The sequence below is a fragment of the Xiphias gladius genome, chromosome 11 (genome assembly GCF_016859285.1).
Source record: "Xiphias gladius isolate SHS-SW01 ecotype Sanya breed wild chromosome 11, ASM1685928v1, whole genome shotgun sequence".
NCBI classification, from domain to species: Eukaryota; Metazoa; Chordata; class Actinopteri; order Istiophoriformes; family Xiphiidae; genus Xiphias; species Xiphias gladius.
Genome location: NC_053410.1, coordinates 2,228,216 through 2,369,767, shown reverse-complemented (window position 1 = coordinate 2,369,767; position 141,552 = coordinate 2,228,216). Strand labels below are relative to the sequence as shown.

The following is a 141,552-nucleotide window of genomic DNA, read 5'->3' as shown; positions in this document are numbered from 1 at the left end:
TTGCGACTGAAATAGATGGTAAAAGGGAGAAACCGTTTCGGATGAAGACCGCCAAAGTTGCCGCACACCGCTTCTTCCATCAGGCTGTGTCAATGTTTTCTCCAGGGCAGAATGAAGTCCGGTACCTTGCTCTACAACAGGAAGGGCAGCGTGTGTTTTACTGAGCCTGCCGCTGTAACACAACTCAGGGCACCTTGAGCAGGAGAGTCATGGCGACCTTGTGAATTACAGATGCTGTTACAGCTGGCAGGCTCTCTGAATCCTTACATCACGATCAGCTTCCGTAGCGTCTATGAAGGATGCTCACACACTCTACACGTTAAAGTCTGTTTACGGTTGCTGGGGAGTACTACTGCATGTGTGTGTTTGATAAAACTAATTAGTAGACACAGCGTTTCTCAGAGATGGGGGGTTTTTTTTCATATAAAAAACAAAACTAAAAAAACCCAGAGCTTTTCCTAAACAGCCTCCAGGGTGGATGCATTTGAAAGTGCCTACCTTAGATTTTAGTGTGGATGAGGAAAACCGAAATTCTGGAAAGTTATGACCAGTTAAACTGGTCCAGGGGCGGTTGGACTGACTTGTGTCTTCAGCTCTGTTCAAACCCAGTGTGGATGATAATTGGGAGCAGGATGGGACTGAGGTTTAACCAGCCGAGGCTCAGCAGTGTAACAGACTGTCCCTCTGCTGACCAGATGTTGGCTGTCTCATTCAGTTTTAATGTTAGGTCATTGAAAGAGGTCAAGTAGGAAGTGATTTCAACATTTGTCTGTTGCTTGTGTGTTTCAGTGCGGACAGAGATCTTGACAAACTGACCCGACATGTGTCAGGTTGTGTTCCAGCTGCAGTCTGGCTCGGTTGCAACTCCGTTACGGCCCCGGCGTCCACTGGAAACGTTTGTTGCTCAGCAGCGATGTTTCTAACATCTTTCCAGCCTTTTTCCTTGTTCTGCAGGCGTATTAAAATACGCACTTGCAGATCAGTCAGGCGTGGTATCAGATGCAATGTGGCTCTACCTGAATTTGACAGGATTTCTCGCGTCTCACATTTGTCAGTAGTTTTGTTGATGTTGTCTAATGATGTCGTGATCATCCAAAAAGATTTTATTCACAGCACGGCAGCACACACATGCATCATCAAATACTCATTTTAAGTCAACTGCCGATAAAGAGAAATTTACATACATTCACACGTGAATTTCACTTTGCAGAGAAGCCAGCTGCTCTGGCAGACGTTGTTTTACAATCAACGACTGTTTAGTGAAGCAGAAGCAGAACGCAGAGTCGAGCTGGACTCATTGTAAAGGGAATTGTGGCAGAGCAGGTAAAGGTGAAGCCTGGGAGATGAACGAGAGACGGGCGGGCGATGAGTGGCAGGTCGGTGAATCCGTAGATGAGGGAAGGCCGGGCTGGGGATGAGCAGCAGCAGGCAGGCAGGCAGGCAGGCAGGCAGGCAGGCAGGCAGGCAGGCAGGAGGGGTGTTTACCGCCCAGGTAGACTGAACAATCTGCCAACGGCGGACTGGAGAACTGGGGGTTAACTAGTGCAGAGCCGACGAGCTGATGAGGAGCAGGTGCGCTGGCTGATGCAATCAGGAGGAGGGGTAGAGTGGAACAGGTGAGGTGCGGAGAGGATCGCCACGCCCAGGGATACATAAACATCCTCAGACACACAGGGAGAGAGAGAGAGAGGGAGCGCACCGAAAACACGAGGGAAGGGGAAAACGGGAGAGTCACAAGGGAAAAGGGGAAAAAAACATGACGCGTTCATCTCCATCTGTGGCGAAATCAGGGGATCGTGTGGATCGTGTCTAACCTGGAAACTGACAGTTTTTTTCCACACTGAAAAACTTGTCAGACCTTCAAAGACACATTCACATGCGGGCTTAAAATGATCCAGTTTCATTTGTCTCAAACGCAAGAACTCCACATGTCCCGGGGATCCCGTCCCAGAAGCGGCAGCGCTGACCACAGGTTATGAGCAGACACGAAGAGCAGCAGCCCCTTTTTGTTCAGTTATTTCTGCGCCCCGATCAAGTCTGTGTTTGCCTGGCCGACTGCTCCACAGCTCGATCAGGAACAGCAATATCACGTTGTTGCCAACAGTGGGACTAAATTTAAAAAAAAGGTGCAGTTCACCTTTCGCCAAAAATAAAGTCCCCTGTGCCTATTACAGCTGGGCCCCCCTCCTCTCAAACACACACCCCCATATTCCCTCTCTCATATCTGTCATCAGTCTAAATGAGAGTGTGAAGATGACACTGTCTTTATATGAGTGTGTGTGTGTGTGTGTGTGCGTGCGCCGAGTTCCTGTGCAGAGCAGTCAACGGTGTGCCGGCAGTCTACGACTGGTTTGGCGTTAAACCCCAAGGGATACATCATAGGATTCTGTAATTATAAATAGGCCCTGTGCAGAATTCCTTCTCTGGAAATATATCTAGTTTACTCTATTATTAGCCGCGTAAATCCTCCTCTCACCCGGTATCCTCATTTGAGCGGGGGGGGTCGCTGCATCTGTGAGATCGATTGCAGCTCCTCCGCACTGTTTACGAGTGTGTCATCGTATGAAGATAATCCTTCACTCAGAGAGACAAAGCGTCCGGTCGTAATTCACAATGCTGTTTGCTTTCTGTCAAGCGCTTGCAGGCTCCACGGCCCCCCGGCCGGTCTCTATCCATCCGTCTGAAAGAGCTGTAACTCGGACGGGGATGAAATTCACAGGTAATTTGTCACACTCCTGCCATGTTTTTCGGAATAGACGCGGAGGTGAATGACAGCAGAGATGGGATGAGATAAAATTTGACGTGAAATTTATGTTGGTAGAGAGAGAGTGCTCTGTCATGTTCGTATGGGGGCGTGTTGGATACGGGGCTGTAGCATATGTGTTAGACAGCATTTTATTCTAAGTGGCCCGGCAGCCTAAGGAATTATGTTCAACTCGGACGATCCCTCCCCTCGCGATTTACGTCCGAGGCCATCGTTCTGTCAGCGCAGGAGTCGTGCGCCATTTATCGAGCAAGCTGGAAATGCCAAGGTCTGGACTGACAACAGAGAACCAAAGTGAACCCAGAACCAAAACTAAGAAAACCTCATTCGAAAGAGATAATGCAAAGCACTATCGATCTAACCTTAGAACGGGCCGGGAGGAAAAGGGCATGAAAATGTGCGTCATTATCTTATTTATTGATCAGCAAAAACTTCATACGCACTCGTAAGTCACTCTGACTGTCTTCATGTGCTACTCATTATCCCACCTGGACAAACTGATAAAATACTGCATAAACTCTAGAGCTTTGAAAACTCTTAGAGTCTTGTCTAAGAAGTGACGTCAGTTCATATCCTCTAAACTCTGAACCTTACCGGTTTTCCCTTCCCGCTGAATCAGTTATGGAGCCAGCCTTTCTTCACAGCCAATCGGTCCCACTCCCAACCACGACAGTAACGCCGTCAACTACAACCGACACTGTCTGGATTCACCATCGCGGAGATTAAGGTAGTTAAAAGATGTCTTTCTTAAAAAGTCGTGTCAGAAACTCATTCTGGCTGAAATATTTAGGCCTGGATATCGCATAGAGCACAAGGAAGGCAATAATGAAGCTGTGGAGAGGTAGCGTTCACCAGGGCTCAATTACACACGTCTCTGAGGACTACCTCAACTCCAGTATTATACGTGTTATGCTAATAGTACGACCCACTGAAGGACGCTGAGAGAGCTGCGGCAGCTTTTCAGCTACAACACTAATGCTCCAGTACCTGTTGGCTCAGGTGTTCCCCTTCTGGAAATAAGTCAAGGAAATAAAGTTTGTTGCTAAGCAGCGCCGGCCAAAACTTGGCTTATTGGATAATAACCCATTTGTTGCCAGGCAACATTATTGTATTGCCTGTGTTGGAAACTGCTTGGAAATACTAGGGTTTTCAGTGTGGGGAATAAAACAGCCTAACGGTTTCAATTTATGATTCATGCTTATTAACATGTGCATCAGTGGGTTTATCGTGACACAGAAGAGCCACAGTGTCAGAGAGAAGTCCACATTTATGTTCACTGTTTTCACATTTATAGCACAGTGAAAACCCCCAAGGAGCAAAGCGAAGAGAGGCAAAGTAAAGGGAGTCATAAACCATTATGGGTGAACCCTGATTTCCCCATTTAAACGAAAATCATGAGGTGATGTTTCGATTGGTTGCTAATATTTGTTATTACAGAGAGGAAGGTAAAGGGAGCCTTGGCAGTGTCACAGGAATTCTCCGTCAGCCCCCCGAGGCAGGATGCAAACAAACTTGGGCTGGTAAATGTAGCTTACAAGCCAAGGACAGGCAGTGTTTTGTCAGCCGTGGCATTAAAAAAATACGAACGACCCATTTAGCATCCGAAGCAAAGTTTCATTTTAGCTGTTCAGTGTGCTGCAGCTGACAAGCTTAATAGCTTCCCAGCCTGTAAACTGACTCTGCACTTTAGGATTTTGGTTTGGTTGCTTGTTGAGCAAGATTCCAAGGTCCGTGGCTTTTTCCACGTTGTGTTGCGGAGGTGTAAAAGTAGGCAGGGTCTAAACCTCTCAAGCTCTCTTTTTTCATTCTTCCCTCAGCTACATCGATAGCCTTTAGAACGCCACCGAATGAACCGAAATCGAGCTTTCAACAGAAGAGCGCACGAAAAAGACAGAATTAGGCCCAGATAATGACAAATGCAGTGGAGTAAACATCACTCGGTTTCATCACTCCATGCTTCTCTCCTTCATATCCTCATGTGTTTTTGCCTCCATAAGTCACTGGAATCATCTTTGCTATTTGTGGGACATCAAAAGCTTTTGCAGCCATTTGTGTAAATCATTTCAAAACTTCACACAAATGATAACACACTAATACTAAAGACTTCCGTTTCATGCTCCCAGAGAAAGGCCTTTTTATTTTGGGGACTAAATTGATAAAAACAAAACACCTCCGCATTGTATCCTCTCTCATACATACTGCAAGTACGCGATGGTGTGTCTGTGAGTGTGAGTGGGATTGTTTTGATGCTACACTCTATGACAGTGTGAGAATGGGGTCAGCCGGGATGTTGTGGCACGTGTGCGGTGGGTTACAGGCTGCGGGTGAGCCCTAATAGAGCTTAACATAGGGCTTCAGAGTGAAGCGTCTCGGTGTGTATTAATAGACGCAGAGAGCTTGGTGGCAGTAATTAGGGTCTTTAAGATAGTGGAGATGTGTTGAGCTTAACCGCAGGTGCAACACTCACACATACACACACACGCGCACACAATGACACGGGTGTAAATGTACAAGGCACAAGCACACACATGCATGCATCAGCATGTACGGACGTGTATAAAGTATCTCGACAGAAAGATTCACTGGTCAAGGTCACAGGGTAGCTCAGTGTGTGTGTGTGTGTGTGTGTGTGTGGTTTCACGCGTGTACATGTGATCATCCTCATAAAAGTGGGGGCAAAGGTCAAGTGCAGCGAACCAGCAACAGCTGTAACCGGACACACGCACACTTGCACACACACACACACACACACACACACGTAAAACCCTTTACAGTTATTTCTGTGTCACACCTCTGATGATAAACAATCCGTGATCCTCCTCTAATCTCCTTCACGCCACAAACAAAGTTCAACTCTGCGACGACACAGAGCAGTTTTAACGGAGGGGGGTGCAGCTGCAGAGGGAAACACAGCACAGCTCATCTACTGCAGGTCACAGAGGCGGAAAAATCTGGTGTTAGCCGGCGAGTGTCTCGTTTTCTCCCAGGCATTCTTCAGAGAGGGGGATATTACGGCAAACAATCACTGACATTTAAAGACTGTATTAAGATAGACATGAAAGAAAGTGAACCTCTCCTTTAAAAACCTTAATCATTTTTAGTTGCCAGGAGTGGATAAACTTAAGTCGCTGCTCCACATGCTGCGAACAGACACTGAGGCTAAACCGGACATAGAGGCAACAATCCTTTGGCGCGCAGCTGCGGGTGTAGCACACCCGCGTCTGGGTATGAGTGTTTTCCTAGATGTGCGTCCACGAGAATGCCAACTGCTGGCCATGAACAGGTGGAGCGCTGAGGGAAGGCTCGCCAACACCAAACAGCATCTGCGGAGGGATCAGAGCTGATCCTCAGGTTCAAGGTTGAAGGCAGGAGGGAGGGGGGGCGAGAGCTAATAGTGACCAGAATAATAACGCAAAGCACTGCCGGAGAAGAACGCTTGTCATGCGAGACGCCTCCGCAGTGGGGTTAGTGCCCTCATGGGTGAAAGGATAATTCTGGTTTACTCAAAATTCGGGTTTATTTTCATTGTTTTGTCCATCATTCCTCAGCAAGAATCCCATAACCAAGTCATTCGAGGCCTTGTGTTGTCTTGTGAGAAATCACCCTATATTTTAACAGGTGGCCTGTGTGGCCGCAAGCAGCGATTACAGGGTTTCATGAAGGTACCCTGTGGAGTTTTTGACTTCTAGTAATGAGCAGTGAGCACGAGGACTCAAGTTCATGCTACACATTCCTGCCATTTTTGTTTCGCACGTTCCACCGGTCCACGGGTGGTGGTAACACGCCAAGAAAACGCAGCGAAAGGCAGTAAAGAAGAAAACTGAACGCTAGCAAACGGGGGTAAACAACGCAGGTTTCAAATGTTTCACATATCGGGTTTGCAAAGGTTTCATATGGAAGGAAATGCATTCAACGTGTTTGTTATGCCTCAAGGATACAAATAATGAGTATTGGTGAATGGAAACATAAATTTTGTTTGTTTATGAGAAAACTCCACAGGATACTTTGTTTTCCCGAGATTCTCTTGAGTTAGTTGCTTTGAAGACATTATCATTAGACATCTTGACTGAGAGTGAGTGGATCAGCGCATCCCCCTCCTCCTGGTGAGATGCAATGTGTTTTTCCTCTCGTTCTACATTTGTGTTAAATCCAATGAAATGTTTATCTGTGACGAGAAAATGTAGCTGTTGCGGGATCGTAGCATTAAAAGCACAGTAGTGTATTCAAGTGAACAAGGGTGTGTTTTATCACTCATGAATTCACCTTTCGTTCGTAAGGGCAAGACTGAGTTGTTTCTTCTTACAAGAGCGATGCGGCGAAATCTTCAAGGATAAAGTTTGAGGAGTATCAAACAACCTGGCAGCATATATCGTCTTGTTCAAAACCACTTCTTCAGTGACTCACCCCGCAGGCTGTGCCGCCCTGCTGCCCAGGAGCAGATCTGTGATCAGAGCGGCAGTGTTGAGGGAGCTCCACGCACTGGTGCCCATCACACCCCGAAAAGAATCCCAGTTTGGTATTTTTTGACTCAGTTCCTGTTCAGCTGCCGCGTGCTTCATTTAGAGGGTTGGGCACCCGACCCGAACATTTGGCGATAGCGAATACAAAGTAAAGTTAAATTTAAAACGGCGTGGCACAAAAACGTCAATGGGGCAAAAGGAGCGACTCAAAAGTTACTTGGTCAGATGGTCAGATTTTGGATCAAAACTTACTACAAAAATACTTACAAAAATATAAATATGTTAAATTGTTCGTAAACGGACTCTTAGGATATGGATCATGAGTTAAATTGTTTTCAATAAGAAGTCATTTTAACATGAACCATCAACAAAGTGCAGTAGGTGTTTCTGTGAGCGGAAGTAGGTAAGTTGATTGTATTATTAGGAATATAATTAGCAGATGGACACTGGTGGATGTGCATCTCATGTCTGATATCAGTGCTGACAGACTTTCACAGTTTGTGCTGCAAAGTGAGCATTATCAATGCCAAAAAAAAAAAAGTTTTAACCTCAGAATGAGTCTCTGAATGTTTCATTAAGTGCGTGACAACTCCAAAGTGCACGGCGCACTGGTAAGCCTAGAAAAATCTAAAATAACTGCTATCGCAAGATGTTAATGACCATTCGCTCAAATCATCAGTCTGATCGGAATTTCTGACATCGTATGTCAGCTGCCCTACAGCCAGTAGTAGTGAGTAATAATAATGCTAACATGGCATGCAAACATGTTCACAATGACAACGCTAACATGCTAATGTTAAGCAGGTATAATGTTTGCCATGTTCATCTATCTTAGTTTAGCATGTTAGGATGCTAAAATTGGCTCATCAGCACAAAACTCAAAGTAGAGCTGAGGCTGATGGGAATGTCTGCAGGTATTTGGTCATAAATTCAAGTATTCAACAAGTAAAAGTGTAGGCCAGATCAGGGAATTGCCTGAGTGACTCCAGTTCATACTGTGGAAGACATGTATATGTGTCGCAAATTTCATGGTAATCCATCCAGAGTTTTTGAGAAATTTCACTAAAAAGCACCGACGTCGTGGTGGCACTAGGAGAAAAGCCAGGAGATCATCAAAGTTACTAGGATTCATCATCTGGGAACCGTGAATGTCTTTGCAATATTTCATGGCACCACAAAGCTGAGAAATTACAGTCTGGACAAAGGCGGTGGACCAACTGACGGACCGACGTTACCGTCTCCAGAGCCATGCTGCTGGTACGGCGAAACACTTAAGAGAGTTTCCCCCTTTGAGAGCATGTGTTGGTGCTTGTCATCTCCAAACCTTGATGCCAAATTGCTCAGCTGTACTGAAGCTAAATGAAAAGCCTGGCAAGATCCAAGCCATTAAATTCTCATCCTGTAAATTTGATGGTATCAGCCATAACAACAAAGCTCAGCCTTTGATATGGCCCAGCTGTGTCTTTGGGTTACACCAAGTTAATAAAACATTAACTGGCAAATATTTGTCCGAAAAATTGGTGCAATCATAAATTAAAAAACCGGACAAGGTGCGTGAGAAAGTCCATGTCTTTTCCATACTGTTTAATCTGTTAAGGGTTGCAGGGGGGCTAAAGTGTGTCCCAGCATGCATTGAGATGGACGTGGGCTACGTCCTGGCCAGGTCATCAGTCCATCACACGGTATGGTCAACAGCAATAGCTGTTGGAAAAAGCTCAGTTGGAAGGGCATTAGACTGAAGATATAAAGATCACAGAATTTCAAAAAGAAGAGAAAAAAAATAATAAATAAAAAATGGCAAAAGGACTGAGGTACAAGAGAGGAAAGATGGCAGAGAAAATGAGAGAAAAAAGTTTAGGGCTAAAGGAAGAAAATGAGAGGAACAGAACACATCAGAATGGAGGAAAAGAAAGGAAGGAGAGGGGAATTCATGAAGCAGTGGTCAGTAATTGGGGGGTGCAGAAGTCGATCCGCATTCCTGTAGAGTGAGGATACAAAGCAATGGCTGCCAGCAGGGTATGTAAGGCACAGAAACATCCTGAGATCCTGTTCAAGAAGAGAGAGAAGAGAAGGACAGATGCTTCTCTCGATATCAGAATATCCTTAGCAGCATGTTTCCATCATTTCCATTATTTGCATTATTTGACTGTTATGTCAAAGTATGTCAATTCTTTCTTCAGTCAGTCAGTGTTCAGTCATCTTTAACCTTAGCTCACTCCTCACTTTTAGCCAAGCTAGCGACATAGCTCAAGGGATGGAGTATGAAACTATCTGATGGATTACCATGTCAAGGTCCCCAGAGGATGAATCCCACAGATTTTCCCTGTTGTGCCACCATGAAGTGGACCGTTCAGGCTTTCAGTTAAATATCTCAATGACTTTCATACGGAGTGCCGTGAAATGTGGTACTCAAATCCATGTCACACGGGCAGCCGTAGGGGCGCTATTTCCGGTGACGCCCCCGTGGGTGGTACCAGAAGGTGAGGGACAAACGCCCTCTATGGTCGTTCAGGTTGGAGGACTTGTTGCGTTCCCATCAGGCTCAGCCGTACTTTGTACTGACCGCTGCTTAGCAGGCCAACATTGTGCCTGTTTCGCTTCAGCATGTTAGAGATGTCATGGTGAGCACATTGGCGTTTAGCTCAAAGCACCGCCGCGCACGAGTACAGCCCAACAGCGCGAGACTCTTTGTCTTGCTAGGAAGTACTTACTGCCGCTGCAGTGCTAAAATTATATATACAAACAGTCAGAATAATCCCAAGAATTTTGAATAAATAATACATACACCCGCTATACCTATGGTTATATTTAGCCACATCCTAAGTATGCAGCCGAGTGTCTCTCACACACGCACATTTTAAAATATGTTTCCCTTGTCTTTCTTCGTCTTTCTCTGCAGCCGTCTTCGTTTTGTTCTGTTCGTCTTTGATATCCATCTATTATATCTGTGTCCTGTCACCGTGTGTCTTTTTTTATCTCTCTCTGTTCGACCCCCTTTCTCCTCTTATTTTTCTCTCTTCATCTCAATTCTGCCCTCGGTTCTTTCACCACGTCTCTCCTCCAGTCTCATTCTTTCTGTCTTTGTCTTAAATATACAGTGTAATCTTTCTCCTCCATCACTTTCACTTCTGTCTTCTCTCTCGGGTCCCTTTTCAGCTCTCTCATTCTCTTGCTGCTTTGCCTCATCAGTTCATTTACTCTGTATCTGTTCATATGTTCATCTACACTGTATATGTTTTGCTCTTTGTAATTGTCTTTTCCCTCATCTTCCCTCTTCTCCTGAACTGTCAGCTCCCTCCTCTCTTGCTCTTGCTCTCCCAGTTGTGACCTCTTGTCTCTCAATCCCTCTTTCTATTTCTCCCCGTCCTCTACTCTAGATTTTCCCTTAATTCGGACTGACGTGAACCTTGCTACACTAATCCTTATAGCTGGCACTAATTGGTCTAATGAGAGTGCCAAAATTCAGGTCAAAAATTTGAACCACATTTTCAGTAACTAAACCGTGACTGATGGGTATTAAAATAAATAGAATACATTTTTATTATTTTAGTGTTATTCTTACTACTTTTGTTATCATCATCCCTGGTTTGTTTTAATTTTATTTCTTTTCCGCATACATCTAAACCTCTTTGGGCACTCTTCACACATACCAGAATGACTATATTTTCATACCTAAACACAAACATCATTTCAAACACAGTTCTGATATGAACATCCCCTTGATATTTCTCCTCTTCTACGTCCTGTTGTTTGTCGAATTACGCAGGAAAGCTTTTATGACAGTTTGTTCTGTCTTACATTGTTATTTGCCCTTGAAGAAAGACCCTCAAAACAATATATTGCTATGGTGTAGCCTGATGGAACCCCCTACAGGTAACAGTGTTAGTTTCAAATGTTAAAAACCCCCAACTGTCTCATCTCAGTCTCGTTTTCACGATCTGTCTAGTTACAGATCGGCCCACCGGGAGCCAGCTTCATTCGTAGCAGACAGCATGTTTACTGTCACCTCATTATGGTAACTAGAGGGCTAAAAAATGTCGTCAGTGAGTCACTTTCCTTGATGAATACAGGCATTATATCATTTTGTCAAGTCATCTGGCTGGCAGAAATAATTCATGGAGTCTGGGCAAATTTTAATTACAGCTGATGCAAGAATTACCTGCACCTCTGGAGACAGCGGCAACGTGTGCATTCAACTAACCTTGTTGTCCCCCATGAGAGCGTGACATTTTCTACTGATTTTTGGAATTTACAATCTCAAGTATTGTCCCAGAATGTGACTGGGAATGCTGTTGCTATGGTGATACATTCCACTTCCCAAAACAAGAGGTCATATCCCACTGGGTGAGGTCACTAAAGACCCTGTTTTCCCTCCAGTGGCCCCATATGTGGGTCAGTGCTGGACCAACAAGTCCACTGGTAGCAAAGCAAAAATGTATACGGGCATCGCTATAATTCTTCTGATTTAAACCCACACAAGAAGGGGGGAGTATACATTCTAAAAAAATAAAAATAAAAACCCTGTGTGGCAGCCGTGGTGAAAAGAAAAGTGGAAAGTTTGTGCTCTCGCCTCCAGGCAATCAAGAAGTGGGATCAGGTAATCGTAGTCATGGTAAACAGCCCTGACATACAGCTAAAAGGCCCACACACTGACCAAAAACTAGAAGAGAGCTCAGCAAATGCAAAACAATAACAAGGGCTTGTTTATGGTCTCTCAGAACTGGTTCTTAAGACGTGCTGGTGTCAGGAAGGTGTGAGTTTCGGATGCCATCTGACCCTCTGTCATGCAGTTCAGACAGACTATAAATCCCGCTGTTTACGGCCATGCTAATGGCTCTGTCAGGCTACACTACTACATGATGTCAACATGCTAACGTGCTGACGTTTAGCAGGCAGTGTATACCGTGGTTACCTTAAAATGACAATGTTCACAGCAAAAAAAACAAAAACGAAACAGCATAAAACAAAATTTTGGACAAATTGAAATTTGAATTTGAAAATAAAGGGGATCACCAAAGTCAGTAGGATTCATCCTTTGGGGATCGTGAATGTCTGTGCAAAATTTCATGGCAATCCATCAGATGGTTGTTGAGATGTTTCAGTCTGGGCCAAAGTGCGACGATGTATCCTGATAACTTTGGTGATGCTCTGACTTTCGGTAGCGCTACCACGGGGTTCAGCTTTTGGTCCACGGCGTGATGTCTCAACAGCTGTTGGACGGATTGCCGTGAAATCCGGTCAACGAATTCCCGTTCCTCTCGTGACTACAACACTGTGGCGAGCCCCTGACTGTTCATCTAGTGAACCTTGGTTTTTAACCAAAGACCTGCCAAATAACGTTCCCACTGGCCTCAGCTGTACCTTGTGGTCGACCGCTGATTAAAAAAACGTTAACTGGGAAAACTAAGGCGGTTAACATGATAAACATTATAGCTGCATAGCGTTAGCACTTTAGCATTGCCATTGTGAGCATGACATTAGCATTTAGCTCAAAGCACTGCTGGGCCCGAGTAGATCCCCAACAGAGCTGCTAACATGACTGTAGAGCCTTAGAGTCTCGCCGTTGAAAGGAAATGTATACGTTAAAAAAAATATGAATTTATTCCTCTGGGCAAAGATGACTCAAACAACAGTGATTGGAGCTGGCAGGGTGCAAGAAAAGTGTGTGATCGCTCTGTTTAATCATTTAGTATCACTGTCTTTCTACTTAAACTTACTGGTTAGAATAAATTAAACCTGACACTGAATCTCTTCCTTGGCCTGTCTCTCAGCTTCTTGCCACGTAAACATCCTCCTTTCTTTTTTCTTTTTCACCGATGATCTTTCTCTGCCTGACATCTTAGCCTTAGCGGCAGCTAAGAGAGGGGGAGGATGAAAAGAAGGAGAGACTTCTGTCCTTTTAATGTCTTTTTCACTCCTGCCTCTCTCTCAGCAGAGGGATCCATAATTCAGAACGTTTCCTCAAAAAATAATTCAAAGAGACTTTTGCATTAACGTTGTATGTGGCATTGTAACACCTCGCAGCATGAGATCATGGAGAGTTTTTCGTAGTATGTGAGAACAGCAGGCAAATCTTAAACGGTTTTAAAGGATACCAACCAGACACAACCTCACGAACCCTCCGGACCAGCATCAGCTGTCACAATGGCAGCAATTAGATATGGAGCACAGGCGAGACCATCAGCTGGATCGGCATTTGACAAGTAAAACAGTATTTTGGGTCACAACAACCAACCCGATCTAAAAATCTTCTAAATATGGAGAAATTACAATAAACAATGACATAAGTTGATCAAAACCAATGGAAATAAATTAAAACACAAAAACCAAACTGAAAACTGTAGAGGCAACAATCTCCTCTACGGTGAGGAAGCAAATACAACAATGAGTCTACTGCGATTCTAAGAATTTATCACAGAATATTAAATGAATTAAAGGGAGCAACCGGCAATGATCATCAAACAGAGACAGAGACGAGCTCTTCAGCACTATTTGGCCAAACAGGGTGGAGTCTCTCTCCACCGCAGAGGTTTCAGAGACCGGACGCTGTCAAAGAGGAGAATCCCGTCTTTAAATACAGCGTTGGTCACGGAGGCACTGCATGAGTTTAGACAAACGGTTCAAGATCCATTCCCCGTCCTCGAGAATCTTTGAGAAGATCAACAAGTTCCGGCCCGCGTCCGTCGGCCTGAACCAGTTCGCGCGGTTCATTCCAACAAGCTTGGCTCAAAAGACAGAACAGCTGACGGGACACGGGTCAACCGTTTGCCCGGGAAGGGGAAGCACGCATTAAAGGAAAAATAGAACATGATCCAATGAGAAATAAACATTTTCCCATCACAAAAAATATTTAAAAAAAAATCATTCAGCAACCTGGAAAACAAAATCTGTAATATATGACGAAACAACCACCACAACTAGATGAGATGACGAAACGAACATGCACGAAATCTGTCTCAGTCCTGGTCAATCAGGATGGTGACAGATTTACTTGGTTGGGTGACAGGTATCTTAGTTAACAACGGTGGGAAAATATGATTTGACATGAGTCTGTATGCCATTAGAAAACCTTCTCATTAATATAATTTAGTATCTTAATATCGTTTTTACCTCACGGCCGTGTGGTAGGGTAGCTTTCTCAGAGCCACGCGTGACTGAATAATGAGCTGCCAAGGAGGCACAAAACAAAATCAAGAAAAGGAACCAGCGCACTGAACCAGTGTTCCCATAAAAGATTTACTGGGTAGCCTACGGCTGGTGCATACGGTGTTTTTGGCCATTACTTCTTCATCGGACATGTGGCACACATGACTCACCAAATGTGCTAAATGCTAATCACAGTACTGTCCAGAAGGTAAGGTGCCGCCTGGCACTAATGAGCAATAATGACTTTCTCATAAATTCAGACTTAGAATCTCATGAGGCTACGTTCTCAAAATAGGAATAATTTGTGACTTTTTTTTATTATATAAAAATGAGTAGAAATCCGTTGTTGATTCGTCATAAAGTTGGTGTTAGTGTCAGAAATTATACAGAGATATACTCTTCGGGTCAAAAGTTTTAGAACATCCTCATTTTTTACAGTTTTTATTGAAATTTACGCAGTTCAAGTCCAGTGAACAATATCAAATGGTACAAAGGGGAGCGGTAAACTGCCCAAGAAAAAATAAAAAGGTTTACGTCACCAAAAACTAAAAAATCGTGTACATTTCACAGAAAAAGCCGTGATAGCTGATGCAAACAGTTCCTGCAGGTTCCCCAACTTTTGTTGGTTATTTCCAAACGCTCTGTCTGTGCAAAGGCAGCGTCGGGACACGCTGTGTTACTACAGCCTCTGACGCATCGTTAGGACAACGCCGTGCCGCAGGAAGTGGGACTGGACCCTGCTGCCAACATCAGAAGGGTGAGAGATAAGTAACAGAGGGAGACGGACTGGTTGGTCAGGGGTTCAACCCACAGCAAGATAACGACCCAAAACATTAGGAAGAAAAAAAAACAACAACAACACAAAAAATGGACGGTGTTACTTCACATGATGGAAGACCAGCACGGTCCCCAGACCTAAACCCCACGGATCTGGTCTGGGGTGAACTGGGCAGAAATTGAAAGCAGAGTAACCCGCTACGTGCAACACATTTGTGGGAACGTCTGCAGCAGCGTTGAGCCTATAACGTATTTACTTGCTGTCTGGCTGTGTTTTATATTAAAGTTTCGCTCGGGGGGTGAAGCCGAACCAAACTCTGCACCAACATCGGTCAAGTTTTATTTATACAGCCCGTTATCACAAGTCCAGAAATGTGCCCCAGTGGGCTTTAAAAACTGTGCAGCATCACGACACCCCTCTGTCCTTAGACCCTGGAACCGGACCAGGAAAAGCTTCCAACGGGAAAATATGGAGGAAACCCCGGTGCAGGACGGACAGACCTGCGGTAGATGTCATGTGTGGACGTCTGCTGTGTCATCACTACACACGGCAGACACGGCGCTGTTTGTGTGTGTGTACGTGTGTGTGTTGTAGGCCAATAGTCACTCCGTTACACAACTGCTTTCAGTTTCCGAGCCCTGCCTGCCTGCCTAGTGGCTCCCCGCCCACCGCTGCTCTCAGCTGCCTGCCTGCCTGCCCGCCTGCCCGCCTGCCTAGCTGCTGGGCGGACTGGTGCAGATCCGAGCCGACTAGTTCCGTGTTCTCTCCTCATCTAGCAGGCTACGCGGAGCAGACCGAACGGCGGGACCTGGAGGTGTCATGGTGGACGTCGCTGCCCAGCCGCGGCATCCGTAACCCCCGGGGACAGCGGGGAAGTGAGGACGGAGGTGAGGAATGTGTTATTATTTCTGATTATTTCTGCGCGGATGGCGGATTCATCAGCCGACGTCGGCTGCGTTACGTTACGGCCAAACTTTGACGCTGCTGGCTGGACCTCCTCTCTCTCTCCCTACCACCTCCCCCTCCCCCTCTCTCGCTCGCTCGCTCTCTCTCCTGAAACGCAAAGTGCGTCGCCGCGCACACTCACGTGCGGGATTTTACGGTATGTTCACGCCAACGGCAAATAACCCCGCGTGCGTTGCGCTTTCCGTCCGTGTCGTTAAAAGGCCGTGACGTGAAGCTCCGCAACTTTTACTATCGACGCGTGCTGCGTGCTTCTGCGTGTGCGCGTGGAGACCGGCGACACGCGTATTTTCTCGCGCGCACGTGCGCACGAGCGCTCGAACACGTATTATATATCGGCGCGTGTCACCGTGATATGCGTGTCGTCCATTGATGTTGTTTTGACACAGGTGACGTAGACCGTGACGCGCCTTAACGATGAGATAAGCAGATCCGCCGTGTGAATAAATAACGCGCCCGCGTGCGTGCGTGCGTGTGCGCGCGACCGCCCGCCCGCGCGTTGGAGCGTCTCAGTGACGAACGGTGAGGGGGATTTCGGAGCTGCGCACTTGGGATTTTTCTAGCAAAACGCGACCGGCGCTGAATGAGGCAGGAGGCGGGAGCGGAGCGCACGGTTCCCCTCCGTCCGTAGTTTGTCTCTGCGGCGGAGTGGAGCTGACCGAATTCGGCTCTGCGTGCGGTCCGCAACACCTGACGCGCGCGCACGGCGTGGCGACATGCGGTGTACGTGACGTAAGTTCACACGAGAGCAGCAAACTTGAAACGGCGGGTCCTCGCGCAGGGCCGTCCCCGCTGGGAGCAGAGCAGGTGGACACGAGGACAGGTACACTGTGAAATACCACAAAAAAAACTAGCCCCGCTGCACTGCGCCAGGGCTGGGAGCTGATCCACGACCGGCAGAAGTTTAGAAATGAGCTGAAAAGAGAAAACACTCCACATCTCAAAAATGTGGCAAAGTAAGTCAGTGTCACGACTTAGCGTCTAGTAGCGTCACAGACTCGGCTCGGTGACCCGGGATGAGGAGCGGGGCTCACGGGAGCAGAGGCCTGGCGCGCGTCTCGTAAAGACACACAATCGCATCTCGTGACACAGTCAGAACGTTAGCAACGCGCACAGACCCGGTGGCAGTCACGCACTTGTGTGCAAAACGGACATAGCTCCCCGGACTTCACATGGCAGCTTTCAGAGAGTCAACATTTCTCCTTTTGACCGAGGAAACTGCGTTCGTGTGAAGCCACGCCACGGACCTCTGGTGTCCCCACAGCAACTCGCAGTGTGTCTGTTCCGCACGGTAAATTTTCATGGGACGCGTCGCGTCGTTCACTCCTGGCGCGGCATGTCGCTGCGAACTAGGCCCCTGTGTGAGGATGTTCCAGGCCGACCCGCCAAAAGGCCGGCGAGGGACCCGTTTTGACCCCGACCGCGAATGCGCGTCGGGTGAATTTACGGCAAAGGTCTCGGTGAGAAGTGTCCACCTGGCGTGAAATGTTGGGACGAGGCAAATAAATACAACCCCCCTCGGCCAGAGAAACGGTTCGCTCAGTGACCGTTATTGTGCTAATCAGTATGATGATGATTAGTATTTGATGGTGGCCCGATGTCCAGTAATGGAGGGACCACTGCGTGTTTACCCAGGGGATGAATCAGACCCGAGAGCAGTGCCTGATCTCACACCCACAAACATTTACCTGCTCGCGCTCTTCATTTACTGTAACGGCGGAGCTGACTCCGGCCCATTAAAATAAATGGATTAAAAAACCAAAAAAAACAACAAGCACAGTCAACACGAAACTTCTGAGTGGGTTTGCCACCACTGCTGTGAAGCTTCATATTCAGCTCCATGGACGTCGGGAAGGAAAGGGGGCAAGTCGGGAGAGTTTCAGCTATTCATAGCAGTGGTAATCCAGAGACGGACGCATGTAGGTCAGAACTGCTTCAGTCCTGTTGGAGGAGCGTTCACGTCGCTGCTCGTTAATCACCATCGTAGTAATTACTGAATGTGAAAGAGGCTTCAGAGCGAAACGGGAAAAAAAACAAAACAAAGATGCAGAACGGGGACAAGATAATGCAGATACACAAGCAATACGGCCGTAAATTACTGCATCTGCGGGTTTACGACCCGAATCTCTCTTTTGTGTCTGACTGATATACGACTTCTCGTGGTCGCGCAAACAAAGACCGTCGTCTCTCCGAGGAGGGTTGAAGGAGGCGCAACAAGACCAATTTAGGAGGAGATCGGGGTGGTGAAGCGTCCAGCTTTGACACCGGAGACCACAGACTGCATCAGACCTCCCGCCAGCAATCGATACTGTTTGTGGTTTTCTTTTCAAATCGTGATCTTTCCCCAGCCTTCAAGCGGTTTTACTTTTCTAAAAAGGTGATCAAACTTTTGCCGAATTACGCGACAGATCAGAAAACTGTCAAGTTTTCCGATCGTTTTCGATAGGGGCTCCAGATTAAACAAAGAAAGAAAAAAAAAATGCATTATGGTTGTTTTTGATGGTGTGTGTGTGTGTGTGTGTGTGTGTGCGTGCGTGCTCTGTCATCTGTCTTGGTTTGGAGGACTTGCTTCGCAAAAAAATCAGGTGGGCGAGATCAAACCATGAAGATAAAAGCAATTAAGATGTAGAACCGCCGCAGCCATAAAGCAAGTGAAACACGTGGCAGCTGCGTTGAGGAGTGTTTGCTCCTCAAACCTCCAAATAAGGAAAGAAAAACACTCGGTTCATCTTGAATTGCAGCCGTTTTCTGGAAAATCTATCAATTATCGCACTGAAAGTAGAATAAGCCAGAGTCATAGCACGTGGTTATATTTGTAATGAGTTTCTGGGTTTTAACAGTTGAGGAAAATAGTTGCTGTTGCTGGTAAAACAAAAAAAACAAATGTTGCCATAGAGATTTTGGCTCATTTCCTGGAAGGTTGAAGGCTCTGAGGAAATTTCTCTCCCACTCTTCGAGAAGAGCTTCCACATTGCTCTTGAGCAAAGATCTTACCGGCGGAGTGGATCGGTGGACCACACTGCTCACTGCTGCACTGGATGTGGATTAATTGATCAACGTTTGCTCGATAAATAAAAAGGTAAAGCTGCCAGAGGTGACCGTACGAGTCACAGTTTCAAACGGCAGCGAGGGGTTATTAAATCCATCATTTGAGAGAGAAAATCTGATCCTCGGGGCTCGGGAAGTCAGTAAGGTGACATTAATGCGTGTCGGGGTTTCATCCAGTCTTTATCGCTGACCTTTAAACTAACTGTCCAGCCCGTCCACGGCCCGAGATCCTCACTCGGAGCCTTTCGGCTCGGGTGTTTCGCTGCCTCGATTGTTGATGAATCATTTTTTCTCTCAGAAAGTGAGAGCAACGAGTTGTTCCACCAACACAGTATTGATAGAGGTATTCGGTGAAAAAAAGAATTCTTTGATGGTGAAATCTCACGATATATATATATTTTTTATCTGTACCCTGCACAGAGCACAGTCCAGTTCAGCCCTGAATTCTGTGTTTTATTCTCTGCAGGTGATTTCACTGAGTTAAAAAGCCATCAGTCAGTGACCGTGTCACCGTGTGCCACCAGAAGAATGAAGACATCACCAGCAGCAGCCGTATAATGATGCATGAACACTCTGGGATGGGGGCCGGCTGAGCAGAAGTCGTCGGCTGACCTTTGACCCTTCATGGATTAAACATGGCACTTTGGCTGAGACGGGGAGGGAAGCGAGACATCTCACACTCCGGTAACTCTTGGAATTTAACGAAGGTGTTTGATTGAAGCGGGACTGCGAAGACTGGACAAGCCCGGGGTCTTTTTTTTATTTTTATTTCAATGGGACTGACATGGTTCAGTGAACATGGAATAAGGTCTGAGCGGGAGATGTTCGTGAATAAAATACAAAAATATAATACAAAATAGAATTTGAGTCAAGGATGGAGCAGGATTTTACACAGTAGGATCAATTATCTCTTTCAGTAATTGTGGATAGTGAAGACTTGAACGCACAGGCCTGGACTAACATTAGCCAGTGTTGCTGACCTTTGCAACTCTTAACACCCAGTTCAACTTTAAGCTAAAATCGTGACTGAAGTCTAGCAGGCGCTACCGGCCTGCAGCCGCAGACCCTTCCGTTCCTCGTTGTTGTGAATGGACGTCTGACCCTTGTAACGCTAGAAGGTGGCGTTTCACTGCAGCTGCGACCTGTAACTCTGACCCCGCGTCAGTACCCCGCCGCAGCGTCGCTAAAAATAAACTCCAAACATGGCTGCCACGGGAAGGAAGCACTTGGTCAGAGACTTCAACCATTTCATCACCTGCTACCTGTGTCGAGGTTACCTGATCAAACCGACCACGGTCACCGAGTGCCTGCACACCTGTGAGTGAAACAACAGACACGCACACGCAAACGCACGGGCGGATTTCTTTGTCACCTGAGGTTAACATTGCGCCACACTCGTTCCATCATGATGGTTTGTTGTCATCTGATTCGCTAGGAGACTCCAGAACGTCCCACAGTGCACTTTATGGACACACCACTGTCCATTCTTAGCTAGTAAGGTAGAGGGCTAATTAGGGCTGCGAGTAATGATTATTGTCGCTGTTGATTTACCTATTTTTTAGATTAATAGTTTAGTCTCTGATCATATATAACATCAATACATTGTGAAAAGAGTTCACTGAGCTGAAGGTTAGGTCTTCAGATGTCCTGTCTTGTTTGACCAAATGTCCAAAAGAACCCCAACCTCCAAAACATTCAGTTTACAATCGTAGATGACAAAGAAAAGCAGCAAATCGTCTCTTTTGAGAGGCTGAAATCTGCAAATATTCTTTCATTTTTTCATAGTTTTAGCTCGTAAAAAATGACTGAGACAATCAATCAATTATCGAAATAGCTGCCAATTACGTTTTGTTTTGTTTGACTAATTGATAAATTGATGTATTGCTTCGGGTCTAAAGCTAATGTTGCATTCATGTCACATTGTTCAGAACGTTACTGTGAGCGGCTGAGTGGGAAAAACATTCACATGTTAACAAACTGCTTCAAATGGAGCTAATTGAAAAAAGAGAGTTAATCTAGGCCTTTTATACAGTGTCACTTTAAGGCTAAAAGTGGAGGTAGACATCTCTGAAGTACAAACTCTCCCACGTTGGTTGAACGGGAGCTGCTGTTTGTTTTTCCCCTACCGCTGACATTCCATGCATGTACCTTAGTTTGCCAACTAATTTACGAGCAATGAAGTGAGCAGTCTGGAGAATAAGCTAACCAGCTAACCCTCGCGCAAGGGAGGTAATTAGCTTGGGACCCGCTGTAGCCAGTTAACCTAACACCATGTGAGTTAATGAGCCTGTGAGAGAACAAGCTGATCTGCAGGCGAGTTCTCAACTGCCTTGACAAACAGTTGCTGCTGGAGATACTAACTTAACCTCAATAGAAACTGTCGATGTTGTTTCTTCTGCAGTCTGTAAGAGCTGTATTGTGCAGCACTTTGAGGAGAGTAATGACTGTCCTAAATGTGGCATTCAGGTCCATGAGACCAACCCGCTGGAGATGCTCAGGTAGGATGTACTTCTTCTTCTTCTTCTTCTTCTTCTTCTTCTTCTCGCTTCGTCTTCGCTCTCATTTGACTGAGCCTCTTCAGCCCTCCCTGGTCGTTGGCAGTTTTCTCGCTCGCCTTCCTCGTCTTTCTTGTTTCAGGCTCTGTCTCTTTCTCTTCCACATCAAAGAAAGTCTGTCGCTAAGTTTTAAAAAATGAAAAACATCTTTCAAATTCACTTCCGTTAACCTCCACTGTATTAGTTTCGAACTTAATCCACCTGTTATTGCTCTCGTTGTTCTGTTATTTGATCATCTCATCCCTCTCTTCTTGACATATTTCTGCCTCCTTATCTGCTTTTCTCATCGTCTTTACCACATCCTATTCTTCCTTCTTTTTATATTTGTCATTTGCTTTTTCTTTTGCCCCATTTTGTTTCAACCCTCACTACCTTCAACTACACATCCTTTGCCCTGTTTTCCTCCTTTTTGTTTTTTATCTACTCTCTTATTCTACTCTTTGTCATATCATGTACATCTTTTACTCCTTTTACTCCTTCCCTGAACCCTCTCTCCTCTATCTCTGCTACGGCAACCCCCCCCACACACACATATACACACACACACACACACATACTCCCATGGCCTACTTTCATTCTTTTTCTTCCCCCTGTGCAACTTCCTCTAAACCTCTTTATCACCTTTCTCTCTCTTTTCACCTCCTTCTCACGCTCTCCTCTCTCCTCACTCTCAGGTTGGACAACACCCTGGAAGAGATCATTTTCAAGCTGGTGCCCGGACTCAGAGAAAGTGAGTTTGCCAGATGGTTTCATCAATCTGCCTCCTCAGTTTGCAATCCGTGATAAATTATGTGACTATACACGGGAGGTGGGAAAATAATTTAATTAATAACAGCACTCCAATCACAACATTTATAACAAGACATGCAAAGAATTTATTACAGCCACAATATTAAAACCAGATTCTGGTTTTAATGTTGTGGCTGTTTGGTATGTGAGTACACACACACACACACACACATATATATATGCCAAATACTGTACACATATGATAAACTGATAAAAGTGGCTTATTGAGGAGAAGTGAGCTATGGTTTTTGCTGTTAGCTGTTATATAATGTTTATAAAAACATTGACGAACACTGTACTGCTAGGGTGTTGCTCGGTGGTTAGCAGTCACCAAGAACATGGTAGCAACCATTTGGCAACACCCCGAACATCAACAGAAACACCTTATGTCCATTTGGCAGCAACATCACCAAGAATGCCTCAGCAATCACTTAGCAAGACCTTGATAACCATCCAGAACAAACAGTCACCAAATAATAATGCCTCAACAAAAACCTTAAAATGAACCCAGCTACAACCTGTTAGCAACGACCTAGCAACCTAGCGACTTTGACTGAGTCAACACACACACATGCAAATTATCCAGACACAAAAGGCAGGACCTGCACAGGGCCCCAATACAATAAACGTACATACTGTGACACACATTCGGGCCCAGGAGTTTTACTGTCAGTTTTACTGCCACTTCCATGAAGAGTTACATTCATATTTTCTATCACCACTGAGTATCTAAGCTAGCAATGACTCAGATCTGATGGCCTTCGCATCATAGACCCGGGTTCAAACCCGCACGGCCGAAAAGGATCCGCCCTAATCCCCAACCAGCTCCTGGGGTGCTGCTCTGCGGTTTAACACGTCTTCTTGATGGAAGGGAGTCCCAACTGACACCAGTGAAGCATTCATTTGTCAGTGTCACATTACTTCTAGAGAAGTGGACGCTTAAGAGTTTAAAACAAGATGAAGATGTACAACCTTCTCTCTGCCGTGGGGCCAACGAGGAGCCGAGCCAACACGTCTAACTAAAGCTGTGATGGTACTATAATTTTATGACTCCATAACTTCACCTCCGCTGACAAAGCGCTCTGGCAGCCGAGAGATGGAACAAACATCATATATTTTTGTGGCGTGTGTACCGCTCAGCCAAGTGGTGTAAAAATCAGCCTCATATGAATTCTGTTTCTGGTTTTAGGGGAGTAGACTGTTTTTTGTTTTTCTTTAGCAGACGCGTGTCACAACTGTGTTTCTTTGCATTAAAAATCAAGCCAGCCTTTGGCTTTCTTTACCCCCTTGGGAATGATTGAAACCTTTTTCTTTTGATTGTTCGTGTATGAAGCATAAAGCAGGTCAGAAGTTTCAATTCCAGAACAGCAGCAGTGCAGGTCTCGTCTAAGGGGTTGTTGGTATAGAACCAACATTGAGACAACAAAAATATGCTTTTGTAGATTCCCCTATAGTTCTAAACTCGGTTGTTGGGGACAAGACTTCGGCCATATGCTCCTGGGTACCTAGACAGTATTTTATATTTGTAGCCATCGTAAAGTTAGTGCTGGTGGCTCATATTAGACAGCACCATCCCGAGCCTGTAAATCAGTTATGTCAAGGCAGACTACTGCCCGGACTGAATTTTAACTTTAGCCTATTTAACGAGATTAGGTCTCTTTCTTTACGACTCCATGTAAAGCAACTCGTATTTATCAATTTAGCATAAACTTTCCCAAATTCTTCCGTTGCACCCCCAAAGAGCTTACAATGATAAGCCACAACATTAAAACATTAAAACCAATTTTAACTACAATATCTAAGGCACTATCAAAATCACCCTCCCTTCTTAATACAAATCGATTCAGTCTGAGTGCTTTTCTGTGTCTCTGTGCTGTTTCTTATCGCTGTCGTCCTTTTCTCTGTGGTTCACGTGAACTAGAAGAGGAACAGCAAGAACTGGAATTCTGGAGAAAGAACCAGCCCAAAGAAAACGGCCAAGGTAAGCTGTTTGTCAGTCAGACTCGGAATATGGCTGAGCAATACGATCTGCAGTTTGAAATATGTAGCACCTTTCTTATGAACCGCCTGCTGTGTAATGTGTAGCATTCTGTGTAAATTGAGCACCGTTTTGGGGGAGCAGGGAGGTCCCCTGGTAACACAGCTCTTGTGGAAACAGAGGAGTTCACGATGTCTTTTTTTGCTTCTGATTCACGGTTTCTGTCCTTTTCCTGTCATTTTAAGAGGAGGCAGAAGTGATATCTAGATATTAAGGGGGGTTTTTGATAAAGTATTTATTCTTCGGCATGTGATTAATCATCTGATTTTGAGCTTGTTCATGTGAATGTGGGGCAGAGCCAATTTCAGGGAATTTCCATCATACACCCCAAATGAATGTCTTCTGGTACAAACAGGGTTTGTACTGTTGTTCATAGGGGGCAATAATTGATCATTGATCATCTTTTAATCTGAATTATTCTGACATTTTAATATCTTAATGTGCAGTTTGATAAGTTGATAAAGATTTTCATGGACATTTTTTAATTTAGGCTGGAGTTTTGTTCGATACCTTACTCTTATGCAGACTGGAAAAGCAAAGCAGTGGCACCATTCAGTAGCATTGAGTGTGAGAGTGTCTGTGTCAAACCACAGCAGATAACCTGAGGTGTCAAAGGCTCGGGCTGCCTGATGTTGGTGGCGACGGTGGTGGCGACGGCGGCGGTGATGATGGCGACGGTGGCGGCGACGACGACTACCACAGGAGCGATCCTCAGATAGCAATCTGTCTGGACTGCCTACGTAACACGGGACAGTCAGGGGAGAGCACTGTCACGGTGCGTGTGTTTTGATTAGTAAAAATACTCATTTCTTTTCAGTATAACTTTGTCATGGAGCGGTTTGAAGTACTTCCTTGATAACTAAACCTTGAACAACAGGGCCTTACAGGGTTCGGTTTTTGAGGGAAAAATTACATTGGGCCACCGCTGGGTTGGCAAAGAGTCCATATCAGATCCCCTGTAAAGCTTTGATTGTTTTGAGGACTTTTCCTGGTTAAAATCTGCATTCTTCTTTTAGCCGCCTCTCTCCTTAACACAGGGTGTAACAGAATTTGTCTCTCGTCCAATTAGGATTTGATGAAGAGGTTCATCCGCTGCTCCAGCAGAGTCACCGTGGGAACAATAAAGAAGTTTCTCAGTCTTAAACTGAAGCTGCCCAGCTCCTACGAGGTAAGGAACACATTCACTCCTCCAGCTCAGAAACTGCAGGATATAAAGCGTAGCATAGCAACACAGCTTTGAATTAAACTGACAAGATTTTTTTTTTTCCTACTTGCCTATTCTCAGGTATAGTGATTAGTCAGAATAGTTAAGCTTAGCTCAAATGCTAGATCTCGATTGGAAATAGTACATGTAAACCTCCTATGAAGAAGTATACCTGGTCCATCAAAACTAAAAAGATTAACTGGTTTAAGGCCTAAATAGAAACCATAACTTTATTACAGAACAGCAACTTGTTTTTTAGTGATCTCACACAGAGTACAAGTACTTATTGTCATAAAAGGCTAACTGGCTAGATGACTGCAAAATGTTTGACGCAAGATGAGGCTCATTTATGTGAACGGCTACGGTACTGTCAAATGTTTTATGACTAGCTAGTCCATTGGCTTGAATAGCCACAGACTGTTTTAACGTGGTCAAAACGTTATTACTATACAAAGCAATGAGACTGAATAGACAGCAAGTCCCACCAGCACATTTGTGAACCTCCAATAACACTCCCCCATTTCAGATAACTTGCAGGTTTCAGCTTTGAGAAGAGGAGCAAATAAAACACTTGAAACACCCAACAAAGACTACTCCTCCAAACTTCGTATAATGTATGAGACGCAAACAGAGACCTCTGTGCAGAAGCTATAGCTTGAGGTCTCATAAAGGAAGTCGAGGTCCCACTCTGACCAGGTTAACTTTAACCTAACTGAAACCAGTCAGCGCGAAGCCAGATGCTCATTAACACTCAATTCCTTGTTATCATGATCATCAGTAGCTTTATCGGAGGGCAGAAACTTCTGGCTTACCAATTTGCTGCAGACCTAAAACTGGTGTAACACACTCATACCTTCAGTGCAGCCTCCCACTCATTACCACAGTGAACTTCCCCTCTCCCTTCACGTTATGCATTAGGACTTTCTCGTCATTCATTGACTGGTTTTTGCATCACGTTGTCATTTTGACCCCATAAAAAAATAACCAGCTTCCTCTCTTCTTTCATTCTTTCTGTCGTGTGGAAATATTTACATTTAACTTATTTCTGATCTTGTGTGTTTTTGATTCCCTGTCCAGCTGGATGTGCTGTGCAACGGAGAGATCATGGGCAGAGATCACACTCTGGAGTTCATCTACATGACTCGGTGGAGGCTACATGGAGAGAATGTGAGGCTGTCACCTTTACTTCCTGTTTATGTGTGCATGTTTGCATGCTTGCATGCTAATTTCCAGATGCATTGGTACAGGAAATTATTTTTTGTTTTATGTGTGTGTGTGTGTGTGTGTGTGTTCTGCATTCCTTCATACTGTGGGAACCCACCTCCCCAGTGAGAGACTAAAAGCTCATCCCCTCAAGGTTAAGTCTTTCTTTTACGCTCAAGGCTTTGGTTTAGGTTAAGGTTTAAAATTAGGCTCAAGCAAAGATAAGGGGTTGCTCTTAGACAGGCAGGAGTTTTAGTATGATTAGGTTTAGTGTACGAATGAGAGTAAATAAACAGAATGTTCTCAGAATTAGTAAGTGTGTGTGTGTTTGTGTGTGAATGCATACATGTAAACTGGTACTGGTTGAATGACTTCTCTATTCAGCGTTAGTTAGAAAATGTCTGATCCAAGAATATTTCAGGATTCAGATTTTGTAGAAGGAGGAATTCTGACTTCAAACTGGTTGGAAGGAGACTTTTCACAGTGTTTCCTTGTGTCGTTGTTACTTTGTTTGTATAAACTGCTGGGATTTTAGAGCCAAGTCAGCTTGAACCAACGTTTTATTTTCTTTTACTATATTGCAGCTCTCGTGCCAAAGCTTCACGTATAGCTCTTCTAAACATGAACGTCTTGAATGACTTATTTAAATCCTTGGTGTTGTTCTTTTAGCTACACTACGACCAGCTACGTGGACTCCAGTTCCTGGGGTTTGCATTCTGTTTAGTTTCCACACCACTGCGAACACTGTACACTCATAAGGTCACAATGCAAACTGAAGTAAATCTGTGCAGCTTTTTTTTTTTTTCAGAATTACAGCATTTTGGTTTGACTCCCACATTCTCTGAAGTGTTGCAGATCATTTTTTAACTATTTGGGGGAATTTCAAAAAATCTGTATGAGGTTCCTATTGGGTGTGTTGCTAAATAATTTGCATCATAACCAATATGAATAATAACCAAAACCACTGAATTTTTTCAATAATTCTGTATTTATTGAGAGAGTGGAGCAGATTTGAGAAAAACGGAGCAGATTAAAACAGAATGAATGACATTTCCTATGAAAGTGAAATGTTGACTAGAAAAGAGCAGGTGCACAGCAGTGAGAGTCAACAGAGGAAATGCATAACTGATGTCAAGACTAGTTACTAGTTAGTTAAGAGTAGACAAGTTTCCTGAGTCCTGGAGATGGAGAGACACAAATTTGATGTACGGTGGTGAGCTTTGGGGAAATGGAAATCCAGCAATACACACAGACACACACGAAAAAAGACAAAAGAAAACCTTAACTCTGACTTACAACGTCCCAACACCAACACCCAGCCTAAACCCCCTAAACCTAACTCTAACCCTGACCCTGAAACAAAGACACAACCCTCGGTCAGCCCTTTAGAGAGACGAGGACCTGACAAAATGTCCTCACTTTTCGAAAATGTCTTCGCTTTTAGGGTGTAAAAGCTTAATTGCTCCTCACAAAGATAAAAGTACAAGAGCACACACGCAGAGCAGGAGGAGTTGTCCTGGTTTAGTCTGAAACGTGCCGGCACAGCCTCAGGCTTCAGGGTCATCGGTCCCGTGGTTCAGTGGGCCAGTGTGTGTGTTTGCGTGTGTGTGTGTGTGTGTGTTCACGATCTGGTTCGAGCGCGTACATTCCTGCACTCGGCGACTGAATGTTTATCTCTTTGTCTGCACGTGCGCGCGAGTGTTTTCGCGTGAACGACGAGCCAATGAAAGGTCCCGTCCGCTTGCGGATGGCGACTGAGAAGTGCAGACAGCTGGCACCGCGGGAGGCATCGGATACCGGGTCAGGAGGAGGAGAGGAGGATGATGGGAGGAGGAGGAGCAGGGGGAAAGAAAGTCGGTATGAAATGGGAGACTTATAAAGTCTGTGGCTTCTCAGCTCCATCTGTGCTCACGTGTCTACTTCAGGGGATAAGACTGTATATCCTAAATGAGGCTCATGAGCAGAAAAACAAAGAGCATATTCCTGCCAGTTCTCCTTATTTATCCCGTTTGAATTGACGTCCTTCCTATGTAGTAATGAGATACAGGTTGTCTGTGTAGCATGCACAGATTTATTTATCCCATATGGAGAGTCATTCAATTCAGTTCGATTCAATTCAACAGCGCCAAATCACGACAGAGGTGATCTCAGGGCACTTTTCATGTAGAGCAGATCTAGACCGGGCTCTTTTTGTCGTGGACTCAAATTATGTAAACATTGTGTTACAGGACTTAGGTCAATAAAACAAATCATTCACGGTGCACAGCTCTGGCAAGTAATCCCTCCAAGCAGTACGCCAGCGATTAATATGAAATAGACTTTTATTGATGATATGCAGCAGAAAAAGGCTGACGGGCAAAAACCAAACCACACACCAGAGCAAAGTTAGAAGATCTGTTCAGTCCCGCTGTTGTCAGTCCTGCTAAGCACTAGGAACTGAAAAACGAGTTGATTTTTTTCTCTTCGGTGAGCTTCGTTGGCCACACAAGGGGAAAGTCCGTTTTCTTTTACAGCCTGGGTCTTGGACCTGGGTAAATACCACGATGGTGACATGCAGGCGTCTCACATGTGACAGCTGCAACAACAGCAGCACTATATTTCAGTGTTTAGTTAGGACTTGCTTCACATTAAAACAATGGTTACATTGTAACCTAAACTTGTAACAAATCACTTATCGGATCCAGTTTTAACCCAGACGTCTAGATGCGCTTTGACCTGCAAAGGAGCAAAATAGATGATCGCAAGGATTATAATGACGTTTTACTCTAACGAGTGAGTTTAGATAAGGGACCACGGCGACACGCCGCAAGGAGGAGAAACACCTGATGGTTTTTTTATAAAATGGCACATACTGTTGCCTTGTACGCCATGTCTCCAAAGCACAAGGCCAAGTCACAGTGACTCCAGGTGGATGCTCAGAATTCGAGTGCATGCAAACTAAAACTGAATATGTTAAAAGGGTTTGTTCAAGGTAAAACACGGTGTTGAATGTTTTATGACCCAGTGCCATGATGAACTAAATCCTCCCGTCTTTCCTCCACCTCCACCTCCACCTCGCCCGCCACTCGGATGAACCACAACAACAACAACCGGAAAACAGTCTGTCAGAAAAGATGTGTGTCCCGACCGGTGGGCCAGAAGGACAAACGACCCAGAAATTGTTTTTGAATCCTGTTGGAACCCAGAGGACAAAGCAAAGAGAGGAGTGACAGGGAGGGTGAGAGAGACAGATATGAAGCATGGGAGTCAGGAATGGAGACGGAAGAGGGAGAGAAAGAAGATGCGAGTCATTAATCAGTCTCATCCCTCTGACAAGTCCAGCGCTCGAACGTCGAGACACACAGAGGCCGGTCGGGACGCTGCACTCACATGGGAGCATAGCAAAATTAATCTGTTACCTCTGGGGATATCACTTATTCAGAGCACAGAACTGCTTTCTGTTTGCTACTATGGTGATTCCAACACAAACAGACAAACACGAAAAACCCCATAAGACTCAAATTGAATGGGAAAATACCATCCGTCGCATCATTTGTCCCAGCAACCCTGTCTCCTTCAAAATCAAATGAGGCAAATATTAATTCGCTCTGACAGATGCGTTCTGGAATAAATGCAATTGCTACTGTGTTGGCATTTTTCGCTTTTTAAATTCCAGGAATTCCAGGAATCCTAATTCTGGCCGAACGGTAGAGTGATATCGAAGGTGGTCCCACGTTCGGATTGGGCCGAGGTTACTAAAATGCTTGGTTAAGGTTGGGTTAGGGAAAGATGGTGGTTTAGTTCGAATGCTGTCAGGGTCTTGTTTTGAGCCGCCCAGACAAATCAGTCACCATCAAAGCGTCGATCCTGCTTTAGTGACCGGAAGCAGACAAAATGTGCAGAAAGTCATCGTCCTGCATTAGTCAAGGGAACATTATGTTCCTTAAAAATGAATTAGCTAATGCACGGTTTAGTTTGACATAAATGTAGTTTTCAGGATCAGAACTCACTAGTTTGAAGAAGTTATTATTCAGAAGATTAATTAGAAGTTGTCATTTATTCCGTGAACAACGCGTTTCATATCCGCCCTCTACGGGTTAACTCACCAGGACTCATCACGCACGGCATATACGCTCAGTGGCCACTTCATCGGGTACATCTCTGCAATCCGTTGCGATTTAATGCCACAGCTCTGCCGTAAAATTCCACCTTTATAAAGCTGATGATGTCGAATGTGTGAAAATGTGTAAATTCAGTCGTATGTTTACCACTGAGGTCATAGCTAAAGAGGCGTCTCTGTTTTTTTGTCCGTCCTGTTTACGTACACGAGGGGGCAGAATGTTACAAACACCCCGGAATATAATGCCGTCCAGTGTAACACCCCCACTGGCTACGGCCTCAATGCTGAAACATACACAACTGAATTAACACCTTTCTGACGGAGTCAAAAAATGAAGTGGATTTTACGGGAGAACAGTCGGGTCAGACTGCATTCGATTGTACGGGTTTACCTAAGAAGGCGGCCACCGAGCAGAAGTGTGATGCGATAACATGACCAACATGTTAGGCAGAATTTATCAGTAAAAAATGAACCATAGAAACACAATGCACCGAATCACAGACTAGTAGAGCCTATGTTTATTCACAATATACAGTATAGGAGTGGGCATCTTGTAAATAATAAAATGATTCTCAATCCGTGCACTGTAACATACTGTACTAATCTATTTGATTTGTTTAACACACTTGGATTCAGCATAAAAAACATAGTGTGGACTGCATAATAAATGTCCCACATGCTTATATGTGGCCCCAGAATCAATATGTTGGCATATGAGCAGAGTCTTAACCGTGGCGACAGATAAGGAGAGGCAGGTGGTGACGGAGAAGACGGAGACGTCTGACCTGAGCCCGACTGCTGTCCAGATAAGGTGTCTAAACAGCATAATCACAGTCTAAATGCCACATGGTCGCTGACAGCCCAGTTGGATAGGCAGAGCCTGGACGCCCAGATCTGATAGCCCCTCCATGTTTATTCTGCTCAGGCAAAGATCAAATCTGCCTCTCAGATTAGCTCACAATGAATAATTACATTGATTTTTTTTTTTTTTTTTAATTAATAAATTCATTTTTTTTTTTTTTTAATCACAAAATGCATTTCTGAGATCAGCCAAAGTCACAAATTGCAGCGGTGACAGAGCCGTTCCATCCCTCCCGTAATTCACCTCGTCAACACAAATCAGTTTAAGGTGTTGGCACAGTTTGTGCAGAAGCAGGGAAGCTTTTGGCCTGAGTGATGGAACAACATTAAAGAGTGAAACCCAAACCTTTTTCCTAAACACCTTCAAACAAGTGCTCCATCCAGAGAAAGCCGAACCTTTATTTTATTTTTTGGGGGGGGGGGTATTTCCATGTATGATTCTAAGGACGGAGGATATCATAATGCTGTACAGATTGTTAAACCCCCTGAGGCAAATTTGGTATTTGGTACTTCCAAAATGACCCATATAAGCTTTTCCTCATCTGATCTCACCGTTACAAAAATATTAATATCCACATTGTCTTATCTTCTGCCACTGTGGACGAGGTTTGGTTAGATTTGGCCTCAAAAAAACAACTTAGTTAGGGTTAATATAAACCGGTGTTGATTCTTGAAAAGGGGAAAAGAACAGCAGTGGCTCCTGGTAAAGTTATACACTTTGTTAACCCATCACTCCGCCCTGACGCTTTCCTGTCGGCTTTCGTGGCTCTGTAACAACATCACGCTACTTCCACCTTTGCTCCAGACCGACATGCAGTAATTCACATCCATGCTAAAAGTCTTTTTTTGATTAAACATAAACACATTTTTTATTTTTGAAAATAATGTGTTTAGGCTTTTTTTTTTTAATTTTTAAAGAAACAAATGACTGATTGTTTTTGTTCTCGGGAGCAAAGTCCTTGTCTTACTGTACAGTACATGGGCTTAAAGGACGCCCAAACCATCCATGTTTGGTCCAGTGCTCCAGTCTGGGTACTTCAGCAGACACTAGTGTATGTATGATGACAATCCATACAGTATATATTATGCCACTCCTCCACTTTATTAGTTACACAGTAAAATGTGCCAAAAGTTGGGCGAACATTCTTGTGGAAGCCCGGTGTTGGTGCTGAATGATGTTTTGACCTATCATTAGGTCCTGCGGGCGGCATCGGGCTATGCCACCATAAATCTACTGAGTTCTGGACGGGCGACACCACTCTGACTTAACTTACCTCATGCTGCCCTTAAATCCTACTCTCTCCCAAATATAGATACTTGGCGGCGCGACCCGGCATTATGGCTCCATTGCATCTGCTTTGGTTTTTTGGTCGCTCTTTGGTCAACATTAACTAAGCAAGTCGCTCCTTTATCCCTGTTTAACTTACAGCAGGTTGCGGTGGAGCATTTGTCTCCAGAACTCTCTGTGCTTCGTTCAAAGTGAAAGCAAAGCTCATCTTTGCATGGCTTTATTCACCGGAGGGCTTTTTGCAGTCCAAGGTTTATTGAGCACAAATAGCCAATATACTGACTGTACAGACATTGTCTTTAGCTAAGTAGTAACATACACACCGACTGGGTGTGTGTGTGTATGGAGTAGAATTCTGCAAAGGCCTTAAAGCTGATACCGGAGCCTGGCCCGTACCCAGAATGGTACTTTGAGCCCTGAACCTGACCAGAGGACTGCGGCTCTATTTGTGCTATTTCTTCTTGTAATACAAAGTTACGGCAAATGCTTGCCTTTGAAAGGTTTTCTCACACATAAAAAAAAAACTAATCTGACAGTAACAGTAATAGGCCAACACAGATGTGGCACAGCCGCACAACAACGACGCCAAACACAACATTCAGTTGTTCAGGGGGAATACCCACATTGCGGTCGGCACGTAACACTGTAGCATCTCAAAATAATGAAATATCCGCCTTACCAGTTAGTAGCTCACCTCACCTTTCCCCAAGGCTGGTAAAAACCCACGATGCATTTCCCAACTGAACTTGATAACCAGTCCAAACAGTTATGATACTTTGTACTCGCACGAGCGCGGTGCTCTTAAAGTGAAGGGGTTGTGGAGGAAAAGAATCGCATCCGCGGTAGATGGTTTTAATGCTGCCCTCCTCTGGTCAACCAACCCGAGCCCTACTTTATGTCAGGTTGGTGAACTCTGCTGTGTGTGTGTGTGTGTGTGTGTGTGTGTGTGTGTGTGTGTGTGTCTGTGTCTCCGTAACATCTGAGACTCGGACTGATCTTAGAACTTAAAGGGAACTCCAGTGCTGTGCTGTCCACATTGCCATGAAATCTGGTTTTGCAAATTCATGGTCCCCAAGGGATGACTCCTGGTGATTCTGGTGGCCCCCTCCCGGGCTTTCCTTCAGTGTCACTATTTGGCCAAAATTTCCACTTGACCAACCACTCGACTGTGGTTCATGGCAAGAGATTTCAAAGACAGATGTCCAGATTTCCATTAAGTCCAAAATGTGAATATTCAGGATCCCCAGAAGACGACTCCTTTACATTTTTTGACTCTCAGTGAGTTTTAGGGCCACGTACAAAACCAGAGGGGACACATTAAAGTAGACTATATTGGCATTTAGCATAATACAACATATTCCTTTAGGCAATGTGCTGTAAAAAACCAGTTAATTGTAATTTTTTGGCTGGAACAAATAGCATTTCACAGCAAATTAAGTTTTCAGTTTTTTTCCCCCTCTTGGAGTTTTGCTTGTGCTGCATGTTAGACGATTCTACACTTCAGTCATTCGACCCCGGAACAGAATCCCTTAAAACTAGCCAAAAGCTGAGAGTATGTGTTATGTGCATTATAATTAAAGTCATTTGGGACAGAAATGCCGAGTGAAAGACTGTCGGAGATGCAGAGACGGAGGCACGGTGACAGGCTGGTTATTGGATTGCTCTGTCTTTTCTGAGACGTGATGCAGCAAAATGCAGAAAGGCGGAGGGGATGACAGCAGCTGTAGTCCTGCTGCACCAGCAGCCCAAAGCTGCCAGAAATAGGAGACACACACTCTTTACTATGCAGCTGCTCTTTTTATGAAAAGGCAAATGTGTTTTACAGTCAAATAAGGCAAGAAGATACGAAGTCAGTGTTTACATTTCTGTTATTTAGCCGGGGCCTGAAATTCCTTTTTCTAATTGAGGGGGGAATCGCCCCCTTAATGCTTCACATGGGGGGGATTTATACGCTTTGCGGGGGGAACTACTTGTGAGCTTAACCACAGGTCTGACCGCGTCCTCTTCTTACCCCAGACTGCAGTTGGTCACTCTCAACTGTAAACATTTCTGTAATTTGTTGTCTCTTTCTCTTTCTCCTGCAGTCTCTCTGTTAGTGGCTTCCTCTCCTCTCTCGTCTCCCCGCCTTATTCTTTGCCCGTCCTCTGTCTCCTGCCCTTCAATCTGTTTCCAGTTGATAACAACTTTGTTATAAAAAAAAAAAAGTCAAACTGCACTTGGGGACGGCCAAGCTCTGACATGAGCATACGTTTGGTGGGGTTGGTTTTACTCAGTCAATTTTGGAATTTTCACAGGACACGCTTGTAATTGATACGATCGTAGATATCTTAATGAGTTTCTCCAACTATGTTCGTGCAACGCGGTCTCTGCAAACTGTCGAAAGGAAAGTGCAGCATAGGAGACACTGGACCACAACCACAGCTTTGGCTTTGTCGGAGTCCTGAGTGTCGGAGGCCGCCGTGTGTGCCCCCCCCCCCCCGGGCGTCGCTCAGGGCTTTCACTGATCTACACAACACCGACGCAGCATTGTGAATTTACAGCCGCCTCCCTTTTTGTGGCTGGGTAAACTTCAGTTGGGGCTCATCCCACTGTTTCTGCAAGTCATGCAGCTTGTTACTTCTGACAGCAGAATAACTGAAAAAGACAAAACAGAAAAAAAAGAAGAAAAAAAAGGGCCTCAAATCCTGCCGAAACCTTTTCACCTGTTGCACAGATGTGGCTTTTTGACTCGCTACATACGTTAAACATTTAACACTGAACAACGTCTCCTTAATCTGGTTGATATTATGTTTCCAACAAAATGTATCTGCTGTTGCAAATTAGTTTCTAGGAGACAGGGTTGCCCCTTGTGACATTCCTAGCTTTCTCCACAGACCTTGCATTTCTTTGTTTCGGCTCAGACATACACGAATTATAGGATTTATTATGTCCTCATGCTAAACCCTCTGTGTTTGGAACAGGGAGGTTACTTTCCCTTTCTAATTAATCGGCAGCAAGCGACGCGTCCGTCTCATCGATGTCCTCGTCAGTGGACACAGAAGCTTGGGCAGCAGTAGCATTAGTATTTGCCACGTGGCTCAAATAATCATGTCGTTTTAAAACCTGCTACTAAATTTCTGTAAATCGACTGACAGCAGCCGGCACAGCTGCATTGATCTCATCCACGACCTGTTTTAAATAACTAAAACAAAAACCTGAGACTATCAGTTTGCTCTGAAAGCACCAACGTGTAGGATTTGAACATTTTTGACGTGAGTGCGCTGAAAGAGACGTGTGGATTGTGGACAGGGTGGTCCCATTTTTCTTCAAAAGATGCAGCAAAATGTATACACTGGTTTTTGTTTCTGTTTCTTGTTGTTGTTGCCTAAAATTAAGTGCTAAACCTGAAGACATTTTGGTCAGCAACTTGGGTCCATAACCGAGCTTTCTTCCAGATTCAGACCTGATGTGGTTTGTCATTAATTTGACACTTCCTCGCACTCCGTCGATGCTCTGTATTTCATAGACATTTCAGGCCACCAGAGCTTTTCCGAACGTGGGATTTATAGCATTTTGGAAATGAACTTTGTAATCAAGCTTCAGCAGAGTGAGCCACAGCCAGGCGTTGACTTTTGTTTTTTTATGGCCCTTCTGCATCAGATTCTTGGCCGCCGTCCCAGCAGAGCAGAGCCAGGTGGATCCTGGACAGTTAAATGGAAATGTTTTTACATTCTACCTTACCTCTGAATCCAGGAAGCCCTGCGGTTTGAGGTCAGATAAAATAGGAGCCGCCCGGTCTGTCTTTCTCTTTCTGTCAGAAGAACCGGGGACAGCTGAGCCTCAACAATAAGGAGTTAAAAATGTGTCTGGCTTGATACAGCTGCAATTCTAACTACTGGAGATATATCCTGCACAGACCCTTTCACAGCCTCCAAAAATGAATATAATACTTGATAAATGAAGCTCTTTTCATGTCTCCTCTATGTTTCTAAATATATTTGACGATCATTTGGCCTCAAAGTCTCTGAGCAGACAAGCGAGAGGGGGGAAAAAGGCAGTATTCATTTATATATAATGTGTATATTTGTTCTATGAGGTTATGGTACGGAACTGGACATTACACGATGAAATATGACTTTTATGTCCCCCTGTCTTTTCAGTCGAACAGTAGTTGAGGGTTTGAGTTTGGTCAAGTGTTCAGTGTGTGAATGTGTGTGTTTTTGTTTTTTTGTTTCAGCACATCTGTTGTTGTATTGGTGTCATAGTAGTGGTTGAAAATACATGTTGTCGGTGTTGCTGTAACAGCTTAAAAACTTTCTAAAAGTCCGTTTAATTAATGATGACCTGCTGACAGGATCTTCTGGTTTCAGTATCTATCAAACGATTCCTCTCAGTGTCTCGGCAGCAGCGACAGAGTGGTTACTTGCTGAAGACTGTTTCTGTTTACAGTGTGAAGAACAAAAGATCGATTCTCTCTCTCTGAAACAGTTTCTCCTTCTTCTGTCGCTCCCTCAGACGTATCCCATGGTTCTTGAGTACCGGCCTCGTATCGACTTCGGCTGAACTAGGGCTGCCAGGAGAGGACCGTACACAGACACGCGCACGCACTCACGCACGCACACACACACACACACACACACACACACACACACACACACACACACACACGCACACGCACAGAAAAAATGAGGAAGACCTACATTTTTCCCGCGGATACACACAAATACACACAAACACAAACAAACACATGCCCACAATGTGCAGAGAGAGAGAGAGAGATTTAAATGTATTTTTGTACAGCCAATGATGAAGTGCATACGTTGTTATGGTAAAGAGGTTTTATGCTACATAGAATAATATATGCTATAATATATGATATTTTTAAATGTATGTCCCTGTGCCTAAAAACCTGTTGAGATCAGAAATGAAGTATGACCATATCTTCACTATGCTTGTCTAACTCTGTAGATTAAATGTCGATTTTCTACTGTTGATTGATGTTCTTATATTTTATTTCATACATTCACCCTCAGCATCTGAAGGTGCGGCTCACTCAACGAACAGTTTGAAACGTGCAGGGTGTCTTTTGGATCCGATCCCCCTCCATCCACCGGTGGGTGTCGGTCAGGTGTCTACCCGCCAGGGGAAGTAATCCCAAGTGAAAGATGCACTAGGTTTTCACTTGTAAATGACTGCACTAACACATAATAAATAAATTAGCAGGTAAATTATTGTATAATTATTATTAAGATTAAGTAAATTGATTCCGATTTATGAATGCACTTAGCCGCCTGAATGTCCAACAGACAGCGAGCATCTGTGGCATCAAAATAATCTTTCCAGCTTTAAAAGGACAAAGTGCTCTCTAAAGCGTGTTCTTCTATCTCCTTCCAGATCGGACTTTTTATTACTTTATTTCTTTATGTCTGCTGTTACGGTGAAACAAGGTTCATCGGGGCAGTTTGCTTTCATTAGAATATTTTCTACCCTGAACTCTTGAGCAAGATGGTGTTTCCGCAGGGGTCATGAAGTACACCCCAGCAAGCTCTCCCCGTAAAAAAGCTTTATGCTGTAGACTAAGTTAAGACAAAGTCAAAATTGTGGGACGAGGGGCGCCGGATTTGTATGCACCCTGAAAGGAGCCTGAGAGTTTCAACTCGGGGTAAAAAGCATCTGGTTGAAGTCTGAACTCAGCGGCGTTGAAGAAAAGAGAAGCTTATTCTAACCTTATGAAATCAAAGTTATTGATCTCATCTGAGTCTGCAAAACTTAAGAGTGTTAATTGAATAAATATTCTGTTTTTAATACAGCTTAATTATTCCCTTTTTTAGTCTTAACAAATAATTTAGGGTTCACTTAAGCTCTTTAAGTTTCATCACTTTAACGAAGCCCATTGATCATGAATCAGAAAGTAAAACCAGGGATTTATTATGCGGTGAATGCTGTGTCCTGCTCCACGGTTGCTAACGGCCCTTCCCGGGACCCTTTTTGCAACAATTCACGCGTTTATTCGCGTGACCCCGATCACTCTCTTGACTCTGCCATGTCCCATGTCTGTAGCTGCCCACGGAGTTTAAAATGCCAGCACCTCCCCGTCGGCCGCGTAATGCCTGCGGAAAAGTCTTCCTGACAAGAACGAGTTCAGTAGTGAATACAAGGGAGAATCTTCCGGACACTAATCTGCTGTCTCCCCGTGGACTGTTAGCGTCCTTGCTTGGATAAAGGACATTTCTCACCAGCAGCCGAAGCTGCCAAAGCAGCAGCTTTGTCTATTGTTTAATGCTATTTGAACAGAGTGCGAAAGTTCACTGTGGACTTTGGAAATAGTACTTTGATAAGAAAATGTCCCAATGATCGCAGGATGACGACCGACTCATCTCCACGACCACTGAGCAAACAGATGAATCCACAGATTAGGGCCGTGAGATGTGGTTGAAAATGCTGGTCCACTAACCAGTGGCCTATGAGTCAGGATTTACTCTGCCTTGTGGTCCCTGCTCAACTTTTCACAGAGAAATGAGACATGAGACAAAGCCATAAACATGGACCCTGTGGCAACCGACTTCCTGCTCCAGCTTTGACCAACGGCTACTTGTACTTGAGCAGGTGAGCCGAGGGATTATCAGCAACATTCCAGGTTCGCCCATTTTCCCTTTAACCTCCCAATCAGGTCTTTCTTCTTCTTCATTATCTGGAGTAACTGGTTGTTTTCAGCCCGTCTGATCGTCTGACTGCTCATGTCTATTGACCCGTCTGACATCTTTTCAGTGACGTTACCACAACATGAACCAAAAGAACTGACGAAGCCCAGGTTGTAATGAAGCACACTTTTTGGTGAAGGTCTGGTGGCTTGAGTCCACTGAAACTACTGGGTAAGGTTATGGAAAGATCGCGGTCATGGCTCATAGAAACCGGGGATTGACAGGATTCGCAGGGACACGCTGCTTTTTTGACCCAAGCGCCCAGTACTTTTTCCACCTGAGAAAACAACGTCAGGCTTTCATTCATTTGGGCCTGAGAGAGGACAGTCATTTTTCACTCAAACACAACAAGTACCTTATCATTGCACATCGTCACATGTAAACAGAGGATCTTTAAACATCTGAATGTCTGACCTATGTTGATGTTCTGATGAGGCAACCCCGTCTCCTAGAAAACGGTTTTACTGGCTCCAGCTCCGTTGTGGTGGCAACGTAATCGCTGGCTGGATTTCTTTTTTTTTAAAGAAGGAAGCGCTAAATTTATTAACGGCAGCAGAGTCGCCGGGAGGTGGTTGCGGTGGATGGAGGACGTGCAGAGCGCGTGACTGTCACACCAGAGACCAGGTTCACATCTGGAGCCCCGTCTGTGGTTAGGTGTAGGCCACAGGAGCATTTTAAGATGTTGGTTTTGGATCAATGTAAAGAAACAGGTTGTGTCTGAAGTCACCGTGAACGTTTTCTGTGTCAAACCAGACCAGGATCTTTCCCGAACCTGAACCAGGTGCTAGAGCGAGTCTAAACAGAACCATGAAACAGTTTAGTAATGTTGTAGTTGCTGAAATCGGATGTTGTGCTGCAGGATCAGATATTTTGGTGGAAAAATAATATTGTGTGTGAAAATCTTCCTGATACGATCATCATCAACGTATCTGTGACTCGCAAAATGCACAAATTAATAACATTTCTTCATTACGTCAAAAGAAAACAGGGTCTGGTCGTGTTAAGACCTACTTTCTGGCAGACAGGGTTGGGTGAGGACAGCCTGGTTCTGGTGAATCAGAGTTCAGGGAGCCTGGAACAGGGGCATTAAGAACCGAAACGGAGCCAGGCTGCTTTGCCTCTTTAGAACGTTGATAATCTCAGCGGAGGAGTGACTGACACTGATCAGCAACAATCGCGAACACCCACTCATTAATCATCATCACCGTGTTTAAAGAGAGGCAGTAAAATTAAAAAAAAATTAAAAAAATTACTGCTTTCACCTTGAAATGAATGATTTCAAGTCTTTCATCACACGCTGCTCATGCCTCTTCCAAAAATACACACACACACTTTGATTGCGTGCATTCCCTAGCTCCTTGCCCTAAACCGAACCTAAACCTGATTCTAAGGACCCGCTAAGATGTCCTCACAATCACTCCGTAAGGTCTGTCAGTCAAACCGGTCCTCAGAAAGACAGAAGTACAGGTACACACACACCTAATGACGACGTGCATCAGACGGCATCCATTCCACACGCCTATACTTGTGTGAATGCACAGATGTACACACACACCCACACTGACAGGAAAAACACACCTTGTCTGACCGTTTTACACACATGCACTCACCATCTCAGGTGCTCACGTCTCTACTGAAACGCTTCCTGACGCACGCGCGGGATCGTCCCTCCAGCTGTCGGGATCATCCCTCCAGCTGTCGGTCTTGCCCCTTGCAGTCGTTGTTTCGGGTCAGCCTCACGCAGGCCACGGGTCCCAGTGGTTCCCCGTGTGACTCACCGTGACGCCGCCGACGCCCATCGACACTGTAACGCACTGCCGGGGTTCAGACGGAGTGATGAACGGGAGGCGCGTCTGGAGTTGGGTGGTGGGTCAGTGGGTCAGGACACGGGCTGCTGTGTGTCGGGCTGAATCATGGCTCAATGTGGCCAGAACGAAGCACCGGACTTCTGGAACCTTTCCATGTGGTGGAATGGTGCGGCCGTGGAAAAAACAGGAGGTTCTGGGTCTGACGGTAGTATTTCACTCAGTCGAAACATAATAACATTTTAATGAAGAGCTGGAAGGAACTGACACAGAATATATATGATACCGACAGTTTGGGATATGATGATTTTTCCAGCCTTGAAACTGCATTAGGGGAAACGACAGGGGAAAAATTGGAGGGAAAACCTCATTCTTTACTTAAATTGTAACCAATATTACACGTGCTTAAGGATGAACACCTGATCTAAGTTTCTCCCAAACACATTTTTATTTTTCAAGTCAACTAGCAATCTTTATTCTAATCTGTTGGTTGATGCTTCATGTTTTATATTCCAGGTTAGCAATGATCAAATAAGAAAACGGCATTTTCGTGTTGTCTTTAAAGCTGGTGTTACTCAAACTGTACCTTCTTCTGTTCTCCCTGCTGTCACTGCTTCAACTGGGTCTCAAATTGAAAACAAAACAGAGCTTGTGGTTAAAATCACAAGTACCGAATGACTCACAGTGTTTTGAGTTCCTCCAAACTGTTCTTTTAATCAATTCAATTTATCGAATAACTCATAAATGAATCCTTAATTTCTGAATTGTGTCTGCTTTGTCTAAATCAAGTCCTACATTTCCCAGGAGGCCATTTGACAACCTCTGCAGCGTGTGTGTGTGTGTGTGTGTGCCTCTCCCCTCTGGGTTTGTTATCTGTGTGGGTGTAAAGTGATAATGAGTTTTATGAAAAGTGCAAGTTACAAAAAAGAGCGCGATATGTTTTCCAGATGAAGAAGCGAGAGCTTCTGCCTCCACACTCACAACCTGCAGGATGGCTGACAATCCACCGCACACTCTGCAAAGAACAGGGAAACTAATAAAAGAAAAACTAATTCCTCACACTGAGTTCAGTCTAGTTTCCAAAGACATCGTCCGTCACATCAGCCTGGTTTCCGACCCCCTCCTAGCGAGTCCTTGGCGTCTGGACTCCCGCCGGTCCGCCGAGCAGACAGGTACAGTGCAGCGACGGCAGCGATGCAGAATGCGAGCGGCGTCTGGCGCGAGACGCGGACGTGTCTCCTGCGGCTCAGGTGGCCTCGCTGGCAGCGGCGGCAGCAGCCGCGGACGAGCCTCGACCTTGGGAGGCCAGCCGTGTCCTTTTATTAGAAATATCTTTTCCCCCTCTGAGGACACCCCCGGATAGGATCCCACTGTAGGTTGTTACTGAGAATGAAAGGTGACCTTGGAAAGAGTAGGTAACTTTGCTTCATCAGCAAGAGAAATGTGTCGATACAGGATACATGCGTTATTTGTGGGACTGATTTGTGGGTTGTTGTTGAATATCTTTTTCTGTGGACATGAATGGTTCCAAGAGGAAAACAAAACCTACCGGCCAGATCTGCGTTTGGTTTCTCTGGACATTCTCTTTCCCCAGAGGATGAACCGTGATGTTTTTAAGGACCACCTGGACTTTTCTCTCTCGACGTTAGGCCTCAGTTCTCACTTTCCCAAATTAGAAACCTACCAGGCAGATTTCTATATATAGATGTACAGTAAATATAAAAAAAATATCCCGGTGATTTTGCCAGAAATGTGACACACTCGGATATCAGTCGAAGCACGCATCGCGGTTGCTGCTTCATTACACTACCTCACCCCGATGCCGCTCCGCCACTTGGTATCAACACTCAACACAGACACCGGCGTGTCACAGGTCGGGCCAAGTCAAACAGCAGATGGCACGGGATGTCCCGCAGCCGGAGGAGGGCCGACACTGATTCTGCTCAGCCAAACAGCAGCCGGCAGGATCCTGCTGAGGAGGGTCTGCATGTGCGACACTGAGGCAACAACAACAACGCGGGTGGAGGGAGGTGTGTGTGCGGCGGCCACCGGTCCGCCTGAACCAAACCCTCTTTTTAGAGGACGCGGGATTTCATTTGAATCCCTCTCGTGACGAAACCCCAGTACGTCACACTGCAGACGCTGAAGACTCCCTAACTTCAGTACGACTGGAACTTTAAGCCACTTGCACAGTGAAAGTAACTGTAACAACAACACACACAGGACGAGGCAGCTGTCCGCGGTCGATCGGCGACTCTGAGGGATCCGCGAACAAACAAATGGCTGACACCTGCACTGACTTTCACCCACGCTTTCCGCAGACTACCCGACTCCGACTCTGAAGTCATTCGAGGCGGTGCCCTGGCGCGCCGGTGCGTATTCTCCTGGCACGCACCGCCCGGCTGGGCGTGGTGATCCCGTTCGGCTTTCACTGCTGCAGTGGCACATGTGACAGGCAGCTGATGTCAACACCGGGTCATAAATCATAAATATCTATCTCCTTTCTGTTCAGGTCATTTCTTTTTAATACGGTTCTGAGTGGATTCTGGTGGAAGGTCCAGTGAAGAGAGGGTGACTGCATCTTACTGGTGACACAATGTATGTGTTATTTATAAGACGAACATGTAAGTTATTTTTATAAGTGACATTACAGGAGATGGTGTGTGTGAGTGTGAGTGTGTGTGCGTGTGTGTGTGTGTGTGTGTGTGTGTGTGTGTGTGTGTGTGTGTGTGTGTGTGTGTGTGTGTGTGTGTCTGTGACTTGTACTTCTGCCTTTTTGAGGACCAATTTGAATTTTTGCAGAGAGAATGATGACGTTGTGAGGAAGTGAGGACATGTTTTCGGTCCTTTAGACTCGTTCATGATTCAGGGCTAATACTGGACTTGTGTCTGGCGTCCACATGCGCGCTCGCGCTTGCGTGCGTGTGCATTTTTAAGAAAGTGCGTACGTGTGGTGATATTTACAGCAGCTGCTCCCACCTGCAGATTTCGTCACCTCTCCTCACATGTTGCTCTCCCCTGCCCTTTGAAGGCAAATAGCAGCAACCGCTGCGCCGCAGGAGTGTGATTTAAGTTATTCATGTATTTTTCAACGTTCGAAGGTCGTGGCCCGGACACAAGTTTTTTTAAAAACACGATTCCAAAACACAGTTTCTCAAAGAGTCATTTAACACTCTGACATAGACACGATGAAGAGGCTTCGACCAGTGGAAGACCAGGAGGCAGGCAACTTAACCACAAGCCAGAACTGAGCCTGAAGCGGTGTGTTTACCGTTTTGGCAAAAACATAAACGGAGGAGCGTGTTTTTGGATACCATCGCTCAGTTGACAGGTCACAAAGCCTATCACAGTTAGCCGTATTCTTGTCCCGCTTCAGCTCCTTCTAGGCTTCATCCAAATTTGGACTTTCTGGCAGTAGCCGACAATGATGGTGGAGACTGGTGAACTCCAGGCTTCGGATGAACAGGTGGAAGAAATAAAAGGAACACTTAACAATCTCATTCCGCCTGTTACAGCAACCCCGTAATAAATCCTGGGTAGCCAAAACGGCTCAATACAAGAGTGACTAAATCTAGCACTCCCGGCTGCCAAAAACATGTCACATTTGTGATGAATGATGCACCGGAGTCAGCTCAGGCATGCTTTGGCTTGTACCGTGGGTCATCTCTGGCCTTAGTGCCGCCAGCTGGAGCCGGCTTCTCTGTCCAAATCGGCCCAGGTCCTAAGAGGGGACTCACATTTGGCTCTCTGGCGCCACAACAGCTAAGGTGAAGCGTAAATAAGAACATTCCCCATGTGTCAAGTACTGTACTTAGCATTATTTGAGGTACTTGCTCTGCCGTTACATTGCTGCGCCACTGTTGGAAATGTGGAAATATTGTTCATCATTTACTCCGCAGCATTTAGGGCAGCTACAGTACCAGAAAATCACAATCGGCCTCGTTGGACACTCGTTGGAGGAGTGCGTTAGTGGTGATCATGGTGACGCGCAGGGCCGACGACTCAGCGCGCAGCGGCAGCCGTTTGCGGGAAAGTCAGGTTCATGTACTGCGCTGGCTACTTGAAGCCGGTGACAAATGAGGATGCCAGAGGAGTGACGGCACGACTGCAGACGGGCTGCGGGTCAGAGGTCATTCAGACGGAACTGGGGTGTGGGGGGCTCGGGAGGTGGGGCGTGCAGCATATTGGCGAGCCGGCCACGTGTGTGACTTTTGATGCCGTCAAGTGCCAGATGGAGTGCGTGGAGCATGCCTGTGAGAACTTTAACTTGATGACAAAGATGGAGCGGCGGCTCTGACTCTGTTTTGCAGACAGGCCCTCACGTCTAATCTTCTAAAGAGGGACTGGTTTTAAGGAGCAGACTGTCATTTTTGGAAGAAATGCTGGTTAGACTGAGAAGATAGTGACTAATCTGTGTGAAATATCAGCCCCCAGAGACAACTAATGGATCAGAGACCACAAGACATGCTTGCACAATGACATTCAGCATGCACCTGTTCATCATCACCACACACACCCTCGCACACCCACACACCCACACACCCACCCACCCACACACACACACACACACAGACTCCGATCCGTCTGTCTGGACGATAAATGGAGGCGTCTGGGTGTGTTGGTGTTGGTGACAGCTCATTCCAGACATCATGGTGGAGACTCTGTTGTAAGACCATCTGACCGTTTCTTCCCCCTCTGCTGAGTCACCTCACAATAATAGATTAGTGTTACTCTGGTTTTTTTAGTCATTTACTCGTTTTGTTTCTAGTGTTCAGGAAATGAACATAAGATTACTTACATTCAGAGTCTCACTTGATCTCCGATCCGATGACCCTGGCTTCTCTCGGTGACAATTCTTTTTGAAATTATTCATTTAACTTAATCCCATAATCAATCATTTGAAAAACAGGTTAAATTGTGATCTGGTTTTCATACTGCCTGCGATGTCAGTCTGTCTTTCGGTCCATCACAGACCTCGTTCTGGAGCAAGACATTTACACTCCTACTGTCCAGATTGCTGTGAAGACTGCTGCGGATATTCGTGGTCCCCAGAGGTGCAGTGCCAACTCTCTGAACCCAATTTCAAGTGCCCCCATTGGGTCATAAATTCCGCTCCACACAAGACATATTAAATTGTAATGGGAAGATTGCCGAACGGATCCGGGCTGCTTTTTTTTAATGAAACCATAACATTTTAATCAAAAGTGTTCGTCATTTAATGCAACACTGGTAATGAAAACTGCAGCATGTAAAGGCCTCTAGCAGGGCTTTGGACTTGCTTAAGTAATGATAATGGATTCGGTCCATTTCAGGCCAATTGTAAGCACCCATGAGGAATTGTACTGGTGGGTGGCTACGGTCAGGGGTCCCCTGTAGGTTTGGACCACTGGGTGGTTTAACACGGCATAAAGCACATCATTTTGCATCACCTTCTGACCTGCTGCTGTCCGACCTGACCGGCTCTAATAGGCACGCGCTGCTTTTTTCCCAGTTTGTTTTTTAACCATATATAACACATAAATCAACCAAACCAGTGAGCCTTCCCTTCCTTGTGGCACCAGCTTCTGCTGAGGAAGGCTTTATTTGCATGGTAGCAAAATGTTTTTTGTTTTTGGTTTTTTTTCTTTCTCCTTTTTTTTTTCTTAACTGTTTGGGGTAGTTCCTACAGCTACGGTGTGTGTTGCATCCAAAACACACATTCAGAATGAAATCGCCTGCAGTTTGGTTCACTCTGGTATCACATCCTGGTAACCCTTTGGATGCGCCATATATGTTTATCCATAGTGTATTACAGTAACAGAAACAGAGACAAAAATAGACATGTCTTTGTGGTTCTAAAATCTTAATGGATGTGTATAAATACATTTTATTATAAATAAAAGTCGATGTAACAGGTTGCAAACTAAAATATATTCACTGGCATGTGGAGGAGCATGTGTGTGTGTGTGTGTGTGTGTGTGTGTGTGTGTGTGTGTGTGTCACTGAGCCACAGGTGTTTCTCTGGAATAGAAAGATGACATAATGCTCTGACAGGCAGCCTGATGACACAGAAGTGTGAGCATGCGTGAAAATAAAGATTTTGTGACTGAAAAAGGAGAAGCAATTGCGCGATAGTGTGAGACGAGGGCGGGTAAGGAAGCGTGTGTCTGTCTATAGGATGCTTTAAGTCTGTGTGTGTGTGTGTGTGTGTGTGTGTGTGTGTGAGTGTGTGTGTCTCAATATGTCTGTGGGTGGGTGTGTACGTGTTTTATGACAGCAGGTGTGTGACAGCATGTAGTACATATGTGAAATATGCAGTTACTTCAACGCCCATGTAACTTTGTCTGAGCAGGCCATTGTGTGTGTGTGTGTGTGTGTGTCTGTGTGTTTGTTTGCGTGTGTGTGTGTGTGTGTGTGTGTGCGCGCGTGTGCGCGTGTGTGGTATCATTCATCTGACCAAGTTTGCCATGAAAAGATATGGAAGACCAAAACCTTTTTGTCTCTGTTGCAGTTTGCGCTGCTTTGAGGTTTAACTCATTAGATTTCATTTCGCTCTGAATCATAGATCTGACTCTGTCTCACCACATCGTCACCGGAGCCGTCATTGGCTGTTGCTATTTGTCTCTGAAAAGAAATGATCTTCAATATCCGTCATGTTCGAAACGATCTTGGCAGCTCAAACACACAACGGGCTTCTAATATTCTATCTAATATTCCTGTAGGGATGTATAATGTGCTTGTAATGTGCTTGTGGTAGTCAGCAGTTAGTTTACAATAAATTGACCTTAGATCAGTCCCAAACTGATCTTTGGTAGAAGCTCTGTTATTCTCCAGAGTCATAAACCCATCAGAAGCTCACGTTTTTATTGAGTAACCAAGGAAAGACAGTTTGGGTAAAGTCACAGTCGCAAATTCAAACATCGTCATTTGGAGATTGCAAGAAAATAAAACGTAAAATAAGTAAATCCATTTCCTCACAGGCCTTGAATAAGTTTTGAATTTGAATTTAAAGTAGAACCCACGAGATGGGTTTAGTGCAGTGTGGGCGGGACAGGCCATCGGGACGGAGACCAAACGTACAGCTGCATGCAGGTAGAGATGGTGGGAAAATCTTCTGCATTCTTCAGTTAACAATCAAGCTGAATTTCTCTGAAAGCAACTTCTTTTTTTCTCTGGAAAACCCGAGAGGCAACGAGATCAGTTGTGAGTCAACGGCTCTGTCCAAGGACATGCATGAAAACACGCGTGTCCTGAGTCAGCGTGGTGAGAAACGGTGTTTTTGGTTGTCTATGAAAAGAAAAATGTGGATAACACCCAATGCCCCATCTGAACCTTAACCCAAAAGTGAAGACAAACGGTGGCTCAGAATGAGTCTGATACAAAAGTTCCTTCTGTGGTCCTGTGAGTTCCATTTAAATTGTTTCCGCCTATGAGAACAAGCTAACAGCACCTGGTTGTGTTACACTTTTAGTTCTAATCGGAAGAATCGTTGGTATTTTTCATGCTTGTTTTTGACGGCTCAAAAATCCATTAACACCAAGTTAATGGATTTGCTTTAAAGCTTGAGCCAAAAAAAAAAAAAAAAAAAACCCCAACAAAAAGCCCTAGAGAATTTGAAAAGGGTTTGTTTCATTCGCATTTTGACTGGTGAGTGTGTAATGTGTAGTGTGTGAGTCAAGTGCAGAGCGAATTTGCTCTCGTGTATATGCTGAATCTCTTACAGCCCTCTCCGCACTTGGAGCCGTTTGCCTTGACATATGGCTGCTGTGTTATCAGGTTTCAGCGGCGCGGATCTGTCGTTCGCATTATCGACCTTCGCTGGCTCACTTTACAAGATCTCAGCCTCTCGGCCGAACATACCTGCGCACATTGCTTCCCTTAGGTCACCGCAGCCGTCCATCATCGTGGCTGGGAACGTTCGCAGCCAAACAAACCTGTGACATCAAGCCTTGTGACCAGAGCGCGACTGCTTTCTATCCTCGGACTGAGTGGAAAAATCCTGGTCGAAGGGGAGAAGGATTTATTGTCTTTTCAGCTGAAAGAATACACCAAGTCTCTCTGTTTGTACCCAAATTACAAAAAGGCCCAGACTGCCTGTCACTCCTCCTGCATGTAGACAGCTGTGGTTTTGATTGCTCAGGTTTTTTAAATATCTGTCCGTGAAAAAACATGAACCCAGCAACACGGATTCAAAGTCCTGGTTCAGGATCAGCCCCAGACCTCACTGCAGAAAAAACTACTTCATACAAAAGACACAGTACCCATGGAAATAACTATCCTAGATTATCCATGCAGTAGTTGTGGTCAATATTAAAATCATCCACATATTCATCTACATATTCTAATAGAAAAGTATTTCTTATTTCAATAAACGTCTCTAATTAATTCGCAACCTCACGTGTTCGCGTTTATCGGGCTGAAAATTCTCCACGTGGGAGAACTGTTCTGTCGTTATCAGACCAGATTTACACCTGCCATCCACGGGCCCCCCCGGGGACCAGTGCTCAGGCAATCTGGGCGCCGCCGCCACACTCGGCATTGCCACTTGTGTCAGCACCACGTGACCCACACAATGTTTGTACGTTTCCGATATGCAATCGTCGGGAAACAGGTGGGTGTCAACACATTTTTACGGAATTCACAAACACGGAAAAAATGACGGATGCATTAAACTCGTAACGTCTAGAAAAGCCATACCATTGAATTCCTTTATCCCATCCGTGTGTGTGGGGAGCCGACGGGAAAGTGTGGCTGGTTTTTTTGCTGATTTACCTACTTTATCTTTGTACTCTATTTCATTCATTTGGCAACGTGGTTGCTTTGTTGTTGTTGACCACTTTATTGATTATTCGAATAGATTTTTATTGATTTACTATCTTTCTTTCTTTTTTTGAGTTAAATGGGACAATACATTTAAAAAAAAAAAATCTACAGCTACCTTGTGCTATTCAAATTCAAAAATAATATATTTCTCATCCAAAACCATGAGGGATTGACTTATATTTGGGCCATTACAGAGCTTTGTCCTGAGACCAAAGCCGTGGCATCCCTGACATTTATCTGGGTTACAGCAACATGTGAATTTTGAACCGTTGACACTCAAATGCCTCAGAATGTGAGACATGCTGCAGAGGCATGTGGCCGACATACAGTCACGCAGTGGTATCGTGCCGACACGGAACAACTTCACCTACGATGCAGGGCAAGACACCCATATACAGTAGATGTATCGTTCTATAAATATACCCTCAGACTTACTGGGGAAAAGTCATGGAGCTTCATGGTCACCAGCCTGTGTTTTGTTCGCGTGAGTAACTTCACAAGCCCCTGATGATGGCATCTGAATGTACAGCAGCAAAACTTGTTTGAATGAGCTGAAGAGAAAGCCGCTTTAAAGAGAAAGGTGTTGTACAGAGCAGAGGGACAAAGTAATTCGGCGGTAATTCCTGCAACCTTTTGAAACGTGTCCGGTTCTCGTGAGGTTCTGGTCGTATCTCGCCTTTTTTCCGGTTTCAGAGCGTCAGTATTTAAATTTCTTCCTTTCTCACAAAACCCTCAGTCATAGACCTCTGATCTTTACCTCTGCTATAGGGAAACGGGTCACCTCAGGCACCAGTTAAATGCAGCTGTGTTTGCATTTCCTTCAGTTGTTTGAGGCGCTCATGCTCTCCAGACAAACTTAGTTTTCAATTTCAAGACGTCGATTCTTGAGAGAGAGAATTGTTAAAATTGTTTTTGCCTATAATTCATTGAGGCCAAATGCCTTTGTACTCTAAACCTTAACAGACTTTCTATGCAGCAGTGAATTTTATGGTGGAATCATACCCATTATGTCCGGAATAAACCCTGCAGTGCTCCGACAACCCACCTTTAGCTTTTCTCTGCCAGTAGTGAAGTTTAAAATGTAATATTTGTCCTAAGGGAGGCAGCAAAGGAAACATGTGATGAGGTTCCAGATTTCCAACCATAAACTTTCGGTCCCCCAAAAAAATGGATGGAAAACGTTTTAAGGCTGTTTACCGTGGAAGTTAGCACTTGGACATGGGGTCAAAGTCTTTCTATAAAGAACCTGGAATGGAACAGGTTTTTCTCAACTAACCCAGATTCTGTACACCACCAAACCGGCATGGTTGATGATGGTGATGAAGTTCTTAAAAATATGATGAGGCTAAAGATGGATGGTGGAGGTGAACCACGCCACGAGGTTCACGTCTTACAGAGTCTACCTCGTCCCGACAAAATCGCTTTTAATGTCAACTTTTCACGTAGAAAGAAAAGCAGCCTGGGTCATAAAAGCTGATCCCGGAAATGGTTTCACTCAAGGTCACACTTGTGGTAGGAACTCGCCGTGATATTGTCTCCATAACGTGTGGACAAACATCATCCACTGAGGAAGACAGTGAGGTATGGTTAAAAGCTCCGCTAAAAAGCTAGTTCTTGAACCTTCGGTTATTTTGTTTTTACTCTTTTGGTCAAAACAACATTGTTTTAACCTTTGAGACGATGCACTTCTGAAATAACTCACTGACTTTTTCAGTGACCTTTTATCAGCCCAAAAAGTAGGAGACTTTACAGCCAATGAAGGAGCTGTTTAATCCTTTTAACTTACGGGAAACGTCCACCAAATTTAGAGAGATCATTTCCACGGGACAGCGATGTACAGAAGATACAGTGATGACTGCAAAAAAGAAAACAAACGGACGAGCTAACACCTCACAGTCATGTATGTACAGTAACTGTGTCCACGTAGAACTTTCAGATCACTTTACAAATCGAGTTTCTCATTCATCGGGACGTGCCGCCGGAGGGTTGAAAGTCCAGCGCCCATGCGTTTTGATTTTTAGTTGTTAAGGCTTTGGGTTTTACTTTTCATCACAACTCCCCATGATGATGGAGCCAAACCCCGCGGACCTAACTGCCTTTGGAGGCACCATAACAGACTTATGAGGACCCACGCGTAGACACAGGCCCTCGGACTTCTTTTCTCACCAATCAGCGAGAATCAACTCATTTATTGTTCCAGTGATTACAAATCACGCTTAATGTTGTTCTGAATCACACATGGGTCGCTGTTTAAAGGACCAGTCCCGCAGATGGCCGAGCAGGTGCATCTCACACACACACACACACACACACACACACACACACGCGGACACACAGACCAGACTCCAACATCGGATCAGTTTGATGTGTGTGATTAATTAGATCATGTTTCTACAGCAGCGGCCGCAGGAGGCTGTAAATAGGTGGTAATGTGAGGCAGTAAATGTCTGCGCGACGGACAGGGACACTGACACACACACACACACACACACACACATTCATGTTTGTACTACCATACAACCCTCATTGCCCCACACATTAATTTCCTAGACCTAGACTGCCCTAAACCTAATTGTAACCTCCACCACCAACACTGAATTAACCCTCAAAACCTGAACCTGATCTTAACCTGAACCCCGGAGCCAAGTCCAAGTCCTAACCCTCAAACAGCCGTTTAAAGGTGCATGGACCGGACAAAAATGTCCTCACAGCGATGGCTCAGAGCTGAAATTTGTCCACACAACCGTAGGAAGACGTGTACACACAGGCACGCACACACACACACACACACACACACACACACACACACAGACAATATGACAATTGTCGTGATAACTGAGATGAGTGAGGACCGCGTGAATCACGGGTAAGCAACGCCCCCTTGTGTTGAGATAAGCGATGACAGGTGATTTCTCTGAAAGGTTATTTGGACAAACGTTGAGCTGAAGACTCGTCGTCCTCAGTCCAGCCTGACAAGAGGCAGAGAAAACGTGACGCAATCACAAAGAGCTCTTTGTTCATTTGACTCTTTTCTCGTCTCGGCCGTTTTCCTGTCAAACTTGTGTCACCTCCCCGAGTCTTCCTCTCAGCTTCTGAACACTCACTTCTTTGTCGTGTATTTGTTTATTTTTCTCTTTTCTCCTTTCTACCGCACCTGTCAACATATTTTTCCCTCCCTTTGTCTTCTTCCCTTTAAACTTGTCCGTCTTTTTCCATTTGCTATCCCCTTGTTTCACTTCCCCTCCTTCCATCTTTTCTTTCATTCTTTCATCTTTCCATTCTTTGGGTGCTGCTCAGAGACACTCTTGTGTACCGAAATGTTCAGACCGGATACAGAAACACACCCTCGTGTGCAGGAAATGTGTGCACCATTCACCCTCCTCCTCATCCTCCTCTCTCTCACAACACACTCTTTCTCTCTCTCTCACTCGTTTGAACTAGAGTAACCTCTCTCTCCCTCTCCTCTCTGGTTTTAGAGGGAAGGCGTGTGTGTGTGTGTGTGTGTGTGTGTCTCTGCCAAAAGGTCTTAAAAAGAGGACTCTGCTACTCTCTCTCCCAGATGTTGGTTCTGGTCCGTCTCGCTCGCTCTCTCTCCCACAGTTCGAGGTGTGGCTATGAATCAAACTAATAATTCCTCCTGACAACAGATGCCTCTCCTCCCTCCCAGCTCCTCTCTGTTCTCACAGCGGTGCGAACTGGCGGAGATCACACTGGATGAACAGACTAGCCTATCATCCTGTCACGCACGAGCACACCCTGGTCACTGTGTGACCCGGTTTTGCTCGTCCTTTCCCCACGTGCAGCTTTTTGTTCCCTACATGGGACATATGTGTTGTGTTTTTCTAAAGCCCAAGTGCACGGCGTCCTCTCAGCCACCGTACAGATGACCTCCCCCTCCCACGTGTAAACTCTCCTCATTTCCACAACCTGACATTTTTTATAGTGGAACGAAGGGGATTCCAGTAAAGCTACCGTGGGTCTCGCTTGAGGAAAATACGAAGTTTGGCAACAGGAGGCAGCTCAACTCCTGTTTTATCCCCGTGAGCCAAGGGTGTAGGTTTAGTTTCAGAGGGTTGGGCGGGAGGGGGGGGGGCAAAATGAAGTCAGATGTTCCTCAACAACGATAAAAAAAACAAGTACATACAAGAAATGTTCTTAATTCTTATTCATTTATATCAATCCAGGAATTAAATGTATTGCCATGCTGTCCAGTAATGTTAATGTTGATAAGTATTGTTACATAGAATATGTTTTGACGAAAAAATGTCAAACTCCCATTCTCAGTTTTAACAATTAACATTTGAACTCAAGAAATAATGCTTTGTTTCCAGCTTGGGTCCAGAGGGCGCGGCCGCTTACTGCCGTACCTTGGAGCGATCATCAGTTCTAGCACCTTCGTACGAGAACCATCTGTAAATAGAAACTCAGCGGAGTGTCTGCTGTCTTCCTCACAGGCTGCACACGGTCCCAACACCTCGCCATGACTGTGCTTTCGCAATGAAATATAGTCACTGTTGTCAGTGTTGTTTATACGTAACGCAGATAAAACTTCTTCTCTTAAACCAAAGTTTTAACTTGGATTTCTAGAAAACCCAATCAATGCTCGTTGCTTTTTTCCTAATCTTATCCTTTTCTTTAGTGTCAACATGTCACTTTAATTATGGTCAAAGGAATCTTCTTTTTTGTCTGCAGTAAGTGAGCATTTCGGCCTGTTACAGCCTGTAATGAGGATCAAACCTTCTGCAGGACCTTCTTTAGGCTGGAAAACCCACAGGCAGCGTTCTGGGGTTTTTTTTTTTTTTTTTTGGTAATTTTCTCTAAGAGTGCCCAGACTTTAAAAAGCTGCGTGGGTCAGCAGCTTTGATGATGTGTGGGTTAAAAATACTGCAGAGTTTCCTCTCTGCCAACGGGTCCGAGTCTGCTCGACTTCTCTTCAGTTCAGTTCAAGAACTCCTACCGTCGGAGTCACCGTGACAGAAATGTACCGAGTCAGTCGGCAACCAGAAGATGGTATCAAGTTAACCTGTCACTCAGTGGATGTTAATCATTATCCGCTACCTCCACTTTTCTACGAACAAAAAAAACCAAAACAACTCTTTTTCTTTGCCTCAGGTTTTAAAGACCAGAACCATTTTGGTCCATCAAACACCCAAATAGCCGTCAGCTGAGGTCTTCACTGACCCAAGGGCCTGTTACCCATCTTCCTGAAAAGGTCGCTCTCGCTTGAGGAAAAATGCAGAGCTTTACTGAGCCAGGCCCGAGCCTGAGTGGAACAAGAATGGGACTTCTGGTCGCATTTCGCAGCCGCGGTTTTAATTCGCCTGAAGTGAATATTGGTATCGTTAAACCTGCCACTGGAATTTACCACTTTGTCACCTTATAGTCTTGAACTATGGCTACAATTAGTAATTACCTGTTCAAAGAATATGTTACCAAGACCGCACATTGGAAGCCAGCTTTTGGTTTTCAGTACTCAGCACTAATTATAAATGCACGTGGAGCACCTGAACGCACCACCGGGTTTAGCTGGTGTGAGGCCTGGGCTTTGGGAACTGGAGTAAATATTTTGTAGATTGTTTCATTTGGGGAGACGATCCTTCGTCTTCTGAAGGAGACAGTTTCGTCCCTGAAATGGGACACGGCTACAAATCTGCAGGTCAGAGGTCAAGGTCAGCAGCAATGCTGTGAACCTGGAGGGTCTGTGGAGCACTGATGCCTTGCTCAAGGGCATCTGGAGAAGATAGGTCGATGACAGTTGAACGGTTGCTGGGATGTTTTCAGCTGGATTACATTCACGCACCAGTGCCGAAAATCAAATAAACACTCCTTTGGTTGGCCTCTTGGTCACACACTCACCGAGTCATCCAACCCCTTGTTTATCCTGACTCACGTATTCGCTCCTCAGCTCCTGTGTCTTAACCTGGAAATGCAAGCAGAAGAAGCCCACAGCCCATAAATCCATGAGTCACCCATAGCCCATCTGCTCTTACATAACACCCCCCTTCCCCTAGTGCAACGGTGCCCGCCGCCTCGGTCCGCCGCCTTCAGGCCCCAGACGTAAGCGATGAACACGCGGGTTTGAGTCCCAGCTCCCGTCGCAGCCTGCCAGGAGGACTCAGGCCGAGGCACAGAACTAAATAATAAAAGTTTTTATTTACAACAAAACAACTGAACCAATTACCAGGCAAGTACGTGGGAGAAACATGGACGAGAGAGAACGTGCCGCACAGACGTTGTTCTGGGAAAACAAAGGAAAAGAACAAAAGCTGCAGCACAGACGTGTACGGTTGGAGGAGAACTTGCCGGACTGGCCTCTGCTCTGGCTTGTACACACCTGGGCACCCCGGGGCCAGTGCTGACTCCTGTCAGGGTCCGGAGGTGGACCAAACAGAGAGGCCGGTTTACGACAGACTCTGTTCAGATCAAAACGCGCAGATCGCGGTTCCAGCAGCAACCTACGTGTCAGAACAGGAGAAAGTCCAGAGTCAGACAAGACCGGAAGCCCCTCGACGGAGAAGCTTCCATATTTTCATAAGAACATTCATTTATCAGGCGGGCTGTGACAAACGCTGTTCAAACTCCGATTCGTTTTGTCGAGCTGCCGAGCTGTGTCTAATATTTGGTCCCCTGGTATCAAACAAGGCCGAGCTGTTCGAGTTTTCAGCTGCCGGCCTGGAAACGAAACTGAGCTGAGCTGTCATTACAAGAATATAAGTTCTAAAAATGTCTTCAAGGCTTTTCCAGGACCTGCAGAAACACTGAAGCTGTTTTCAGGGAAACCAAAGGGAGAGCGCAGATGATCTCAGCTTTACCGAGAAACCACACACACACACACACACACACACGTGCACACACACACACACACACACACACACATGCGGACTGGGGGGAGATCTGCGACATCAGGAGCCGTTCCGTTTCTTTATGTTCAGTGAGAGTTGGCCTGCAGCCCGGATCCTGTTTTTCACTAATTATGGACAGAAGTTAAATTGTGGCGGTGACGCAGAGTCTGCAGGACCACAGTCAAGACGGGGGGGCAGCCACAGCGCAGCACTTCCCGGTGCAACCGTCAAAACAAAAGCCCTACTGAGCGCGGTGGCCTGACAGAGTGGCAGAAACCAGAGAAGAAACAGGATCGGGGCCATGAAATGTTTTCAGATCCACACATCAATATGTCAGAATTCTTATCAGAGACTCAAAGCGGACTGGTACGAGTCAGGAAGAGACACTGGTTTTCAGATCACTGATCAGGAAATGCACTTCATTTTCTCACAGCCTTCAGAGTTCAAGTTTCAATGCATCCCATAAAGAAATCTTTCACCTTTGCAAAAAGAAGTGTCATCAAGAGGCTACAACTATTTTCAACTCGTGTTGAGTTTGACTCTCTAAGTCTCTTTTTGACAGATTTGAAATCTCTGTTTTGAGGCAATAGGTCAAAACTCTGACAAGTGTAAGATAGTAAATTCAGATTGTCTTTGAGATTTCTCTGTCACAACTCCTAATTCTGAGAGTCAAAAAGATGAGATAATACATACAACGCTTGCTTATTTACTGTCTTTTTTTAAACTTAAAGTCATCATTTATTTTACAGCATGGTTTTTTTAGTTCGTTAATGTCTGTTTTTAATTCATTGCATCGATTCTACTTCTTGTGTTGGCGGAAACTGGCTTCCCTACTTTATTTTATACGTTTTATTCCTGCACTTATTCTACAAGTTCTTATTCTACTCTGCATTTTGTTTGATTCCCTTCAGAACATTTGCGTTTTAACAGGATTTATTGGCCTCCCTCTTTCTGTCTTTCTGTCTTTCTTTCTTTCTTTCTTTGCTCCCACTTTACCCTTTTATTATGAATCCAAAGGTCCCATTTCCGGTTATTTTCTCTCTCCCCCTCTCTCTCTCTCTCTCTCTCTCTCTGTGTGTGTGTGTGTGTGTCTGTGTGTGAAACGCCGCCGTCTCCCGCCTCTGCTCTCCAGGCACCTCCTCCTCCTCCTCCTCGTCCAAACATGGCGCCGGCCCGCAGCTGTGCTGCTTCCCCGACAGACGACGCGGAGAGGGGCAGAGAGACGAGGAGAGGAAGCGGCTAGAATCTCAGCCGGAACGCGTTTTAAAAACTCTTTAAAACTAACACGACTTGGCGCTCTTTCAGGTGTCCGCAGGAGACTTTACGCGCAGCTTTTGGAGACGTCTGCGCGTCAGGCTGTGCGCGTAACGGGGAGCCCACCTGTCCGACGAAGGTAGATTTCGCTCCGTTTCCCCCTAGGATGTGAATCTTCCTGATTTATGGGAGCTAACGGCGCGGACTGAGCAGACAGACGGGCAACTCGGAGTCAGAGCTGGCTCTGGTAAAAACATGTGCAGCCCTCTGAGGAGCAGAAACGCAGCGGCTGCAGAGGACTGAGTCTTTCCAGGGGAAAAAAAAAAAAACACCACTTTTTCCACCCTTCTACACCGAGGTGATGGATGGAGAACATTCTGCGCTGTCAGGAGTTGAGAGGGAAAGAGAGAAGCTTCCACCAATTTACAACAGCTCCCATCCAGCTGTAAGAAACCGGCACCTTCTCTTTATTACTCTCCAACAAAGTGATTTTCAACCTAAATTCTCATTTTTCTTTGTCGTGCAGATTCCGTTTTTCGTTTTGTAAAATGTGTTGATATTGCATCATTCAATAAAAAGGTCCGTTTTTCTTTTTCAAATTAGAAAAATAAACTGCACCATCAGTCTAAATATTGGGAAAGAACAAAAAACACAGGTCTTGACTCAATACATGTTAACATTATTCATGCAAAAGAAAAGACAAACAACCGAACAAACAAAAGTAAGAAGAAAGTGCAGAGACCGAGTGAAACATCAGGCAACAAAGTATTGATCCTTTTTAAAATTAGAATAGAAAAAAATATCAGTTTTAATGAAGCAAAAATCAGTTTTTTTGATTTTAGAAAAAAAACCAACAGAACAAAATCAATATAGTCAACATTACATGAATAAGACGATTAGTGAATATTAATCAGTGTTGTGTGACACCAGTGGCCAAACTGTTAAAGGTCCTGTTCTGTCCTATAAATCATAGCCAAAGTTTTCTGCATCTAAAGTTCAGATTTTATTTTTATTGAATTTATTTTAGAGTTTTGAATTTATACAGAATTATCCATAAAAGTAAAGAAAACACACAACACAACAAGTATACATCGCTACAGTACTGCACGACAAACTGTAAAGCCAAGTGCCAGCTCTTCACTGGACCCCAAATCATTCTATATCTGTGTGTGTGTGTGTGTGTGTGTGTGTGTGTGTGTGTGTGTGTGTATATATACACACACACACACAGATATTGAATGTCTGATACTTAAGAGATTCTGCTGATAATCGTTTTAACTTTCACTTTGAACTTTGTCCGGCAGCCGGGTGAACACACACAGGCCTGAACATAAGATGCATCCAAATGACAGAAGAGGTCAAACATGAAATACAACATGTTTATATGTAAAACAAACGCCGAAGGGACAACAAACGTAAAAAGTTTTTCTTTTAATAGTGTTGTTTTGCGGTTTGGAAAAAGTGATGCCCCCGTCTTACATAATGACTCCTGACATCAGCTCTCCAGCAGTGTCCGAGGATTACATCATCGTGTTGTTAAATGCAGAGCAGGGAGCCGAGTCTTTGACTGTTGCTCTCTCCGTCGGTGTGTTTGTGCTTTGGTCCTCGGTGTCACTTCAGAGCAAACTTTTCGGGTTGTAGGCCGGTGGGTTGATGTCATCTCCATTGTGTCAGGGAGCAGGAATGTGCAGATCAGATGGTTTTGACCAATAAACAGTCTGTCATTGCTCAGGCCGACTCTGGTTGTGTCTGGAAATGCCATAAAGCGGCTGCACGCATTCTCTCGCTGCAGCTCGTTTCTCCGGGACCTCGGTCAGCCCCGCTCCCTGATTCCCGCTCGGAAGTCTTCTGGCCCCTCAAGGTCAGCGAGATCTGAGGAAATTCAGGCTCAAGCGTTGGAGAGAGAAAGATTTCAGAGACCGCGGGCTGTCGTCATATTGCAGACCGAAAAAAAGTAGAAGAATTGAAGACAGCTGGTGAGCACCGAAGAAGGGAGTTTGTTTTTTACCTGGACAGAGGTTTTAACCAGAGCTGCCTCTGGGTTTCCAAAATTCTCATTAAGGCAATTTTCTTAAAGAGATTTTCTCCAGATCTCCGAGAGTTTGACAAGATGGTGGTCTGTTTACATTGGATTAGATTAGATAAAAACTTTGTTGGCTCAACCGAAAATTTATGCATGAAGTCAAGTTATTTACGAAGCAAAAATGGCAAACACGTCTCTGGTTCCAGATTTGCTGCTCGCTTCTGTTTCCTGTTACCATTCATTGAACATCTCTGCGTTTTCAACTGTTGGTCGGACAAAACAAGTAGCTTTGAGGACATGACGCTGGGCTCTGGGAATGTGTGATTTGCATTTTCTGCTATTTCCCGACACTTTATAGACAGTTAACCGAGAAAATGCAAAAAAAACCAACAAAAACTGATCACAGCTCCAGTGTTAAATTTGTTTTGTGTTACAAGCATCTCTTGATCTATGAAATCGGGAACTAATACACTCAGGTCCAACAGGTGTCTCAGTAAGGTGCCGTTCCAGCTCCAGCGCTCTTAGTCAGAGATTCTCGAGATCCGGGGAAAAGGTGGACGCCATTCTTCAAAAAAAGACGATCTCACTTGCTGTTTTCATGATAGCGGTGGATCGGCCGTGCAACATGTTATTCATGTCATTCCAAAACCTCCAGCAGGTGTTCAGTGGCCTGGGTAAAGGGGCTACATGTAAGTTTTTATTATCGCTACGTAGCCAACGTTAGCACTAACAGCTGTTCACTTACCAGTCTAGAAGAAACGCTGTGAGTTCAGCACCAAACGTCGTTCCTTTACTCCTCAGGAGCTGCCTCCCCTGGCGGAAGGCAACGCCAATGTTAACTCTCGTTTTGCCTCTATTCCCGTCACTTCTTTCCTTCTACTGAAGTTAGCGTGCTAACCCGCTAGCCCAGTCCCGTCCCGTCCCTTCTCGTAACGCCACTTTGCGATGGCGCGTCACTGTGTCGTCCGGTTTGCACTCTGTCCAACATGAGAGGATGAACACGTAGCTCTGCCCAGAGGGTCTATTTTCTCTTTAATACACCGATGCCTCCATAAATTAAACAGCACAAGCTGATATCCCCAAAGAAAAACACGAGAGCCATATGACGTGATGCTTCCGCGTAGAGCCAGCGATCTATTAGCGTAAGTGACTCGGAAGTCCTGAGGCAACGTAATAAAATCAGAGCTTTGACAGACGACTCTCATTTATCCCGGTAATTCAACATCAGTTTAAAATGAATTATGAGATTGGGATGCATAGAACTAGCAGCCACCCAGCAGAACTGAGGAAATCTCTTTGAGGGGCAAAATAAATTAGGGTTAAACATTTCAGTCTAGTTGTCCTTTAATTCTGCCTTGACTCCATTCTTTTATTCAGCAGGCTTCTGTTATTCATTCTCTGTAATCTCTTCTGCATGGTGTTATTCTCTCATCGCGCTTTCGCACCCAAAGCCCGGGGGACCAACAGCGACCTAAATCTGTCACAACCGGTTGCCAAACTCAACCCAGACTTGTTATGAATTATGGACCCAAATTAGCTCAAACCTACTTAGACCAACTCTGTGAGCTGTCTCCGGCCCAAAGCTGGCCCCGGTGCTGCTAGCTGGGGCTGATTTGTCAGCCTAATTCTGGACCCCAGGCAAATCTGGCAGTCAAGTACCAGCAAGAGTCGGCTCACATCTGGTCCTCTGGTGCCAGAACTCAACCAAATGTGCAGACACTCAGCCATACACAGGCTGACTCGATGAGGGCTAATGGCAGCGGGTTTAGCACAAACTTGACCCATTCTCAACAGATTGCTGGTCTTAGTAAGTACGTGGTCATCGTGTTCTCACAGACCTGCTCATCGGCTGCAGGTCTGTCTGTCTGTCTGTCTGTCTGATGATTCATCAGCAGTCGAGCTTCAGCCAAAGTGTTTGACGTGTTAGAGTACAAAGCAAAGAAATTAAGAAAGGTTTGGACTTGGAAGACAGTAAAACGGCCTGGAAAGTTGACAAAAGTTGACAAAGTTGTTCTTAGAAAAAGCCAAATTTCAGTCAACAGCCATGACTGATACGAAAACGCACACTCTCGCAAATAATCTACAGGATCTGATTAGAGATTAGCAGCTGAGACGGAGGAGGGGTGGCGGAGCAAAGTGTGTGTGTGTGTGTGAGAAAGAGAAAGTCAGATGTCGAGCTCTTCTTGCTGTGGTTTCTCTCTGGATGACAGCATTTCCGGAGTTGGGCAGAACTGACATCACAAGGCTCACTGAGATAAAAGCTGCTGCTCTAAGTGTTAATTGTTGTCAGATGTGAACCAGGATGCAGTCAGTGTTCTCTTCATCAAGGAAAACAAAAACGAGAAATGTCGGTTAATGGCTGGTTTCTTCCTCAGTGACAATCAAATTACTACTGGTCTGGATGTAGTCTCCGCTTGTCGCTCGCTCGTCGGCCCCGTGGTGTCTCTGCTCCACGTCTCCCAGAGATCAGCTGTCAGTCGGCCGCTGTGGGTGGGGCTGTGACGTCGATAATGAAAGAGCGAGGAGGGAGAGGAGAGCGATGTGGCCGCTGTGGCTTCGCTGAGAAAGAAGTGTAATTATACGTGCCTCGCTTATACAGTAGGTGCAAGGGTGACGCTGCAAACCGACTCCAGATAGAGGACTAGCTGTCCGCAGCCGCGTGGAGGCCGTTATATGCCGGTTTTCATCTGACGTGGCCCACATAAAACCTTATTTTCATTTTCCAGATCAAGATACTGCCAAACCGCGCCGGTTTTTTACGAGATGTCGTCTGTCCCACTTTACACCTTGCTGGTTTACAACATTAGGGCACTAGCGCGGGGGGGGGGGCGTGTGCCGTCTGCCGGGGCTGCAGCCCCAGCTGGTGGCGAGTGGCGGCTAGAGTACATCTTGGACGAAACAGTTCACCAGCCTTGTACGTCAATGAAATATTAACAATCGGTTAAACCGACTAGTATTCCCGGTGCCGACTAGCAAGAGCAGCAGCGCTTAATCGTTAAGCCGACCAATCGCGCACATCCTTAGCAGACACTCTACTTAAAAACCACAAATGTGGAAAAGTCAGAGGACCGCCAAAGCCTGTAGGATTCGTTCTCCGGGGATCACGAATGTTTCCAAAAACATTTAAGGGCTCGACCAAAGTGGGGGACCGCCCGGCCAGCGTCGCCATCCCCAGAGCCGTTCGACTGACACCTGCACACCGAGTCAGATTTCAGTTGGATTTAAAATTTCAGTTGAAGCAGTAACTGTAGGACATGAGAACTGGAGCACTGCACCGTAATTTCACTTGAAATCATTGTTCTTTTTTTTCGAGCCCGTTCCTGATGAACTTAATGCTAATTTGCTGTAATTTTGAGGTGAATTCACAGGTGTTCCTTGTAATGAGGTCAGTCGATCTGGTTTCTAAAACTGTGTTTGCATTCGTGCATTTACGCTGCTTCGTGTGCAGATCAGTCAGTGTTACCAACATTCGCTGTGATCCGATCTGAGCGAAGGACCGAGCGAAGGTTTTTTTGGGTTTTGCTAACGCTCTCGCAGGGAGGTGGAGCTTCTGTTCAAAGAGACAGTATGAACGTGCACGTGTGTGTGTGTGTGTGTGTGTGTGTGTGTGTGTCCTGTATGTGAATCTCTGCTTGTGTGTATGATAATTCCTCTGAAAACATGACCTGTTCCTAAGTGTCTGAAAGCTTTTCCTCTGAGACAAATTGCCGTTTGTTTTTCTGTCTGTGTTGCTTTGGACAAGAGAGAAAATGATACGACATGGGAACAGTAGGAAAGTATATGTGTGTGTGTGTGTGTGTGTGTGTGTGTGTGTGTGTGTGTGTGTGTGTGTGTGTGTGTGTGTGTGGGCCGATGCCATGACTAAGATTTTGTTCTGACTTTTCCTCGGGGTTTCATTTCTTTGGAAACTGATTCATTTTGAATGACAGATTAACCGTCTTCCTCCTCCTTCTCCTCTGCAGCCCCGGATCACATTGCTGCTGGTGTGTGTGTGTGTGTGTGTGTGTCTGTGTGTGTGTTTGCTTGCTGTCAGGAGCGGCTGCTGTGCATCTGCTGATCTCTCATCTTCCTCCACCTCTCATCCGTCTTCTCGTTCTCTCCTTCCTGTGCTCTCTCTCCTCTCCATCTATTCTTTCATGTCTTTTTTCCTCTCTCTCATATATCTCTTCTCCTTCTGTCCTTCATGTTTTTCTCTGTCTTCCCCATTTTGTTCCTCGTCTTCATTTCTACCTCGTCTTATCTGCATCAATTTCCTTTCCTCTCTCTGTCTTATCCCTGCTTTCCTGCTTTCAATTTCACTTTCTTGTCAATTCTCTCATTCTCTTTCCATTCCTACTTTCCTTCCTAATCCTATCCCTTTTCTTGTTTCTCTGCTTCACCCTCACGTGCACCTTTTCTCACCTCACCTTGCGTCTGTCCTTCTTTTTTTCCCCATAATTTCCGTTTTTTCCTTCCTCCTCCTCTAAATCCCTCCTTCCTCTCCTCATCTCCCTCCGCTTGCACTTGCGGCTCATCTGCAGTAATGCAGGGACTTAGAACTTGTCTGAAAAGGACCAGAAGGTGATTAATCACAGAGACCGTTTAGTAAATGTTATGCTAGGTCAGCTGAGTTATGGCTATAGTGTCACTGTCTGCTCATGCAGCTGAAAGCCTGGAGAGAAACCTCAACAACTGAGAATGCGGAGAGTCAGTCTAGGGAATTTCTGAGTTCACTCGTCTGGTAATTTAGTCGGCCACTGGGAAATGGAAGCTACAGTGGAAACATCAATACTGCTGATATTATTGGCTTATTTCAAATATGTCACAGATATATTGGCGAATATATTGGCAGATAAGTAAAAATGAATTGCAGTGCGGTAAATCGCAGCAGTACATTTATGTTTGCATTTTAAATACATTTTGTATACATTTTGATTTGATTTGTGATTATTTAATTTACCGTTCAAATACCTTTTTTACTTATTGCTACTCTCATTGTCTACAATGAAGGAACCATTGTTTATCTGGAAAATGTTCTGCCCCAAAAATCAAATTGTAAAGCAGTTTGAATGAATGGGACCTCAAGTTAAACAAAACCAAACCAAAACAAAACAAAAAGCAGCAAACAAGTCTGAGACGTTCATGCCCAAAAAGGATTGTCTGTGTCGTGTTTATGGAAAAAAGCCTTTCTGTCAGTTGTACATTTTGCTGATAGCTTCACGTTCCCTGGTAGCACGACCCACCGCCCCCCCGCCCAAGTCGGGCGAAGACCCGCTCTGCGATGCCTCTGATTGGCCCGGAGGGTTAGGTTTAGGCATGAGGACGGGTGAGATGGTTTGGGTTGGAGGAGAATGCCGGGGTCAGAGCCAATCAGAGGCAGGGTAAGGGCGCGTCTTCACCCACCTCGGGTGGGGGGAAAAAAATGAACGCTGCTCAGATTCCATAAGCAGGAACTCTTCTTCTCGGCTGCTCATGGTGATGGTGTCGTCTTCCTGTGCCAGGGTTTTGGGCGAGGAGCCAAGCAGCCGTTTCCGTCTCTAGGCACCTTCATCTCCACACTGAGCCAGAGGAGGGATGCGGGGGGCCGGGGCTTGGCCGGTGGATTGACGGGCACCCTGAACAGCACCCTGGGCCTCAGACACGGTGAGTTTACGTCCAGTATTTTGGGTTTTTTCTTGTTAATTTTGGGGAAAAAATAAAAAAATCAGATTTTTAAAATACCATTGTAATGCTACCAGAACTGCTCCCAGAGACACTGTAGCAAGGCCTCGTTTACTCTAAAAAAAAAAAAAAAAAGGATTTCTGCCGATGGTTTGAGATCATTTTGGTTTGTCCAAGAAAACACTGCTGCACCAGCATCAGGAAAATGACACGGATTAAGAAAAGCCTTGGAAGAAACCGACTAATAAAATTAGAGATTTTAGGATGTTAGGTTATTATATTGTGCTGCGTCTTTCAGGACTTTGGGGGCTCCATGAGATATTGTGCAGATGGATTAGCTTGGCAGTAAATGTAACAAAAACACAGTTTTTGAGAGGAAGCTGAATTATGGTTGGGAGCTCTGCCTTCAAAAAGAAAAATCAATGTTTTATTTTTCCCAAAACCAGATTGAGGAATAAAAAAATGGGGCACTGTAATGATTATAGCAAAATGTTTTTAAAGAGCCACCTCAGGTTTGAATCATTTTTACTGGACTAACATTTCTTTTCTCTCTGTAGCTTTTGGTCTTGTGGATCTTCTAGGTGTACAGACACAATCGTTCTCGTACTGAGGACTGACTGGGTGTCGTGTCGCGTAAAAGGGAAAGTCACTGCTGTCACACGCGCTCGGCATTAGGAAAAAGAAGCGCAGAAACGCCGTGTTTGCAATGTAACATGTCGCATCTTTCAGTTGAATGTAACTCCTTCTACAGTAAAGGCACTTTTGACTTCAAGTTCTGCGACAAGCTACGTTACTGCTCCTTCACATCCTTACTTACTCCTTTATTTGCCTCCATATAAGTTGATTTCAAAGCTAATTTTATCAGCGAAGCAGAAAACGGTTGGAATGTCAGTGTGGTGTGTTTACTGCCTTTGTTCACTCAGAGACACCGTGGTCTCCGTCTCGTCTAGGATGTAATGATGTGTTACTTCCTCTGTTTACGCTACATTTGATGTATGTGTTCGGATTCTGTTTATGTTGAGCTGCTAGCGGAGACGTTGGAACAGCAAACCCGTGTCTACAAAATGGAGGGATTTCAGGAAGGTTAAGGGGAAGCTGTTCGTGTTTTCCAGTTCTTAAGGGTCTCGCTGCCGCTTCTAACTGGACAGCTGCAGGCCTTTTTATGAGTTGACCTAGGCCACAGTTCACGTAGTTCAAGTAGATTTGCGAGTTGAAATCAATCGGGGATCAATAATTTTCCGAGTCTGTGTCGAGAGGCGTGTGGATGTTCTCCCTGCTCAGTACGGTTCACGGAGGAAATAACTCTCTGAAATCTCAGAAAATAAAGCATTAGGGAAGGAAATTGAGTTAAAATCAAAATCATCAGTTATGAAATTGTCTCATCGTCTCAGAGGAAAGGGATGAAAAAAAAAACCCCAAATCAAGACGAATTTTGACCAATCAAGATGAGGAATGAGTTCCTAAAGTTCTTGATGACGGTATTTTTCATTTCTCACGTTTTGACGTTAAAGGAAATGTTGCTTCCTGTCAAAGGCGAGGTTATTTCTGATTGCCGTGAGAACGCAGACCCAGCAGAGCGCTCACCAGCCCGCTTTGTCACCACGGCTACTGATGCCAGAATAATTATGCAAACCTCCGCCCCAAATGAAAACCATATGAAAGTAAAAACACTCAACACAGACACACACACAGACACACAGACACACAGACACACACTCCGGCCTGCTGGATAATCACCACAATTTGCTATTTCACCTTTAAAGTATTACAGGAGGTTTATATTTCCTTTTTAATATTGTCAAATATGGTTTTGTGTGCCGAGCCTGACGCGAGGAGAAAGCTGCCCGAGTTTCGTTTCAGGATCAGAAAACACTGACACCTTTTCTAGAAACATTGGCACGAAAGTGCAGCTTGTTATGGAAAAAAAGATTACAAAGGTTACCGATCCCAGCAGGGAAACAGGGCCGGGATACAGTGAGGAAAATGGCACAACTGGTTGTGTAAGTATCATTTGTGTTTACTCTCCTGTTCCTAAAAAGTTTTGGTTTCTTTCTCCTTTAAACAGCTCTAACGTCCTCCCTGCTCAAAGAAAAATAGTTAAACATTAGAGGTGTGTATAATGAAAATAGAGCGATATTTGCTCCTGACAGGAATCACTGACAGTAGTCAGATACAGACAGTTCATTTCAGAGAGCACGTTTACCACAGCGACCGAGGTGCTTCACTTCAAAATGAAAAGTTCAGTAGATCATTCAAAGTGCAAGTAAAACCCATCATACGGCTCACGCACGGTGCTTGAGCCGGCTTAAAGAAGGATCACTATGTGACTAAATCAGTGGGTCTCTGCATTCACACCTAGTTTTGTTAAGCTCTCTTGTTATCTAAGTTCTGACTGCACTGCGATTGGCTCACAACATGAAGCTCAAGGGGAAGCAATGCCGCGGACGGCCGTGATCGGCTGGCGAGTCCCATGGTCTGATGATGAAGACTGGCCTGCTACTGCTCCTGCTTGGGACTACTTGGAGTTAGCTGTCCCTTCATCCCGCCGGGTGGATCTTACACCTGGCCGGTCGCAGTCGCGCTCCGACCCCAGCGCGTTCCGCGTGCGTTCATTCATAACATGCGTTTTTTTCCTTTTCCAGATAACCTATCCAGAAACAGTCGCATGGTGTAAATGAGAAAATGACTATCGGAGTGCATGTCTCAGGGCCTCGTTGCCGCCTCGTTTGTCCGAATGGAACATGCCTGACGTCTTGCAGACCGAGTTACTCTGTCAACAGTACATGTTGTGCCAGAGTTTTATCTTCTGCTGTTTTTGTAATTTAAAAAGTAACCCCCCCAAAACTATATACTATACCACATAGTATGAGGACCAATCTTTGAGATTAGTGAATTAAAATGATTTCTTATAATTACCATGTTAAGTTGTGTTTAAGAAAAACCAAGCAACTCTTCCTTTGGTTTCCCGTCGTACTGGGTGACCGTACATGGTTAACAGCTCGTCCTCAGTCTGATGTCTGGGGACTGCCCATTCATTGAACCTCGGCAGGAACAGTAACATGAATTAATGCACAGCGCTAGATGACAACACTTGAGGAGGAAAACAAGGCTGTCCTCTTACCCCTCGTCAAAAGACATCAAAGGCTCTGTTGAGATATGAAAGAAAGAAGAGGACGAGGAGGAGGAGGAGGATGTCCTTCGGGGTCTTGATGATGACTCCTCTGATTAAAGGGCGTCATAACGACCAGGGCTTGTTGCTGTCCGGACAGAATCGGGTGACGCACGTGCTGACAAAGCGGGGCTAATTAGGAAGCAGCGAAGTAGGAGCAGGGAGGGCGAGGGAGCAAGTCTGGAGGGAGGAGGGTTGAGAGTCTTGTCTTCTCCTCCTCCTCCACAGAAGACGATCCACAGTGACTTTGGACTCTTTGATTCTCCTGTAGCGCCACCATCAGAACAAAACTTTCACTGGATCCAAAACAGCGTTTCTCAAAAGTCAGACGGTTGCCTGAAGCAGTATGGTCATGTAGAAACATTTTAAAAGATGAACAATAAAAGAATCAGTAAAAGGGTAACAAATTAAACAAAAATATAGACAGTAAACAAGACAAAAACCTGTTCTTGAACCTCTGACCTTTCCTCTAGTGCCACCGTCAGACCAGTATTTCTACCTGTACGCCTCAGTGTCATGACTTGCTGGATGGATTCACATGAAATTTCCTTTTCCGTTCCGCAGAGAATGAACTCTTTTTTAATTTTAATGACATCTTCTTGCAGCGCGCCTCTGAAACTGTGTCGCTTTTATCTTCTGCTGACACAATCTGTCCACGCCCACAGAATAAGCACCCACAATGCACCTGGACGGGCCCGCCGGTGACAACTGTTGCTGTGGAGACAGAGACAATAGGAGGCTAATTATGAACGGAACGGACAGATGATCGAAAGTGTGGGAGGCTGGGTGAACGTGTGCGCGTGTGTGTTCGTGCATTGTGGGGAATTGTGGTCGCACAGCGCAGCCTGGCCTCTGTGATTACACACTGATTTGGGTTAATAGCTGCTGTTTGTGCATTTGTGTGGTGTGTGTGTGTGGGGAAGCAACATCCTCAGTGACATTTCTCTCTCTCCTCTGCACCTTTACATGTTTCCTGATAGGAACTGTAGAAACAATCCCCATCTCTGTTTTGATTCTTTTTTTTCCCCTTTTTTGCTCCATCTACCATTTAAAGCTTATTCCAACTACAGATCTGTTATCGGCGGTCTTCGGCGATTCGATCTTTCTATCAAAGTGCTGACGTCTTTGATTGTTTGATTTATTTATAAATCGTTTTTCATCGTCCATAAGTGCTGTGAGTGTGAAACATGTTGTCACTGGCAAAATCACAAAATATGCAGCCACGGATTGGCGTCAGCAGGCTGAAATATCATTTAGAAAGGAAATAAAAGTCAGAATGAATGATTATTACCACAATTCTGATTAACATTTGACTCAAGTTGACATTCTCGTCTGAACTCTATATCTATAAATGTATCTATTCCTTGTGTGAGAGCTGATGTACCTCAGAAAGCTCCGATAGCTATTGTTTGCTGCTTAAGATTCGGGTTTGGTAACAGAAGCTCATGGTCTCGTCTGGATCTTTAAATTCATAACTTTTGGACTGTACAAAAATATATTTTTCTGCATTAGAGTCCAGACAAGAACTCTTAAAGCTGCATTTTAACACCCGGGTTCCATTCAGCCTTGACTGGTTATGACCTTTAAACCAAATAGATAATGAACATTTAATGAACAGGCTTCTTGTTAGTGATTTTGATTCTGATTAACGTTCGGATGCAGCCGATGTTCTCACCTGAACTCCATGTAATTATTCTGTGTGTGAGAGCTACTATAGCTCAGCAAGTTCTCATACAATAGCTCAGACGGTTAAAAGGCAGGTTTGGTAACAGAGAGGATGTGGATTCATACCCATCACCACATTAATACCCAAATTTATTTTGAACACTTTATTTTTCTTGTTCAGTACAGATGATTACAGTTTGTGTGTAAGTTATTAAGAACTGCTCCAGCTGTTAGGGATTCGTATTGTTGAGCTTGAGCAGTTCTCACTCGAGTCGCCAGAGCTGAAATGAAAATGACTTCCCTGCATCACAGGAAACCCAGTTAATGAGAGGTTTATCGTCTGTGTCTTCCAGGGAGAGAGCTGCCTCCGATCTGTAGCGATGTTCGTCAGAAGCAGCGCCTCTCCATCGACACTCTGCCTCCAGAGGTCAAAGCTCCGTTCCCCTCCGACCCCGTCATCCCCCTGCGTACCAAGACCACCAAGGAGTTCCAGTTAGTCTCCGGTCCCTGAGCTGGGACCCAAAAACGTTACAACTCTTATCAGTCTGTCATCTGAAATGTCCAGAAAACCAAAGCCGGTTCACTTTTGCTGCTCCAGAGAATTTAAAACAAATACTATATTATGAGCCAGGCCGGATTTGTGTTTTAAGCATTTGCGTGTGTTTGTGTTGCCAGGGAGGACATGGAGCGTGCCGTCCAATCAGGTGACTGGAGGGAGGTCCGAGAGTTCTACCTGACCACCTTCGACTCCTTCATAGAAATCAATGCTGCCTTCAAGGTAGAATACATAAACACACACACACACAGTCCACTGTCTAACTCTCAGCAGAATGCCTGCTGTGAGAAAACCTTTTTAGGTTCTGTTAAAGTTTCAACAGATGTCATAACTGTTTTATGATGGGAAACCATTTTTATATTCTGCTGTTTTCCTCTTCTTTCTCCTGCTCCCTCCTTTCCCAGCGAGAGGCGAATGGATCGTTTAACACCATAGACGACTCAGGAGTCAACGCCAAGTTTGTCAACGCTGTTTACGACGCGCTGCTCAGCACAGTAGGCACTCGTTCCCTTTCGCGCAACAAGAGCACACCTACAAACACATGCACGCCGACAGACATACAAAAGCTGCTCTGCTGACCATTTGAAAATCTCACCTCGTTTGATGCCTTTTTGGCAACACCATGACATCAAGTCTGTAGCCGAGTTCATAGCCTCAATATAATTTTACATTCATTATATAGAACTTAACTTACTGGCTGACTTGATGAGCTGCCACTCAGTGCTTATCAGTGGCATCCAAAAACAAACTTTAACGATATATTTTCCCCGGATTCGTTAGTTCAACTGAGTCAAAAGCAGCTAAGATCTTTGCAAACCTGAAACACTTCAGGCTGTCCTTGTAAACACTTGTGTTCTTAAGTGACCTTCGTGGTTAAGTAAAAATGAGATAAATACGGTAGCCAGTGTTTCTGGTTCTCCCTGGGGGTCTCTGACATTCAGGATTGTTGATTCAACCTTCTGATTCATTCTGTTTTGGACATTCTGTTGTGTTTAGCCTCAGGACATCCAAAAGTCAGTGTTGAAAGGGATCATCAACAGCCTGCTGAGGGAGTGGAAAGGGTGAGAAGACCTCTTTTACACATCTGCTTTCTCAATCTACGAGGTCCACATTTTCTTTTGACTTACTTTTTCTAAATCTTTTTATTATTTTATTTTTCTTATATAGATATATCTTTTTAGCATCAGTGTAATTTCCAAACCATGCAAAAACTCAATGCAGACCATCTGATCACTGAGAAACAAACATCAGCTTCATGGATGCGGTTGCTAAGTAGGTTGGTGCAACAGAATAGTGTCAGTGGGATACTCTGGTGTCTTAGGGAATGAACCTGCTGTCTTAGATGAAACAGGATGAAAAGATTAATGGCGGTTTCATCTCTGTCTGTTCCTCCTCGGCCTTTTTAAGCCCAGCTCAGCGGAAAGTCAGAGCTAGCCTAACTCAACTATGTGTTTTGTTGCAGCGAAGGACTGATTTGCCTGACAGATTATTTTTGGTCTCTGTCTACTCTGCTTTCAGGCCTCGGACAAAAGATGACCTGCGAGCTTATTTCATTCTCGTTCAGGTGAGGCTGGAAAACTCTGAGACGCAGTCCAAGGTGTACTGTCACATGAAACCGCCAGGACACTGCAGCGGTGTTGTGGTATTATTTATGTTGTATCCGGTTTATGGACACTCTCCAATCACTGTATTGACCAGCTGTGTTGAAATTGTTATCCCTTTTTAAATGTGTTTACAGTCACTTGTGATCTGTGGTTAGGTTTTGTGAATATGCACTGTGCACTAACTTAGAACGGCGAACCTCATGGTTAAATGGTTAAACTGTTGAACTAAATACAAAATACTTCACCTGGCAAACAGAAACGAGTCTTGTCCATTGCCGTGCGCTGGTAACAGCCTGCTTCACACATTATCTTTTTTCCCGATTCTTTTTTTAAAATTATTTGATACTGTATTTTCTTAGTGTTCTGTACATGCTGCGGTTCACTAATCCCCCTGTTGCTGCTGAGTCCACCGGGTTACGGTAAACACGGGATCGCAGGGATAACGCAGGGATCACAAATGGATCGGGGCTTTATAGAGCCGGTGCTGATCCTGATCTCGATTCTGCAGGTCAGCTCGGGACATCCATAGTTTTAGTTCAGTTTTGACTCTGTTAGCTGACTTCACTTGTATTTACAGTAACAAGAGAATTTTGACTGAATAACGACCCTTTTTTTACTGTCGTCCCTCTCTCTTTTTTCCCACACCCTTTTTTCTTCTCTCTTTTCTTTTATCTTCGGTAATCTTTTCCCCCGCGCCTCTCTCTGTCTTTTTCTCATTTCACTCTCGAGTTCTGTCTTTTTCTGTTTGTGGGTTCCTATGTTTGATCCTTATTTAATCCTATTTGATCCTATTTTTGATCTTTCTCTCTCTCTCTCTCGCTTTCCTCTTTCTCTCCACTCCGATTTCCATATATGGTTTTGAGAATTAGAATCAGATAAAGGCAGGAATCTACAGTAGTTCCACTGTGGTTCCATGCTCCATCAGCTTGCGCACACACCCACCCACACACACACCCACACACACACTCACAAATGCCTGATTTTGTCCCATTTGACTTTGAGGACTTGCCTCGACTTCCAGCTCACAGAAGAACATAACTGCACACACACACACACACACACACACACACAGAGGCTGGGACTGGGTGAGGTCATGTTGGAGTTGAGGACTGCTGGTTTCCTGTCTGATGACGGCTCTCCCCCCTTTACAGGCTCTGCTAGCTACACATTGAGTCCATCTCCCTCTCTCTGTGTTAAAACCCTGTAGAGAGTGAATGGAGCTGGTTGGGGTTATATCACTCGCTACGTCACTTGTTGTTGTTGTTTTTGCACCCAAAACATCAGTCTAACGGACAGAGCCTGTCAAAGTGAGTGGTGTTTTTGAGGAATAACAGCTACTTAAATCCAGCCTCAGTCAGCCTTCAGCCTGGCTCAGCAGTATTCATTTGAATGGACGAGAGTCTAAGTTTTCTCTCGGCATTTTTCAGGAAATGTGACAAATCGTCTTCCTCCAGTTCAGCATGCTCACAAAGGAAAACTGAAAATTTCAAATATGCTTAAAGAATAGTTTTGGTTTATTCTTATTTTATTCTTGTTTTCGTGGTTTTGTCCATCATTTCCTCCGGTTATAAAATTGCACTCACCCATTCATAAGATCTGAGAACATGATAACATTGCCGTAATGGAGTCTGACAGGACAATTGTTTTTTGTTTTTTTTCACCATTGGCTTTCACTTTTTATTCCAAATAAGGTTGTCGAGGGGTTTGTTGACCGGTCGAATGCTAATGTGTTTTTAAACGTCTTTTTAGTGATGTCGCCACATTCCTGGATCAGACGTGTTAACTTGGCGAGTAAAATGTTATTACTCGTTCAAGTGATGGACCCAAAAAACAAAAAAAAATTAAAGCTCCAAGATCCAAACTGTAATAAACCAGAATTCATTTTGAAAACCCGGAAGTTTTGAGAGTGGCATGGGCACGTTTTGAGACTCTTTGTCTAAAAATACAGTGCACAACAGAAATGCAGAGGATCATTTAAAAATTCCAAGTTGTGTTCCAGAGACGTCAGCTGCATGTGTCCGAATTCAGGAGATGGATCTTCTGCAGTCAGAAGCTTCTAGACCAAACATGACACATTCTGCTGTGTCTGTCTCGTATAGAACCCCCAGTATTCAAGCACCAGCACTTATGTGATCTACGCTCACCTGCTGAGGCAGATCGCAGCTTTGTCCGAGGCCGACCACCACTTCCTGGTTCACTGGCTCAAGAAGTAAGTCTGCGTGTGTGTGTGTGTGTGTGTGTGAGATCGGTGTGTTTCTCAACCTTTTATTTTTGTTTGCCCCCGAGTTGCCACAGCTTTCTCTCTCTGCTTCTGGCTGTTTTTGTCCTTTTTAAAATGCAGGGTTAATCTAAGGGCGTATTTTCTTTATCTGTGTATTGCTGTCGTCGTGTCGCCGTTCACTGGTTTTCCTCTGTTGAGCCGGGTCTACGGACAGAGGCTGCCGCAGGCCGAACCGATTGTAAAGCCGTCTGAGAGAAATTGGTGATTTGGAGCTCCGTACATAACCTTTAGTCGCACGGGTGCGTTGGGTCCCGTCCACGTCATCTCCGCAGCAGGGCCAGCAGGTGATTGATTGTGAGATGGGAACATAAAAAGAATTTCCATCTCTGGCTGGAAAAACTTTGCTCTGATTTACTGTTTCTATGCAAATATCGCACGCAGCTTTGAGACCTGATGACTCTCTTATGTTTCTTCACACATAATTTAGTACAAACCCCAAATTCTGACAAACTGCAGCAGTTGCATTCGTTTTACCAACCAACTTGTTTTTTCATCTTCATCACTGTTTTCCCCCGCTAACCTGAGGAGGAGGAGGAGGAGGAGTAGTCACGCGGCAGAAATAAAAGTTGCCATTTTCATAAATATCCCTTAGTACCATGCTGTCGTCAGACATTTGCACCGTGTGCCAGTTCTCTGGATTAAAAAGCATCAAAGGTTTGAACCTTTTCATATCAGAAAACCGCTTTGTGTTAGGACAAAATTAAACGTAATTTTAGTGTCTGTGCTAAAACGAAATACAGGGCTTTGTATTGGCACTGGGACTCAAACGATACGCAGCCCCACAATTCAGGCTCTTTGTGTCTGAATTGGTAGGTAACAGCAAACGCTCACAAGGTCAACAGAGACCAGATCTGTAACAGATTAAAAGCCAGAGAGAGAAACTATCGGGTACTTTTTAAAACTGGTGTGCAGTCAGATTAAAGCATTTTTCCAGGGTGACATGTACGGAATCTGTATTTTAACTCTGCATCTGTGTCTCCATGTTAATTACCTCCACCAAGGAGGTCATGTAATCACCCGTGTCCGTTTGTTTGATTTGTCTGTTTTGCGCAAAACGCAGAAAGCACTGAACCGATTTTTCACTGAACTTGGTGGAGGGATGGGGCAGGGGCCAGGGAAGGACCGTTAAATTTTGATCTGGATCATTTATTATGAATTAGACATTTTTCCTCTGAAGTCTGGTGTATGTTGTTTGACACTGGCCTTGGCGGAGGTCTGCGCATTTTATAGTTTCTTATGTTCTTATGTTTCTTATCCCTCCAGTATGTTTTCAAAAACATTATCCACTTCAGGACGCTTTTATCAAATCTTGTATCTTTTAAAACTTGACAGACAGCCTAGAAGTACAAATGTAAGCCAGCTTCTGAATTAGAAAACCGGAGGAATTCATGCTGTTCGTGGTGATGATTTACAAGTGAGCTGCTTCAAATTACAAGTTCTGTTTAGTTCTGCTAAACCCATTTCTGCATCCAGCGCTGCTCTTTTATCCTCTGTGTGCGAGTGTAGGAGTAGATTCTTGTGCATATATATATTTCAGGTTATGTGCAGATTGCGCTGTGTCAACCTGCCAAGCTGATGATGTGAACCCATGCTAACTTTATGTGTGTGTGTGTGTGTGTGTGTGTGTCATCAGGCTGTCGGCAAGGCGTTTCAGGCAGCTGGTAGAGCGCCTCCTGCAGTTCATCTCCACCCGTCTGTTTCCTGCAGAACCAGACGAACTTCCTGCTCTGGCCAAGTGCTCCTGGTGGATTCCCTCTGCTACCAAAGTGCTCAGCCTGTTCAGTGGGTTTCGCACTCATATTACCTTAACAACGTAGTACAATAACACAAATGCTACAGACTATTTTGTTTTATTTGACTTTCTTTCTTCATTTCCTCCCTTCAGACGCAGCCAACAGCGTCTCCTCTCCTCCCATCATGCCTTTCACGGACTTCTACAACATCACTCTTGAGCACATAGACTTCATGGAGGAGTACAGGACCTGGCAGAACTATGGCAACTCCAATAGGTCAGATAACCGTCCGTCCCTTTTTCTGCCCAGTATAAGCATGAAACCGACTGCCTTTTCCATCTGTCGTGTTTTTTGCTAGAAAAAAATCCCCCCCCCCGCCCGTCTTCAGCGCTGCACAATAGATTTGTTGCTTTGTTTGATACATTCGAGCCGGACCTCTGTTGGCTCACCGATGCCAGCTCTCAGCAGTATTCTTGTTGGCTTGTTATGTTTTTTCCACTTGCGAACAAAAGCAGGTTTCAACCAATTTCATAAAAATTGACCATCCAGACAGTGAACAGAGACAAGCTCTTGCATAAGACGAGAATCCGGTCGATCAAAATCCGCTCATCTTTGAGACCACCCTGTAGAGCAGCACAGTGGGTAGGTAGGGTCATATCAGGCGTCCGGGGGTTTATTTCCCCTGTTGAGAATCTGAGGTGACAGTTGGAACGTTTGGGCTCTTCGACGGAGGTGAGGGAATGGGGCACTGAGATGTTCAAGATTGTAGGAGATGTCAACTACAAGTAGCAGAGAGCCTTGCTGTAAGAAACGTCCGGTCAGAGAGCTTCAGAAGCAACTGTCAGCAACTGTCCAAGAACGTTCACGAAAGACGGCAGACGGCAGCAGGATCCTAATCTTCCAAACGGCACGTGGCATTTTATCATCTGAAGATTACAAAGCCCGTTTTTATCTCAAGCTATACACACATCTCATTTTAAGCTGCTTTTTTTTTCTTTATTTTTTTTTTGCATGATTGTCAACACTGAGCGCAAATATGTTACGTACAACTTTATCCTCGTTATATAAATAAATGCGGACAGTGTTTTATCAACCGGGTGAATTTAGGGGTTCAGCGTTTTTGGAACTCGTTTGATAACATCAGGAAGTCGAATCAGTTCACTGGCGGTTTTTGGATGAAAGAACCGCGAGTGAACTCGTGGGATGCTGATGTGATCCCACTAACTCCCTGGAATCAGATCAGCAGCGTCGGTGCGGAGTTGACTGCATGAAGGTAAAGCTCTCTGAATATTCTAGATCAGTGAGTTGACAATCCTGGTTTTTTCTCCGGCCACCTAGGATCACGGGTATTGTAGCATTTACTGTAATTTCTCTTTTCCCGAACTGATGAGAAAGCATCCCGGAAAATGGGCGGACATATTTCTAATGACCATCTTTTTACAGTTCTTGTTTTGGTCGACCACTAGTCCATAACAGAGAAAATCGACAACAGTTTAGATTAATTATTGGGTCATTTTTGTATTAGCGAATGGCTAAGAAATGATGGAACAGGGGAACAGACAGTGACTAGTGAGTTTTCCCGGAGAAAGCGTCTTTTGTGTTGCCTGCTAATGAGGACCAGAAAGGCTATCGTGTTCGAAGACATTAGCTTGACTAAGTTATACCGATGAAGGAGAGCGAGTTTAACGGCGTCTGAAGGTTCCTGGAAGTCAGGCTGAGGATCTCCTCCTGAGCAGAGACGAGGTAACGTTCCCACAGCTGCAGTTTATCCAGAACCGTGGAAACACTCTCAGAGGCCGTGAAGTCTGTTTCACGCTGTGTCACAGCTTGTTAACGTCTGATAAAGGAAATGGAAACGATTGGCCCTAAAAGTTCCTGGCTGCCGTGGTAGGGGATTCTGCTCATTCTGGGCTTGGAGGGTGTAGATTTCAGAACCTGCTCATTTGGATAAAACATACAATTTAAAAAAAAAACTTGAGAGTTGGTCGCGAAAGAAGTCTATTTGTTCTGCTGACTTCAAAGAAAATCTATTTTTGTAACTGATGGTAGCAAAACAGATTAAGAAATACCTTTTCAGGGTTATTAACTTTTCATATTTCTTCTTGTCGCCTCTCAGATTTTCCTTCTGTCAGTTTCCCTTCATCCTGTCAACGGTGGTGAAGAAAGCCATCATCCAGAAAGACTCCGAGCAACAGATGATCAGTCAGGCCAGGGTGAGAGACACACACACACACACACACACACACTCTCTCACTCGTATGTTGTCTTCAAGCCTCTACACTAACCATAACCTTGACCACAATCTGATTCCAACTCCTAAACAACCCTTTGAAGATTCTCACAAAGATGCAAACAAGAACTCCGACAGCATGTGCGCGGACGTACACAAGGAACAAATGCTTCTCCACCGACTTGAATCATGTGTGTGTTTGTGTTTTACAGCAAAGCCTGGTCAGTAAGGTTTCTCGCAGGCAGAGAGTGGACATGAACCTTCTGTTCCTCAACATTAAAGTACGACGAGCACAACTCCTCAGCGACTCGCTGGATGAGGTTAGCGCACAAACGCGGCCTTGCACGTGCTGCATCTGCGCTGTGTTTCGGATGTTTTCAAACCAAAGTACTTCTGAAAGCATAAATACATCATAATGTCCAAGAAAATAATGAACACGCTTCATTTCTCCTCTGCTGAGATTCCATTATTTTGCGTGTCAGGGATCTTAGTCTCTGTCTTCGTGTCTCTCTGAGCTAAGCAAAGAGGATGAGAATGGAAGGAAGTCATCCCACAGATGCAGACAGATGTCTTGGGTGGACACCGTATGTGGGTGTGCGAGAAATCAAGTTTTATTTTTTAGAATGTGTCGTATAATCAGAGAAAAAACTGTGGTTTAGGGACACTGGGAGAGAGAGAGCGGTGAAAATACAGAGCTGCGCATGAGGGTTAGCACGTTGGCCTTTAAAGTCCTACATTCATGTGTCAACCTCAAGCACGGATTCTAACCCTAAACCTAACCGTAACTCTTGATTTGAACCCTAAAATCTAAGTCTAAATTATGTTAAATGTTAGTTGCTTCGAGAAGTGAGGTTCAGGCCAAATGGCTTCAGTTTTGGGAGATTGTCCAACCAGTTGTGTCCTTAACTATTTGGTCTGCAGAGGTTTAGTAATACTCGCTCGCAACATTTCCATCCTTCGGTTCGAGCTTTCTGGAAACGGTCGTGTTAGTTATGTGACAGTTTTCGTTATGAATCATAATGTTGTTTCCAACATGTCAGACTCATCCCAGTCGATATGTTTAAAACGATGTGTGTGCAGCAGCTTTAGAGTGACATGTAAACTGGTCATGTTTTGTTGAATCTTATCTATTAGTTTTGTCTCCTATAGTTAATGAGGAAGCGGTGCGACCTGAAGAAGAAGCTGCGGGTGACGTTTGTCGGGGAGGCGGGGCTGGACATGGGCGGCCTGACGAAGGAGTGGTTCCTGCTGCTGGTCCGACAGATCTTCCACACAGACTACGGTGAGACACGCTTTCAGTCGCCCGACGTCAAGGCCTGGGACAACGCGCACGAGCCATCCACACATCTACAGCCTAGCACAGAGGGCTGATATCGCACGCCCTGTGGCTGTCCTTTTGGAAGTCATTTTTAATGTCCATGAAACGTAGAAAAATGGAAGAGCTGAAATCATCCAACAGATCTACAGAGGAAAAGACCAAGAAATCTGGAGGTTAAATCCTGTTTGATGCAAAGTCAAAGGAATTTGAGGCCATACTTTACTATAAACAAGCGGAAAGAGAGTCTGAATTTTTGCCCCCACCACCGCCACCCTGCCGCACTCCCCTGACCTGTCTCCAGGTTGACACAATTTATCACGAATGTAACACCACTTATTTGCAGTCAAATCTAAAAACACAAACATCGTCGATTCACTTTTTACAGTGGTGTCAGGATCGCCGACTTGCATCTACCATAGAGACCCAAAAGTCTGTTTAAAAAATCCTATGCGCCTCCATCAGAACTGGTCTCATGGTAGTCAGACTCCGACTTTTACTGTGTGTGGTCCGGGTGATTGCTGTCTGTCCGGTGTGAACAGGAGCTGCAAGTAGCAGCTGAGCCGCACGACTTCCCAAGACGCAGACGTGTCAGAACACGCGGGCTGAAAACGAGGAGCGACGTTCACACTCAATCAGTTTTGATCAGCTCTCACCAGATTAGCTGTTGCAGTGCGGAATAAAAGCTCGACCGATGTGACGGGTACTATTTTTCCCTCACGGTTCAATATCGAAGACTTGACAGACGGCGGTAAACTGGCGAACTGAAGTTAGGGACCGTCTCAAAAGCGCACGTTTATATGTTATGATTAGAGTGACACAGTACACGGTTTAGATAATTTTGTTGGCAGCTAAACAAATGGATGTACGGTACGTATAGGGAGAATACATGGCAGAAGAAATTCACTGGACGCAGAGAACGAGGCAGATTTAGACGATGTCTAATAACCGTATAAAACGCCCACGTCAGGTGCAATCCCCGTACAGATATTTTTGTGACAGATACAGATGGTAGTTTTTCGGGTCACGCTCCCAGTGTCCCACTCCTTCACGGATCAGCTGCAGTCAGTCTGGGTTCACAACAGTTTCAATAGGCCCTAATTAAGACCTAGTATAACAGTGAATGCATCCAAACATCGGTAGAAACTTCTCAAGCCACTCCGGCTTTTCTTCTTTTCGATCCATATGTTCAGTCCGTTCCAACAAACCGTGTAGTACAGCATATCGCTCTGCGTCACAGTGTCCCCTCCTGAAGTCGTGTCAGATGGTTCGGATCTTACCGGATGTGCAGCTCACGGATGGAAGAGTGGATTGTGCTGCAGGAGAAGGTTGAGTTCCTCGATGCCTTTCCCCCGTTACTCTGGGTCACCGTTGAAATCCGTGATTTGCTGGTTGTCCTGGGTCCTGGTTCAGGTACAAGCCCAGCCGCTTGTACCTGAACATGACCCAGGACAACACTGCCGTTACTGTCAGCAGTGGCCCATGAAAAGACCAAAACCAAAAAAAGGCCTCTGACCCCACACCCTGTCTGTGACTCTCAGCTCCGAGCCCAGCGGTTCCCTACGGAACACATACATCTAAGAAAACATCTCACAACTAGAGTTTCAGCGTTAGAGAGGAAGGAGTCACTTCCTAAAACGACAGGCTACTGTAGCTTTTTATCAAACGTTAATCAAACAGGAGGAAATGGCGCATGTGTCGGGGACTATTTTCAGACGCGGATTAATCCACATTTGGTGCTCGAGTGAGTATTTCTGATAGCAGGACGGTGTGTGTGTGTGCGCGGGTGGGACTGAGTCAAGATAAATCACAGTGTGTGTGTTCATGGTTCATGAAGCAACATGTCACCCAGTGCAACATTGTGGCTCACTGATGTATTTTTAATAGTTTTTGGAAACAGTGGAGCTCTGTGGCTCAGAGGAGAGAGATATATCAGGCTTACACACACACACACACACACACACACCGATACCTGTTACTAGGATCGACTCATTGGATCTTTTTATGGGATTTCTTGACAGTGAGAAAAGTAAAATAGCCAGCTCGAATCTGTAATCTTACGATTGAACCCAACCTTCTGATTTTAACATGCCAGTCACACATTCCAGTGGCTTATACAGCCCATGCGTCTTCCACCACTTCGCAACTGGTGGGTCTTTGCAGACGTTTCCTCTCTAGGGAGTGTTTTCCCTCGTAGCTGTTGTTTTCCGTATTTGGTTTATCAAATCAAACAGATTTCTGAGGCACCAACTAACATCCATACCAGGAGTGGACTCCTGGTATGGATTTCTAAATCATTCTAAATCCAAACTGAATTTACGTGAAATGTGAGGTTTTTTTTGTTTTTTTTTGTTCAGCAAGTGTGTTTCCATCACTTTTGCTCTAATATTTCCTTTAACCACAAGAAACATTAATGTGAGGCTAAAAACCTTTTACAGTGTTGATATTGAAATGCCTCCAAGTTTTTGCTGTGTCAAAAACTTTCTAGTTCAGTGCATTGAAATGTGCATACTAAATATTTAAACAGAAACCAACCAAAGGTCTGTCTGTGCATCTTCCTCTTCTCCTCTCTCCCTCTCGCTCTCCGGTGGAGTCGTTCTTTCCATCGTCTTTCCATCTTTCCATCTTTCCGCGGTCGTCTGTGTTTTTGGTGCCAGGGGACGTCGGCCCATAGCAGCACACTCAACGAAAGCTGTGTTCTCCTCATTAGCAGTACAGGGAAAGCCCCGGCTCTGCCTCACACCCACACACACACACACAGACATGCATACTCAGCTGCACGCAGGCAGGTGTACACACACACACACACACACACACACACACAGGCTCTTTTATGCATGAAGTGGTGTGGGTTTCTGGTGTTCAGAGATGTGAGCGGTCCAGATGTGTGTCTCCGCTCAGAACAGACTGCTGCTGTTTCTCTCGGTCAGAGCTGGAAAAGCGCTTCAGCGTTCTGTCCCGTTCATTCTGCTTAGCAACCTGCTTATTATCCTTTTTTTTCTTTTTTAAAATGGCTCCCACTCACCATTGACGTCAACAACTTAACGCACTGTGACTGTTGACAAGGAGCTGACAGGTGATGCGGAGAGAAAACAACTCTGGCCAGACTTGTTGACTGTGAAGGAGCGATGTCATTAGAAGTCAAGCAGCAGCCCCTTTATTCAGCTGCGACACGGCAGTTTATCATAGATTGACCAATCATTATATAATGTAAGAATTTATGAGGTGAATTATAATAAGGATTTTTAAGCAACTTTCTTCTGAGTAATTAAATTAAATTAAATGTTTATTTAATGTATCACATTGGCAATTCCATCCTTCTTTTTCATTTTTTCTTTTTTGCCTTTGTTCCCATTTTCATTCAGTCCTTTTTGAATTCATGGCTGTCTACTCTCTCTGCTCTATACTGTATGTTTGCTTTGTCTTTCCTTCCCTCCTTCATGGTTTGCGTCCAGCTTCTTCACTCTATAGTAATGGTTCCTTTTTTTTTTTTTTTAATATTTTAGTCCTCTGTTGTTTAATTTTTTCATAACCCTGCTGTCTTCCTTCCTTCCATAAACTTCCGTTTTTCCTCTTTTCAACCGTCGTCCTTCTGTTTCCTCCTCAGTTTCCACTATTTTCCCGTCGTCCTTGCCTCCGTCTTTCCTCCCCCTCCTTCCCTCGTCAGTCCTCCTGTCTTTCATTCATTCACACACCAGAAATGTGCTGAAATTAAATCCTGATTTTCATTTTCGTTTCATTTTCAGGAATGTTCACCTACATGAAGGACTCGCGCTGCCATTGGTTCAGCAGTTGGAAGTGTGACAACTATTCTGAGTTCCAATTGGTCGGGACTGTATCCTTCATTAAAAACAACAGCAACAAACGCCAGGGCGTGTGCACACACACACCGTTTAGTGTGTCTGTTGCACGTAATGCATGTTTTTAAGGGAGTTTGGCTTCTAATTTATGTTGGTGTGTGTTCAGTGGTCAACGTGTAACTCCTTGTTGGTGTTTGATTAGTTGAGAGTTAGTTTTAGAGTCTTTGGCTTTCATTTGTATTCGAACGGCCCTCGCTGGATTTACGAGATAAAAAATTACGCGTCGTTCTGCAGAGGCTCCCCTGGGCATATTTGTAAATCTTTAGCTGTTAGTTGTTTACACATAAAAGACACTCTAACGACATTTTATATACTGCAGAGTGTTGAGGGGCTTTACTGGATTAACAGAGTGGTGCAGTCAGATGGTATATTTTGTGTTAAATAAAAGGGGGAGAGTGGTTGTACATCAAGGTTTTACATTTTATTTGTTTTTATAATTTTGAACTTTTTTCCATAAAGAAACAGACCCCATTAGCATTTTAATGGGCTTTCATTCAAATCGTCATATTCATAGTTCCTCTGTGGCTTGTTTCCCGTAGACAAAACAGCAATGTTTTGTGGATCAGACTTTAGTGTGTGGGTAATGTGCAGACAGGCGCAAATACACACACACACACACACACACACACACACACACACACAGGCACTCTTCTCTTTTATTCCCCCCTCCCTGTCCCTCTCACATTCAATAACACTCCTCTATTTTAAACCACAGAGGAGAAAGAGATACTATAATGTGTGTTTTCAGGCTGTAAATCTGCACACTGAAGAAATATATCCTAAACTAAATATGTTTTTTTTTTTTTTTTGTCAGTCCAGAAAATAAATTAAAACAAAATCATTAGAGAAAAAAGCAAAAGGAAAAAAAGGTGCTGCCTGCAGTTCTTGAAAGTGGAGTGGATTTTTGCACTCGGACTATGAACAGCCAGTAAACTGACAGAATACAGATGTTTGGTCAAACTAACAAACACCACTCACCAACTTTCTGTTCGTCAGCTTGGAATCAGACTGATGTCAAATCTTACCAAGACTCCAGCTGCTTCTGTTTCTGTTTTCCTCCAGTTTCTCTCCTTTTTACTCTTTTCATTGTAAAGTGAAGTGGAGTCCTGCATCTTCAGCATTGCCTGTATTGGAATAAAAGCAGTGCCAGTACTCTAAACCATCAAGCATTTGGGGTAGTCGATCGTGTAGTAACTATTAAATGGAGGGCAGAGGTTCCTAATCTGCAATGCAGAGTACTTACAATAACCAACGTGCCCGGCGGTGTAGTGTTATTTGTCTGAGTACCGGAGCACGACTATGACATGCGCACTTTTGGGCACACTCACGGTTAAGTTGTGGCTCGTTTCCAAGGTTATGTAACCACTGTTCCTAAAGTGGGAATTTACATGCAGTAGTACGCTATAACTCACCACACGGTCAAATGTCAGACTGACTTTATGAACCGTTTCATCATGTTTAGAAAATTCTGCAGCAGTCGGCCAAACTTCGAGCTGAGAAGTACCAGTAGCGGTGATTTGGATCTTCAAGTGCTTAAAAAATGCATATGAATCTCCACTGGATTACAGAGGGGCGGCGCGTCGTTCCGGTGGGCCCTGGCAGCGCTACACCTACGAATGTGCACAACCCGTCAAAGACTGCGCACCTGATACCTGACGGGCACTGCACAGACCATGTGTGGGCGGAAACCTGAGCTTTTGTCCAGCCACTTTGGCTCCTAGAAATTCCGTTTGCTAGTGCAGTGCCCGTTCGGTCGGGGGCTGGTTGCCTGGCCTGCGTTAATCCAGCTTGCAGCTTTTATGAGAGCATCATCCGAACAACTTCACACTCGACACTGCACTTCCGTCGGACCTGAGCAATACACCTGCCGTGACATAGCTGTGTCCCCCAATAAATGCTAGAGTAAAGACCTCATTTCTGGAGTTGGCGACCCCGAGTGTGGTCCCAGTTGAGTTCCCTCTTAATAAAGCACTGGCAAATTGTCCGGGTGCTGCACTGCCCTCGTAGTGTAGTCCCACCTTTTTCTTCACGTCGAGTGACATGTAACAGGTCCAAAGAATGTGACACTCGACACTGCACTTCCATGGATCCTCAGCAATACACCTGCGAAGTTTGAAGTTGACTTGATGAGCGGTTGTCAAGAAAATCGAAATGCAGAGAGACAGACAGACAGCGATTCCTCCGTTTATAGTTAGATATAGTACTAGTTGGTTCTGCCAAATAATGTGAGGCAACATAATTCCAGCCTAGATTATATTCACAGTTTATGTTTTCTGTGTTTAGGTAAGTGCTTTGTTTTTGTGCCGCAAAGCGGGCTCACGAAGTGAAGGGTTTAGACACCAGAGACCGGGGTTCATGTCCCGAGCCCAGCATGTGGTTAGGTCCAGGCGACAGAGGCACGTCGGCACACATCGTATTTCATGCTTCTGGTCACTTTTGACTTTTACAGGACGAAACCAAGACCATGATCTTTCCCGAACGTTAACTAAAGGCTGTAAGTGCCTCAACAGAGCTACAAAAAGTTTATGAATGCTTTCGTTGCCACAAGTGGCTGATGTTCTGCAAGAGCAGACACTGTAGGGGAACCAGTGAAATAGGGCCAGCGAGCCTTTTGTTGATACGCACAGTATCAACACTTGACTTGCCAGATATGTTAACTGACAACGTTTCCTCATACTGTTGAAGTGCCTATTATGTTTCTAACGTGTAACAGACTACCGTACCTTAAACAGCTGCTGCACATTTATTCCTCCTCTTGCAGCTTGTTTGAGACACTCAACATAACCACTCCATGTCCACCTACATTCATTAGGAAGTGGCAGTAGCGGCTGATCAGGAATGGTAGTCGGGAGGACGGAAATCTAACATGCTGGTACAGGGCAGATGAGCTGGTAGTCCGAGGCTTGCGTTCAGTGTTAATTTTTCACTTGCGTGAATGTGTCCTCAACTCTCCGAGTCCCATGTAGAGCCAACCTGCATCCGTTTGCATCTTTCCACAGACTTTATGCTTTTTACACCGCCACCACAATTCTCCCTGCAACACACCCAAGGTCTCGACCGCGGGTTCGTGCAAAACGGTGAGCTACAACTTTCTAGCGGCCGTGAGCTATTGGCCAACTGTTGTTGGTGATATCGTTGATGAGAGAACATGAATGATAGGTTTGTGTGAGAGTTGCGTACGTGAATTTTTACTTTTGCAGTCTCTGCTATTACAGAGCAGCTCTGCTGTTGTTTCTGCTGTTTGTAAAATGTATTTATGTCTGACTGTGTGTGTGTGTATATATACAGTGTATGAGTGTGTAGTGTGTGTGTGTGTGTGTGTGTGACTAGAGAACAATCCAGCAATCTAGCCTTAGTTACTAGCCAGCTGGGAACTGTCAAATGGTTATATAACCTAATAGCTGCCTGTTCCTCGCCAGGTTATTTTGTGTGTGTGTGTGTGTGTGCGTGCGTGCGTGCGTGTGTGTGTGTGTGTGTGTGTGTGTGTGTGTGTGTGTGTGTTTGGTTTAGGGCAGAAACACTGAGTGTGCAAAGAAAAAAAGTCAGATAGAGTTGGACAGAAAGAGAAATGAGGGAAAGGTGGGAAATGTGTGTGTTAATGCATTTGTGTGTTCTCCTGGGTGTCCTATGCATGTTACACATGTGTGCTTGTGCTAAGAGCTAATTTATCAATCGTTCCTCGTTTCTGTTTAGTCGTCATGGCAGCGCTGCATCACTATGGCGATGGAGCAGCGGAGAGGGGAGGAGGCTGGAGAGAAAATGTGTAACAGAGAGAGAGAGTGAATGCAACAGAGCGAGACAGAGATAAATGAAAAGCATAGAGAAGGTGGTGCAGTGGAGGGTGTAAAATGGAAAGAAAGACTATAAACAGATGTAAACAAAAAGGAACAGTCGCAGATGAGAGAGCAGAGAGGAAGAGAGAGGGACAGTGAGACATTAAGAGGAGAAGGAGAGGGAGAGGGAGACGCGGCCAGATTAACCCCCCAGCAGCTTAACAATGCAACGACCCTGTTCCCCGTGCTCCCGGTGCACAGTGAAAATTATACTGCCACAGGTTCGCCGTGTGGCACTTTGAATAAACACAAATTAAGTTGGGAATGTGCAACATCTGAGCACAATCTCAGCTGAAAACAAACACGAAGAACATTAGAACATTAGAAAATAAAGAGAGTGAACCGTAATACAACTGTAAACAGCAAAAACTAGTCAGAACAGAAAGAAGGAAGAAGCTAAATAACAAAACATAAAAAGGCAATTTACGCTGAACCTGTGGCTAATCGGGGCCCCAGGGCAGTTGCCTGCTTTGCCAGTTTGATTCACACAGAAATATTCGTATGCACTCTCCATTTATCAGATATTTAAAGCCTGGACATGGACAAGCCTTCATGTGATCCTATTTCATACATCTCAATCTTTGAGAACACTGCACAAGCCAAGCATGATAACGTGTGAGTAAAGTAAATGAGAGTATTCTGGTTCTGATCGGGGTTTTAGGGCGCCTTATCCTGGTTTCAGAAACCAGGATTGTGTGGCATGTAAACACCTGATCCAGGTTCCTGAACATTCTTTGTCGGTACAGAACGTCGTGGCTGAGATGATGCGCAAAGATGATCAGACACCAGGATCCTGCTATAATCGTGTACGCAGGAATAGGAACGATCAGGTTTCTCATGCTCCTTGTAATCATCACATCCTGAATAACATCAAAACCAGGATAAGACTTAAAACCAGAATACTAGTGCGCATGTAAACACATTGCAAAGTCAGTTGCGATGTTTTTTGTAACCCTCGTATTTGCAGAATATTGTGGCAGAATCAGTGTTTCTGTTTTTACTGTTTGTAGTTTTGTGGCTCCTTCACCAATTGAGGCAACACAAAGCTGAAGAGCCAATCTGGCAAACAGAAGGAAGTGGGTAGGAAAGCAGACAGAGGGAGACGTAATGAGAAACAGAGCGGGCATGCATACAGAGAGGGAGGCAGAGAGGGAGGCAGAGAGGGAGACAGAGAGGGAGGCAGAGACAGAGAGGTGGATAGAGAGGGAGACAGAGAGGGAGACAGAGAGGTGGACAGAGAGGGAGACCGAGAGAGAGACAGAGAGGGAGGCAGAGAGGGAGGCAGAGAGGGAGGCAGAGACAGAGAGGTGGATAGAGAGGGAGGCAGAGAGGGAGGCAGAGAGGGAGGCAGAGAGGGAGGCAGAGAGAGAGAGAGACAGAGAGGTGGATAGAGAGGGAGGCAGAGAGGGAGGCAGAGAGGGAGGCAGAGAGGGAGGCAGAGAGGGAGGCAGAGACAGAGAGGGAGACGGAGAGGGAGACGGAGAGGGAGGCGGAGAGGGAGGCAGAGAAGGAGGCAGAGAGGGAGGCAGAGACAGAGAGGTGGATAGAGAGGGAGACAGAGAGGGAGAGACAGCGAGGGAGATAGAGAAGGAGACAGAGAGGGAGGCAGAGAGGGAGGCAGAGAGGGAGACGGAGAGGGAGACGGAGAGGGAGACAGAGAGGGAGGCAGAGAGGGAGGCAGAGAAGGAGGCAGAGAGGGAGGCAGAGACAGAGAGGGAGACAGAGAGGTGGATAGAGAGGGAGGCAGAGAGGGAGGCAGAGAGGGAGACAGAGAGGGGGAGGCAGAGGGAGGCAGAGACAGAGAGGTGGATAGAGAGGGAGGCAGAGAGGGAGGCAGAGAGGGAGACAGAGAGGGAGGCAGCAGAGAGGGAGACAGAGAGAGAGAGACAGAGAGAGGGAGACAGAGAGGGAGACAGAGAGGGAGACGGAGAGAGAGAGAGACAGAGAGGGAGAGACAGAGAGAGAGAGACAGCGAGGGAGATAGAGAGGGAGACAGAGAGGGAGACAGAGAGGGAGACGGAGAGAGAGAGACAGCGAGGGAGACAGAGAGGGAGACAGAGAGGGAGGCAGAGAGGGAGACAGAGAGGGAGATAGAGAGGGAGACAGAGAGGGAGACGGAGAGGGAGACAGAGACAGAGAGGTGGATAGAGAGGGAGGCAGAGAGGGAGGCAGAGAGGGAGACAGAGAGGGAGACAGAGGGAGAGGTGGATAGAGAGGGAGACAGAGAGGGAGACGGAGAGAGAGAGACAGAGAGGGAGACAGAGAGGGAGACAGAGAGAGAGAGAGAGAGACAGAGAGGGAGACAGAGAGGGAGACGGAGAGAGAGAGGGAGACAGAGAGGGAGACGGAGACAGAGAGGGAGACGGAGAGAGAGAGAGCTTTGTTGATGCCTGTCCCATAAAGTGAAGATATATAAACGGGGGCCTCCGAATGTTACACTCTCTTTGATATTTGGTGTGTGTGTGTGTGTGTGTGTGTGTGTGTGTGTGTGTGTGTACATTTATAGCTATACATGGTGAGGACCAGTTTGAGTTTTAAACCCTTGGAGTGAGGACATTTTGGGAAAATGAGGACATGTTAGACGGTCCTCACAACTTCAAAGGGCTGCTGGAGGTTTCAGACTTGGTTTCAGGGTTCCCAAATCAGGTTTAGAATCAGGCTTAGGTTCGGGTTCGGGTTCGGGGGTCGGGGTCAGGCATTTAGTTGTGATGGTGGAGGTTAGGATAAGGGAATAGGGAATGCATTAAGTGTCCTCACAAAGATAGAAGTACAAATATGTGTGTGTGTGTGTGTGTGTGTTTGACTTTTTAATGACCTTAATGGTTGTGGTAATACGTCAGTGCGTGTGTGTGTGTGTGTGTGTGTGTGTGTGTGTGTGTGTAGAAGGGGATGTATTTATTTGTGTGTGTGTCACCTACGTACAACTTACATTCAACCTACACATACAATTACACCACATATGGTGACCATATGTGGCAGCTGAGAACGCCGTGTGTGTGTGTGTGTGTGTGTGTGTGTGTGTGTGTGTGTGTGTGTGTGTGTGTGTGTGTGTGTGTGTGTGTGTGTGTGTGTGTGTGTCCTGGGCCACTGCCCCTTGGACATAAATGGAAAAAAAATTGCAGGTGGACGGGACATTTAGTACATGAACTCGCCATCGCCCGGCCACACACACACACACACACACACACACACTCTGAAATTACACAATGAAGTCATTCATCTAGATTAAACTCATTCTGCCATAAAAGAAAAAAGACTGACTGGTCTTTTTTGAGTTCATATAAATACACACACACACACACACACACACACACACACACACACACACACACACACACACACACACACACACACAAGCAAATGAAACATGAGGTCAGGTTTTACTCTGCGAGTTTCAGACTGAACACCAGAGAGATGGGACGTTTCTAGCTGTTCTTCTGTCCGACGTTAGCGGCGTTAGCAGCGTTAGCGTTGTTAGCGGCGTTAGCAGCATTAGCAGTTTTAATTGTGCGTCTGTGTTGGATTTCCAGCTTCACGTTTGCGTGACGAACCCGTGCTTTGCTACTGTTTCACCAGCTTTTACTCACTGTGTGTTTTCACGGAGGAGTTCCTCCATCTGACTTTTTAAAATCTGAATCACGTTCCCGAAGTTTTCTGTCCATATTCTGAGATAAAGGAGTATCTACTGCTGGACAGTAAAATCTGAACGTTTTGTCATTTTAACAAGATAAAACAAAGATTATATTTCTACTCACAATAAATACCGGATGTATCCCGAGAGTCTTAGCCAGAGGCGTTGCTGTCACCGGTCGTTGCTTATCATTTTTTTGAAGACAACAACAGGGTGGCCATTATGTCGACGGGGCCATTTTTGTCTTAAACTACGCACAGATATTTATATAAACTTCGTTATCTGGCTAAAGGATTTGATATTCGGAGGCGGTCGGTCGGTCGGTCTCTTACAGATTTCCACACTGACGGTGAAAACCTGGATTTAAGAAATGCAGGTCAGTTTGTAAGGGCTGCTACTGGTCGCCCGAGGCTCCTGGTGATGGTTCCAGTCGTTTCCCACATTCGGTTTTGAGACATTGGTATAACCACTGTAAAGTTTCTATGTATATTCAAGCTTCTGCATTGACGTAGAAACTGAAAAAAATACATACAAACGAAAGAAGAACACAAATCATCACCACCCTGGTAATTTTATGGTACATTTCCATGTTTTGTAAGTGTGTGCATATGCAGCGTGTGTGTTTGCTCTGCCGGAATTTACGTCCTCCTTAGCCTGCTTTGTTACCAGCTGATGGGCTTAGCCGTTTACAACAGCATTGCTCTGGACATCCACTTCCCTCTCTACTGTTACAGGTAGGTGTGTGTGTGTGTGTGTGTTTCCATTTTTCACACCCCGACCGTGTTTTTCTCCGAGGAACCGCCGCAGTGACAGTGAAACCTAAAACTGGACGGCAGAAGAATCAACCCCGCCCGGGGCATTTGGGCGCCAGGTTGTTCAGAGCGGAACACGCGCTGCACGTGGCGAATGTTGCCGTCAACCGTGCCGTCTGCGTCGCGGCAGTCCTCTGAGGCCGTGGACGCCGGGTCACCTTAGACCTTGATAAAAGCTTCCATATGACCCTCTGCACAGAGAGCAGCAGTATATTGCTGCTGTAAAAATATTTCCATCATGCTTTCTGAGGCTCTGCTCCGTCCTCAAGACAAACCTTTTTAAATGTAATGTAACATGTAATTTAGTTTTTTGTTTATTTTTTCTGAATGCGTATCCTCCCTTGCAGGAAGCTCCTCACTCCACCTACTGTACCATGTGACCAAAATGCCCTTGTTGGCATGGCAAGCGCCACCCTGGACGACCTGCAGCAGATCATGCCAGTAGGTGTCTCGGCCTGAGCTGTCTTCTGTGATCGGCATGATGAGACACAAGCTTAAAAGTAAAACCCGTCTTTGCAACCAAGCAGCCCAGTGACCTTTGTGTTTTGCTTGTTTGGGGCAGCGGGGCACCCTCGGCCCATTTACCTGCACGCTCTGTACGTATAGCTCTACAAAAAGGGACTTTTTCCAGTCTGTTCAGTTCAACTTTAAAATTCTCTCAGTGTTGGTCTCTGGCATGCCAGCATTTGTCTTGTGCGTCACTAGAGGGTGCCAGAGTTAAACATTTGATCTCTCTCTCTCTCTCTCTCCACTTTCAGCCTCCCAATCCCCCTAATCCTCAACTTTGCAGAGTCTAAATTTACCTTTATGTGTTGCTGTCTACCACAGGATTATATATTCAGCATTGTTAACTTTGATTCAAACCCTTACATGCATTTGCTGCAACTTTGACCATACTTTAAATATATTATCATATGCTATTTTTCCATTGTACATTCTTTTATGGATATTTTTATTTTGTAAACATTTTTTGAGATAATGCTCTTTTCCCTGTAGTTAGTGTTCTCACCTTTAGCCACACACTCATTTTTTTTTTTATTTTTTTTTTAACGTCACTGTCTTCTCTGTGAAAAAATAAGCCCCAAATCTGACGAGTGAAACACTCTAGTGTCTGAATAACAGTCTTCTACATTTTTCCCCTCAGAGTATTTGTTTTGGTAAAAATCACATCTACCACATTGTTGACGTAACGAAGAGTTAGAAAGTTTGAGTTTCAGTTGTTGAGTGTTCCAAGATGTGAAGCTTATTCAACCACTTCAGCTCACTTTCCTCTGCTTCTCTCACTGTGTCTGTCTAACACACAGGCCGGCTTACACACACACCTGCTTACACACACCTGCTTACACACACTAACACACACACACACACACACACACACACACACACTTTTTCCCGTCACAGGCGTGTGCCAACAAGTACATCACAGTGGTACAGAATGTACTCACGTCGTGTACTTTCTCTGTCTCAGCGATGGAGACACAAGCAGAGTGCTTTTGATTTCACAGTCAAGCGTCTGGACATTTGGTCGATATGAACACGACAAAACGAACATGACGACACCCCCCAAGAGCTGTTATGTTGTTATGGATGCAGTTTATGCATTTTGAGCAGTGGCTTTAAAAGCTTTTTCGTGCTACGTATGTACGACTACGGTGCAGTAAACAGAAATATATGTGAGCTAAAACAGCTGGAGTGCATTTTAATTGAAATAAATGAGAAGGCCAGGCTGCAAAATGCAAGAGGAGATTCTAGTAACTACGTTCAATGACAACAATATTGTAGATGTAGTTGCTAACAAAGACTGGGGTGCCTTTGAGCAAGGCATTGGACTCCACACACCTGCCGCAGGGCCTCACACTTTTAGTCGGCAGCCGAGCGAAAAAGGTGCGCTAACTCTTCGTCCTCGGTTTGAGGCCGACCGTGTGACAGGAGTAACGATTCACCAGTGTCGTGCAGCAGCGGCGGCTGGAAGATCCTGAACCGTCGCCTGAAAGTGTCAGAGTTTTCTGACCCACAAGCTGCTTCACGTCCAAAACCTTCTTCACTGTGTAGGTCGAAAACTCTGCTTCTTATTAGGATGCCAGCAGGCGCGCACACACACACACACACACACACACACACACACACACACAGACAGGGGCTGCTATAACTGGCCTTCTGGTTGCATAACAGCAGGATATCAGATATGGGGCCTGCAGTTGGCACCGGTACCATAACTCTGGTGACTGCACATGAACAAACTTCATTCAAACTTTATTCAACAATTACATTGATCTGATTTAGTATTTTTTTATTTTTTTTTTGATGTTTCAGTGAGTCAAATAAACAACGGATGGTTTGGATGAACGAATGGATATTTAAGAAAACATGCCCGAAATCAAAATATTAACAATCTAGAAGGTTGCATTCGGTAATATAGACGTGCTATTCTGACTTCACCCGTTGAAAAAGCAGAGAGGGAAACTTCAATGAATGAACAAACAGATGCATCAGAGTCAGGTGTGATGCAGATGTGTCTGAAGTGGTGCTTTGGTGCTCTGTGTAAGGGGATTGTGACATTCTACTGATTTAAAAATGTAATGTAACAAGGCGATAGATGTCTTTCAGATCCTTATTTTCCCAGTTCATTTGGGATCCAACCCGTAACCTCCTGGTTCCCAGCTCTGTGTGTTGTCGTGGTTTTTCCGGATCCTGAACTCCGGTGTCTGTCTGCAGGAGCTGGCCCACGGTTTGGGAGAGCTGCTGAGCTACGAGGGAAACGTAGAGGAGGACTTCTACCTCACCTTCCAGGTGAAAAGCTGGACTTACATCAGTTATCTGAACTCAGCTACATACAGTTTGACTCGTTTCACATTCATGAAAGGACAAAAATGGCGAAAAAAAAAATCTTATAAAGAAGATGAGGAGGAATAGATTTTTTTCTTCTGTTTTGGCAGTGTCATCTCCTATAATGCCTTATTTGCCTGGTTTCTATTGATCACAATTGTTAATGATGTGAGAAAGAGATGAGTACATATAAAAACTCTTGAAGGGGACAGTATTACACACACACACACACACAAACACACCGCAGATGAAGTGTCTCGGCATGTCCGACGGCGCTGACAGACAGCGCAATTTTAACAGAGTTAATTTTAGACCAGAAGGGGATCTGGATCAGTTCCACTGAAGTCATGCAACACTTTAGTCAAATGTCAAAGTCAAAGACACAAATGGTTATTTAACCCTCAGAAAAGTTTCGCTAAGCGTGAGGAGTGTGTTTCCAAATATTATTCATGCATATTCTTATAAATTGATGGGGTACAATGGCCCTGTTTTAGGTGGGATATCAAAATTCAATATTTAATATTCTTATGATTTACTCCCTGATCAGACAGTTTCTGATTTAAATCATAATGTTGCCAATTTCGGACTGTATTTTAGTGAAGCAAAGCTTTGTATTATATTCTCACCATCTGTTCACTTTTACCTGTGGAAAAATAACGTTTCCTGCCTGGAGCAAAATGCGTATGGTGATTATCCGTGTGTTCTCTCAATCCCTTTTTATTTTTTTCCAACCACAGATTTAATTTGCAGTTTATCGTAAATACATTTACGATAAACAACGCAATAAAGTTGCAAATTGCACCAGTCATAGTGCATAAAAGCTCATAAGCCATAGAAGCTCAAAAGTCGGCCCCTTTGCTCCTCAGTAATCATCTAAAACATGACCGGGTTCCTCATACAAAAAGTTTCACATTACACAACGTCAGCACGTTTGGTGAAAAGGGGCTCGTCAGACCAGGCGGCTCGCTGCCACCGGGCGTAGTAACCAGATATAATGGAACACTTTATGGCGCAGCGGGGATTATGCATGAAGCAGGAACATATGTGGGAAGAAACATTATGTAAACGCCTGAGTGGAGGTGTTATTTTAACCCGCAGTGTGAGCCGACTGTGAGCTATAGGCTGGTCAGAGTCACACCACCGCGGTACATGTGAACCCACTGACCTACAGAACACTGGATCTGTCTCTGTGTGTAATTTCTATGGCTCCTACCTGTGTCTCCCAGGGTTTTTTCTGTATGTTTGTAAATCACCGTGTATTCCATTTACTGTGTGTATACCCCTGTGTTTTCCACTCTCACATATGTTGGTACTAAAGCCCCACCAACACTGGACCCATGCTGATACTGATTATAGGGAGTAAAAAAAAAAAAAATTCTGATAGATATGTATCGGCCAGTATTCATTATATTACGTGTTAGAAACCAGCGGTGATGAACACAGTCTTTCCGTTAAAAAGCAAAACTCGGGGAAGCTGGTTTTGTTGTTGTACTGATGGAATTAGCGCACATGTTGAATTTATCACGTGAGCCGGAGCCGTCATACCCACTCTATGTCCCCCTCTGTTTTTTTTATCCAGTTCTTATTAGTAACTGGCCTTTATTTGTCCATGCTGACATTATTTAAATATTGTCTTTGATTTGAGAATTTATGGTGAACTCTCTGAGCTCCAAATTGGGTAACATTGGCAAATATTGGTAACAGTAGCTCAAGCTCTAACCTGTCATCTCTTCAGATTAACATATTAGACCTGCTTTTACTTACACGCTAACACAGTGCTCTTTTAACAGTGTTTTCAAAGGGGTTAAATACCTTGTCTTTTATGATTAATTTTAATTAGCAATATGCAGTTAAACTGTATCTTCTTTGAAGACATTAAAAGATTTTGGAGGCTCTTCATATATGGGTTATCGAGTATATATCATACAGTAGAAAAATGCACCAGCATCAGCCATGTGACATTTTGCCTTGTGTGTGTTTCTTGTGGGTTGCAGGTTTTCCAGGAGGAGATGGGCATAGTCAAATCCTACAACCTGAAGCCCGGAGGAGACAAAATTCCCGTCACCAAGCAGAACAGGAAAGGTGAGTCCACGCTGAGATTCACTGCAGGAACTCCATTCCTTAGCAGGGACCAACCTACTGAGTCACGAACCTGTTAAAGTCAAGGAACGTGCTGGCTGGTACATATAGTAATACACAAAGCCAGACATCGAACAAATCCTAGGCCAGCTGCACCTTTTGTCTACTTGTGTTTAAAATACCGACACACCTGGGTATAAATGACTGTAGTGGTCCATTCTACATTGGGCAACTTAATATCTTGCAGAAGTTTGCACTCCCAGTGAAGACCATGACCCGGACCTGATACTACCTTCGGGACCTGTCTAGTAAACTGCCAGTAGATTGTCTTGAGAGTTGGGTAATTCCTAAAGCCACTTTCTGACAGTGAGCAATCAAGACAAGCTTCTGTGTTCTGAATTAACAACAACATGGCTGCCATGGCTTCCAGCTGCCTCCGGTCCCACTAACAACCTGGGTCGTACGCTACAGGCTGCTGCTGTCACCTTCTCCGACGTTACTAAATAGGCACATAGAGCGAGTTAGAGCTTCAAGCTGAAAAGTTCAACCACCATCTAGGTCATCAAGAGTGGCAGCCGCCCTCTCTCTCCTCGTTGCCTGCCCTAGGCAGGGCTGAGACGGCCTGTGTCGTATTTACACTGGAAACAAAACCTTCTTCACTGAACTTAATACAAGGCACTTTGGTGCTACATGCGCTGGGTACAGACAGTGAAAACATAAGCCTGGTGGCTCCTCATGTTCTACCCACTGCACTGTAAATAGAGAACCACTGCGCTCTGTGATTTGACAGCCTGAAGTTTGTAATCCACAGTAAATGTTTAAATGCTGCTCCTGTGCTGCTGAACATCGTGCGAGCAGCGACGCCGAAACCCGGCTCAGCCCAAAAGCTTCTTTGTTCCTCTGTAGAGAATGAAGTAGGGCTGAGAAAGTCAGCTTTATTTCTCTTATTAAACCTAATTTCCATCCAGCTCCAGGTCTCTACCAGTGTCCCTCTGTGTGTGTCAAACAGAGGAGCCAAGACTGGAGGGTAAATGGGTTAAAGTCTGTAATGGAATATTGAAAATCACTGTTGTGTCACTTCTCTCTCCATAGAGTATGTCCAGCTCTACGTCGACTTCCTGCTGAATAAATCCATTAATAAACAGTTTGCTGCCTTCTACCACGGCTTCCACAGTGTGTGTGCCTCTGATGCACTCATGGTGAGTCCATAGTGTGTGTGTGTGTGTGTGTGTGTGTGCGTGTCTCTTGTGACTGATCTCTTCCTCCAGCCTGTGCTGTTGGCAGGCCAGGAAGTTGAATGCACTTATTGTATGCAACTTAAATTACACTGCTCAGTGTCACGCCCTTGCTCACATTGCCTGGCATTTAATAAGAAAATGCAGTGGCCCCCATTAAGCAGTAAGCTCCATCCATGTCTATGCCATGTAACATGGCATGACCAAGGCTGGACTGGGATGATGATGCCGGCCGGGAACCTACCATCAGCCCAGGCCCATCTCCACACGTTCGAAACAGACCGCGTATACTGTGGTCGTTTTCCGTTTCCCGTTTATGCCTGTAACATGTCTGCTGTTGTCTGTTTTATTTCTACACAGAAAAAAACCTGCTTCAAAAACACTGAAAAGAGTTCAAACAAAAAACAAAACAAAAAAAGTCAAGTGTCTTTAGTTTCGAAAGTTTGTCAATTGCACTTCCATAATTAAGTGATTTTTTTTTTTTTTCTACCTGGTATTTCCTCAGCCCTATGACCGACAACCATTTCTTCAAAAGCATGATTTTATCGGGCGTTGGTAACCTTACTGAATTCTTGGTACAGTAATTTTTAGATGTGGGCTGACTCAGAGTCGATGCGACAAAGTGGTTTTGAAGAAAAAGAAGAGGATGTAGCAGAGTCATCTAACTTTCTCTCTTACTGAACTAAAAGCCAGCTGTTACTTCACATGGGCTGAATGAGATGTTAAATGCTAGCTCTAACAGCAGTGGTCTGATTCAGATTTGTTCCAAGACAAATGGTGGATGTAATTTTCCTAGAACAACATTTCAAACAGGCCAGTATTGCAGAATTTATCACTTCCTGCGCAGCAAAACTGAAAGAGCAAAACCCTACGCTCTTCATCGTGGATAGAGAAGTTTGCCCAAAAATGGAGCCAAGGCAGTAAAATCTGTTTGCCGTCCTCCTTAGTCAAATGTTTGGTCTCCCTGATAAAGAGCTGCTGACTCAAATCTGATCATGTTGTTGTTTGTTGAACTCTGGGGACCCTGAAGGCCCCTGAGTTACTCATAAATAAGCGGCAGAGAAATCCACAACGTGCATTTAACCTGCAAATATCCTTGTCCGTCTTTTATGACTTTTAAGCTAAGGGAACCTTTTAAGAATAAATGTATACTTAAGTTAAAAGAAAATAATACCTTTGGATTAACAATGATTATTATGACTTTATACTTTACATTATTGACAATTTCCCTCACGGGATCAGTAAAGTATAACCATCCATCCATCGGCAGTTGTAGTAACAAACCAAACCCATTTTAACAAAAAGAAGCTCTTCTCTGCTCCTGCTGTTTTCCAACTGCTGAAGCAGGGTCTGCGGTGCCGTTGGGGAGTAGTGTTGCGGCAGTAGCACGTGGAAGTGCTGCTTATGTGCGACCTTTGGCCTCCGACCGTTGGGGTCCTGACCGACGCGGTCTATCGGTTACGGTCAGGGGTCACGTCTGTCAAGTTCGTGTGTGATTATGTGTGTGTGTGTGTGTGTGTGAGCAGGAGTATCTCCGGGAGTCACACGTCTGATCTGCCCGGCAGCAGAGTGAACACACTCTGACCACAGATAAGACGGACAGATGGACAGTTTGACTGCGGTTTATCAGCTCTGAGCCTGAATCTGGGTCAGAGAAGGGACAGGCTGATCTAAAAAGGGTAAAGACTGAGACAACCAGGACGAGTCTCAGCTGTACAGATAGTAACTATCTCCTGACCTCCTCTGTTTCCCACATTGTGGTAAAACAACTTTTTTTTTTTTTTTTGTAGCGTTTTTTTAAATTTAAAGATAAACTCTTTGCAGTTTCTATGCTAGAAATTCAATATAAGCAATCACAGTGGTTTTCATTAAGAATCCTCCTTCATCTTTGCTCATTGTTTTATCTGCTACGCCTGATTGTCCAAGTACAGTTAAAGGTCTAAAGCCCCTCTTGCAGCCCCAGAACTTGCAATGTTAAATGCGGCTCATAATAAAAAATGAATCGGACAGAACAAACAACCATACTTCTTACTGATACTGATGATTTAGCTTTTCCTAGAGCCTTTCCAGTAGTGGAGCTAAAAATGTAAAGTCCATCCTGAGAGAGGTACCTATGTATTTTTTTTTTTTTTTTCTGTAGACGTATTTCTTGTGTACATGTGGAAATTTAAGTTGTTTCACAAAAATGTTGGGATTCGTCATTGCCCACAGGCTGCTCGTGGGGACCTCAAATCTCTAGACAAGACAGTGTAGCGCACGGTCGCACGCTGCTTTGAACAGTGGCGGTCGTTTGGTTTTAATGTGAGCCCTGTCGGGCGAGGAAGTCGTGATCAGCTTTGGAAAAAAAAAAAAAAAGAAGAACTTTTCACAGCTGCATGACCTGACTCATATAAAAACACACCTGTCTCATACTCAGCCATAGGTCACCCTTGACCCCACTCAAAACAAAAAGAATTCTTTCCCTTTCAAAAGTCAAAAGTTCCATGAGTGCGACACACTTCTGCTGTTTAACTTATATCTGTGTGGAGTCTTTCATTCTGTCTGTCTGTCTGTCCTCCTTCGATCCCTCAGTCACGTCCACATTGTGTGATGTCGACGGATGTGATGAGGCAGGCCTGTGGTTAACTTGTGGGTGGAGTTGTGGTTGGGTGTTGCTGTGTTTCTTAGTTTCAGATTATGTGTATTTTGGGGTTGTGACAGAGGGTTGTGGAGTTGTGACAGAGGGTTGTGGAGTTTCTGGCTTTTAGGTCATTAGAGAGTCCGACAGCGACATCACTGTCAAGCCCAGTGTTGCCTTAATGTTACAAGTATTTCTACTAAGTTTTTTAATTGCCGTTATCTGCATCTTCCCGTCAGGGCAACGACTGAACAAATGAAGACATGTGAACTTACTATTTTCACATTACTTTAAACACTTAGTGCTTATTATTATGTCACCTTCATTGTTTTAGTTATTTTTGAAAAATTCTCTACCCTACTTTCATCAGTTCCTGTTGTGGTGTCTGTGCCTCACGAGCATCTTGCAGATTCAGAATCCTCCTGCGTACAAACTTGCCCAACAATTAAGACATCGGGCAGTTGATTGTGCGAACGTTGTGCTAATTTTGTTAATTTTGTTGTGCTATTAAGCAATTTCACCTTTGCGCGGCTGTAAATAAAAAAACACTTTCATTAATGTAAAACCCCCTGAAGATGACGTCTTGACAGTTTACACATTTTTCTGTTATCAGCTGCTCTGACGAGGCAGAACTTCCTGTATCTAATCCGGATTTACCGGTTGTGTTGCTCTTGCGCCAGGTTCTTACATCACTCAAGCAGCGGAAGCGGTTGCTACGTTTGACCGCCGTTGTATTTTAGGGGAAATTCTGCCGAAAGACTTTAGATGAAAAGCTTCCCACACGGCTGCTGTCCAGCGGGTCGAGCCAGGCGCTGACACTGTCAGAGTACTAAAGACACGCATGCATTACAGTTATAATCCTTAGGATTTGTGAACTCAGACCCAATCTATGCCCAGCATGATTTCAGCAATAGCCACTGACGTATTTACAATCTGTAGTTTCTGCACTGTAGTAGTTTTCATGTCAGTGGCACAGTCGGCCATTCCTGCGCTGGACTGTACTTCCTACCTACGCAGGAAGGATTTCCAGGAAATGATGCCCGAGTAAAATTATACCCCAGATCTTAATTACACATGTCATGATTCTGTCGTTATGTGTATTTACTGAGTTTTTTTCTCTCCTGTTTTTGCAGTTGCTGCGGCCGGAGGAGGTGGAGATGTTGGTGTGCGGCAGTCCGGAGCTCGACATGAGCGCCCTGCAGAAAGCCGCCCAGTACGAAGGGTACAGCAAGACCGACGGCACCATACGGTAAGACGCCTCCGTTTCCTCTTCACTGACACTGACTGACTCAGCTCTGCAGGAAGTCCTCACATACCGCGCATTCACTGCTCGCACAGTGAGTCAAACCACCTCGCATTTCCTTTGAATAGATTCATCCCGCTGGCCTGGAAGTTCCCGTGCACATTTTTACCCATCCAGCGTTTCTGGTAAATAGACTGATCCCGTTGTGTGGTAGTGAAGTTGCTCTCTGACACCGGCTTGTTGTCTTTTAGCTATTTTAAAAACAAAATATACACAAAGCACAGCTGGTTCGAGTTGTATTGCTGCTTGGAAAATAGAATTGTGGCCCGTTTGTTTCCTCTCAGATCAACGAACAAAGTTTGTTTTTTCAATTCTAGTCAAAGGCAGTGATGATTGACTGATGGTTAGGCTGCAAATGTTTGCATGCAAGGCGTTAATTGTAACACTCACACACACACACAGAGAGAGAGATGTCCTTCAGTTTCCAGCAGGAAGGGAGGAAAACCAGCCAACACTTGTCAACCACAGATAATGTAACTCAGCACCGTGCTGACAGCTGATAACAAGCAGCTGCGGGCCTGTTGCACAACTTCAATACTGTCTGTCTGACTCTGTAACAATCAATATTTATTTCTCAGTCTGTCCTGGTGGAACTTCTGTGTGGACAAACATCACAGCGGCAAAGTTTCGTTCAGCCTTGTCCACACCACAAGCCAAGTCGAGCATTTTCAGCATTTTTTTAGAACTGATGGGATCAAAAAAAAATGGTGATTAGTGCTGATTGACGACCAAAGCAGAGGGAAACCCGTCTCGTATCCACATTAGTCCACATTAGTTTTGTCTGTAACTTCTGTCACTTATGATAAATCTTTTCATACACTCGCCAAACAATTCCAGCTGAGATCTGTTAACACGGCAGCATGGCTGCATCAGTGTCGAATGGGGACAGAACCGAGCAGACTCGAGGGGAGATATGTCACGTGATTCACTGATGGATTTAGTCTAGACACCACTCATCCCAAAATACCCGTCTGAGTAATACTGTACATACTCGGTGGCGTGACAGTCGTATCTGTGCATTGGTCCAGCTGTTTCTGGGACGTGGTGTTGGCCTTCCCCCCGGAGCTGCAGAAGAAGCTCCTCCACTTCGCCACGGGAAGCGACCGCGTCCCGTCGGAGGAATGGCCGACCTCAACTTCAAGATCTCTAAGATCGACGTCCCAACTGACTGGTAGGTCCCGGAAACCGACCGAGCTGGGCCCAGAACTCAGACTGGTCCCCGAGAACTGCAAATGTCCACCAGACGAACCTGTCAGTGCTTAAACCAATACTTTGAGACAGAGAAGCTTGGTCCTAGACTTTATATTTCACACAGAAACACTGTTGGCACATTAACCCCCGTCACACCTCTGTTAAATTAGTCGTCTGCAACTTGCAGTGGTTGTAGTTTATTTTGTCGATTTTTAGGCCATTGTCATCACAAAACAGATGCTGTCTGTCCAGCCGAAGTCATTTCTTGGGAAGTGACGTTCTTGGAGACCAAAAGCCACTAGAAACAGCTAATTCAGAGAGAAGCACTAAATGCCTGTCTCCCCGCTTGGCGATGTGATTAGCTACAGTGTCTGAGGTGCCTGACGGATGGGTGAAGTGTCAACACTGTAACTGGTGTCTCTCCTGTCTGGGGATGGTACCGAACTGGCTTTAATCACAGACCGTGGTGTGAACTCAACTGCAGGAGATAAGACTCGTGGTTGAACTTAAACTACGAATACATACAGTAGGTTTTTCTAGCTGTCCCATGCGGAAAACATTCAGTTTTGGGTGTAATTTCATGTCAGGCTTGTTGTTTATTCAAATTTTTTATTTTTTATTTGTGCCAAATCGTAGCATAAATCACGTGTTATGAGTATCGCATTTTCCTCCACTGGACCATTGACATTTGTGTCTCTGTAGCTCCAGTTTTTAGAGATTTGAATTTGAATGTGTTTTAAAAATGTGTTTAATTATTAACTGTGACCCCCGTGTTGAGTCGAGAAACCCGTCTATTTTGGGGTAAATCAAATCTTTTCAGAATCACGAAGATAATATTGAAAATGCTAAAACACGGGAGTGTGATTAAATTGCTGAAAATGTGTTCTCGAAATGTGAACTTTAGCTAACAGCAGTTGACAACTTTTTCTTCTTCCCTCTTCCTGTCTTCGTCGCCAGGTTGCCGATCTCTCACACCTGCTTTAATCAGATCTGTCTGCCTCCGTACCGAACCAGGAAGGAGCTCAAACACAAACTCACTATCGCCATCTCCAACGCCGAGGGCTTCGGCCTGGAGTGATCAACCTACACACACACACACACCCCATTAGCAATGCTAGCTATCTGTCCGCCACAACTACCACAACGCGCCTTTTGTTTCTCTGTGGTTTTGAGTCAGACTGTTGAGGGAACACGTTTCTCAACAAGCGAGTGGTTTTTGTCAAACATTATTGGAATGGACTGTGATGCAGTTTTTACAGCAACATTGGAGTTGGACTTTGCCAATGTTGAACTTTTTAAATTTTGCAGCAGATAATATGGGAGCCTCCTCCTGACACAACAAACACTAGAAATTCTTTGATTTGCACATGGACTGCGTCAGTTCGATTATGAGACAACCCTGAAGAAATACACGAGAACGAGTTCTGATTTTTTGACATATCTCTAGGTGTCTCATTGGAAAGAAAAAAAAAAAAAAAAAAAAAAGCCTAACTCTTAAAATTTGTGTCTCAGCCTCACAAAAACTTTACGGGTCAGATTCTAGTCACAGTTTCATAAATGTTATTTCCAGTATTTCTGGTCTCATACTGTATCAGGTCATTTCCCCAGTGTTCTCTAGAACTCTTATATCACCAAAATAATAAACGTTGACAAAATGTTGCTTGTTTGCTCAGGAAATGATCAATAGTAGTATTTTTAAAACAAATGACCAGGTGTTTGCCCACCGCTGACAAATGCTTTTGTGAATCTCTCTTTAATGGGGCCCTATTTTATGGTCCGGATTAAACTGAGCTGAACAGAAAATAAGGCATGAGTTCAAGTTAGAATTGCTCAAATTACGTTTTTAATAAGCAACATTACAACCTTGAGTATTCAGTATGAAATGAATTCAAGTTTGAGGCAGGTTTTACGGCTGCAATACGAAACAGCGCAAGTAAAGTATGACGGTAAAAGGCAGAGGACGGGCTCAGTGAAAAAATCTGAATTGGAATATAAGACTTCTGGAGGGCACTCAGGTTTTGAGATGTATGGGTTGAATATTTCCTGTCTCGTGTTGGTTCTGGATTCACTGCTTTGGTGACTTTGTAAAGCTCTTTTTATGAAGGAATATTACATGTGTTTGATATCATTTTGCTTTGTTTGCAGCACACTGTCAGGGTATTAAGCTTTGCTGGGAGAAGAATACTATCTTGTATCATGAGATGTAGATTGTCTTGTGAATAGTTTTGTTATTGTTGCTCTTTTGACATTGCTGCCTGTTTAACTGAACAAAAAGGCAGCAGCAGAAATGTTTGCGTTGTTGTTTGGAACGTTGTGATATCATGACCCAGCTGAACCAGCTCAGCGTTTGTTTTGGTTCTCTTATTTTTTTATGTTGAGACTGAGAAGTGACCGGCTGCCTGCAGACGGACGCTGGTAGATGTTGACTGTTGGATGAAGCAGGAGACCACCTTCTGAATCCTCTCCTCTACTGTTATTAACATGTTGCTGGTCGTTCTGGTTATTTGAATATTGAGATGTTTCAGCATTCATAGGCTATTACATCCCACTAATCACGGCTCTGCGCGCAGCTTGAGTTTAGGCGCCCGTTTCTGACATTCAGCGCTTACAAATTTCCTTATTGGACCACTATTGGAAATACAAACCCTCCGCATGTCCTCAGAAAATCCAAAAGAGCACATGATTTCTTCCTCATTTAACTGTTGGAGCTCTGCTTTCAGGCCCTGTGCTCACTGTTTCCAGTGGTGGTCAGAAGTTATATTCCACTAATATTCACAAAATTGTCATTTAAAACTTTCTGCCTGCCTCGTTGCTTCAAGGAAACTATCGTAGTGTAACTTTCAGTTGTTGATGATTGGCATCCGTGACAAAAAACAGAACTCTGATAATCTGAGAGTGAGGAAGAAGATCATACTCCATTTGTTTTTTTTTTTTTTATCACCTGCGCTCTGTGTAAGTTGTGTTTTTACCTCCTGATTGTGCTTCCTGTCAAGATCAAATTATGCGACACTATAAGCAGACATGACTGTTTGTAGTTCTAGTGTTTTTGTTTGCGGAGAGCTTTTACTCAGTGTGTTTACGTGCACTTTGGTAACCGGGGTGCGCAGGTAATCGGAGAAATCGTCATTCCCCAGGAGACATCTAGCAGGGGAAACCAGGTTTTTCCAAACTCCTTACGGCGATCACAGAAACCAGGTTTCTCATTTACAGTACGTGACGTTCAAGAAGTCAGCTTACTGGAGAAATCGGGCTGTAACCCAAGTAATAAATGCATGTAAACACACTGAATGCGAAGCAGCTACAGGAAGATTCCACAGTAGCTTACGCAGCTTCAGACTTCATCAGAGCTTTGATAGAATGGCAGTGAGCATTGGCTTGCATTTGATCATTTGTAGACCAAATGTTATGGAGGCTTTAACTTCCAGGAAAACGTTGGTAATGCTGATCTTATCCCGCATCAGAGGCTTCTGGGTAACCGAATAAAGCCGCCACTGTTCCCATCGCAAATGTCCTGTTTGTCAGATCAAAGTGCCCCTTCTCTCCCTTGAAAGATGTTCCACTGGGTGACAGTTCTCAATGATTCTTCAGCGCCGCGCCCCGGCATTGTTTCGTCATGAATCATGTGAGATTCAGAAGGCAGAGATGTTATTTCGCCGGGCCTGTGAATCAGTATCACTTGCAAACACTGGCTCAGGGCATTACTGTATGTAATCAGACACCTCATGGTTTAAGTGCCACGAAATGCTGGTGGGCTCCAAGCTCCCTGCCGCTACTGTAGCTCTCCGGAACTTTGGTTGGTTTTCGTGCCACTGCCGTCTCTTGTCCGAAGCTGAGCAGCGCTGGTTTTGAAAAACTCAGTCTTATGCAAGGTTGCCATGGCAAGATGTCTGATGTCCGAAAGACGAACTGGCGAAAAAACCCCAGAAGTAACCAAGCAACAGTCGAGCAGCTTGTACGGCCGCACCATTCACACTCATTCACCCAGTCTCACTGAGCATCTGTAGGGGTCTGAAAGAAAGCTCCTGATACAACAGTGGGAGTTTTCTGTCATTTAACGACTAGTCCAAAGCAGCAGCAGGGGCCAGAGGCGGCTCCTCTCCGGGCTTCTGGTTGAGACGGACTTCATGCCACATTCACATCACGTTGGACTTATCGTAAAAAACCAAGCTGCTGTCTGGAAAAAATGTCAAATGGTCAAAAAGGACACATTTTATGGCCTTGACGTGGGAGGCGTTGGAGGAGCAACTCATCATTGGACAAATGGGATAATGTAATGAAAAGTGTGTTTTGTTTTTTTTTTTTTAAATGTTGATCCGACCCAGGTCTGTTGTATGTTAGTGGGACCAAACTGTGTCAGGTTATACAGTGGGATGGGGGCGTAAAGACCGTGTGGAAAATCCGTTTGAAAATAGTTCAAATGGATTCAGAGGAATTTGATGAGATGTAATTATTTTCACTTGTCAGACGTGTGAAGTGACTGAAATGTGCAGACGGCACTTAAAAGTAGAGAGAAGTCATGAACTTCTCGTGTTTTTATTATTTAACAACTGTAAAGCTACAGGTTCATCGGTATCTGTCAAATGTCTACACCTAGATCTGGTGGGTTTTACCATGAGTTGAACATGCATGACCCATTTTTGAAACCTAATATGCTTCTCTGTTGCCCGAGTCTTATATAATGTACTGTATGTACTGCTGTGTTTCCACATGTATTTACAGTAAAAGCGGACAAGAGGTCGTTCCTCTCTAGAAAAGACTGACTATGCTTTCTTTTCTCCCCCCCCCTGCTTTGAATTCATTCTCATCCTCACAGTCACACTGGGAGCTGCACCGAGGTGCATCAGTGTGTCCGGAAAAAAAAAAAAAAAAAAACATACATGGAGAAATGGTAGGAAACTGTTCAGTTAATTAAACTAACATTGTTAGATGCAGTTTTTGCCACAAAAAATTCAACAAAGATATCATGTCCCTCCAGTCCAGTATCAGTCAGTCTTTGGATTTTAAGTGGATCTTCATCAGGACTTCACTGAGCAGCTAACAGACGGCAGCTACGTTAGCTGCTCCATCATGACCTCTGACATGTCGACATACCAGGGGGAGCCGCTGGCTCCAAATCTTAAATTTATGAGAGTCTACACTCGCTCTGAATGCAGGGATGGTGCCCGACATGATTCATGGAGTTTAGTCAGTTCGTTGAGTTCTTCATCCTGTTTTCCGTAAAGTAAAAAACAGAAAATCTGTCAGTGCAGTAAGACTGTTTTCAATTGCAAATCAACTTGTTTCCAGTATTTTTTTTTTTTAAAAACAACTTTCAGTTGTCCTCATTATTCAGATTTGTTCAAGATAGCCATACTTATTTCCAGAAATGTTTTGAAAGAACTAGCTTTTTTTGGTTTGAAACATTAAGTATTCTTACTGCACTGGCAGCGGCTGACAGTGTGGGATAAACAGTTGTACTTTGACACCTCCAGGGTTCAACTTGTCGCAGAGATGTGGAGCATGTGAAGGCGGAGAGGTCGTGCCTTGACCTCACGTGAGACAAACAGTAACCAGTCGCTGACGGGGCAGAAAAAACAACTGCATTGGGAATCTACAAAAACAAGTCTGTCTGGAAAAACACAGCACAGTTTTAATCAATAATGCAGTGTTGCGGCGAGATGCCGCATCACACAGAGGGAATAACGTGTTTGCTGCGTTGGTTGTTCAGTGCACATGCTCTGCAACTCACCTTCATTTCTTTAATTAAACCGAAACTGAAGCAGAAGTTCAGAGTTTTGCTTGAGTTTCAGTCGCGAACCGTCGCCCCTACACCCCGCAAACGCTCATAGGCACTTTCACTCTTACTGTGTTTCTCTCTGCTTTACTGCAGACACCAATTAATGCCCGACAATGCTTTTTCTCATGCTTACTTTCTCTCCCCCCTCCCCTCTGTCTGTCTGTGCTTGGTGAGTTGCCCTACTTTAATGCCGGGAAACGATGAATCTTATCATTTATTAAACAAACAGAAATATGTAGGCCATGGCCAGAGCCTCATTTGTCAATCAGTAAACCGCCAACAGTCCACCATTATCTTTTTTTAATAGGAGAGCAGACTGGCTGACTTAGCAATTTCCCCCTATTCAATTTCAAAAATAACACACACACGGTGGTGCCAAGTGTTGGGACAATGACCTTAAGTTGGTGCTTTCTTTTATTTGCTGGTGTTGTTTCAATGTGTTGTAACACAGCGGTCTTTGTAATAAAATCAAATACAGTTCACCCTCTTATCGATTTGTTACTGTCATATCTACACATGACTTCGGGCGCATCAGGGGAGGAGCTGCTGTGGTACTGCGGTTGTTGCCGGCTTGTTATTGACACTTCAGTTAATATAAACTCATTTTAAAAAAGTCTTTTAAAGTCCCTTGTTTTTGTTTTGGACTTCTCTGGATGGATTTCCCTCCGGTTTCCTCCCAGTTCGGACCGTCCCGCCCCCTCTGCAGTGCAGTACGTGTCCTGTCGTCCCGTGGAGGCTCCGGACAGGAAGCTTCTACCTCCATAACTCAGTGTCAGCAGCTACCGGACTGTGATTCAAAGCTAATTTGGTACAACAGAGCTGGAATTCAATAGTGATTCAGCTTCAGTTAGAGAGGATAGACATGTAACGTTGTCACAGTGTAGATACTGTACGGTTCTGACGGAGTTTGGCCGTTTTATTCTTCTGGCCAGTGTCCACGGAGGAGGAACTTTTCACCGGCACATTCACCGTACATATCAACTGAAATCGTCCCATTTCCGTTCTTGTGCACGTGGATCCTGGTTGGTTTGGATGATAAACAAAGTGTGCCTCAGTATCCTCACACGACTGTCTGCATTTACCTCAGCTAGAAGTTTAGCAGAGCTGCATAACGTAACATAACTGGCCCGAGCAAATAAATGGAAGAGAACATAACATTTTATAATTTCTGTCAAAAGAAAAATTCTTTAAAAAGATCGTTTGGTTCCCTCAGATGCCACTTTGGTGACAACCTTTAGCACAAGAAAAGCCTCTTTTTTCTTCGAATGCTCGTCCATTTCTCAAAATTCTGGCGACATTTATTGTCTGTTATATTTGGGATGACTATACACACGTGCAACAGGGGTTGTTCAGAATGTCCTTGTCCCCTCATTAACTCTGAGTTCGTGAGACCGTCTGTCCGACTGAGGCCGGAGGAACAGAGGTTGGCTCACAAAGGGGGCAGAACCTGGACTCGCTCTGTTCTTAGCTGAAAACAGGCAGAATGCCGTTTAGGTAACTAGCTGACAACAAATATGGCAGAGCAGCCTGGCGTCACTGAAATCCTGTTTAAACAAAACAAAACTTTATGAAACTTTATGAGCAACACATTTAAACCCTTCTGTTCCCACCCACCCAAGAAGTTTAGATGGGATGACCCGCCCCTTTCCTTGTGGCATGTGGGAAGTACATTCACAAGTCAGTCCGGGCAAAACCTACAGCATCAGGCAGCGCTTTATTGGCTGCCTGACGTTGGCATGATGCACCTTCCGTCCTGCCTGTACCGCCTGCAATCCATTAGTCAAACAACCAGACCGTAGAGACACGTACGTGCATTGTTTACGCATTCATTCTGGTTTCCTTGCAGATTGTGTGACCGCACCCAGGTAGCCGACCGGCACAACCCTCTCTCTCACAGCTGCTCATTGCTGCTTGTCTGATAGCCTATTTACAGTATGTCTCCAGATTTAAATGGTGTGTGCTGGGCCTTTGCCCCCCCCGCAAACCCCTTTTGCAGTAGTTTGTCTTCCACATTTTCTGGGCCACGATTTTGTCCTGGATGATCAGTCATGTTAAAAATATCACCGGCCAGTCGGTGAATTTTGCCTCAGATATGATAGGGGTTTTAATATGAGATGAAAAGTGTGTTAAAGCTGTTAAAGCTTTTGTTAACTTAGTTTTAGTGAAGAATTTCAGTTTCTCATGGTTGTTGAAATACTGTTTCTGATACTTTTCTGAGATACTGATACGTTGAGGCAACGGGAGTTGGTTTCTTCCATAATTCTAAAAGAACGCTCTAGAAAAAGTCCAGCATTAAGCATTAGTTTAGTCATTTGCAGGTCAAAACCCCCCATTTTTAGAGGTCTACACCTTAAATTCAATTGTTTGCTACATGGCTTTTTAATAATTATATTTTGAAAGGTTTCCTCGTATAATGCAGGCATAAATTTGGCAACGCGCTGTATTTTAAACAAGGCCCAAAAAGATAAAAAAATGAATCATAAATTTGAGCTTTCATCTCACACGCGCACAGAAGCTTGCTCTCTTCACTGGAAAACGAAACAGGCCCATTCTTTAACACAAGTAAATCAGCTAAAGGCCCAAACACGAGCAAACAAAATCCCAAACGTGTCGGCACAGCGAGAGCAGCTCTGCAGACTGAAAGCTCCCAGTCCGACCGCCTGATGCTCCACCCGCACTGCTCTTCGTCAGTTCGACTCACCTCACACAAAGACGTCATCAACCAGAAATGACTTATCAACAACACCAGACTGTAAGATAAACTCCCTCCAGAGAAAAATTCTTCCCACAAATGAAAAAACAAGATAATAAAATGCCATAATATTAGTAATACTGCAAAAAAGTGGGAGGTCCACAGGCAAGTTTATGAAATCCTCTTAATTTCTTCTTCAAATGTACATCTAGCAGAGATTTCTGAGTTTATTTGACTTTAGTCTAGTGATCTTTTTTGTTTCTTGCATTTTATTTTACCGATTTTAAAAAACAAAACAAAACATTACATACTTTCAATCAAGTCCACTTTATTGTCTCAAGATCCTTTGCTTTGCTTTTCCTGCCATTTGTAACTTGTTTTATTGTTTGTATAGTACATGGCAACTTGCTTTTTGTTTCAAAAGTGAAACAATTATTATTCAGTCTGCACACAGGAAAATGCAAAATTAACGGTCAGTAAAACCACAGATAACACAACCTCTAGGGATCGAACTCAAGTGGGACATTAGAGGATACGAAGTCAAGACACTGAAAAAATCCAGAAATGAAAACGATAATGTCAAAACCCTCAAAACACCAACTGCAGCATGTTGGGACCTTTAAAAAGTAATACATTCAAATAATAATCTAGTATTATTATTGATCAGCAACCTTATCCGCTTCCACAGGTGATGATCATTTTGTACCGATTGGTGCAGGCATGAATGCATGGACGGAATCACGGCAGCCGTCACTGATCACTGGTAAAAGAAAATCCCAGTCTGATACACACGGTTTCAGTTTGTTTAATCTGTCGCAAGCGAGGTTTTCGCTTTTGTGTAAACTCTGAGCTAATTTAAGCTCTCATTTGATAACAAATCCAATGTTTGAAACTTGAGGTTCAACGTTCATTTGGACAAAGATCGCAAGTGTGTGTGTGTGTGTGTGTGTGTGTGTGTGTGTGTGTGTGTGTGTGTGTGTGTGTGTGTGTGTGTGTGTTATAAAGTTAACATCGGTGGGTTTCCAGCAGGGCTGACATAATTTACAGACATATTCGTCCCAGTCTTACAGGGTTGATGAAATCAAAGTCGTTTTTTTAAATTATCATTATTTAAAATGTGTTTTTGAAATTTTCCTTTTGTATATTTGGCCATAGTTGATACAGATTACACACTGTGTTTTTATTTTTATTTTCAATGGCTCATACTGGAGTCACATAACGGGACTCACCCAGTCAGGGTCAACAGTTCGTCTCCGATCAGAGTTGCCTGGCTACAGTGGCAAAAATTTCAAGCTGCAGTCACAAAACTTTGTGCAACTTTAGTCCCATCTGGCTCGGATGACTAAGGTTGCACAAATTTTTGTGATCGCAGCTTGAAATTGAACTACTGAGCCAGTCCAGCTCGATTCAGTTGTTTAGTCCAGGCCGAGCAGGTAAACAGACAATGCAGGCTACTGGAATCTCGCAATCTCAATTTCCCATCATCATGATGATTCAGTTCAACTGTTACTGTATCTGAAACTGTATGGTGTACGAGTCATCACCTCCTACAAAGGTAACCTTTATAACCCTGCATCAAGATCAGGAGATCTGCCAACGGATGCGCCCGTCATCTGCCTGCCAATTCCAAAAAGTTCATTCAAATAAAGAAGATGCTTTAGACACGGCAACAAATTATTCATGGATAAATAGCCCACATTTTTGAAAAGAGGTTTAGAGCCCGGTCCTGTTGGCATGGAAACTAATCTGAGCCTGGACTGAGGCGAAATAGCAAAATGCTACAAAATCCAAAATGTGGAGAAAATGTATTTAGAATTTATGGATTTTCTTAAGAATCGGTTCCCACCAACAGGTTACCACAGCGCTTTGGATGGGATTCGTCGTGCGTTTTGTAATTGTTCAAACGAGGTGCAGTCAAGCTACAGTCGGTGTGATTGTCATCACTTTCCCAGGATTCAAATGGGAGTGTAAGGTGATGATCTTCTGTTATAGATAGCAAACCGCCCTGAAGTATTCCGGTTTACTGTTGGTTGACACAGCAGTAGGTGGATTCTGTTTGTGTGCGGACAGTCAGCAGCTGTGGTTTTGACCTATGACTGAAGCACTTTTCCCAGCGTGGGCCTTAAACTCCACACTACTTATCGTCCCATCTGTAATGTCGAAATAAATGCTCCTCCTGTGGTTGAATCCTCCTGCAGGCTGCTGTCCTCATTTGGCCCCGGCAGCTGCTTTTGTCAGTCCTGGCTCCATAAAGCAGGTGTGTTGGCCAAAATGATACGGACTGGTATTAAACTGCGGAGAAAAAAAACACACAAGAACACAAACAGATACACACAAACGACGCACTTGCATCATGGGTATACATGCACAAAACCACAGTCTGTGTGAAGTTGAGATTGACAGTATGTTAAATGATGTAAGTAAAAGGAAAAGACAAAGAGGATGAAATTTTTATTCTTATTCTTTATTCTGAATTCTTGTGCAGTGATAGACGAGAAACTCTTCTGAGATTTTACAATTTAAAGTGAACATCAGAAAAGATTCTTTAAAAAATAAAAACTATGAAAGAATCTGCAAACAATATGAGGCAAACTGTGACTCGGGCAACTACTGAAACTTGCAGCGTGCACTGTTGAACCTCTCTTATTTAGAGGGAAGCTCAAGTTCTTAGAAATAGTTTCATACGCACTTCTTGTTTTGGAAAAAGGTCAGAATCATTGAAAAAAATCTTTGCACCCTTAACATACAGTAAAAATAATAATATTAATAATTTATTCCGACTGGGCCCTTCTCTCCCTTTTCTCTCTAAAGTCTGTCTTTCAAACGCAGACACATGCCCGCAGCCCTACAAGGGCTTGTTGTTTGTGCTCCAGATGTGAAGAAGCAGTCTTTGTGTTGCGGCGGAGCCTCAGCCCCTCCACGCTTTAGAGGAGTTTCAGGGTTTGACATGACAGATTTACAGACTTTACCTGGTTTGCTGGAGAAAAAAAAAAAAAGCATGGGCCGAGAGTGAAAACCTTTATACAAGCAGCTTTGCTTGTATAAAACATTGGCCTTTTTTCTCTCATCACACTGAAGGGAGAGGAGAGAGTAATGCAGACGTCCTCTGCTTCCCCCACTTTTCCATCTCCTCAGCCATTGCATTCTGCTCACAGACATTTTTTTCTTTTAGCTGAGTGAATCAGGGGAATAACGTGTTGGAAGACGAATATGTCAATCTACAGTGGCTTCAGAAAGTATTCAGACCCCTTCACTTTGTGAACACTTCATTGTTCTGCAGTAAATGGATAAAACCGCCATTTGCCCATCAAAATACACTCAAAAGCCTTTGACGACAAGGTGAAAAGAAATTTTAGCAGATTTATTAAAAATATAAAACTAAAATCTCTCATTTACTAAAGTATTCAGACCCTTTGCTGTGCCGGTCCAGACCGAGGTCAGGTGCATCCCGTTTGCTTTAATTATCCTTGAGATGTGTCCACAACTTGATTGGAGTCCAGCTGTGGCAAACTGGACTGATTGGACATAGTTAAAAGACACACCTGTGTCCACAATTCACACAGCATGTCAGAGTAAAAACCAAGCCATGAAGTCCAAGGAGGTGTCTGTGGACCCCTGTAGTAAAACTGCCTGTGTCAGCTGCCGTGCAGTCAATTGCACGAGACGCATACAGAGGTGTTGCCCGCGGAGGGGCTCTAGGTGCGAAGAAGTCGCCAACGGGGTCTGAAAGCTCGGTAAAGCGACCGAGGCGCTAAGAGCCTTTGACTCGCCCCGATGACATAATGGAAACCGTTTGTGCCAATTCGTTTTCAAAGAGCAACGGCCAATGGGGAAGCTCCAACACTCACTCACTCAGTCAGTTGGAGACTTTCACGTTTCTAGGGCCCGGTCTGGCCAAAAAGTAGAGAAGCGAATAAAAGAGGAAGAATTAACCACTTGAATAGTCTACTCCATCAAGACCTCTGGGTCTTGCCTGATATCTTCCACTCCGCTTGCATCCTGTTGCTGCTTTGTGCTATGAAGAGATCCCGCAGGTTTCCCTCCAAATCCGACCCACTTGTACACTATGAAAAAATTTTTTTATCACTCTCAGTGGCAATAATCTCATTTCCTTTTAATCATACTACTATCTGAAGTAAGGAAGTATTAACGTGACACGTGTAGCAGCTTTGAAAAGGCACGTTATAACCCGATGAAGCCTATCAGGTAGCATCAAAGCCTCAGCCAGCTCGTAATTCAGGCTGAAGATGGCTACGGTGCTCAGCCCTTTGCCCAGGCTCTCATGTAACCCTGCTAACCCCCCTCTCCCTTTCTCAACACCATGAAAAATTGAGGGCAAAAAGAAAATCTACTCTTTGAACAGATCTCTGCTAATTTGATGAATAATTGGGAGCAGAAGACAGAAATTGACCTGATGATCCTTTTAATCCAAATTCTCTTTCTGTGGCTCGACTACACCCAAACTCCCTTAGTGGCCACCAAACCGGAATAGTTGGATATCCCGTGGATATCTAGTATCTTTAGTTATGTCCATTTGATGCCAGGGGAAGGTCACCTGACTCACCTCCCTGCATGTAAACGATATCACGCACATGCCAAATATCCAGGAGTAAACATAACCTGTCCTGCAGTGGGTTGCACTGACTCTCTGGGGGCAGGGAGTGTGGTGAAAAAGGGCCACCTTCGTATGTAGAAAAGGGTTCAGGAGTAAAGTTTGGGTATAATCTGCCTTCGCAGGAAATGACAGAATTAGTCATTTCAGGAGACCCCCCCCCCCCAAAAAAAAAACCCCACATCTGTTTGCAGAATGTCCGAGTGACAAAACCCTCTAGAGGCCGTAGTAATTATAACATTCATCCGTTGGGGGCAGGGAGGAAGTCAGGTGATCTTATAATGGAGCAAGAGTGCAGAGGGAGGAGGTCGGGACGGATGGGTGGGACAGCAAAACGTCAGCTGTAAATAGGTGAGCGTTTCCCATTTCCTACCAGGACATGAAGTGTGACCATGATTGTTGCGTAGCCTAACCACCAAGTTGTTACTGCAACCAAAACCGTGAGGGTCCTCTAACCTTAACTAAGTACTTATTTTAACCCAAATCATGATCTTTCCCCAAAGCTAACCAAGTTGTTCTTGAGCCTTGACCGAACCAATCCTGAGTCATAGTGTTGTCAAATGAAACAGATCTTGCCTTTTGACAGCGATCTGTGACTGTTTTGGGAAAGCTACAGACAAGTGAACAGACATATCATCTGAGCCGTTCTAAAGGGTAGTAGTGGGAAAAGTTGGAAAAGTTGGAAAAGCTGTTGATGTTGTTGTTGCTTTTAACTTGCCCTGAGTTTTAGTTCATGGTCACATCAGGGTATAAATGGAAGCATTTTAGTTTCCTATTTGGCACAGCCAAGGGCAAGTTAACGGTTTCCTGTTTCAACACTCATCTAATTTCATCAATTGCATCTTTATTTTGAGTTTTTAATTGAAGCAATGAAACCGAGCTGCAGACATTCAAGTGCATGCCACAATAGAATTATAAATAATGTCACTACGGGACCAGAGGTGAAAATTTTCTGTTTGGCATATTTATAGTGGTGGTTTTTTAAATTTACGTTTCTGAGTTAATAAGCGCATGTGCCGTCTAGAATTACCTGCAATCGCACAATACATTCAAGAGTTTAGGTCACGTTGTCCACACCTAGAAGAATTATCAGAAAATTGTACTGAACAAAAACAAGAATAGCTTTTGTTTTAGGCTCATACAACTTTATTATGTTTCAAAACTGTAAGAAACGTTCGGAGGAGTTGAAGAATTGTTTTTCAAAATCTTCACGATGGCAGAAAATCCTCTTTCTGAAAACGGGCTGTCGCTTACTGATAATCACCATGAACCAGGGAGACGTACATTTTGCTTCTACGCCTCATTGCTCTGAATTTATGCACCAAAATGTAGAGCGCTTTGCAAACGGCCACATGGTGGCACTACCAGTATCAAAACCAGTCGCGTTTTCCTTTCCAGCAAATTCCAATGGAATCGCCCATCATCTCACTGGGGGTCTGACCCCACTGAAGAAGCAGCTCGCACTCTGTGGCTGACGTACATTTACAGGGTCAGTGACTGTGTTCAGATCAAACAGAGACTTGGTGTTCCTGCATCGGGACTCGACGTTCCTCCATTGATATGCTGCTAATGTTTGTTTATTCTTGATTGGCGCTGATGACATTTGATGAGAGAATAAAGCTGTAAATGGCAGGACTCACTGTGGAGATCTATAGAACTGTGGACCTGTAGGAGATCGAAGTAAAGATATATTTATTTATTTATAGTTCTGTGTGGCCAAACATTTTTGGTCCATGGTTTCGTTTTTCTATATTTGCGTTTTGCTTCGTCAACTGTTTCTTTTAAAAACATGTTCAACTGTTTATTTAATTGTGAAATGTCCACCTGTATTACCCAGCGCATAAAATGATAAACAGAAAATGTAAAATTATTGTTAAGCACCACATAATTATAAATTTGACCAGGGATTTTGCATCGAGTATTTTATCCCAACGCAGAATGATTCACGTTTCTAAATAGGACCGGTCACTAAGATTGGAAGTTTTTCTGTATGTGGAATGTGCACTGTGAAGCCGAAAATAAACAGGAAATGGAAAATAAACACACACACACACACACACACACACAGAGATGTAGTATGTGTGCCTGTCCATGATGCTCAGAGGTAGGAAGCTTTTGAAAAAATTCTGAGCTATTGGAGGAATTTGTGGCATCTCTGAGTTGAGACACAAAGGAAATGATGGAAAGGGAGAAGTGAAAGAATTTAAACTTTTGACTTTAATTTTACAACAATAAAACCCTCCATTCTTGCTTCTGTCTTTCTGTGTCTCAAACCACTACTTGGTTCACTGTTCACGTCACCTTCTAATGGATCAGGAGGGAAGCGATTTTTCAAAGCAGTGTATCAGTCAGGGTCTAGTCAAGGGTTGTTGTGTTCTTGTTTGTTTGCTCATTTAGAAACCATTGAATTTTATGTTTTATTATTTAAAATTTATTACATTAGTATTGCAGTACCACTGTGTTAATGGCATTTTATCTATATCAAAAATAAATAAAACCGGGCGAGTCCTTGAGCAGGTTGGATGCCACTTGACAGATTAAGCTAATAAAAAGTAAAAAAAAATAATAGACTGGTGAATTCACCATTCACAGTTCTGTTTTACCTCAGTGTCTGATTAAGTAAACTGCCAACAACCTTAACCCACATTAAATAACCAGACCAGGTTCTGGGTCACAAAAAAACCTCATGTGACAGACACAATCACCCAGTTCAGGCCACTTTATCCATCACTTAGACTAGACAGCAGGCTCAAGTTCAGCCTGTGTCTGTCCATGTCTCCTACATTCCTTGCAGGACACACACACACACAGACGTGTGGACAGCCCAGCCGTTTGACCTGTTGACCTCAGCCTTTTACAGACAACTACACAGACATGCTGGCAGCTGAAACAACCCCCTGAACCCGCAGCGTCACATGTACGTATATGATCTCTCACTCTGTACGATTTAGCTCATTTCTGCAGCATTTCAATCTTTTGGACTTTGCGTCGCTTCTGTTCTCCACAGCGTGCTGTAGTATTTCAGAATTACGATAAGATACTGAAAAGTTCAAGATTGAGACAGTGCTTGAATCCACAACGTGTTAACCAGCCGAGCTACATCAGCTCTCACGCAGAGAATAATTAGATCAGATGAGAAGATCAGCTGGATCAAAATCCTCGTTAAAATCGTGAGAATCGGGGCTCTCTACATTATCACTACCATAGTTGGCGTGCTGACATTTTAAAGTTTACTTCCGGCAACATCTCCCACGTTGCTGGAAGGTTCCTTTGCGATGAGCCTGAAATCCGAACTATCAGCCTCTGCGACAGTTTTCCAACGTTTGTGATGTGAATGCACGGGAACAGACGCCTACAGATTAGACTACTGGTCAAATCTTTCAATAGGATGTTATACGCCTCAGTGTCGGGTGTTGCTCCTGCGGCCGTTTGTGTTTCACTGAGCAGACAGGACAGGACAGCGAAATGGAAGCAATGACGCAACGGCTGAAACTCAAGCCAGGAGCTCAGGTTAAGGTCACAACCTCAGTTTCGCTGCTTGGCCTGAGTTCTACCCTGCAAGACGCCCTCATTGACGCTCCATTGGTTTCTCTGGCCTCTGCATTTTTTGCCACGGTCAAAATGTGAGGGAAAGAGAGTATCAACCATTACGTAACTTCACAGATATTTCTTTGGTTTGGTGATTTGCTTGCTTTGTTTGCACCTGGAGTTCTTCCAATGCAAATACTGTTTTATACTTACGAAACTAATAAAAACACATACGGGCGGAAAAGTGCGTACATGCTCGTTCTGTCTTTTCGCTCGATGCTGTTCAACGCCCGTCGTCGCCGCCCATCTCTGACTGACAGTTAAACAGTGCGACACCCACGCGCACGTATGCAATTTCTGCTTTGTTTGTTGTGCAGCAGATAAACTGGACGGGACACCGTTAAATCAGGTGAGAGTATAACAGAAACTGAAAACCTCGCCCACAGACCAGCAGAGATTCGGTCTTTTCGTAGCCGATGCTACTACTGTCTGCCAACTTCTATTCACCTCACTCACCATTTTGGGTATTAAAAGGCATCAACTTCACATTTAAGGTCCGCGAGCTCTGAAAGCGATGCCTAATGTCACTTTGTGCCTCCACTTTTACCCTCTGATCAGCAGAGTTGTAGAATCCCCGTCGGTAACAAATCAATAGATAACGTTCTGTGCTCCATTACGACACAGTACAACCGCTCAAAGGTGATTATTACTCCAAACAGCAAGTTGATATTTTTATTATATAACAGAGAAATATTTGCACTTTTAAAAAAATCTATCTACTGTTCTCTGAAAGGATAGAAGGACAGACGTAACTCACTCATATTGCTCTAAAAGAGTAAATATCTATTTTCACTTACTTTTTAAATTTGTATTTTCTCTTTTTATCTTGCTATTGTTCTTTTCCTCTCAAATCACGCCGTGCTTAAGTGAAATGTAAAAGCTCTGGGAACCAGTCAGCAGACCAGCTACATAACTACACTTCAAAGTTACAGTCACGTCTGAGCCATCTAAAATGATAAAGACCCCGACCACGACGTGCAGCCCCGGCGGACAGTATATCTGACGCTCGCACGTTTTAGCCTTTGTGGAGAAGACGCTTTGCTTTAATGCAGGAGAAGACCACACCAAACCAAGAGCCAATATCGGTGGCATGACTAGAATGAAGGTTCTCGGTAAACCAGTTTTACCGTGATGACGGAGGACCACTGCCTGACCAGCGACGGTGACAGGTGACGGGAATCACCCGCGTTATCACTGAGGTGATAAGTATGCAGTGGCTGGGCACCAGGGAAAAGGTGTATTTCTGTGTTGTGCAATTATAATTAACACATACATTACATAACAGGCTGAGTCTTGTCCTACTTAAGACAATAATCAGTTCGAGGGCAGAGGCGTTTTGTTAGTCAGAATGAATCAGCATTTTGATGCTGTACGTCTGCATTTGTATTTCCACGGGAGGAGGATTTGGCTACGGAGGAGGATATTTTATTTTATTATGGGGTTTTTCTTTTTGAAACAGGACTCAGAATCAGAGAGAATAAAAAAAAAGAAAAAAGAAAAGGGAGCCTTCCCAGAAAAACAGCATCACCAGACCTGGTTCCACTTTCTGCCGAAACTTAGTGGATAAGGCAGCAGCATGCCAACCGTGTCACAACCTGTCTAAAGCTGTGCTGCCAGTTGTTTAGACTAAAATGGTCCCGGCAGTGATGTGTTCAGTGTTGTAGTGAGTCTGAGAATCCATCAGTCCCTGCTTTTAGTGTGGTTACAACACCGTGCCCGTGCCTTCGTGTTCGGCCTTGTCTGTCCACCTGTCGGTCCGGGTGTGTGTATTCATCCGGCTGGGTGTGGAAACCCGGTCCTCATCCACTGATCAACGTCTGCAGTACGAAGAACCCGGATCCAAACTCCCGTCTTTCGACAGATTGTTCAGATTGCCGATGTGGTACTAATGCTAGTCCTGGTCTGTGGACTGGTCAGGCTAAAAACCCAAGAGATCCCTGCCTGTCCCGCTCCACCATCAACCCTGACTCAACTCCCCAGAATTCCCCCGTCTTCAGTCCACAATAGACCCGTTTTTGAACCCTCTAACATCACTTGTCTGAGTTCTGCTTTTGAGTCCAAAGTGAGAGTGGCGCAACAGACTCTGCTTATTGACGACAGGGGTATTTTTATTGCATCACATCAGCACGTTCCATGTTATTAAAGTGCTGTGATGAGGCAGGATATGCAAACACTCAAACTTGGGTGGCGGAAACAGCAGCCCCACAAGAGCACGTTTAAAAGTATTGGTTTTAAACCGTGTTTTGAAACTGTTAGTGGTCTGTTGCCTGCACCTCAGTGCTTCTGTTTGGTTTTATCTTATTTCCTCCTTTAGTTACGTTTATGAAATCCAACTTGTGTCGCCTTCCCCTCTTTGAGTAATCTGAAAACAGATGACGCATTCATCCAAACCTTACAACCCGGTTTTACCACATGAAACCATCCAGAAACTTCAAACCGTGACCCAGCTGTCTCAGCTTCTTGTTAAACAGAATGTAATTCCTCACGTTACCTGGTCCTCCTGGCGACACATCCGTGTCTACATTTTTACACATCTCACCCATTTCTGTCTGCAGTGATTCCATAATGTGTGTGTGTGTGTGTACATAGCTCTTTCTACTTCCTGTTCTGTTTATGAAATTAGTTTGACTTTCTTGGGCAAATAAGGATAAAAAGGAAAGGTATCAACAATGCAGCAGCTTTTGTCGCTGCACCCGTCAGCCAGCGAATGTGTGTCTGTGTGCGGCCTGAGGTCCCCTGACGCCATCTTGCTGGACCGGAGCCCAGAGAGTGTTCACAGTACTCCTCGGGCACACTGGCAGCAGCCAATAGGCTTCCCCCCACAGCATTAACACCTGCAAGTTTAGAGCACATGTATATGTTATATATAGATATATGATATACTATAAAATATGCATTAGTTTGCTTCTTTAAGATTTTTTAACTTTTAACCCGTTTTTATTCCCTATACACTGAGACTGCGGTTCTGTTTGAATAATGTTGTTATATCGTCACAAACCTCTCCCGCTACCTCTGCGTCTTCCATTTTGACTTATCATCCAGGTTCAGAGTTCATTACAGGCTAGTCCGTCAGCTCTAGAGGTTTAGAGAATTCCCCCATCAGCCTAACGATAGCATCAGTGTCTGCCGGCCTCCTCTTAATCGATCACCACGAGCATTTTTGAGGATTTCTGCTCGTTGACATACCGACACGGCTCCCGAGGAGGTTTCGATTCCCACCGACAACGCTTGCTGCTCTGAAACATAAGCCTCTTTTGTCGGCTTGACTTTGTATATGACTGGTGTAACTGTTTTAATCCACGAGGTTCCCCAGGCTCCAACTTCAGAGACCAGTGAAAAGCTTAATGTAAGCGAGGTTAAACAAACTCCCGAAAATGTTCATATAATTCATCAACGCAATTTATATTCTGAATTTTGAATTGTGGATGTGGAGAGTCTGGTTTGTAATGAATCAGATGAAGTGTTACCATTACCTCTATAAATAACTCCAGATTTGCAGGTTTTGAACCAGAGGTTGACCTTCTGTTCCCTCTCGCTCTGTGTCCTCTGATCGCAGCGGATCATTCACGGTCAGCTGAGGACTCGGCTGTGGTTCTGCCCTCTGAACGTCCCGAACTGTCTGGGATTATTCGTTGTGTTTCACGCCCTTTCACACACTACCTCTCTCTACCCAAACGTTGTTCACCTCTCTATCTCTTCCTTCTCAATCCTTTCTTGTCTTTTTTATTTCTTCTTCCAAAATTTCTCCCACTTACTATGAATGTCTTTTACGTTTTTTCACCCAGTTTCACCTTCTGTCCCACAGCTCTCTGAATAGTTTTCCCACTTTTTCCACCCTTTGTTATTTTTATTTCACCTCTCTAACACTCATCCTCCCTGCAGCTCTTTGCCCCCCACTCACCCTTTTCTCACCCTACTTATCCTCACCCTCTCTGCAGTGTTATATGCAGTGTTTGGCCTTTATTCCAGCTGACGTGTTCTGTCAAACCTTGCCCCCTATCTCATGTCCACCTCTTTGAGCTTCCCGAGCTCGATTTATCACCTCTTGACAGTAAATAAATTCTGTGCTCAGTGTGTACACTTACTGGTTTACAGCAGTATGTCGCTACATGATTTTATCTTGTTTTACTTGAACTGAAACTACAGGGAACCACGTGTCACGTGACGGATTTCATATACAAATTGTGTATTTGTTCATTAAAATATAATGAAACATTTAGTCCACGGTTACCGTATGATTTGCTACGACTAAATGCGGTCTTGTGACATCTTTATGGACACATCGCAACTTTGTGACACTTATTTGTGCCTCGAAATGGGCAAAATGTCCAGAAATCTGCAGCTATGATCCCGCCGTGATGGAGACCGTTTCACCTCCCGTCTCTGCAGCAGCGATAACCATCTCCACCGAGCGACCAAATCCTTTCGAGGCAAATTTGTTCCGTTACCCTCTGTGGAAATAATGACTAGTTATAAATGTTTGTTGTTGTTGTGGGTGAATAGGCAGTTTGATGAGATGGCAAGTTGCCCCGGGAGACGAAACAAAGGCTAATCCTGAGAGCCGAGGCCCTTACATGACCCTCACTCGTCATTCATCCTTCATGCTGTGTGTGGCCTCCTGTTACATTTTGTCCTGTACCTGTGTGTCAGCACTGCGTTGCTACTTTCAACACCAATTAATCAAGTCAGCGTGATCCTGCACCTATTGCACTGGGCGAACAGGAAAGCCCCAAGCAATCAGTGCCCTCTGTCTGTTTCACAAGTTCACCCCTTTAACTCTCGTCAAACCCGTCGGTGGTTATAGAACAGTCCTCCACGCTGTCCCGGTTGCAGTACGTCGGAAACTTTGCAGGTGCTGACACTGGTGAGAGCGGTGACTGTGGCCCAGCACTGAAAATCATTGGAACCACAGTGGTGCCTCCGGTTTTTGATCAATAAGCTAAACACGTCACAGAAATGTCTCTCTAGTGGACGGAGCGAGACATTTTCTGGTATCTCCAGACAGGAGGACAGTTAACTCTCCGCATCATAGGAGAGTTAACTTCACACAATGCACCAACAGGCCTCACGGCAGCCTCATTAGCTCCCGCAGTGTGGGTGCAAAGTCAGAGGCACCTCTGATCTCCCCGTCCCTTGCTTTGCCTCATTTGGCATTTGACCTTTGACCTCTGTACATTTTTTCCGCTCCAAATGAGGAGATGAATGACAGTGTCCTCAGAGACTGTGTGTGTGTGTGTGTGTGTGTGTGTGTGTGTTCCTACAACTGTCAAGCGGAAGTAAAGATGAAGGACGACAACTGTTCACCTCCCATATGTCTGTGTGTGTGTGTGTGTGTGTCTGTTTGTTAGGATTCATGAGAGGACAGAGTGTCCATTAATGTGTGTGATTTATGCGTAGAGGGTGTGTGTGTGTGGCTACTGCTTGCTGGGAGATGGTTTGCTTTGGGTGTGTGTGTGTGCGTGTGTGTGTAGTTTGATGAGGTCTCTGCCCTCTTTGTCCCCTCTGTGTCCGGCTAGAAGGACTCTCTGTGTTGTTCAGACTCACGTGGACTCTGGTTCTGTTCAGTCTCTCCTCGTCACATTTCTCTGGCAGCAGACACAACACAACCCTTTTAACGTCCTCTCTCAGACAAAAAAGCCGCAGCGCTGCCCTCCCTACACGTGCGTTACTAATGCTAATGGATGCTGTCTGGGGATATTTAATGATGTCTTTTTTTTTTTCCGTCCATCCCGGGGTTTATTCCGGTTCGGCTTCCGGAGCAGGCAGCGCACCTAGATCCTGGTCCTCGGGGCCTTTTTTCATTCAGTGAAAGCGGGTGGAACACTTTTGTTTGCTCTCCTGTTCTCGTAATGAAGGAATAGTCACGGAACGACGTTGAAAGTGTGTACTGTGTTGGCTGAAGCTGCAGCCTACAAAGAGCAATTTAAAAAGGCTGTTTACATGCTCTTCAGCCCATCAAGGATCAGCTCACCATTTTTCAAGGATGTCTTAAAACAATAGTCTGGTGCCCGTACGATAACTGAAAAAGTTTTTACTTGATGCACTGTAATCTCTCTGGCTTTTAAAAATTCCATATTGATGCACTTTTAATCGAAGTGAAGGGGGACGAAATCCACAGTCCTTTATTTTCTGCAGAACAGTATTCAACGGTTTAACTGAATACGTGAAAAACTGTGAACCCATCCTTTAAAGTACAGCCAGTGCCATAGTTTCACCTCAACCAGAGGAGTTACTTCAGCGTTTCATCTGAACACAACAAAAACATGGAGAAACAAGGCCCAGAGGAAATATCGTTAGCTCAGTAAGCAAACAACTGTGATGAACAACTTTTCATTTCACGTTAGTTTCATAACTAAATCCTAAAAGCAGATATCTTCTTCGCTGAGCCACAATATCTGTACTCTACCCTTTGAACAGTGGATGGATACAATATTTGATTAAAAAGGACATATTAATATTTAAAGGCCCTCAGCAAGTGCTTTGTAATCAGATTCCATGATGAGGAGATTCATTACTTTCAACGTCTGGCGAGAGCAGAGCTGGACAATTATACTGCTAATCTTGAGAACCCGGACAGCGTCATCCTCTGCCTATGATGAGCAACTCAAAAACTCAAACTTTCTGAAACTTTACGTTAAAAAAAAAAAAAACTATGGCTTATTTAAAACCGAATCATTGAGCAATAATAATCTTTTCCTTTGGGTTCCCTGGGCAAAATCCAATCATGTAAGGGTCCATTATTTTTGATATGAACATATCTGAGGGTCTGTAACATTAAAGAAGGAATCAAATAAGCTGAACATGGAAAATGACGGCTTTGCTGAGACACAAGCCTCAGTCTGGACTTGAACAAGGTCTAGTTGAGGTCAGGACTCTATAAGGCGCTCTACTTCTGCGTCACCATCTCTCTCTCTCTCAGCTCTCTCCTTATATTTCCTCTCCCCTGCCCTCTACTCTCTCTGCTCCTCCTCTCCTTTTCTGTCATCCTTCACCACATTCCTATTACCCCCTCCCCGTTCCTCCTTCCCCTCTCAAGCTGATCATGCTCTCGCAGCGTGGACCCGGCTTGGCGGCACTAGAGGGGCATTACATTACAGCTGTGCACACCTGTGGGAAACCCTCTGAGCAGCCGCGGCTCCACGAATAGCTGCTCTTCATACTTACACGAGACCCCAGCTGACAAGCGGAGGATCGGTGCATTATGCTTAAAATAGCTTTTATGTCGTCTGCACATGAGGATGTGCGGGATGTTCAGAAACTGTGGGTTATGTTTTATCACATCCTGAGAATGAAAGCCAAGTGTCCAGCTCCATGTTTAAGTGGCACCAGGTGCCACAAATTGACATGAGGGAGTCAATGCAGAGACAGTAACTTATCAGAGGGCCTGACAATACAGAGACAGACAAAACTGGGACAACTGACCAACAGGGTTTTATAGACTACATGAAATCAGCAAAATTGTATATTTCAGTCGCATATTAAACCTAACTGATTTTTTTGTTTTTTTGTCATCTACATGTCCTGTATTCAATATCTTTACATCGAACATAGACGAGACTAACTAAAAGTCTAAAATGAAGAAGAGCAGTTTAGTTTTGCTGTCTGGTGAGAAGGAACAACAAGGTTCGTGTTGAGTAAATGCTCCTCGCGTGTGAACCTCTTGCCAGCTGCCAACTATTTCAGTCCTCAATAGGGGAGGACAAGTAAAAACCCAAACTTTCTAGAAACTAGAAAACTGAGTACTGCTACTACACTTTGTTACTTACCTCAGTGCAGAAATGTGTGTTTTAGAGTTGAATGGGAGCATTTTTCACTCTTATCAGTTTTACCTTGTACCTGAGGATTTTACAAGAGGTGATGGTCGTAGGTAGAAATTACTCACTGACCTTCTAAAGTGAGTGTTTGACCCCATCGGCTGTTATCATCATGAATAAGTTGACCTACAAAAGATAAGTGCGAGATGATTCTTAGAAATTAGGTGAACTCCTGTTAGTTATGATTTAGACGAGCCTTCGAGGCTGTGAAATTGTCTTTGTCTCAGTGTCTCCACCCATTGTGCCGAGCTTTTTTATTTGCTCAGCTTTGCTTATCGACTCCTTGTAAATAGTCCCTTTAGGTCTTATCACCTCTAATTGCTGGGTTTAGCCGGGCTGTGGCCCGAAATAGCTCAAGAGTCTACAGCCGAGCTAGTGGCTGAGTGAGGCTGCACTCAGTGGTTCTTTGAGCGAAATGCTAACATGCTGATGTTAAGCAGCTGTACTGCATGTTCACCATCTTAGCTTAGAGTGTTAGCATGCCAACATTTGTTAGCGTTTGTAAATTAGCACCAACCACAGAGTCCAGTGGACCCTGATGGGAAGGTCTTTAGTTTTGCAGGAATTTGGTGACAAAGTAATTACTGGAAAAATTAGAAGTCTGACAATCCACGGCAGTGAATATCCCAATACCCCAGGATGTGTTTTTGTACAATCTATTTATGTTGGGTTGTCGTTGTGTGATAATGCAGCTGGCACGCTTGTCTCCTGCATTAGAAGAGGGGTCGGGGTTAATGTAAAGTTTATGTGTTATGTACTAAGTGGACTTAAAGATGGAAAATTACTGATATGGTTCTTGAAATATGATGCACAATGAAAGCGTAGCCGTGAAAGAGGTTCTGCTCAGCTTTGTTTACATTAGACACACACACACACACACACACACACACACACACACACACACACACACACACAGACTAAAACATGTTTCTGCTGCTGTTTCTGATCCTTTTCTGACCCTGAGCTAGAACCATCATTCAGACACAAATACGCACACTGATGCACAAACGGCACACAGGACACAAACCCAGACACGCACACAGCAACATCTCCATCTATGATAACACATACTTTAGTCTATGACCTCATAATCTCAGCAGTTTACACATCTTACACTGTTTATAATAAAACAACACTGCAGTTAAGCATCTACTGGACAGGGCTGATGTGACCGAATGGATGAAGAGGAATCCTCACCCTCCTCACCCTCCTCACCCTCCTCACCCTCCTCATCCTAATATTCATTTTGCTGACAGTTTAACAGATAGGTGTTGTCCGGTAATCCAGTGTTTACACTCTATTATTACCCAAAAGGGCACAGGTTCCTCAGTACTCACAGACCGAGTAACCCTGACCTCGACTTTGACATTGACCCCTGACCCCGGCCTTCAGACTGCACTGTTTGACTGACAGATGGAGACACACCGTAGCACGTGCCACAGTGAGTACGTCACCTCCTTGCATGTTTCGCAGTAGGCGCACGTGAACTGAGGCGAATCAAGAAGGCAGAGACCCTCAAAGGGGAAGTTGGCTGTCGCTGTTTTACCTCTTTCTGCGATGAGTTATGTTCATAGGTGTTATTTTGCATTGGCTAGTGACGACTTAAAATTTGTGTTTCTGATTGGCTGGCAGGTGTCTGCTGCGATCATATACCAGGACACCTCAAACATGGTAAAGGTGAAGAGTTGTTCACTCATTGTTTTAGATTGGTACTCAAGGTATATTATTTTTCAGGTAACCACAGTAACAATACTGATGCTTGCGGCTTTGTTAGCACTGATTAGAACAGACAGTCAAAGATCCTTGCAGAAGCAAACACAGCCATACAAAACACCGGAGGAAACTGGACACAGTTCAGGAAATATGGCCGGGGCTGTGTCACTGATTAAACCAACCTAACCTGGGTTAGAAACGTCAAAAAACACAGAGAAGCCCCCTTCTTTTCTGTAGTAACTGGCACTGAGGACTTGGTTTGATCTGAAAGCAAAAATATTCAGATCTCGAGTTTTAAACTGATATAAATGTGGAGAAATTAGAAAAATAAAAAATGCACCAGACAATCAATAAACCCTGTTAACATAGTTAAATAAAGCTATTAACGTAGCTTAAAAGGAAAATTGTCAAATAATGGTCAGGATTCAGAGATCCCCAAGACTTGGAACTTGGCTTATCTTGTCTAAATTAAAAGTTTACCTAGATTTGCCCCAAACTAGGTCATGTTATCGGACTACTTCCTCTTTCTTTTTCTTTTTCTATTATAAGAGATAGACAGATGTGTGTCTCTTTCAGCTCTGTTTATGGTCTCCACCAGTTCCCGTGGGAAACGTCTGGCTCCCTAACTGCTAAATGCTCCACCTTGTTCACCAGCTGGTTCCTGACTGTGTCTGTCTGCTGTTTTCTGCCGAGCAGGTAGTGGAGGGTGGCTTTTTACAGCTGTTTCTCTGAAAACAGCTGCCTCCCGCGGCTGGAAAGAATGCAAGCAGAGCAGTGACAGAGAGTCAGTATATGGTGAGGTCAATAAAACAGGTTTCCTGAGGCTGTGCCATTCTTGATCTCCATCTCCTTTAATGTCTCTGGGCAGCAGAGACGGGACAAAAAAAAAGATGGGCATGTAATTGCCGTGAGTCACGACACAAAAGCTGTTACTAATAGGTGATGTTGACAGTTCCTGTTGTTGACGATGTAGTTCATGTTCGAACAAGAGTTAACAGAGCTGTGTTGTATGTACACTGTATGACCCATCACTCTGGCTTGTGGACTTGAACAAAACAATAACTCTGATGTACGACACAATTATGCCCACAAGGCTACATGATCGGTAACAGTCACACATAAATGCATGATGCAAATTCTGCACGTACATTTCTGCTTTCGTGCTTTGTAAAACAGATATCAGGCTGTTGACAAAAAGTGTTTCTGTCTTTGCAGAACCAGAAGCAGCAGGCATAAATGTCTCCCGGGCAGTCCGTGTCTGTTTATTCTGTTTAACAAAGTGATGCTGACTGGCTGATGTCGGGTCTTTGGAGCAGTGAGTTTATAAAACGCAGGATGCCATTAGACATTCTTTTTACAGCATTACGTAACAAAACTTTTACAAAGCAGCTCTTTGAGGAGCAGTTTGCTACTGGGCAACAATCATCCACTCTGCTTTCAACTGGTGCATACTTAGACTGAGCTAAAAGGTTTGTATCAAATGGAAAGGTTAATAAGGTTTGGTGAGGCAGTTTTCATTGTGCTCTTTGTGCCATAAATGCATCATAATGTGTTGTATTGTTGCAGAAACAAAGAAAGTTATTACTGTGAAACAAAGGAGCTGGGTTTCCACTGATCCTTGTTAAAGTCTGCACCAATCACATCTCCCCACAAACCAAAAACAGACCTCTTTTATAATGTGTGATGTGCCACCGTGAGCCAGGAAAGTTCTCAATCTGAAACTCCCAGCACAGTTAAAACTCTGACTCGGGGCTTGTTCTAACTGCCACTTTAAAATCAGCTGTTTTCTTTTTCTGCAGCACCTGAGGCATATTTAGTGCTGCAGAGCTAATCTGGTACATGAAACAGCACTCTGTACCCAAATTTGGTGTCGGGGTCAAGACCGCAAACCGCATAAAGCCCTTCAAATCTGCCATAAGATCCCAATCTGAAATTCTCTCCCGTTCCCTGACCTCCTCTACCTTCCTGCTGTCTCCAAATAGTGCAAGACTCTCTTGAAAGCGAAGTATTTCAAACTTGAGGTAATTCCCTGACTCAGATATCAGTTCCCAGCAGTTTTTTAAAGTCCTGGTTTGAGAAAAGTGGTAAAAGCTCAGCCCCCAAAAACACCCATGTAGGCTCTGCAATGAAACCAGCAGTGGTAGGATGGAAACAAGAAGGTCTTTGTTGTTGGCTGCAATGTTTATTAGCAAAATAGTCCCACCTGAGCACCACAGAGAGACTACTGTATTTGTGCGTACTTGGTTGTGTACAGAAGCTTTTTTGCTTTGTGTCACAGTATAGAATGAAGGATTTTATAGTGTTTGCCAGTGGAGTGTTTATTTATTTATTTATTTCCATGTCTGTTATATTCAAGGTGTCTTTGTGTTAGGGGCCCCTGATTCATACGTACTGAACTTCTGAGTGAGCATTTCTGTATCGCTGGGAAATGAAACTCCCCATTCAAAAAAAACACACACCAATGAAATTTTGATAGTAGCTCTTTTAGACAGAGGGTAGGCAGGAAAACCCTGGGACTTGATATTGACTTACAATCAAGAAGTCGCTTGCAAAACCATCATTTGGCAATAAAGGAATTTTTTAAAACGTTGTAAAGAAAATGTTTGGAAAAATATCACAAAATATTTTTCACAGTAGCAGAGTCTGTCTATTCATCCACCATTTTAGATGTTGCACAGCAAAATATCTCAAGCAACTGATGGCTAAATTACTACAGTTTTAAATGGTTCATGAATTGAATCACGGTTCCCCCGAGGATAGTTCCTAATCATTTTGTTAAGTCTGTGACTATCAAAATGTGCTCTTGAATTAGTCCACTACATTGTAGCCTAACACCATCTGCTGTGGATATTCATGTTGCCCAGAGGAGGAATCTTACACACATTTCACATGCCACTCATCCATACACTGCAATCATGACGGACAACCATGATAAAAATAGCCAAGTCTTTTAATGTAGCAAAGGAACGTTAAATTTCATTTCGAAACTTTATGTATTCATGACTCCTCCGCACTTTTACTCAAAGCAACACGTCAGCTAACTGATATTATGAGTCATGTCGTAGTGCTAATTATTGTACGTACACGCGTCTTTCATGTAAAGACAGCCCCCCGGACACAGATCTTCTGTTACATCAAGCAGCTCTTTGGGCCTCAGCAGACCAACGTGGACTAAACACACACTATTTCCATCCTGGTTAACCCCCATTACACTCCGCCTTCTCACAGCAGAACAGAGTATTTGTGCTGAGACGGAGCAGGGCAAACCTTTAAGACTGTAAAAATCATCTGTAAAATTCTAAATGCACTTCTGCTGGTGGACTGTTTCCTGGACAAATCCCTATATTAGTGTTTCATATATGTTTATATATGTTTATACATAGATATAGAAATGGATCTCACTTGTTGCATAACAGGCATCAGTACTGCAGGATTTTACTAAAGAATGTGGCTGAACATTTTTGACCTGAAGCCAAATTTTTCTCACTTTAGCATTACAGTGATTTTATTTTTAAAAATTATGCAAATTCCTGAAATCATTTTTTTACACGTCATGTCATACTTTGCAACTCCTGTGCACTCCTTGTGCCTCCTTACATTTCCAGCAGGTTTGATTTTGGTCATACTGCTCTCATTGAAATATGTGGTTACTCAAAAAAAAAAACTCAGAAAAGTGTTGGGATCAAATGCTACGACAGTGATGTATGTTAATATGTTTTACTAAACATATTAATAAAACATATTGTTTTATTAATATTGTTGCAACATTAACTTTCCTTCTTTTTTTTTTGTCAGGCTGGTTTGGAAAGAAATAGCAGAGGAGCAAGTATTTATAATTTTTCGAAGGTGTGGAGATAAACATGAAAACAGAGGGACAATCAGAGCCTCATACCTGGCATTAACACGCGTTGAGGATGCACTGCCATCCGATCACTCAGACAACATTCAGAGGTGGTCTGGGCCGCGTATGTCCACATTCTTTTGACAGTTGTACGCAAATGTGTCCTGGGCCACACTGAAGGGCCGCCTACTCAACTGACGTCCTCAGCATAAGCAGATGTACGAACTCATTCGCAAACAAATACAAGTCGCGTAAGCTGGCTTTGTCCACGACATCTCAAATTTCTAAAAGCCCATAGAGATATATTATAAGTGCATCATACATCTTTGGGCAATTTGGTTTGTCTGGAACACGTCGAGGAATAGACCCTTTCTGTATTGTTTAGATATCTCCTTCTTCTTCTTTACATTTCGGGCAGACTAGGCACGGTAAGTGCCTTGCTTCCTCCCACGGATTAAAAAATTAGAGCTGTCCTTTTGTGATCGATCAGCCAAGACGCGTGTTAACGCCAGGTATGAAGAGGGCCTCAGAATAAAATCGTGCATGTGAACACTGAAGCAGTAGGAAAAATATTTCTATTCATTCTTTTGATTCTATTCTTTGAGCAGTCGTGCAGCTGTGCCTGCGTGTGGATGTGTTCACATGTATATTTAAGCACGTGGGGAAGTGTTTGAGTTCATACACATGTGTCCGACCCCCCCAGTGGAAGCCCCCGAGGATCAATACGGGACAATCAGTAAAACTGATCAGACACAATGAATGCACAAACAATGGCATACACAAACACAGACTTAAAAAAATAATACCACCTGTCCTGAATGGTTGCTTATCTCTCTGGTCACGTGCCAGAGAGATATCTGTTCTACCTCTTGACTTCTTTGACCTTCCAACTTAGAAACAAACAGGCATGCACAGGCCATATACACAGAATCACACACAGAGTCAAAGAGAACATCAATTATTGGTTCATTTGTACTTGTACAAACACAGAGACAAGCACACAGAGACATTTATGTACCTCACTATCAAGTACAAATGGTAAACCTCTTATATTAACCTCCTGTCAGAGCAAACAAGAGCAGGTACACATACCTGCATCCACTTGGTCACCTACTTTTTTTTACTTTTTTTTCATTTTCGTACAAAGAGCATGCAGCTGTTACTTATATTTGTTTTGGGGGGAGATAACATCTGCTCATTCAGTTCAGAAGGTTTCATGTGTTGTTTTTGTGCCAATTTCCCCCTTGCATCTCTGCTGAGGCTTGTCAGCCCCTTACTGAACACAACTGTTATTTATATATATATATATATATATATATATATTTTATTCTCACGTGTCAACCTGTTCATTCAGCTCTACGTAACTATTACACAACTAAAGGTGCTCTGCATAAATTTCCCATCTATAATTTATAAACACATTCTTAAATGTATTTATCAATATAAATATGCTACTATTCAATGCGAGGAAGTGAATTTTATAGGCAGTGTGATTACATAGAAAGTCAATTCAAAGACGCAAACACAATTCACTCTGGGTGCCACTAACTGACGTAAGTATGCATCAGTGCGAATTGAAAATGTTTGAACTTTAGCAAATAAATTCAAACGTATTCCAAAGCTGTTTTACGCCAGTTCACGAATACAGACATTAGCCAGCCAGCAAATATTCGTTGGTATGCAGATGACACAGTTATGTATACTGTTGCTCGTTGTCTACTGTATATCAAGCTATTACTGAACTTCTAACTGCATTTTACACACTCCACTTATCATTTACCAATTAAAATTAACCTTTAAATGCACCCCAAAAAAACCCAAAACGAATTTATGACTCAACATAAATCATACACATTCTGTACAAAAGGTAGACAACATCAATTTTGAGGAGGTGAATTAGAAAAAGTTTCTGTATACAAATGTCTTGGAACATGGCTGGATGACAAATTATCTTTCCAAAGAAGCTGAGGTTCAAATTGTCTTTTCAGAAAAAAAAAGATCTTTTATCAGGCCACATTTCAAACTATTTTAGATTATGGTTTTTATTGTTTATTTGGATCTCTTTTAACTCTATTCTTCCAAGAGTCCATTAAATAAAAACAAACAAACAAACAAAAAAAACCCCATTTAATACGAATAAAAGAAACATAATACAGTATAATACAGCACAGTAAAAGCATACATTCAACACTTTCACACACATTGATGAAAGGATGCACACAACACAGCCTATATGGATAATTATGCGTACAAGTCAAACCCAGTCATTCAGTTTTTTGGCTTTGTAGGGCTTGACCCTGTTTGTCATTTATCTCTTTCTTGTTTTAAATGTTGGAACAAGAACTCATCACTGTCATTAAAACATGTTAACTGGAAGGACTAAAAGGACTGTTCAACTGCACAGTACCTTTAAAGGTATTCTTGGTAGACGTCCCGTTTTACCCTGGAAAATGATTTTCAGTTTCTAACAACTATCAGACCAGATCATCTAGACAGATAGTCTTAAGTGTCCAGAGTCTGCCCACAACTGGCTAAAACTGCATTTGCAAGCTATGCGTCACGGGCTTGGATTGATTCACAAGATGAATTTCATCTGAAAACACTGCCGTCGTCATCAGAAGGACAGTCTCTCATTTATTGCAGCCACTTTGGCCCGGTCTGACTCGAAAAAGAGATAATTAATCCCAAGGGGCTTTCTTTAAATACATTTGAGTTCCTGCTAAGTTTTTGAGTCAGAGTTTGAGCTAGCACACAGTACACACAAAAGGTTAGTGCATGTGCGTCTAGCTAGCTTATAGCTAACACGGACAATGGGAGGCTGTATCTATACCAATAACTATGCCAACCGAGGATTTATCTAAGCCTGTAACTGCTGTGTATTATCATTTTAACATAAAGGCCTACAGGCTGACGAGCTACCATTTACTGTATTTACCACTAACTTGATCTACAGAGCCTGAACTTGATTTATTTGAAGTATGGTTGAGTATCAAAAATATTTCATTTTTTGATAAGTTGCTGGTTTTCCCAGTAATTTCACCAGTAACTTGTCCTTGACGACAGTAAAACTAAATGAACAGTGTTGTTTTCCTTTCGGTCTCCATAAATGGAATGAAATATATATAAACAGTAGACAGTTTATCAGTTTTTAACCAATTTTCAGGGAACCACACTTGCTGGTCGCGTCTTATCTGAGCAGATTACCGGTAACTCACATTTGTTTTCCTGTGTTTTTTTTTCCGTGGTATCCTTCATGGTTCAGTGTCATTCTCTCTACCACACAGGCACACACAAACCTACTGCTTTCTGTGCACACACCCATAGCCTACATCCCCTCTCTATCATATCACATCGTCGAAAGGGGTCGTAGATTTGTTTTTGTTTTTATCACAGAGACTTCAACTCCGTACATCTTTTAAAGCCAAGAATTTCCTCTTCTTCTGTTTCTAGCCCAACCTAACAATGGTGTTTAATTAAAGTTGAAATAGAAATATAGCTTTTACTTCAGCTTGTCACAACAACAACAAAAGACAAACATTTCCCCTTTTTGCTTTTGGATTTATGTCATTTGTCCTTCTGTAAATCTTTTTGTGGTTGTTTCCCTCAAATTTATTCATGTTCATGTTTGCTCCTGGTCAGTTTTATATGAAAATGGCCTCTGTAACTGTAAAAGAGCAGCATATTGTAGTAAAAACGATAGATTGTCCTGCAATGACTCTGTTTAAATCTCACAGAGCTGGGTTTGTTTTTGTGACCTTACTATCACTGCAGGGGAGGTTTCTGACTTTGCATCCTCATTGCATCATTTCGGTCCAGTCATTCTCTGGATGCAGCCCGGCCTCCATTAATGTTTGACCAGTCTTTGACTGTGAGCTACACGTGACTCTGGCTGCACATTTCTTGGCTGGAAGTGAAACTATATGATAAATAAGTGATAATAAATTGATAAACAAATCTCTTCCTCAGTAATTCCTTCCTCAGCTGCTGTGTAGTACATTTCTGGTAACCACGGTAAAAACTGATGCTTCAAACTTTGTTACTAATTTAAAATAACAATTTTAAAATTGGAGAAAGAAATTAATAATCTGTAAGTGGCTCTGATAGAACTGATGTATACACCCCTGATGTAAAAAAACAATGTATTCAATGGAAAAGCCACTCTCCAGTGCCATTCTTCACCTTCCACTTATCATGTTTGTACGTTGGCAACTGCTTGCAAATCACATTGCTGGAAATGCTCTATTGTTGGTTGACGTCCAGTCCAACATGAAGCGGACGCTGTACAAACAGCTTAATGTACCCATTGTGTTTTGGAGTTTTTTTAAACGTTGGAATGTTGGAAGGGATCCGTCCTCAGTTTCCCTCAGAAATTACACACTTGGATGATTACAGTTATTTTGGGGGAAAACATCCCCTGGGATTCTTTGTTTGCAGTTCAGGCACATTTCTTAATTTCTTCGGTTTTCAATATCAGTATCAAATCAGTGGTATATTTAATTTGGTTAAACTGGACTTGTGTCGTATTTGTCTGTCTGATGGACTCTGCTTTACATCTGCTATGTTCCCAGATCTGTACATTTAGTTATGATAACATTTTAATCAATAAACTAATAGAAACAACGGCCAAAACTACGAAAGTAAGGGGGGGTAATCCAAGTATGGCCGCCGCTATCGGTAAAATGACTCGGTAGATATTTTTTGTCAAGATTCCTTCTGAATCCACCACTGACATCGAGACAGAAAGGAGAAAAGAATGTAAACACGAAAAAACAAACGGAGAAAAGGAAATGAGGGAAGGCCATGCAATAATACAAACACATACCTACATACATACGCAATTGAATGAAAACCAGGAAGATGGAGTCGGAGAAGACTGAGAGAAAGAGGTTGTATACAGGGATGCATCAGGAAATTACAGGTATTAAAGGAATGCGGTTCCATCAGCCAGCAGGTGGAGATGGTTGCGGCCTGAGGACAGGTCAAGTTCAGGATGAAGCTAAATTTTAAAGCTGATATGGGATCGGCTGTTCAATTTTCTACAATAAACCCCACAGTGAGGACTGGTGGAGCATTATGGTGATCTGTAAGAAGTCCTCCAGGTCAAAATTCACCTCTAAAGATCAAACTGGAATCTGTGCAGATCATCCTACAAACTGTTTCAAAATGAAAAGCAAGGCAGCCATACAGTGGCGTGTGCAGTGTGCTTCACACAGACTGTATCTTTCCATTTTAAAATCTTTAACTCTTTTTACCACAAAATCTGATCATTTTAATAATTCAACTTTGTGTCAGCACTAGAGCCGATGATTTTAAGAGCCTGCAAAAAATACCCTGTCTTTGTTTCGTTCTTGTTTGTTTCTGTATAAACCTATGGGATCTTTCAAGTTCTGCAGGTTGTTCCATGTTTGTAGAAAATATTATTTGTATCCTATTGTTATCTATATGTTGGAATGATCAGCCATGACTTTTTAGAAACATCAACAAAACTGAAGTCAAGGCCCAAACATAAGTTACAACATCAAAATACCTCCAGCTATATCTGCACAGATATTACAGGTGTGTAGGTCAGTTCCTGCTATCACTGATGCTTGTATGACCCACGAAATTGTTATGTCCCGGTCCTGCAAAGTGTAATGACTCTTCCTATGTTGGAGACCAAAGGAGAAAAGCGAAGCTAAGCCTGAACCTAAAGAGTTAAAACTCTGATAAAGCAGGAATTTTCAGGCCTCAGAAGGTCATCCTGATCCAGCCTGAGGTCTTTCCTCTGCGCATGCCAAAGAGAGGGAGTGAGCGCTCTTCCTGCCGAATATGAATCTAGCATGATCAGTAATTGAAATGAGTTGGAGGAAAGACAAAGAAAAACGCCTGCAGGCAACCCAGGCTTTTCCCTCTACCCTTCCTCTTTCCATATGTACAGTAAGTGGCAGGTTTTGCGTCGTTAATTGCACTAGGTAAGTCACGTGTGAGGCAGAATTGTGCGCTCACGATGTATTTGCACATAGAATTGGGAATTATAGAGATGTACAAATGTCTGAGAGTCTATGTCTGTTAGTGGTTGCATTGGTGCGTCATGTAGGTCAACATGAACTGACTCACTGATGACTGCTCACACTGTTACAAGACCGGAGACTCCTTTAACCTGACTCCTGGAATGGAAAGTGTGTTTGTTTTTGTATTTTTGTACAGGCAATGTTTTGTTTTTTTTTAACCATAGTGTCAATTAAAATCACTTGCCTAAATAACGGGAAAGCTCTTCATATTAGCTTAGCTTGTAGTCTGTGCGGACAAATAAAAGGGACAGCAAAGTTCCTGACACATCATGTACACTAGCACAGCCTTAATACCGTCAATCAGTGTGGTCATCTAAGACTCAACCACTCTGTCACTGTATATAAATATATACTGATATACCGTTTTTACCCACTTCAGTTGATTTCACTTTACTGCCCTTTTATGGTGGCTGCTGTTTCGGAGAATCGTAATTTCCTGAAAATGTTTAACAGCGAAAGCCCTAGAGGAAAGAAGATACTTCCTCCTTTAACAGCTGTAAGCTTTTAAATGTGCAGCAGATGGAAGTTAATGGAGTTGGAGGTGTTTATTTTGTGCTAAACTTACAGGAGTAGAAGTAAATCAACAGGACAAATATTTAATATATATTTAAATATAAATATATATAAATATATAGATGTGTGTGTGTGTATATATAATATACACGCATATACATATACATATACACACACATATTATATATGTGTGTGTGTGTGTGTGTATGCACATACATAGAGGAAATTTATAATTAAAGGCTTGTCTCTAATTTCTCAAATTCAGGCTTTGTTTTCCCTCTGGCTGAGGTTAAATGAGGGCCGGCCTACCGATGACTGTCTGTACTATACATGCATGAATTATTCATTTAACCCCGACGTTTGTGAACACAGGACTTTTTTTGCTCCTATGCTTACAAGCAAGGTTGATGTAATCTAACGTTTATCAGCCTCAGAAACCACAAATAACTTGATAACGAAGGCTGATAACCGAATCAGGCCTCTGCCGCTCAAATTGCATGTAGGGGGCTCCAGTGTTGTGTTTTCTATTTTTGAGGTGGGAATACTTGTTTGTTTACTTGTTTGTTTATATTTGTTTCACTGACTGTAAATCTAATCAGACCTTATTTTGAATTTTCTATCGGGAAGGCAACGTAAAACAGATCTAGTGAGACGTGTAAAGGATACATCCTAGAGCTAAAAAAAAAATACTGAAAAATATTAAGCATAGGTATAGTTCTGGTTTATTGTTATATGTGTATGTATAATATAAAATATATATAATATGACACA

At 44.1% G+C, this 141,552-nt stretch overlaps 2 protein-coding genes and 1 long non-coding RNA gene across 9 annotated transcripts; 2 read left to right on the top strand and 1 right to left on the bottom strand.

Moving 5' to 3' along the window:
* The first annotated feature begins 15,619 nt into the window (after nt 1-15,619).
* Nucleotides 15,620-38,167, top strand: pcgf5b (polycomb group ring finger 5b). Of its 7 annotated transcripts, none has more exons than XM_040139695.1 (9): nt 15,620-16,035; nt 19,626-20,476; nt 21,561-21,657; nt 22,389-22,444; nt 24,425-24,484; nt 25,135-25,316; nt 25,611-25,709; nt 26,823-26,912; nt 37,691-38,167. In XM_040139695.1, exons 2-9 carry the CDS (start codon nt 20,362-20,364, stop codon nt 37,736-37,738), a joined length of 747 nt encoding a protein of 248 aa, XP_039995629.1. In that variant the 5' UTR covers nt 15,620-16,035; nt 19,626-20,361; the 3' UTR covers nt 37,739-38,167. The 7 variants fall into 7 exon arrangements, with proteins under 7 accessions (XP_039995629.1, XP_039995632.1, XP_039995631.1 ...); XM_040139698.1 differs by lacking the exon at nt 15,620-16,035 and adding an exon at nt 16,202-16,250; XM_040139697.1 differs by lacking the exon at nt 15,620-16,035 and adding an exon at nt 16,588-16,633.
* A 20,256-nt stretch (nt 38,168-58,423) lies between these two features.
* Nucleotides 58,424-108,925, top strand: hectd2 (HECT domain containing 2). The gene is given in 23 exon segments (XM_040139318.1): nt 58,424-59,024; nt 66,083-66,224; nt 71,430-71,568; nt 71,752-71,854; nt 72,037-72,126; nt 72,629-72,693; nt 73,151-73,196; nt 75,336-75,445; nt 77,151-77,299; nt 77,403-77,526; nt 79,367-79,463; nt 79,693-79,800; nt 80,630-80,762; nt 84,542-84,630; nt 92,789-92,853; nt 93,279-93,372; nt 95,647-95,721; nt 97,752-97,839; nt 98,929-99,035; nt 102,822-102,937; nt 104,020-104,096; nt 104,099-104,162; nt 105,140-108,925. Coding segments are annotated over 23 exon segments (2,286 nt in total). The 5' UTR covers nt 58,424-58,940; the 3' UTR covers nt 105,261-108,925.
* A 134-nt stretch (nt 108,926-109,059) lies between these two features.
* Nucleotides 109,060-110,036, bottom strand: LOC120796642. The gene is made up of 3 exons (XR_005708407.1): nt 109,911-110,036; nt 109,599-109,738; nt 109,060-109,389 (listed from the first exon to the last, which is right to left on the bottom strand). It is a non-coding gene; the product is annotated as an uncharacterized LOC120796642 (long non-coding RNA).
* Between the last annotated feature and the right edge of the window lie 31,516 nt (nt 110,037-141,552).

Excerpts from the sequence above, each read along its gene's own strand:
- pcgf5b (XM_040139695.1), top strand. The coding sequence starts at position 20,362 with ATGGCTGCCACGGGAAGGAAGCACTTGGTCAGAGACTTCAACCATTTC. Across the intron at positions 21,658-22,388 it reads AACCCGCTGGAGATGCTCAG|GTTGGACAACACCCTGGAAG; the intron begins GTAGGATGTACT and ends CCTCACTCTCAG. Across the intron at positions 26,913-37,690 it reads GGAGGCTACATGGAGAGAAT|ACGTATCCCATGGTTCTTGA; the intron begins GTGAGGCTGTCA and ends TCGCTCCCTCAG.